Here is a 101,280-nt window from a genome sequence, read left to right as displayed (position 1 = left end):
ATTCTCAATGAACATTAGCAAACCAAATCCAGCAACATATAAAAAGAATTATACACCATGGGGGTCAGCCCGGTGGCACAGCAGTTAAGTGCAGACGTTCTGCTTCAGCGGCCTGGCGTTTGTCAGTTCAGATCCCGGGTGTGGACATGGCACCGCTTGGCAAGCCATGCTGTGGCAGGCGTCCCACGTATAAAGTGGAGGAAGATGGGCACGGATGTTAGCTCAGGGCCAGTCTTCCTCAGCAAAAAGAGGAGGATTGGCAGCAGATGTTCGCTCAGGGCTAATCTTCCTCAAAAAATAAAATAAAATAAAATAATAATTATACACCATGACCAAGTGGGATTTATCCCAGGAATGCTATGTTGGTTTAACATCAGAAAAGCAATTCGTGTGATACATCATATCAATAGAATTTTTAAGAACCCACACAAGATCATCTCAATTGATGCAGAAAAATCATTTGACAAAATCCAATACCCTTTTATGATAAAAAAAAAAAAACACAAAAGAACACTTAATGAACTAGGGATAGAAGGGAACATCCTTAATTTGATAAAGTGCATCTATGAAAACCCCACAATTCACATCATACTTAATGGTGAAAGACTGGACGCCTTCAGGAATATCTGTTTTTGCCACTTCTATCCAGCATTGTACTGGAGATTCTAGACAGGGCGATTAGGCAAGAAAGAGAAAAACACATTCAGATTGGAAAGGAAGAAGTAAAATTATTTCTATTCACAGATGACATAATCTTGTATATACAAAATTCTAGGGAACAGACTGAAAAATTATTAGAATAAATGAGCTCAGCAAGGTTGTAGGATAAAAGATCAAAATATAAAATTACACCTCTATACATTTGCAATGAACAATCTAAAAATGGAGTTAAGAAAATCCCATTTTCAATAGCATCAAAAAGAATAATAATTCCTAAGAATATACTTAGGAATAAATTCAACAAAAAAATGCAAAACTTATCCCCTGAAAGCTATAAAACATTGTTCACAGAAATTAAAGATCTGAATAACTGGAAAACAATCTTATGCTTATGATTGGAAGACCTAACATTGTTAAAATGGCAATATTCCCTAATCCACAGATTCAATGCAATCTCTATCAGAATCCTAATGGACTTCTTTGTAGAAATTGACAAGCTGATTGTAAAATTCATACGAATTGCAAGGGACCCAGAATAGCGAACACAATCTTGAAAAAGAGCAACATAAGAAGACTCACATTTCCTGGGTTCAAAACTTACTAAAAAGCAACAGTAATCAAGACAGTGTCGTACTGGCAGAAGGACAGACATAAAAACCAATGGAATAGAATTGAGGGTCCAGAAATAAACCCATACACCTATACTGATATTTGACAGGGTGCCAAGACCATCCAATGAGGAAAGAACAGTCTTTTCAACAAATGGTGCTGATAACCCGTCAACCACACGCAAAAGAAGGAAGTTAGATCCTTACTTCATGCCATATACAAAAATTAACTCAAAATGGATCAAAGACCTAAATGTAAGAGAGAAAACTATAAAACACTTAGGAGAAAATATACAGAAATCTTCATGGCCTTGGATTTGGCAAAGGATTCTTAGATGTGACACCAAAAGCACAAGCAACAAAAGAAAGAATAGATACATTAGACTTCACCAAAACTAAAATCTTTTGGGCTTTAAAAGACACCGCCAAGAAAGTGGAAGGATAACCCACATAATGGAAGAAAACATTGGCAAATCATATATCTGATCAGGATTTAATATCCAGAATGTATAAAGAACTTCTACAACTCAACTCAAAAGACAACTCAATTTAAAAATGGGGAAAGGACTTAAACAGATGTTTCCTGAAGAAGATGCATAAATGATAGCCAACAAGCACATGAGAAGATGGTCAACATCACTAGTCATCAGGGAAATACAAAGTAAAACCATGAGACTTCACACCCACTAGGTGAGCTAGAATCAAAAAGTCAGGTAATAACAGGTATTGGAGAGGATGTGGAGAAATCGGAACCCTCCTTCACTGCTGGTGGGAACGTAAAATGGTGTAGCCACTGTGGAAAACAGTCTTGCAGTCCTTAAAAGCATAGAGTGACCAGGAGCAATTCTACTCCTCTAGTGGTAAATACCCAAGAGAAATGAAAACATACATTCCCCACAAAAACTTGTACACGAATGTTTATAGCAGCATTATTCATAATAGCCAAAAGATAGAAACAACCCAAATGTCCCTCAACTGACAAATGGATAAACAAAATGAGTTCTATCCGTATAATGAAATAGTCTTCAGCCATATAAAGGAATGAAACACCGACACGTGCTACAGCGTGGATGAACCTTGAGGACATCACGCCAAGTGAACGAAGCCAGACACACACAAAAAAGCCCATATTATATGTTCCGTTTCTAGAAATGTTCAGAACACGGAAATCTATAGAGACAGAAAGTGGGTTAATGGTTGCTTAGGGAGGGGGGGTCATGAGGACATGGGATGATGGCTAAAGGACACAGAGTTTCTTTCTGAGGTGAGGAAACTGCTAACACTGACTGTGGTGATGATTCTGCATATCTGTGAATATACTTAAAAGCATTGAGCTATACACTTTAAAGGGGTGAGTTGTATGGTATGCGAGTTATCTCTCAATAAAGCTGTTTAAAAGGACAAACCAACCAAAAAATCATGACACACTCTGGGAAGCTTGAATGCTGCTGGGTGTTTGATGATTATTATTAATATTCTGTGATGACCACGGTGTGGTTATGTTTTCTAAAATAATCTTTAACAAAATACATCCTAAAATATTTGTGAAAGGAAATAATACAATGTCTGAGATTTGCTTCAGAATAATCCAGGAGAGAGGGTTGTTTGAGGTTTAGATGAAGCCAGATGGATCCTGAGTCAATGACTGCTGAAACTGCAAGGTGGGGACATGAAGGTCCTCATTCCATGTGTGTGTGTGTGTGTGTGTGAGTGTTTGGCATTTTCCATAATAAAAGTAAAAAGGAAGAAAAGCAGGCTGAGGCAGATGCAGCAGGAACCCTTCAGGAGCCAGAGCTCTGGGATGAAGGAAGCATCTTCGGGTTCCTAGGGCAGCCCCCTCCCCATTTGTGACAAAACAGGGCAACCCTAGGCAGCCATCTGTGAGCACATGGCTCCCAAGCAGCTCACTCTCAACCAAGCTTGTTGCCAGGCTGCCTGGAAGGAGCAGACGCAAACAGAGTTCTGTCTCTCTGGGCCATCAGCTGCCCTAGGCAGGGCACGGTGAGAACTGGCAGTGGGAGAGCAAACTGAGGCCCGGGCAGGTAGGAGGGAGCAGGCCCTGCACCTGGAGGGATGGGACCTCCCTGCAAAGTGGTCCAACTAGACCACGGTGGCCAAGAAGGTGGGGAATGGGTCCCCAGACGCTTTCGACAGCATTAGAAAACAGGCAAGCTTTCACCAGCAAACTGAACCGTCCCCTCTCCGAGAGGTCCGGGCGCACGGCAGCCATGCTCTGCGCTGGCATGCACTTGTGGGCCACCCTTGGGTAGCTCTTTGCGGATGCGCTGTCGAGTCAGGACACTCCACGCCACCTCTCTCTGCTCATTACATCGCCTGTGACTGCTGCCAGTCCTTCATTCTTTCACCAAACCGAGGATGTCATGTTTCCACTGATTTGCTGCTGACAACGTTATTATGCCCTGTTGTACCAAAGTTTTAAACAGTTGTGTAGTCAATCCATCATTTGTTATCTTTACACTTTTTTTTTTTTTTGCTTTTATGTGTCAAAAGATCCATCCCCACCACCACCACAGGGTTTATGCTAGGAATTCACAATTGGCTTGATGTGAGAAAATCTATTATTATAATTTACCACATTAACAGATGGAAGGGAAAAATCATGTGATCATCTCAATATATGCAGAAAAAGCATTTGGTAAAATACAACATTCATTGATGATGACACTTGGTGTTAACCAGCTGCAGAAGGGAAGCTTAGTTTCCGGAAAAGGTATTTTGAAACACCTACCGCATACATCATGCTTACGGGGAAACTTTCAAAGTATTTCCTTTAGGGCTGGATCCGTGGCCGAGTGGTTAAGTTCGTGCGCTCTGCTTCAGTGGCCCAGGGTTTTGCTGGCCCAGATCCTGGGTGCAGACATGGCACCACTCGCCAGGCCATGCGGAGGCGGTGTCCCACATGCACAACCAGAGGCACTCCAACTAGAATATACAACTATGTACTGGGGACTTTGGGGAGGAGAAGAAGAACAAGAAAAAGAAAAAGAAGACTGGCAACAGATGTTAGCTCAGGTGCCTACCTTAAAAAAAAAGTGCTTCCTTTGCCCCTTCTGGCAACTTCTATCCACACTCACACTGGAGGCTCTGGCCAGCCCAGGAAGACAAGAAAAAGAGAGAAGGGGGGTGTGCCCCTGGGTTTCCTTTTGGCTCCATTTAACAGAAAGCCCAAACAATTGCTTAAACAAGGTAAGAATGTAATTCTCTCTGCCTGAGGCCTCCCCAGCCTCCTGCAGGGTCCGGGGGCCCTGCCTCTGGGTGCAGCCTTCACCACCCCAAGGCATAAAAATGGGGATTCACTGAGGGCAGGGCTGAGTATACAGTTCCTCCTTCTACAAATTTTCAAAGTACAACCTGGAAAAAAATAACACGACTGGAACGTTTAAAGGAATAATGTAGCTATGTGGTGTGGTTTTTAAGAACACATGCTTCATACATGCTAAGGCACTTCCTTTCCACATTTACTGCTTCTGCAGTCTCTCATCTCACCATCACTGGCCAGGTCAGTGTAATTCGCTACGTGATTATCTTTCTTAATGGTCAAATGGATGGACGTACAGCATACAATGCAGAATATTAGAAATAGCAAAAACTGTGTATATTTAGGTAAACAAGACAGCAATTTTTTAAAAGTCAAAATGAAAGCACCAGAACTGCAGGCCATCTGGAGAGCATTCTGTATTATCATGCCAGGAAAGCACAGTGACCCATTTGTTCAGAGATACTCCCTGAGGGCACGCACAGACAGGGAAGGGCGCCCGTGCCCCGTGCCCGGCACCGGACTGTGTCAGTTGAAGCACGCTGCATAGCATTTCAGGCAATGCAGAATGATGTTATTCTCTACATGCTAATCGTTTTACCTTTACAGCCTCCTGGCATGAAGTCTGCCCAAAGAGTGCTTTCTTCTTATGAAATATTTCATGTGTACAAAAGCACATGTAAAATCGCATGTCCTGGTGGAGACGGCAGTGCCACAATCATACCATCTAGCTTAAGGAGCACCCAGTGCCGCACTTTTAGAAGTCCCAGAGGAGGCCTCTGCCCTCCAGACAACCGCTTCTTCATGATCCTTCAAGATCTAGGTTAGATTGCAAGAGTCCCTCTGCTAGAAATACTGAAACAGGACTGACCTGGCCCAACCCTGAGTGGTCCACGGGCACAGGACCTGTGTTTGGGGTCCATGCCTGGGCTGGGCCAATAGCAGCACCTCCAGGCACAGAATAGGCAAGGCTGTTGTGGGGGGGGGGTGCATCTGCACCTGGCGGGGGGAGCAGTGGCTCTGAGAACTGACCGTGTGCCGGAAAGGGACACCGGGGGCCAAGCCTCATCCTCGCCCAGGAACCAGAATGAATGAGCACTGACGTAGGAGCCTCAGGGTGGTCTCCCAGGGCTTGGGTGGGATTCTGGTGACCCAGACCAGCCAAGCCTATTTGTTATGTCACTCATTTAATGAGACCAACAAGACACCCAGGCCTGGTGGGTGGGTGTCTGGGGTCCTCCACAGTCACACCCTCTCCACTTTGGCCCTACCAGGAACCCAAAGTCCACGCCATTACACAACTCAGCCCACTCCTTGTCCCCAGACCAAGTGGCCTCCCCAACCCCAAAGAGGCATAGTTTGCTCTGAGCTGCTCTCCTGACTCCCTGTCCAGGGCGTCTCCCAAGGCTAGAGGTGGGGTCTCTGAATCCACCAGCAGCAGCTGGGCATGAAGCAGATGAAAGGTCATGGATGGAGTGCCAGAATTCCGGGGTCCGGGGTGTCTGTCCTAAGACAAAGGGCAGCAGAGGCCCCAGGCTTCCGTGCAGGGACAAATGCTTCCACGTTGGCTCCGGCCAGCTCTGGGCAGCCTCAGGGCCTTGGAGACCTCCCATTCAGAGACACTGGCCGAAGGAGGCGGCCTGCGGGCCATTCAGGGACCCGAGCCCTCTGTGAGAAGGCTGACAGCCAGTACCCTTCTCTCTCTTGTGCCCGAGAAGAACAGCAGAAAAGTCTTGGTCTTGACAAGTTTGCTTCAGCCTTGCCCAACAACAAGGGCACCATCTGGTGGGCTCTCACGTGCTCTCGGCCCCCACGGCGCCTTGCTTACCCTCGGTGGTCTGGAAGGCAGACCGGCTCAGTGGGGAGAGCTGGGCGGGGAGCCTCCCCAGGTCGGTGTCTTGGGTCACAAATGGTTGTGGACACATCAGGAAGTTCCTCTGCCAGCCCTGCTCTGCCCAGCACTCTAGGACTGCAGCGCAGCCAGCACCACATGGATCACAGCTGGGTGTTCGAAGTGGCAGGGCTGTGCGTGCAGACCCCTGCTCCATGGGAGGCCATTGCTGGGACGGAGACCAGCAGCCAGGGACACACTGGGCAGGTGGCACATGTTTTCATTGCCACCTCAAGCTGTTTGCAAAGTGAACACTGTTATCCTGGCTGTAACACTTGTCCTGATCTTCCTGGGTGTCTCTCAGGGACCTCAGATTTGAGAGGAGGATCAGAGTACTGACTGACCTTAAAAAGGGCAGATGAGCTCTGCAAGGTGCATGGGGTACCGGGAGCACAGGTGGTGGCCCTCAGGCCCCTCAGCCCCTCGTCGAGCCCGCTCTGTGCAGCGGCCCCCACCCGCCTTCTCTGGCATGGTCATAGACCACGGGCAGATCTGTTCCCTTGAAAATTGTGCCTGGCACTGGGTTCTGAGTCCAGCAGCCCAGTTTCAGGATGCACTGGTACACACCAGAGGAAGCGGGCACCTCGGCCTCCTTCCCCTCTCAGCAGCCTGCACTTCGAGAACTGGGTTAGTTTCCTTTAAAACCTGTCGTGAATTTTCCTTTTTTCAGGAAACATATGGGGAGTTACGGCCACTGATAGGTAAGTTAACACAATATCACTTCCGGACCTTTCGGTGGTCGTTTCCTGTGCTGTTGAGTAAACCCGGCCTCCCCTCCTGCGAGGGCAGGCAGCACCCGGGCCAGCGCCCGCTGTTCTAGGGAGAGAAAGGCTTGGTCGTGTCTGCAGCCCACTTGCAGTTCTCAGCTCCCACCCCGGGTGAGGAGCCAACACGGAAACGGGCCCTGTGGGTTTTCACGCCCTGCCCGGCGCCCTACACAGACCAGTCCCTGGAGGAGCCCAGACCATCGTCCTCTTTCCTCACTGGGTGACGGCGGCCGCAGGGCGGTTCCTAAATTAATCAGCACGTTATAAAGCAGCAGCAGCAGGACGACCAGCAGGTCCCTGGTCATCCTGGCCGAGTTAGGGCAAGGCCTGGGGGACGAACCCGGACCCCCGCGCCGCCGGTCCTGCTGCGGTCCTCCCCGGGCACCGGCGGCGGGGGCGCGGCTCCTCCGGGTTCCGCTGCCCCGGCCGACCCGCGCGTCTCCCTGCCGCTCGGTCGTCGCGGAAGCCAAGTGGGTACGCCCGCACGGCGCTGCGCAGTGCACTCTCCACGCCCGCAGGCGCCTCCGCGGACGCCCCCCACACTCACACTCGCATCACACTGGCTCTCACTCACACACGCACTCTCCCCCCCCCCCCCCCCCCGCAGAGACAGCATTTCGCCTCAGGCTCCCAGAAGCTCTCTAGGAAAAAATACGGAAAAAATTCCCTGAAATAAGCGTGAAAGTTTCCATTCGGTCTCGACGGTAACAAACCTAGTTAGTGAAAGTAATTAGTAAGTTTCCCGTCAGCAGTCCTGGCACCAAACTCTTATTTTCATTTCTTTGTTGGGGAATCCGTTTCTCGCCAGAGCTCGAGGTCCTCCAGTCCATCTCGAGTCGACGTGGTACAGGAGGAAAGGGCGTCGGAATAAACCGCAAAATACTCGTTGTTTTGTACACAACAGGAAGCTCTGGTCCATTTCGAGGACGCTGTAGGAAACTACGTTATTTCGGGAAACTTTGGTACGAACATAAGTTCTAAAAATTCGCAAAATACAAATAGGCTTGAAGGATCCATTGTAACACTGTATTAACAACAAAAAGAACAGGAACCGCTGGGAGGTCACCTGGAGCAGCAGATCCCCGCGTGGACGAGTACGCGGCCGGACCGGCGCAGCTCGCCCGCCCCGCCTCGCAGGCCCTGCGCCCTCCGTCCGCAGCCGACCCCAGCCCGGCTCGCCGCGCGCGTCCAGACCTCCCTAGGACAGGTAATACACGCCGTAGGCGGCGGGCGCGGCGAGGAGTCCTGGCACCTGCGGCAGGGCGCCTGCCGCGCCGCCGAACACGGCAGGGGAGCCGGGCAGGTGGGCGCCCAGGGGGAAAGGCAGCGCAAAGGAGGGCAGCAGCGGCTTGGCCGCCAGCTTCAGCTTCTCCAGCTCGGCCTCCTGCAGCCGCTTGGCCTTGGCCCGGCGGTTCTGAAACCAGATCTTGACCTGCGTCTCGCTGAGGCTCAGGCTGCTGGAGAACTCGGCGCGTTCCGCGATGGACAGGTACTGCTTCTGGCGGAACTTGCGCTCCAGCGCCAGCAGCTGCGCCGTAGTGAAGGGCGTCCGCGGCTTGCGGTTGTTCTTGTGTTTTCGGAGGGTGCACGGCGGAGGGCTGGGGGCGCCTGGGAGGAAAGAGAAGCACAAAGCAGGCGCTCAGACGCCGGCGGTGCGCGCCCCTTTCCGACACTCCCGGATTCCTGCTAAGGCCGGTTCCGGAGACGAGTCCCGGCTCCGTAACCTTGGCCCTCAGAGGAGACGAGACCCAAAAGCGACTGGGGTGAGAGAGGCAGAGCACCCGGAGCCTGCGCGGGGAGGGGACGCTGTGGACTCGGGCTCTGCCCCCCAAATCAGTGGCCCCGCACCCCAAGGGAGAGGAGGCTCTGCCCTCTTGGAGAAGCGAGAAGCCTGGGCGGGAGGCGGCCGCAGGAACTGCGCGGTGAGCACAGAGGCAGACTCGGCGAAGCAGAAGTTAGCCATCGCGGGGACGGACGGGGGCAGGGTATGCCTGGGCCAGAGAGGCTCGGAGGCAAGAAGACGCGGGGTCGTGGATTGGGGACTCAGCCCCGGAGCAGGCCGGAAGCCTGGTTGGCGTGGGACGCGGGAGCCGCTGTGGGGCTTGTGCGCCGGAGGGCTCGAGGGAGCTGGTTTCTCTGCACTTAGGCCGGGCGCGTCAGTGGCTACTTTCTGAAGTTATGAGGGACAGCGCCGTTCCCGCCCTGGTCCTCCGTGCCTGGGCCGGGAGGGCTCCTCTCCCGGCCCCGACCGTGCAACAGGGCACTTACGTGGGGAGGACGAGCGGGCGGCCGGCGGGAACCAGGCCCTGGGCTCCGCAGCGCCCCGCGGCCTCTCCTCCCGGGGCGTCGGGGGCTCCCGGCCCAGGCCGCGCTCTGCCTCCAGCAGCGAGTCGACACTGAAGGGCAGCGAGCCGGACCCCGCGAGGACCCTACCGCACGTCCTGAGCCCAGCGGGGTTCATGCTGAGAGACGCCGGGGCCATGCGCAGGCCGGGCGCGTGGCTACCGGGGCCCAGCAGGCGCGAAGCGGGGACAGCGCGCGGCACGACTGCCCGGGACTTGGCGGCGCCCTAGCCCGTGGTGTCCTATAAAAAGGCGGTGCTTCTTTCATGCACCGCTATCCAATCGTCGCGGCCGCGGCCACGTGGGCCTAGGCGTCCATTGGCCTCACTGCCCCGAGGGGGCGGGACGGACAGGGAGGGGCGGGATGGCCGCATGGGACCCGTGAACCCTCGGCCCCAGCTCTCCCGGTGCGCGCGAGTGGGCTCCTAGCGTACGCCGCTGGCTCCCCGAGAGCTGCAGGCCCAGCCCGTGTTCTCCTGCCCAGGAGGCGGCTGGGGCACCCGGGGAGCGCGCAGAGCTGGCCCCAGCCTCCCCAACCGGAGGAGCCGACGGCGGGCGCGGGCTGGCGGAGCCGCAGGCGGAGCAGCGGCCCTTGACCGCGCGCGGATCCTGCGACGCCCAGAGCTCAGCGCCCCCCGCAGTGTCGTCCCTCCGTCTGTTGCCGGCTGCTCTTCCCGCTGCGCCCTAGCCCGGAGCCGGAACCCTCAGCGCGGGCCTGCCTCGGCTCAGGCACTCTCTCCGAATCCTGGGGGCCACAAGTGACGCATTCTGCGTCCCGACTGACGACTCCGCTTTCGTCGCCTTGAAGTCGGCCTGTGGTGCCCTTGGCCCTGGGTGGCTTTTCAGGCACCTGAAGCGGCCGAGCGCCCTCCCGGGCAGGGGCAGCCCCTCGCACTGCCCGGGTGTCACACGGCGCGGCCCTAGGCGCAGCCGGGAGCACGTCGGAGGTCCCTGGGCGCGAGCCGGGGCCGCGGGGAAGGGAGCGGCGGCCGCCCTCTTTCCCGCCCCCGACGCGGGGCTTGGGACACAGGCGGGCGCCTTGGCCGTTCCTGGCCGGGAGCGCGGAGTCCGCCTCTGGGTGTGCGGTTCACCGAGAGCCTCTCCCGCTCCGCACTTGTTCGGCCGAATCCTCCCGGAACCTGGAACTTCCGACCTGGGACCTGGGACGAGCCCCGCTGAGAGGGGCGTTGGGCGGCGCGGGCTTTCCACCGACCCCAGCCCGGAGGGGCCGCTCCCGGTAGGCACCCGCGGACCGAGGCGGAGACAGGGCCCCACCCTGGGCTCGCAGGAGGAGGAGCCAGGCCCGACAGAGACCGTCCTTGGTTGGACCAATCTCTGGTTTAAAAACCTTCTTGCGAGCTGCAGACGAGGCGCCGCTGTGCCGGCTCTCCCTGAAGGCAAGAACCGCGCTGAGCATTAGAATGAGTCCTGAGACCGGTTTGCGGGTAACGACTCTATGTCCGATTAATATCCTAGACCACAGAAATAGCAACTTAAATCGATATATGTTTATTTTTGAAAAAACAAGTTTGCTTTAATGAAATCCAGCTTTTGGGAACAGTTTAACTGTCCAGCTCAGCCAGAGAAATTCAATTAGAAAGTTTTTTTTCTCCATGCAAATTTAGAAACATGTCTAAAAGGGGCCCTCAGGCCGCTCCAGGGCCAGGCCTGGTGTCTGCAGCAGGATCAGCTCTTTCTGTATTCCAAGATGGATTGCCCCTTTCTAATGTAATAAAGATGTTCTGAGTTGATTGCATCATTAAAGTACGCCCTTTGAAGGCCTCTCTCCCAGTAGTTTATCTTCAGCAGGTCACTCTCGGGAGTGTTTGGAGAAGAATTTTAACAAAGATGACAGCCAGCTGCCCCAGCCTGCGCCATGTCCACTCAGGACGCTCGGAAGGTGGCATCGGGGTGGATGAAGTAGAAGCCTGCACTGCGGGCTGGCTGGCCTGGGGGAAGGAGGGGGTCACAGGGTCAGGCAAGGATGCTGACCTTCAGGACAGTCTTGCCCTTCCTTGCGTGTGTCAGCAGTGGGTGTTTGTCCCTCCCAGTAGGGCAAGGCTAGGCCAGCACTGACCAGGCCCCTGCCTGGCACCAGCTCCAGCAGAGGGGCAGAGGAGGGAAGGAGGATGGGGGAGGGGCGGGGGGTGTGGAGCCCCCAGGATTGGACTTGAAAACTCAGACCCCAACGTTCAGCACAAACAGGTCTCCAGCACAGTGGTATCTCCAGCCCCGACTTGGGCCTGGCCAGCAGAGGCTCTGAAATGGGAGGTAAGGCAAGGAGTAGTGGGTGAGAAGGGACCCACTTCTGTCAACACCGTGGCTTTGGGCGCAGAAACTCACATCCCACATGTGATGGGAGCCTGGACTCTGTCTTTCACCACCAGCAGGGAGGAAGATGCCTGCGGGCACTTGGCTTCCCAGTGGCCCAGGAGCAGGCCAGCCAGGTGTGTTGTGTGGACAGGGGACCAGGCACAACCTCTGGCGACAGGCCCTTCTAGAGGCTGGTAGGTGCTGAGGCCAATGCCCCCACCCCCGTCCCAGGTGTGCCCCTGAAATGATGGCAAAACCCCAAAGACTGCTCTGCTCACCCCACACTTCGGTAGATACTGTCCCCAGCTTGAGTGGCATTGTTTCCCACAGTGACCTGCTGCTTGTTCTGAGCTGCGAGGGGCAGAAGGCCCAGCTAAGGCCAGACACTCTTCTTTCCTGTGTCTCAGGGCCTCCCTTTTGTGCTGACTTCGTAGGGAGTGAACACATTCTCAGCTTTCAGAAATGAGTGCCAGGGGCTGCCTCAGTGGAGTCAGTGTAACAGGATGAGTTTTGAGAATGGATTTTGTTTTGTAGGATTTATACAGCCAAGTCTGGAACTGGACAGGATCAAAACAGAAATATTCTCCCTCCTCTTAAAACTTAGTGGAGGGGAGCGTTTGATGCTGCAGAGCTGAGGTCATGTAAAGCCTGTGCCAGATGGTGACGTGGAATTGAAGGTGACACCACGTTACTGAAGAAAGTAATTTTCCCCTTTTGGATATTGATGACACATGTCCAGTCTTTGATGGGAAAAAACTGAGCAGACTTTCCCTGCTGCCTAGCAGCCAGTGGGGACCAGCAGTTTGCGCACAATGGCATTATTGCTGGCCTGTCTCGTGCGGGCAGCTGACTCCCAGGGTCTCACTCCAGGGCAGGACCACCAGCTCCCGGCCTCCTCCAAAGACTGCACTTCCCAGACAGTGCAATCTCCAAGGAAAAGCCGAGCTGGAAACCACCAATTTATGCCTCATCCTCTTACATCATTGCTGTCAGCTTCGGCCCCAGACAGCCTCCCATTCATCCTGAAAGGCCAGGGCTGCTCCCCTCCCCAAAGGCATTTATTCATGTTGGAGTCTTTGACATTTTCCTTCTCAACTTACTGGAAAATTGTCCAAACACAAGAGGGCACTTTACCCATAACTCTGGACAGAGAGGGACCAGTTAACAAGAGCTCCAGCAGCTGGCAGGTATGATAAAGCAGGGCAGGTGGGCCGTGGGTGGGCTCCAGGTGGGACATGAGGTCCTCCAGCTGAGACATGAGGTCCACCTGGCGATGCTTTGGCATCACTCAGGAGAGGAGCTGCTCTCATCAGACGAGGCCTGTGAGACTCGAGAGGCTCAGATGCAGGTTCATCCTGTGGCCCCCGTCCCTTCATGGCATCTCCTCCCTTCTTTCCTTCTCCTGCTCACCTTCTCATTTTTCTGCCAGTTTACTTTCATACTTACTCTTTACCAAACTTCCTGAAGGGGGTAATCAGAGGAGAAGCCCGTCTGTATTGAGCGACCCCCTATCCAGAGAGGCATGTGCATATAAGTATGTCCAGTACAGAATGAACCCCAGGACGTCCACAGCCTAATCCCCAGGCCCTGGGAAGATGTCAGGGTCTATGGCAAAGGCAGGATTAGGCCTGTTAATCAGGTGGCCTCGAGATTGGGAGGTCATCCTGGCTTTCCAGGTGGACCCAATCGAATCAGAGGGTCCTTGAAGAGGAGGGAGAGTCGGAAAGAAGAGTGAGAGAAGGACTCAGCCTCCAGTGCTGGCTTTTGTGGGCAGCCTCTGGGAGCGAGGAACTGGGTTTCCCCTGGAGCCTCCAGCAGAAACCAGCAGCTGACAACCTTGACTTTAGCCCAGGGAGGCCCCTTGGACTTCTGACCGCCAGAACTGTGTGACATAAACCTCTGCTATTTCAGTCACTCAGTCGTAGCAACTTGTTACAGCTGCAACAGGAAGCCGACCCACCCTCCGAGGCACCTGTCCTCACCCCCTCTTTGTGGGAGAGGGAATTGAGGCTCAGAGACACAGGCGACTCGGCGGGGGTCAGGCAGAATGGGCCCGCCCTGTGTGCCTCTGAAGTCAGTGCTGTTTCCTCCATACACTGCCCGATGGGGAGGTGGACCTGGCGCTGTCTCTGGAGCTCAGCTCTCCTCCCAGCTTCTCCCCTATGGCTTAGCCACAAGTCAGAGGTAGGAGGGAGCAAGGGCCTGTGGCACACTGGGACCTCTGCTCTGGCACCAGCCCTCCTGGGAGCCCAGGCCTCCGTGGCGTGTCCTGGAGGCTCCCTCCCAGCCTCCCTCACTCTGCCTGCCCAGCCCCATCTCCACAGCCCCTTAGGTGGGATGTGCTTCAGGTGCCTCCACTCTGCTAAACCAAGCCCAGGGTGCTGGCTGACCCACTCCGGTGACAGAGGGCAGGTGGCGGGTGGTCTGTGTCTTTGTGAGGGCCTGGCACATCTGCTGCTGTCCACTCCGAGACCAGCTGGGTGCCTCCTGGACTTAAATGCCCTGGGCCCAGGCCTCAGGACCCCAGGGCTGGGGCAGGGGCTTGGTCCCCTGAGGATGGATGCTGGCTGCTCAGAGGGGTGGAGTGGGACTCCCTCCTGGTTTGCCAGCCCCAGAAGCTGCTTCTGTGCACCTGTCTGTGTGTCTATCTGTCTGATAATCTCTCTCTCTGTCTCTCTCATTGCCCTGATCCATGGTGTGGCACTGGCTGAGCTGATAAACAGATGTGGTAGGATGTGCACGTGGGGCCTGGGCACAGGGTCAGGGCCTGGGGCATGCCGAGCACATGCCTTGCCCCTCTACTGCTCCCCATTTCTCTGGAGGCCTTTCTCCGGTCCCTCTCAGAACTCCAGGGTTCTGCCCCCTGCCCAAGGCTCCTTGGACAGTCACTCAGTCCTTCCAGCAGTGGGAAGCACTACCACAAATTCTCACTTGCCAGGCAGTCGTCCCCTTAAATGCAGATTCCTGGGCTGTGATGCCCAGCTGGGTCAGACGTCTGCAAGGCCAGGGGGCCATGGCTTTGGGTGGCTGGTGGGCAGCAGTCCTGCAGCCAGCTCACCACATACACGGTGGTCACTGTGGTGAGGCCAGAGAGAAGTGGGGAGTGTAACAGATCCAGGAGACGGGCAGCTCTGTGGGCCCTGGGCATCCAGGGATGTGGAACCTCATCCAGGTCTGAGGGACATTTGCCCAGTGCTCACCTCACCACCCATGCTCAAGAAGCTGCTCTGCGTGCCCCTCGCCGCACCCCTTGCTTGGCCACGAGGCCCCGGGAGCCTGGCACTGAAGGCTGTGTGCAGCCCAGCCACAGCTCAGCCCTCCCGCCTCCCTCCCTCCCTGGACAGGCCAGCAAACTGAAAAACAGCCTCACTTTCTGGAGGGGTGAGGGTCTGGGGCTTGAACCCCAATTTCTCTTCTCATGTCCTCCTACTCTTTTCTTCATATCCTGGGGGGCTTGGGCCTTCCCCAACCCTGACTGGGGCAGCTCAGTGCTGCGCCCCCAGCCACCTCTTTATCTGTGGAGTGGTGACTGGCTCTGCCCTGCTTGGGGTGCAGGTAACCTGGCCTCCTGAGCTGGCGTCTGAGGTGAGAGGTCCGTCCTGCTCCCCCTGGGCCTCCTGTCTGGCAGAGCTGAGTGTTGAGGGGTGGCCACCGGGCCGATTGCCTGTGTCCAGCAGGGGTGGGGCTCCGTCTCCTGGGGGAACTGGCTGTTGGGGGTCCGATTGCAGAGACCAGGCAGGGCTGGGGGGCCTTGAGTGGGCACAAGGAGAGTGGCAGACCAGCCAAAGCCACCCCTGTGCAGAAAGAGCATCCACCTGGCGTCCCACCCAAGGACAGGGCTCATGGCACAGTCCCAGGTGTGGGACGGAGCTCCGCAGATATTTATGGGATGTTTTTTTGCGATTACTGAGTTGTAAATATTTGTTTTATTTTCAAGATTAACAACTTTGCTTTGGAGATGCTTGAAAACAAGGGGTTGGGAGGCCAAGACCATTCAAGAAGAGACAAGAGTGAATACAGGATGGTTCGGAAACAGGCACAGCCAAGCTGCCGCTCCAGGCTCGGTGCTTTGGCTCTGAGGCCCCAGAGGGGACAGTAGTTAGACCCAGGGCTTTGGGCACATGTGCCGTGGGCCCCTGCTCTAAGGCATGCTGGACAGGCAGGACTGTGGCATGAAGGTGAACAGAGAACCCATGGAGCCCGCTGGCCCAGCTCTGTGGGCAGCCGGGGTCTTGTCAATGCTGCTGGTCCCAGTGACCAGTGCTCAGGGTCACTGACGTCATTGGTTCCTTTCCTCTGCTTAGTTTGGGTTCTGTTTGCTCTTCTTTTCCAAATTTCCAAATGAGGAAGCGCATCACTGATTTTTAAACTTTCCTTGTTTTGTAATACAGCATTCAGTGCTATGAATTTTACTGCTTTAGTGGCATCTCACAAGTTTGATATGTCTTCATTTTCACTCAGTTCAAAATACTAGTTTCCTTTTTGGTTTCTTATTTGACCCAGGGTCACACAGAAGTGCGTTATTTAGTTTCCAAGTATTGGGGGATTTTCCAGGGATTTTGATTTTATGTTGATTTTCAGTTTACTTCCATTGTGGGCAGAGAACACACTGTCTGACATGAGACCTTTTACATTGATTGAGACTCGTGTCATGGCCCAGAATACGGTCTGTCTCAGTCAGTGTTCTGTTGTCCTTGAAAAGAACATGGTTCTTCTGTTGCTGGGCAGAGTTGTCAGTAAAGGCCAGCTGGGTCGAATCGGTTGATACACACCTGTCCACTGTATCCTTGCTGATTTTCTGCCTCCTTGTTCCATCAATTATTGAGAGAGTGGTATTGAAATCTTCAGCAGTAATTGTGGATTTGCCTATTTCTCTTTGTGGTGGTACCAATTTTTACTTCAAGTATTTTAAAGCTGTCTTATTAGGTATAATAAATATTTATTTATGGGTTATTTGGATAAACGTTTAAGATTTCTATGTTCTCTTGAAAAATCGACTCCTTTATCAATACGAAATGATCTTTACATCTGTACTTTCGGCTTTCAAGTCAACTTTGTCTAAGGCTAGTAGAGAGACTCAAGCTTTATTCTGACTGGTGTTAGCATGGTCTATCTTTTCCATGCTTTCACTTTTAGCATAGTTTGTCTTTCTCTTGTTTTTTTTCCTCCCCAAAGCCCCAGTACATAGCTGTAAATTCTAGTTGTAAGTCCTTCTAATTCTTCTATGTGAGCTGCCGCCACAACATGGCTACTGACAGACGGGTGGTGTGGTTCTGCAACCAGGAACCAAACCCGGGCTGCTGGAGTGGAGCGGGCTGAACTTTAACCATTAGGCCATCAGGGCTGGGTCAAGTTTGTCTTTATCTTTAAGGAGTGCTTTGTGTCGGCCGCATGTAGTTGAGTCTGGCTCCTTTATCCATTCAGACGGCCTCTGCCTCTTAATAGGTATTTAGGGCATTTACATTTGGTGTACTTATTGATATAGTTAGGTTTAAATCTATTATATTACTAATTATTTTATAAATGCCCATCTGTTCTTTGCTCCATTTTTTCTTTCTTTTGGATCAATTAAATATTTTTAAATTATCCAACCTATCTCCTTTGTTGGCTTATTAGCTATACGTCTTTTATTATTATTTTAGTGGCTGCTTTAGGGTTGACAGTAAAGATCTTCAATTTACCACAATCTACCTGCTGGCGATATCATCCCACTTTGTGTGTAGTGTAAGAATTCACAAGAGTGTCGGGTGTCCCCATTTCTCCCTCCAGCCCCAGGTGCTGCCATCGTGATACTTTTTACTTCTATGTGTTATACACCCCACACTGCACTGAAATCATTTCTGTTTAAATGGTCAGTTATCTTTTAAAGAGATTTAAATAATAAGAAAAAATCTTTTCCATTCCTCTATGTAGTTACAATTTCTGGTGCTCTTCATTTGGTTGTACACTCATATTTCCCTCTGGTATCACTTTCCTTCTTTCTTTAATATTTTTTGCAGTGCAAGTCTGCTGATAAATTCTTTTAGGTTTTGTATGTCTGAAAAAGAGTTTATTTCTCCTTCAATTTTTAAAGATATTTCCTGGGCATAGAATTGTAAGTTGACAGGTTTTAGTATTTTGAAGATGTTGCTCTACTGTCTTCTCATTTGCACTGTTCCCAACAAGAAATCTGCTCGGTCTTTATCTTTGTTCCTGTGGCCATGAGCTGCCTTTTCCCTCTGGTTACTTTTAAAATTTTATCTTTCCTGTTGGTTATGAGCAGTTTGTTTATGACAGGTCTTGGTGTAATTTTATTCACGTTTCTCGTGCTTGCTTTTTGTGGAACTTCTTGGATCTGTGATTTAGAGTTTCCATCCAATTTGGGAAATTATCAGCCATTATTCAAACACTTTTTATGATTTCCTCCTCGTCTGGGGATGCTCTTTACATGTATCTTGAGCCTGTTAAAGTGGCTCCGCTCATGCTCTTTTCACTTTTTAAAAAACTGTCTTTTCTTTCTGTGTTTTATTTTGGGCAGCTCTTACCACTGTGTCTTCAAGTTCACTAATCTTTTCTTCTGTGAGGTCTACTCTGCTATTGATCTTACTCAGTGTGTTTCTGACCTCAGACATTGTAGTTTTCACCTCTAGAAGTTCTATTTGGGTCTTTTTTATATCTTCCTTGTCTCCACTTAACATTTTTAACAATGGAATATTGTTATAATAACTTTTTGCTAAGTCTATCATCCATTTCAGTTCTTGGTCAATTTTGACTGAATTTTTTTCTTTTCATTAAGGGTCCTATCTTCTGCTTCTTTGGTTCTTTGTAATTTTTGATTGGATGTTACACTTTATGAATTCACCTTGTTAGGTGCCCGTTTCACATTCCTATGACCGTCCTTGAGCTTTGTTTGGGGTAAGTTCCTGGGAACTTGAAGACACTCGGTCCTCCGAGTCTTTTTTATAAGAGATGGTGGGTGGGGGAGGGTCTGCAGCAGTGCTCAGCTGGGGCTAATTACTCCCCGCCTAAGGCAGGGCCTTCCATCCCCTCCCTAAGCCCACGGATCAAGGAGTTTTCCGTCTGGCTCTTGGGAACAGGCACTGTTCCCAGGCCTGACTGAGCACCAGGCTTGCCACTCTAACCCTTTTGGATGTTGTCACCCACTACCTGGCTGGTCTCCTCACACGTGTACACCGGTCAGTCCTCAGCTGAATCTCAGAGGGGCCTCGGAAGAAGCCCAGAGTCCTTGCCCTGTGCAGCTCTGCCCTCTGGTCCTCTGTCCTGCTGACCCAGGCTCCTCTGTCTCCCCAGACTCTCAGCTCCATCTCCTCACCCAGGGAGCCCATCAAACTCCACCTGGCTCCCTGCATGCACCCCAGCCGTGAGCCAGGGTGATCATAGGGCTTACCTTGTTTGTTTTCTGTTTCTGAGTAACCACGGTCTTTCATGGCCTGATGTCCAGTCTCTGTAAAACTGTAGTTGCATATATCTTGTCTGCTTCTTGGTTGTTTCAGGCAGGAGAATAAATCCTGTCTCTGTTCCTCTGTGTTGGCCAGAAGTGGAGTCACCTAGACTGTGTTCTAGGTTGGCACCCACATGGGTGAGTCCAGGGAGCAGGCAGCCAGAGCTTGTTGGGACTACACCCCAGCATGGCACAGTGACACCTGGCAGGCATCTCCCATGTGTTTTCTAAGAGATTCTAGCTTTGGGGGGTCAGATAGATGCTCTGCAAACTGGAGCGGGAGAAACTGCTTAGCAGGTGCTGACAAGTCCCTGAGGGTTGGATCTCTGCAGGTTTCCGCAGACACACCCAGTAGTGTGGGAGCCAGCCAGGGGTGCCAGCTCACGTGGTCTCGCTTCCTGCCCTGCAGTCGGGCCTGTGCATCCACCTGTCCTGGCTCCTTCCCAGCTCATCACAGGCCACCCAGGCGTCTTCAAATTATGTCACTCTTGCTGACCAGCCCCTGATACACTGGAAGTTTAAGAAAATTGTCAGTGCAATTCCTGGGTCTGTGTAGTTTAAGCTCAAAAAGTAGCCATTTTTTGAGGTGTTGCAAAGAAAACAATTATGATTGGGACTTGAAATGTGGGAGCAAGAACTGAGGCCAGGGTTGGAACAATGGTCAAGCCGTGGGTGCTTCAGCCAGTGAGGAGACAGAGGAGAAGGTCCTGGGGGCTGGGCCCCTGAAGGGTGTCCCGGGGTCCCCCATCACCAGGGATAGGGCAATGGCACAACCTCTGAGTGCTGGGGACCCTGGACAGGCAGCTGGGGGTACCCTCATGGTGGGCCCCCACCATCCTGCATGGAGCAGCCTCTACCATCCTGCATGGAGCAGCCCCCATGGGGCCCTGAGGTGCCAGCTGGTCTTAGCCCCCACCCCGCGCCCTCCTGTTTCCTGCCATCTTAGCAGAGAGCTGGCCTGAAAACTGGGTCTGCCTCCCGTTCCAGTGGGTCCCACAAGAGCAAGGACGCCCTCGTGACGGGTAGGAATGCCGCGAGCGTCACGTTTCTGGCACGGGATTTATTATAAACATCTCTGCCTCGAAGAGTCACCAGAGGTTGTGGAAAACTCCTCCCTGGGGTGAGTGTGCTGAGTTCTTGCCATGAAATCCCGTCCTGCCCTTTCACCTGCACTGCTCAGAGCAGAAACTGCAAGGAGGCCGGCACGGCGGGCGCTCACTCCCACCTGCGCCCAGGCTGAGCGGCCGTCTTGAGGGGCCAGGACGTGCAGTGCAGCCTTTGTACAGGCATTGGCTTGGGCAGAGGAGAGGGGATGCGGGAGCATAGAGAGCGTTGAAGGAAGAGGCCAGGCCACGGTGCTCAGAGAGGCGGGGCCAGAGGATCCACAGGGGAGGGGCCACGAGCTCCAGCGGGGCGGGGCCAGAGTGCTCAGAGAGGTGGGGCCACGGGATCCAGGGAGAGGGGCTACAGTGCTCAGAGGGGAAGAGCAGGTGGTAGCTCAGAAGCCTGTCGAGGCTCTCGGTCAGTGTTCTCCTGGGAGTTAAAAAGGGCTCCCAGAGTGTAGGGGACAGAAGAGCGCGCTTTGTCCTGGCCATTTCTGGACAATGCAGTCCACCACGGACAGTCTCTCTGGGGGAGAGTCCTCCCTCGAGACCCTCTGCTGAGAAGGGGCTGATGGGAGCAGCCTGGAAATGTCGGAGCAGCAGGAGGCCCTGTGGCCAGAGTGTAGGGAGTGAGGGGAAAGCGGGCGCTGGGGCAGGGCGCGTCCTGGGGCTGCCCCGGCCAGGTCAGGGCTCTGTTCTGGAAGCACGTGGAGGGACGTTGCAGGCCTGCCTCGAGGACCCTGTGAAGTCCAGGGAAATGTGCGTGGCATCTGGCAGAGGGATGGTGCTGCCCGGGGTGAGGGTAGAGGAAGTAACAGCCTGGAGTCCGAGGCAGCCCCCACCTCGGGGAAGGAGAGGGGAAGTGGTCGGAGGCTTCACTGCGTTTCTTTTCTCGGCGCTGCAGGAAGAACCGGCAGGGTCACCCCCTGCTGCCTGAACCAGAGCTCAGCACCCCTGTCCGGCCTGCCCCGGCCTGCCCCTGTGCGTGAGCGCGTGACAGGTGGTCCGGGGTCTGCGTGGGGATCGGCGGCTGCCTCTTGGGAGAGGGGAGGGGGAGCGATGTGGGCGGCAGCGTTTCGGGTGGCCCCCCAGCCATCTCACTGTGGAAGGGACGCCCATGAGCCCTTCGGACCGTGGACGGAAGCGCCCTGTACGGGGCCAGCTCCGGCGCGTGGGTGGGGAAGATAGAGACCAGGGGTCCTCCTGGGCCTGGCCCCGCTCCTGGGAAGTGAGAACATCGGTTCGTGCCCCCATCCCCCAAGCTGTCCGGAGCACGCCCCCGACCCCGGACACGGCGGCCAGGGCCCCGGCGCCCGGCACCTCTCCTAGAGAAGTTTGCCTCCGAGCTTCTGCCGAGGCGTCCAGCCCCTTAAACATGGCCGGCCGGCCGAGGCGGGACTCCCCCGGGCGCGCCCCACAATGCGGGAGGAGTGTTCAAAGGGCCGGGTAAACAGGCGGCGCGTCCCGGACAATGGGCGGCCGGGTCTCCAGGCGGGGAGGGCCCGGTGGAATCCGCGTCGGGCTGCCGACGAGGCGCCGCTCTCGGCCCGGACGCGCTTTGTGCTCCGGTTAATGAGCTGGAAACTGCCGTCGCGCTTCCCGGCTGTGAAAATCGCTTCAGGAGCAGCGGAGTCACTTAGCTGCTGCGAGGCCGCGGAACTGGTTTCCTTTGTTGTCCGAGGGCCCAGCGCTTCCCGGCGGAGGCCGTGGGCCAGGGGCTGGGCCTCCTCCCAGGAAGACCCCAAGCAGCCCGGCTTCCGAGGGACTGCGAACACAGCCAGGAGCTCCGCGAATGAGAAGGCTTTCCAAACAAAGGGAACAGCAGACGCCTTTCCCCTGCCTCCCCATTTTCCAGAGCCGCCCCTGCCCCAACTGCTGGACGGAGTAACATGTCCCTCCCTGTCTGGAGGCTTGTGTGGCCCGGTCCTGGGAGGACGGCACCTGGCCCTGGACAGACTCCCAGCACTGCGCCTGCTCTGGCCCCTGGGTCTGGACACTGCGGGAGGCCCCAGGTGGCCTGGCCCTTTCCAAGGGGATCAGTTGGGCCAGCCCCATGGAGAGGCCAGGAGAACATGGTCATGCAGCCCTGCCTCTCGCCCGGCCAAGCGCCATGTTCACTGCAACAGACTCCCCAGCCCACAGGGCGTGTTGTTCTGGATGGACCTCGGGGGAAGTTTCCTAACCACTTCCGATTCGGGGTGGTGAATGTTGAATGGGTTTCTGAGTGGTGCAGAAGGTGCCTGACACCTCTGTGATGGCCGCCTCCCATCTTTCAGGCTGACCCAGGGTTTGGCTTTAGATGTTTATGAGTTTCGAGGGCTGGCTTCTGTGGATGACTTGAAAGAACATGTTCTGGAAGAAGTCTGTCCATGTGATGTGGACAGGGCAGGGGGCTTCAGAATTCTCGGTGGGCTTGCTGGTGGTCTGTGGACCAGCCAGGCTGAGCCCTGGCGTGATGGGCTGTGCTCGGGGGATGGTCCACAGGGCCTTCACCTCTCTCTGCTGCAGAGAGGCTGGACGCCAGACCATGCCACAGAGGGGCCACCAAAAGCAGTTGACTCGGGTCTTCACGTAGAGTCCAGAGGGCCAGTTGGTCATTTTCTTCTTGAGCCTGGAATTTGGAGCTGAGACGCTGATTCCAGAGCCTCGTTCCTGTGATTTCCAGAAGCTCAGAGAAGCTAAAGGTAGTTTGAGGCCTGCAAGGGTCAGGGGAGGGAGTGGGGGGTGTTGAGGGGCCTCAGCAGGGCGGGGCGTGGAGTAGGACACATGGAGGGCGGGAGTGCAACCCCTCACAATTCCCTGACCACGGGAAGAGGGAACCCCACAGCCCTGGGGACCAGCATTCCCTTGTTGACGTTCAAAACCAGGTAGTTTCAGACAAACGCAGACATAATTTTGGCATTTTCATTTCCTTCCAAGGTTTTCCATGTCCCTCTGCCTCCCCCAGGGGAAGATCTCTTTTTCCTCAGTAATCAGCAACATGAGACTGCTGGAAAGCAGCCGGAAGCCTGAGCTGGGGGATGTGCTGGGAGGCCCTGCAGAACTGCCCTCCGCCCAGCTGCCCAGGCTCCAGGCCAGACGCCAAGCGCCTCGCAGCACCTGGGACAGGTGCAAGGTTCTAGCTGCTGAGGCCTGTGGGCATGAGTCAAATTGGACGGGGTGCCCACATCTCAGACCCCCACCCACCTATCCTGAGCCCCACTCTCCTGCATCACCCAGCACTGTGCTGCCTCTGGTCACCGTCACCTCCTGGAGCACAGAGCTGATCCAGGCAGAGGCCAGGCACTGGTTACAGATGGGACTCAGAGCGGGTAGGAAGGGGATGAGGGGAGGTGCATGTGGCCTCTGGACTGCGGTTGCATACTTGGTTCTAGTCCTGGCTCTGCTGAGGGGCTATGCCACCTGACCTGGCATCTTAACCTCTCTGGGCCTCAGTGTCCTGTTTGGTCTCCCCCACGTAAGCCGAAGCAGACTTACAAAGAATTCCATTTGGTCATGAAGGCCCCTGTCCACTTCCCTCCCTTCTGCTCAACCAGGCCCAGAGGCACTGTGGGAAGGCGGGCAGCCAGCGACAGACAGCAGCAAGTGGCCAGAGGGAGAAGACACAGGGGCTGTTCGGTCCTGCTGCTCAGAGGGAGGGAAAAGTGTGCCTATTCCTGACCTGGCCCTTGGTGCCACTGGTGCTCTCTCCGGCTGCCCGGGCCTTGAGTGAGGAATGCACCAATGGCTGGTCTCTGGGTCAGCAGGCCAATGAGTCTGCTCTGTAGACAGAGGCTCTCTGCCCACCGAGAAGTGGCGGCCCCAAAAAGGTGCCCCCTGCCCCGCTGACCCACCCTGCAGTGGGCACTGCTCCAGCCAGGATGGGTGGGCTGCTCACCTTCTGAGCTTCTGCAGGGCAAGGCTTCTGGGGCTTGTAATCCGGCCTAATCCTGTCAGGCCTCAGATCCCTGCAGGCGCGGAGGAGGGCCACACGCAGCAGCCTCAGGCTGATCCAGGCCTGGCCCTGGTGACAGGCTGGAGGAGCAGCTCCCTCCCAGCCTGAGGGTCTGGATCCAGGACCAGCGCACACAGCACTGGGCACATGCATCGGCCAGCCTGCCTCTCTGTGGTGGACCCTCAACCCTGGTGAGGTCACACTTTTGCGAAAGGCAACACCAGCTGGCCTGGCCTAGGTCCAGGGCCTAAATAAACCAGCTGGGACCTCCCCAGCCACCTTGCTTGGGTGGGTCAGCACTGGCAGGGAGGCGCTGAGGACGTTCTGGCGTGTTCCTTCACACTGAGCAATCCGCCTCAGAAAGTACGCAAAGAGGAGTGTGGACTCTGCTCCTGAAAATGGCCAAGTTGGAGGCACTGACATGGTGTGAGAGCCAAACAGCCCAGCCCAGAAAGGGCTAGCCGTCCCAGCCCACCCCACCCCACCCCAGCCCACGAGCAGTCAAGGGGAAGGAGGGCCTCGGGCTGCTTGGGCCCTGTCCACCCTCCATAGTGGCCACTGGGCAAGTGCCTCGACCTCTCCAGGGACAAAGTAAATGAGGGGCAGTGAGGGGCCAGACGGTCACACCAGCACACTCCCCAAACACGGGGAAGTGTTAGGGCGAGAACGTGGCCCCCAGCAGCCCTCCCGCCATGATGGCAGAGAAACAGAGAGGGACAGTCAGGTAGTGTGGTCAGGGAGACCCGAAGAGGGAGATCTGAGCAGACCGAATGCAGGAGTGCTGTGGGGACAGAGGCAAGGCTGACGGGGAGGGACAGGATGCAGTCATGAAAACCATGGACTTTGAGTTTGTGGCAAGTTGGGGGTGGGCAGTACAGGGCCAGGCACGAAGCTCCAGATGCTCCCTCTGGCCTCAGATCAGAGGCTCTAGCAGCCATCTAGTCCTGCCCAACAGACCCGGAACCCTCCCCGCCCCCCACCCCGCCCCCCACCCCGCCCTGCTGGTCCCCTCAGTGGGTGGGAAGCAGAGGGGGGTGCCATCAGGAGCTCCACCAAAACTAGGGGCCACTTAGGGCCTGGTGGGCCTGTGGAACTCCTCTTCTAGATCAAAGAGGGCAAGGAAGTAACTCCCGTGCATCTGTGGACAACTCAACAGCCCAAGGCTTGTTATGTTTGAAAACAATCATCTAAGATAGAGGGTAATTAACCATGGAGCATCTAATTCAATCCTGGTCTGAAAGACCACTTAGGATGACCAGCTGAGCGAACATTTCCACAGTGGGTCTGACCACCCACGTTTCTTCCCCAGTCCTGGGGGAGGGAGTCTGGGCCCTGGGCCTCAGTCAGGAGGGAGCCGAGTGGGGCACACTGTGGTGCTCCCAGACCCCAGATAGGACGAGACGACAGGCACACAGCGCCAGGAGCTCACTGCCAGGCCTGCACGGAGGGCAGCACCTGCCTGCCAGAGTTTAGTTCCCAGATGGACGGCCATCCTGAGTCCTAGACCTGGACCCACACATGTGGCCTCTGTGTCGGGCCTACCTTGGATGGTGGGGTCTTGTCTGGAACCTGGGATCTGGATTGCTCTTTACTTCCTTGGTGGCCAAGCCTGAGTGGGGATCCCATTCTGTGCGCCCTTGTTAGACTGTCACCCCTGGACCCAGCACCAAGTCACTGGACTGTCTCTGAGGCACATGTGAAACCTTGGAGGTGCTTATCCACCCAAAAGCTGGCAGCAAGGGGCCTGGGATGCTGGGGAGCCAGCAGGGTGGAGGCCGAGGGCTCCCTGTGCTCTGACGGCTGGGGAGACTTGCTGGGGGTCGCGGGCAGGTGCGGGACTCTCAGCCATGGTTCACAAAGGGGCTGAGGCAAAAGCTAAGGGATGTCCCAGGCTTGAAGGCTCTAAGAGCCTAGGCCTTGCGGCCATGTGACCCTCCGTCACCTAGGACGAGCCTGCCCTCTTCACCCAGCCAGGGCAGGACTAGGTGGTCTGCAGCCACGCATGATCCAAAGAAGGACAACGCTTCCTAGGTTCTTGCCTGCGAGGTGTGCTGAGCCCCAGGAGGCAGGCAGCCACTCCTCTGCACCCCCACGGCCTCGGGGCTGCAAAGTGCACCTCCCTGACCAGGATGGGGTGCAGACAGCCCAGCTCAGGTGGCAAGCTGAGGCTGGGTCCCAGATCCCTGGGCAGTGCAAACACACTCAGATGTCCCTCCCCAACGCCCCCAACCATGTCCTCAGCAAAAACACCTTGGTGAGGAGCATTTCTACTGTCCTGCCTCTCCCCGGAGGCCCACCCCCAGGTCAGGAGGTGCTGCCTCCACCTGGTGTGGGGTTAGGAGGCAGTGGCTGCTGAGCTTTGGGAGGACAGCGACCCCGAGCAGGTCCTGCACCTCTGGGTCTGTTAAGCTGCTGGGGAGGGCGGCTGTGAGTGATGCTTTTGCCTCCCCCAGGCTCAAACCCTGGACTTGCAGAAGAGTGTTCAGCCCTTTGGACCTCAGGGTTGGGGTGGGGAAGCGGCTGCTTGTCCGGTGCTCCCACTGGCAGTTTCAGGGAACAGTGAAGGAAAACCAGGCTCCCTGCTTCAGGGATGCTGTGGATCCCCAGCCTCAAATTCTCCTTTGTGGGTCCTGAACAGGCAGCTCTGGTTTCGGCAAACACACGGTGCTGATGGCTCTGGCCCAGATGAGGCACTCTCGGGAGAGCCGGAGCCCTCGACCCTCGACCCTCGGCTTCCCAGCAGGAGCGCCTGGGGTGCAGGACCGGGAGAAGCGCCCGGAGAGGCCCGGACTCCACCACAGGGTGGACCGGCCACAGTCGACTGCACCGGCCGCCCTGCGCACGCCCTGCCGGGACTGTTGGCCTGGCGGCCCGAGCTCGCGGCCCCTTTGTCATGCACATGAGGGCGCCGAGGCTGAGAAAGGGTCCCCTTCAAACACTGAGTCACCAATGAAGAGCACTTTTCTTTCCCTGTCTGCGGGCTTGGCACATGCCTGCTGTTTCCAAGTGGCCTCTCATTCAAAGGGCCGGGTCCCCCATTCTTCGTCCCCCTAGGTGCCCGGCCGACAGCCCCTGGCAGCTGCTGCGCTTTCAAAGGCTCTATAGAGCGTCTCTGCAGGTGAGCCCTCCTGCCAGGGAGTCCCGTCAAAGGCTCTTTGAGACGGCGCCAGGGAGCGGGCTCTGAGCGGGTCGCTGCTCACAGCGCGGGCACAATGGCCGCGCCACTCAACGGGCGACCCGCCGCGCCCCGCCCGCGCTTCCGCGGGGGCCGGTCCCGGGTGGAGCGCGCCGGCTCCCCAGCTTCCCGGGCCTCCCGCTCCTTCCTCCCCCTCCGCAGCCTCCCGCCCGCGTCCTCTCCCCTCCCCCACCCGCCCCTCCCCACCTCGCCGCGACCGCCTCTCCCCGCGCCTCTCCCGGCCTCCCGCTGCCCGCCTCGGGTAATTGCTCCTTTGAAGCCCCGGCCGGCGTCGCAGACCCTGCGCGCTCCCACCCTGCGCGCGGGGATGCCGTCCGGACGCTCCTTTCAGCTCCTTTTCATCCTTTCCTTTTTAACTTTATTAAAACCAGCACCGGGCTCCAGGCGGCCGCTGAGCGGGCAGGGAGGCCGGCTGGAGGGCCAAGCATGAGCTCCGGACAAGCCCCGCCCCCGGCCCCGCCCCACGCGCAACCAGAGCCCCCGCCCCTGGCCCCGCCCCAACCCCCCCACCTCGCCCCAGGCCATGCTACGCCTCAGGCCACGCCCCCAGACAAGGCCACGCCCTCAGCTCCAGAATGCACGGGCAGTTTTCCTGCCTTGGGGTTTTGGATTGGGGATCAGTCCTCAGGGGCTCTGGGAGGTCAGGCACCACTGTCCACGGACTGGGTTGTGTGGTGAAGACCACAGGGGGCACCTCCTGGCCCTTGAGGGGTGTGAGTGGGCACCTCAGACCGCCACGCTGCAAGCCCGGTGGCCCCTTGTCAGAAGCATGAGCACTCGGCTTCCCCATCAGACCAAACCTGGAGCGCTGGTTTGCAGGTACACAGTGAGGTTTGATGCTTATAAAAACCGTCTATTTTTATTGTTTTGAGGAAGATTAGCACTGAGCCAACGTCTGCTGCCAATCCTCCTCCTTTTTTTTTTGATGAGGAAGACTGGCCCTGAGCCAACATCCACATCCATCTTCCTCCACCTTACATGTGGGATGCCTACCACAGCATGGCCCGCCAAGCGGTGCCGTGTCCACACCCGGGATCCAAACTGGCGAGCCCGGGCCACTGAAGCGGAACATGCGAACTTAACTGCTGTGCCACCAGGCCGGCCCCCCCAAAAAACATCTATTTTTAGAGTAGTTTTAGACTACAGGAGGTTGCAAAGGTGGTACAGAGGGTTCTGTGGGTTCCCGGACACCCTGCACCTGCGAAATGTACTTTTAAAGATTATTTGTTCAAACTTGGGAGCTTGGCCCCCCTGCAGGGAGGAGGGGGCCAGGATGGAAGGTGACCTGAGGCCTCAGAGAGCAGGGTCCTGTTTGTTACAGGAGGCTGCTGGTGGCCCAAGGTGGGGAGGGGGTGGGAACCCTGCAGTGTCCAGATCCAGCAAGGCAGGCCTGGCCTGGCCATGCTCTGGAGAGGCCCAGGGGTGGCGCTGCTGTAAGAGCTGCCGGAGGATGCTAAAGAGCTGGCTACTCAGACCTGTGCCTTGTCCTAGTGAGGTCCCATCCTCGCCTGCCCCTGGGCAGGCAGCCACGGGCAGGCCCAGGGGACTCTGTCCTTGCTGGCCAGGCCCCTTGCCTGGGAGCATGTCCAGGCTGTGCAGCCTGGCGGGGGCAGCATCCAGGACCAGGTGTGCAGGCAGCACTGGCAGGGTCCAGCCCCTCGGCCTCCAGCCCACCAGGATTCCCTGGGGCCTTCCCACAGCGGCTGCCCCAGAAGCTTCTGCACAAGTGCGGTCACTCCCAGCACCTCTGCTCCCTGGCCCAGGAGACAGCTGCCTCTTGTTAGCTCAAGGAATGAGGGTTTCCCAGGCTGATCCTAGATCCCTGCCTGCCCTCTCCTCTGAGCATCACCTGCCCGACCCACTCCCCCTCACCCTGCTCTCCTCCTCGCAGCCCCTAAACCCTGGCCGCACCCCCTGCAGGCTGCCATTCCCCTTGCCCTGCATGCTGGGCTCGGGCTCCAGTGACCACCTGGGTGAGCATGAGCTCCCAGGGCTTGCTTGGGTGCCCACTCAGACCACTCAGAACAGCCCCTTATGGCCAAGTGAGTGATGGTCAGGACCCAGACACCCACCTTCCCGGTCAGAGCCAGCCCGTCTCCCTTCATGGACCCAAGATGAACACCGTCCAGACACTGAGCCCCGGGGTGGGCTTGAGTGCTGGGCTGCGTGGCCAGTGTGGGGTGAGCAGCCTGGTTATGCCCCACTTCCCCATGTCCAGGCCCTGCAAAGACTGACCCGGATGTGGCTCCTTTGTACTCTGCTGTGTGGTCATCATCCCAGACCCTGGAGCCACCAGCCTTGATAGGCAGTCTGTGTCTGTTGGACCAGTGTGGGCAGCCGACAGAGCAGAAGCCCCTTGGGCCCAGATGTGTTAGCCAGCAGCTGGCTCTCGTTTGCTGTGTCTAGCAGGCTGGCCACAGCGGGTCCTGAGGGAGGTGAGGCAGGAGCAAGGCCAGCTTGTGTGTCTCTTGGTCCTGGTGTGCCACCCATTTAGAGGCCTTGGCTGTGGGCACGGCTCCCATTTGAAGCTCTTTGGGAGGCTCGTACCAAGCCCCTTGTCTGCATCAGGGCTATTGGATGCCTCTCTCGAATTTCCTCAGCTCGCTCCTGTTTGTCATGGCCCTCAGGGTTGGGCCTGTGGGACCGATGGTGCCATTAGGCTGACAAGGCCCAGGCGACATCCACTGCTGGCAGCCCCTCAGCAGCCTGCACCTGACTAAGCTCGTGGGAACAAGGACGAGAAGCCAGCCCCCGATCACTCCTTCTCTCCCTGGCCCCTCGGGGCCTTCCAAGAGGCCCTGCAGAGAGGAGCCCCCTCCCAGGCCTGACGTCTCGGTGTTGCTCCTGCAGCAGCGTCTTGCTTCCTTTTCCCCTGGGCCTTGTTCACCCTCCAGGGGTCGGGATTCTTCTTTCTCTCCCTTTTTCCTGCAGTTGAGCATCACAGAACTTCATTTCAGGTCACTGGGAAGGCCTCTCGGACCGTGGCTTTCCCCCTCTCCACACACATCACACACCTGTGTGCATATGCAGACACACACCACACACACCCACAGCTCCTGGGAGCCTGAGGACCCAGGGCAGGGACCACCACACAGAGCTCCTAGGAGGTGGTCTTGGGAATGTGGCCCTTGGGTCTGGCACTGGCCTCCACCTTGTGATGGGACCCAGGCAGAGGACAAGGAGGGGCCACTTGGCCACAGGCATTTCTTCTAAATCTGGGACCGTGGATGCGAAGACATCATCTGACTGGGGCACGCCTCCATCGGCGAACTTCAGGCTGTCTAGATGAGGGTGCAGGGCAGATACGGGCACTGACCACCACCCTGGCCTCCCGTGGGGCCTCAGCTGGGACTGTGGCAGCACCCAGCAGGGGAGGACCACCCATGTCTCACATGCCAGAACGCATAACTGGAACCCGGGGTTCCCCTTAGTCCCCACAGCACCCACGGTCCCCTCTCAGGTCCCTTCATGTGCACAGCCCTTCCCCGCATCACCTTCCCAGCAGGGTCTCCCCTGACCACCAGTCCTGGCAGCCACACCCCCCTGACCTTCCCAGCCCTTAGGACCACTATAGGATAACCCCTCCCTTTTGTCTGTCTCCTGATTAGAATGGACACTCATGTGCTTGTTGGGTGCCCCTTGGTGGAGAGCTGGGAGGTGCTCAGCAAACATCTGTTGATGAATGCCTTTGTGTAGACAGTGGGTGCTTAGAACATGCTGGGCTTGGGCACCTGCTCCCTGTGCACACCCTTGGGAACCAGCTGGGTAGTGGGAAGCACAGCCCACTGGTGAGTTCAAAGGATGTCCAGACGCCTGTCACCGGGGCTCCTTGTCCCCAGGGACGCCCCATCCCAGCATCTGTTGGAGCTTCTCTCAGAGGCAGCCATGACTGGGAGCTGCTCCAACACTGCTGCCCCTGTGCATCTCAGCCCCATCCCGGCCCGCTGAGACAGTTACCAGGCTGGTGGCTTGCTGACCAGCTGTCCTTGTGGGTGCAGGGGTGTGGTGGGGGGCAAACCCCACCACCCCTTCTCTATTCCCTCTGGGGTCAGCTGTGCCCCCCAGGGGTGACATGGCAGCTGCCTCGCCATCCCTGGTTCCTTCTCACTATGCTCCTGACCCTGACTGCCATCTGACCCCTGTGCCATGAGGCCCTTCCTCCCACAGAGCCCCCCCCCCCCAGCCCCCAACCCTGGTCAGGGCCAGGGAGCAGCAGGGGGCTTTGTGACCAGGCCTGGCCCACTCCCACCAGGTTCAGGTGTGAGGCCTCAGTCCAGCTTCCTGAGCGCCTGGGGGACACTGGAGTGCAGCAGACCATCACCAAGGCCTCCTGACTCAAGCGGGGAGAGCTCATGGGCTCCTGGGGTCCCAGGTCAGGCCCCTCCCTTGCTGGAGGCTCTCCCAGCAATGGCTGCTGGAGGGCCAAGGGTCTTGCTCAGGCCCTGAGCCCCTCCTCGCTCAGAGGTGGAACCATTCTGTTTAAGGGGAACTTCCCAGGCTCCTGCTACCAGACCCTTGTGAAACGAGAGCGAGAAACCTCCACTCAACTGGATGGGAGGCCTGCAGGGGGAGCCGTCCCCCCATCCCATATCCTTATGGCACCAAACAGGTACAGAGAACACTGCATCTCCGCCAGGAAGTACAACTACTTTACTATGAAGGAAGATTTCTCTTCACGAGGCAACAGCCCAGCCAATGAGAAATGCTGCAGCTCAGCCAATGAGAAATGCCACAGCTCAGTCAATGAAAAAGGCTGCAGCTCAGCCAATGAGAAACGCCACAGCTCTGCCAATGAGAAATGCTGCAGCTCAGCCAATCAGAAACACCACAGCTCAGCCACTAAAAAATGCCACAGTTCAGCCAATGAAAAAGGCTGCAGCTCAGCCAATGAGAAACACTGCAGCTCACCAATCAGTAATGCCACAGCTCAGCCAATGAGAAACACTGCAGCTCAGCCAATGAGAAATGTCACAGCTCAGCCAATCAGAAACACTGCAGCTCAGCCAACAGAAGCTATTGCCACCCTAATCTGTTACTCTCTCCCAATGGACTTTCCCTAGAACAGCCCCGCCCTCTCCCCCTTTTCTCTATAAAAGCAGCTCCCTTCTTTATTTTCTAGATTTATCTATGGTTCACCATTGCATGCGCATCCTGAATTGTAATTATTTTGGCTATTCCCAAAAAACTCATTTTAAGGGTAAAATAACAGGTGAATTTGCTTTTTAAGTTGAAATCCTGTTGGGAGGTGCCAAGGCTACCAAACTTCCCTGTGGATGCAGCCTCAACTGGCCTGTGTGGACAGCCGTATAACATCCACATTTGCTCTAATGAGAGTCAATTCTATCTCACATGTATCTAGAACACATGTGGCAATAAGGATGTTACATTAAACAATAATGTTGTAAAGTCTGCCCGGCTTATGATGCAGAATGCGTGCAGCATGGCACGGCTGGACTTTCAGTGTATGGCTCATGCTCGAGGTCAGCCCCACCCATGTATAGACACGCCTTCCTGTGGGTCTTGCTCACGCCCTGGCAAAAGGCCACACTGGAGGCTGCACACCCTGCTGAAGGGGTGCTGCAGCCCTTGTGTCAGGTGTGCCCTCCAGCTCCGGGCTGCCCAGCGGCCACTACACTCTGGCCCCTTCCTCAGCAGGGCGGCGGGCACGTGACTGAGAGTCTCAGTTCCCCCTGACAATCAACTAGGATGCAGCTCAGGTGGGGTTGCCTCGGACTCCACCTGAGGCTTGGAGACACAGGCTCACATGCTGCTTCTGCATGTCTCAAGTGGAAGTAACTTAGCTGATGTTAAATAAATGATTTCCTTTGAGGTGGAGCAAGACTGGGCCACCCTGCTGTGGGTGCCAACCAGCATCAGGTCACCAGCAAGAGCAGTCGACATCCTCCGGTGGGGCGTCATGTCCTGGTCTGGGGGCCAGTCCCCTGCCTGCTGGGCAGTGACCCTGAGGCCCACCCCAGCCCTGCGTTTGCTCTGAGATCCTGAGCTGGCATGCCTGAGGGTACTTGGCCTCCACTCCTCGCCTGAGTGTCCAGCTGCAGGCCTGGCTGGGCAAGGCAAGTGAGGTATCCTGAGGGCCTTGGATCCTGGACAGACAGACAGACCCAAAGGGACACAGATGGAGCACCTGGAGCTGGCCTCAGCACCCATCTGTCCTGGGCTGGGGAACAATCCAGCAAGGGGGGCTCTGCCCCTCTACCTTGGCCTGAGTCTGGAGGCTTCCCTTGGCCACGGCATCTGCAGGCCCTACTCCCCGCCTGGCGGGGATGGCTCAAAGCTGGGCCTGTTTCCAAACCCATTTCAGGGAACAAACAGGGGAAGAATGGAACATCATGTGTCTGCAGCAAATTAGCGAATTACAGCTTGGATCACATGAGTGACTGATGCCTTCAGGAGCCCTACTGTGCAGCTGCCTGGGTCGGAGACCAATTAACATTGACACAAAGTTTCTCACAATTCCCATCAGTTCCAACCATAACTATGTGCAAAACGAGCTCCACAGCAGGGTTTCTGTTTTCTGTGTGAGCCGTTGTTCTCGGTCTGGAAAGAGGTCGGACGCAGTGTTTTGATGAGCACTGAGCAGATGTGATCTTGCCCTCTGGGTTCAGACCTGGGTGTGAGGGCCGGCTGGGCGCCCTGGGGCCAGGACCTGTGCGGCTGGAGCTGCAGCTTCAGGTCTGACTCACACATCTTCTGGCTCAGTGAAGAGACCTCAGAGCATGTTGCTTCCAGCCACAGTGAACACTGTCGGCAAGGAGGGGCCTGGCCTTGGCCACTGGGGTGAGCTGGAGACACTGCTGGCCTTTGACCTCATGAGGGCTTGGCAGAAGGAGGAGGGTGCTGGGAGCAGACAGGGTTGTTTGGGTGCCTTCGCCCCCAACTTGGGGGACAGGAGCCCCAGGAGCCCCATCTGTGCAGTGGGGTGGCCGGGGAGAGTCAGCGACAGGCCCTGGCCCAGAGTCTAAGGACATGCAGCCCTTATGGGGACACTGAGCCCAGAGAGAGCACTTGTCCAGCTCAGCCAGAATGGGGACGGGACCCAGCTTCCTCCGACTACAGAGTCGTCCCAATCTTTAGAGTGACATGCATGGTGGGGTCGGGACCAAATCTGGGCTTGGGCACAAGGCAGGTGACCTGGTGTGGTGGAGCTCCACTGGGAGGTCGGTGGAGGCTGTTGCTGGGGTGGGGGTCCCCGGCAGGGGTGTGTCGCCAGCGCTGGCCCGCCCTCACGTCCCGACTGAGCCCACATCACAGGCTCGTCGGCCCTAAGATCAGCTTCCCAGGAGGTAGACATGTTTCCCTGTCGCTACTTTGGGGAAGGGGCAGAAACACCACAGGGTGGTGGGCACTGGGCCCCCTGAGGGCACTGCCCCGCCAGGGTCTCGGGCAGGGCTGTGCTTAGTCTGTTTGCAGTGGACGCTTTCTGTGTAACTCTCCTCCCAGGAGGAGCCGTGTCGGGACCAGCCGGGATCCTGCAGCTGCAAGCTGCCTGGCACCCAGCGATGGCCTCAGCAGCTGCGCCAGGCAGGGTGTCCTCAGCCCTTTCTCTGGCTTTTCTCAAATCGCATTCAGACTTGACCTTGACCAGGGCGAGCAGCCCCCTCGTGGGTTCCTGCCCTGCCACTGGCCTAAGGTGCCAAGCAGTCTAGTCAGCACCAAACAGCCCAGGGGTGTGTCAGGATGGCACTGGGGCCACTGAAAAGGAACCCCTCACGTCCTTCCTGCTCTCTGACCTCACGGCCACCTGGGCCCGACCTCCTCCTAGTCCCACCATCACACATGGGGCCACAGAAATTCTCGTGCACCTTGGTGGGGCAGTGGACGTCCTTCAATCCCTGGAGTGAATACTTTGCAAGGATTGCCCAGGAAGGACCAGGGGCCAGTGCCTGGAGGGACACCCCAATCGCAGGCCTCCCCCTGCTCCCCAGGGCCTCAGGGCTGTGACCACATGGTGCCTCCTCTTCCCTTTTGGTTGTGACTGATGAGGACACCTGGCCCTTGAGTGACCCCAACAACCTCCGCCACACCAGCCCGGGCTGTGGGCAGCGCACTCTTGTGGAAATTAGTAAAGAGAAACCTCATTTAAAATGGAGTCAGGGGGCCAGAAGGGAGAGCTCCCAGCAGCACCACTGGAGGTCTGTTACAGGAAAGACAGTCACTCACCAACCCCAACAGAAGTCGTCAACAGGAAAGAATCATCAATTACAGGGAGAAATGTACATTGCATCCCAAACAGAAATCAATGACCCAGCAACTCAGCCAATGAGAAACCATAACTGCGAGAACTCTGACAGACTTCTGTTCAAAACAACCCCTGCGAACTGCCTCCTTTTTCTCCATAAAATAACGTTCTTCTCCCTGTTTGCTGGATTTGCCTATAGTCTGCCACAGCACGCACGTCCTGAAATGCAATTCTTTGGCTATTCCCAAATAAACTCATTTTGTTGGTAAAATAACTGGCTGCTTTATTTTTAAAGTTGACACTCACGACAGGCCACTGGAGGAGAGCCCAGTGCCTGCTCCTCCACTTGGCAGGAAGCTGAAGCCGTGCTGACTCGCCCACTGGCTGCCCGACAGGAAATGCAGGCCCCGGGGCAGCATCCTGCGGCAGCCTTGAACAGAGAGGAGGCCAGTGCCTGCTGCCCACGGTGGGAGCTCCTCAGGAGCTGAAAGTGAGGGGCAGTGCTCCATCGGGGGTGACACATGCCCCCCAAGCCTGCTGTGTGGACGTGGGGGCTTCCTTCCCTCCAGGATCTGGGAGGATCCAAGCCCCCTGTGTTCTGGGGCACAGCTCAGCATGGAGCAGGGCACCAGGCACAGCTTCTGACCATGGGCCCGCCTCTTTCCACCTGCCCTCACCTGGACTGGGCCTCCCTGGGCTGCGCAGGGCCCAGGGTCCCCTGCTGCCTCTCGGAGGGCTTGGAGGCACAGGACCGCTTCTAGGGGGTCTGGGGGTGTGGGGAGTTGTGGGGGGCTAGGCCCTGGCCCAGGGGGATGGGGCTGCAGCCCACCTAAGGCCTTCCCTGGGCCTGGAGCTACACAGGTGCGGACACAGCTGACCACTGGCCAGATCATGGCAGGGGAGCCTGTCACAGGTAGAGCTGCCCCCAACGTGGTTTTCCCTCTGTCCCCAAACACATCCCTGCTCGGCAGGCTGGGCCAGGCAGGGCTGGGGCTGGGCACACTGCAGCGGCTGTGTCCCCCTCATGGAGCCCAGCCACGCAGGACCAGTGGGCTGGGACACAGTGCCTGTGCTGGGGGCTGTTGGGGAGGGGAGAGATGTCGTGGGGGCTAACTCAGAGGCTGAACCAGGGATCTGGAAGCAAAGAGGACAAGGACGTCCGGTAGAGGGAACAGAGGCTTGGCAGAGCAGGTGGACTTGAGTGGAGTGATTGTCATGGCCAGAGCCCTGGGAGTGAGGGGCACCGAGGAGGAGGGGGCCATGGGAGCCTTGGAGGAGCCCAATCTGGGGACTCCACAGGCCAGCAGAGTCCCGATAACCCCTCAGGCAGTGCCCTTGGCATCCTGACACTGTTCAGAGGCTCAGACAGCAGCAGACTGAGGTCATCCAGTCCAGCCTTAACGGGAGGGAAGGAGAGGAGCCGCCCCGTGTCCCAGGAGCTGTGCCGGTCAGCCTCAGGAGGGGGAGAGATTCGGGGGGTTCAGGATCTGTCTGAGGGCCACGTGGAGAGTCGGGGCAGAGCTGGGTCACACCCTTAAAACTTCCGTTCTTCTTCAGCCCTGCTTGCCCTGCCTCAGACCTTGACAGCCACGGACTGAGAAACGGTGTGGCCACCAAGTGACCAGTCACCTGGTGCTGGGTGGGGCCACCCCGAGGGGACAGAACTCACCTCTTGTGTCCAGCCCTACACATCCTGATCTCGATGTTGGGAGCACAGTCTTGCTGTCCAGCCTCTGTCCTCACTAACCCGAGCCAGGGAGCCCTGGATGACCCGGCAGGCGGTCAGGCGTGGACACAGCTCCCCGCCAGGCAGGGACCAGCTGAGAGGTGGCCTCCCTGTTAGCCCCCTGGCTCCAGGGAGTCCCGCCAGGCTCCTCCCAGGGATCCGACTTCCTCCTTAACCCTGCGGCTCCTGCAGCTGCCTGTCCTCCGAATTCCAGGCCTATGGAGAGCACGTCTGCCCTGCTGGCCCCACGTGGCATCCCACAGGCACCTCACCAGCTTGCTCCAAACAGACCCAATCTTCTCCCCCGCGAAGCCCACGTGCCCCAGCTAGGCTTTCCCGACCCAGGACAGGCTCATGTGGACCTTCCAGCTGCCTGACAGCCCGTCTCCTCCTCCCACATCTGACCATGCCCAGACCCAAGACCGTCCTGTCCCTCCAGGCCCCATGTGTGACCAACTGCCCACATGCTGGCAAACCAGGCGTGTGGTCCCAGCTCCTGGCCAGCACCTGGCCCAGGTCCACCTTCTCACCTGGCCCAGCATGGCCTCCACCACGCTCCCCTCTCCTGATCCCTCCCCCACCTCATCACGCCTGTTTCCTGTTAAGGCATTTTTATTATGAAAAGTTCCAAACACACACAGAGCACAGCCTCGTGTGTGTGTGTGTGTTAGGGCCAGACGTGGCAGTGGTTGCCCCAACCCGCCAATGCGATCCACGCCGGCACACCGCAGCCAACTCCAGACCTGGCGCCCACAGCAGGTCTTTCCCTGGAGAGCCCCCAGCACCCAGACTGCTCGAGGGCACCAAAAGCCCTGGTGGGAGGGACGAGGGGACAGAGTCACATGGGACTGCATGGCCCTGGGGGCTTCTGGGTCATTTCAGGATGCAGTTGGAGACCTCTGCTGAGCCCCAGGCACAGATGGGGGACAGGTGTGGCTCAGGAGAACCAGGGACAAGTTGCTGGGTCATCACCACCCGCTGTCCTGGCTGCAGTGTTTACCCAGCGCCCTCTAGCGGCCTGGCCCCGCAGACCCCAGCCACTGGGACCACACCTCTGCACAGCGACCCAAGAAGGGGCTCCCACAACACCCCATGTGCACATCCCAGGGCCAAGGGCCCAGAGCTTCCCCTGAATCGTGTCCCTGGGACCAGATGGGTCCACACTGCTACTTTCAGGCAGATTCACAGGGGGATGGCCCAGAACGTGCCCACCTGCAGCCCTGGGCCTCACTGGGCGTCCACTGTCAGGCACAGGGCTTACCAGCTGCCTTGCTGAGAGATGCTGTGGCCCCAAAGAGATGGTCCAGGGGTCAGGGTGTGCAAGGGCCAGTGGCCCTCGGACTCTCCCAGGACTCGGGAGACCCAGAGCCAGCCTGGCTGGAAGGGCAGGTGGGGGTCAATGCTGAGCAGGAGGCATTGAGTGCGCCTGCCTGAGCCGGCCCCAACTCTGGCCAGCAGCCTGGCGATCACCAGGAGCTGTCTCAAAGCACCGGCCTGCCTTCCTGGCACTCTCCTCCCACGTGGCTTCCTTCCCCCACCATCCTCCACTCTCCTTTCCTGCCACCAGCACATTTAGGATGACCAGGGCCTGGGCCTGCCCAGCCTGTGAGAGGGATGGGCCGGCCCATGGCTGCCCTCAAGAGGCGGCTGCCCACTGCTGACTAGAACTCGCTCAGAGCCGCTCCTGAGGTTCAGCAGGGACTCACAACCCAGTGGCAAGGCCCTGTCCAGGCTGAGTTCTCCAGGAGGCCAACGAGGAGAAGACAACATATGCTAGAGTCCTGCAGCAAGAAGATCCCAGAGGCTATGTTGGGGTGGGGTGGCCGGAGAGGTGGGCAGGGAGGAGTAGAAAGTGGGTGACACCCCAAGTGCCCCCTGAGAACTCACTCTGAGTGGGAATGTGCTGACCTGGCAGGAGCACCTGTCCTAGGAGAGGAGGCAACTCAGACAGGGCTGGAGTGGGGGGGACGGCTGTCCAGGAGGGTCGAAGGAGGGGAGAGGCTGCACAGGGGGATGGGAGAGGGGCCTGGGAACCCACGTGGGAGCCTGGAGGGAGGTACCAGCCAGGTTCCATCAAGGATACGCAGATTTTTTCTTTTTTTAGTGAAGAAGATTTGCCCCGAGCTAACATCCATGCTAATCTTTCTCTATTTTCTAGTACGTGGGTCACCAACACAGCGTGGCAGCTAACAGAGCAATGTAGGTCCACACCTGGGAACCAAACCGGGGCCACCAAAGCTGAGCAGGCGGAACTTAACCAGTAGGCCACCAGGGCTGGCCCAAGGATATGCAGATTTGAACCCACCTCTGCAGGCATCTTCTTGGGGATGCTCCAGGACACACCCCACCCTGACCCCCATCCCTGTCCTGGGCCTGTGGTCATTACAGGAGGAGACAGAGGAGGACATAGAAATGAGTCACATGTCCCCTCATGCCCACTCAGCCCTCACCCAGCCCTGGGACCCTTCCCTTAATTCAAAACAGACTGGGGCACAGCAGGCGATTTCCTTTCTCTTCCTACAAAGCCCCTTCTGATCTTAGGGGCGAAGAGCCCAATGCAGCGATCCAGGCACACGTCAGATCAGCAGACAAGCTCAGTGGGCAGTTTCCAGTCCTGGAGATGTTTCTTCCTGTGCCCTTAGAGCCCTGGTGCATTCTGCCCCTCAGGCACAGGATTAATTTTGCATTGTTCCAACTCCGGGCCAGGATTCTTGTCTCCCTGGAACCTGCTGCTGCATAGGGGGCATCTTCTCACGTCACCTGCCTGGGGAGGAGTTTTGTCTCCATGGCCCCTAGCAGCTTCATGTGTCTCCAGTGGGACAAGGCCCCTGGGACTCACGTGCAATTGTTCTTGAAGAGAAAACAAAATTTTTACTTACCTCACTGAAACTATTAATAGCTAATGTTTTCACTAAACCCCGTTAAAAGGCAGAAGAGCTACTGTCGGTGTCGCAATCCAATGTACACATCAGGATAGATGTGGAGAGGGCTGATGGCCACTCTGAGTTTATTATAACCAGCGTTTCAATATATACATAGTTTACAGCTGTTAAACATACACAGGTGTTCTGGACAATGCAATTATCGAACGCCAAGAATTCTTAGTGATTTCTCAAGGAACCTTCCCTCGGCCTCTGTTTTGACATTATCATGTTATTTCTGTGCTCGTATATTTTTATCTCGGAGCATGCAAGGCCTCCTAGGCAACGGCCCCTCCTGCTCCCGATATCGTTGTCTCCATCTGTGCCCCCAGGAGACCATGCCAGGCTTAGGTTGCCCCGCCCTGGAGGTCTTACCCTTCATTGGCTAACCGGCCTTCTCACCTCTGGGTCACAGTTTGTTGGCAAGCCTTTTCCAGTGATTATTAAGCCTTCCTGCGTCAGGGGCGGCTACAGCCACGTGGGCGGCTCCTTGAGTCAGGAGAAAGCCAGGCGGGGCAAAGAGCTCTAGCACCACCCCCTGCATCATGGGGCCCAGACTCCCTCCTCAAACCAGTTGTGGGACCTGCTCTGTAGGTCATGGCCTCCCCAGGGTCCCTGAGGGAACCCACTGAAGACACTGGGGGAGCATGGAGTCCTTGCCAGAAAACTCCTGAGAACAGTGGGTGGCTCATCAACCACAGGACACTTTCTGGGCTGACTGTGGGAGGCCTGGCCACCTTCTGGGGAAACAGGAGTGGGTAGGCAAAGGGCGCTGTGGGGTCAGGAGGGTCCCTCAGCTCTTGAGTGAGCCCCCAGGAATCCAAAATCCAGAGGAGAGCTCAATGCAACCTCCCCACCATGCCCCAGGCCAGGAGGGTGAGTGCTGTTGCACCTGAGCTGGGGTCCCGGGTGGGCAATGACTGGAACAGGGGGCCTGGCCTCAGTGGCTCCCAAATTCCCCAATCCAGGGCTTGCCCCCAGTCATGACCCCCACCATCGCAGGCAATCACCGTTTTCTTGGATTTTTCTTTTCAAATTACACACAGCCCCAGAGTCTGACCTCCCCAAACACCCAAGATGACCAGATCCTGTGGGAGGAGCAGGGTCTTCTTTGGAGAAAAAGAGCAGCCAGATCCCCTTACACTGCCTGGGCAGTCAGCACAGCCCCCTCCCCACCTCTCCCCTTGCTCCCTCCTCCCTTCCCCTTCCCCCCTCCCCATCCTCCCCCCACCTCAATTCCCAAAAACTGCTTGTCCTGAGAACAGACTTTGATAATCAATAAACTGTCAAATGGTAGGGAGGCAGGAACAGGATGCAGAGACCCAAAAGGCAGGAGCCTTGTTGTCTGATCGGGTTGAGGGACACTGGACTCAGAGAAGGGGGGACAGGCCTCCAGAGCATCACAACCCACTGGGAACTGGTAACTTAAAAAGCAAATTCACCTGTTATTTTACCCTTAAAATGAGTTTTTTGGGGAATAGCCAAAATAATTACAATGCAGGATGTGCATGCAATGGTGAACCATAAACAAATCTAGAAAATAAAAGAGGGAACTGCTTTTATAGAGAAAAGAGGGGAGAGGAAGCAGCTGTTCTAAAGGAAAGTCCAGTGGGGGAGAGTAACAGTTCAGGGTGGCAACAGCTTCTCATTGGCTGGGCTGCGGCATTTCTCATTGGCTGAGCTGTGGTGTTTCTCATTGGCTGGGCTGCGGCATTTCTCATTGGCTGAGCTGTGGTGTTTCTCATTGGCTGGGCTGCGGCATTTCTCATTGGCTGAGCTGTGGTGTTTCTCATTGGCTGGGCTGCTGCCAGGTAGGAGAGAAATCTTCCTTCACAGTAAAATGATCGTGCTTCCTGTGGGAGATGCACTGTCCTCTCTTCCTGTTTGGTGTAGTTGACATGTGGGATGGGGGTGACAGCTCCCCCTGCAGGCCTCCCACCGACCTGAGGTTTAGCTGAGGTTTCTGTCATTCACTTCCTCAGAACCTTCTGGAGTGCTGTCCCAGGGGGCTGCCTGGGTGGGCGAGGGCAGGAGTTGGGGACAAGAAGGCAGTGCCTCTCAGGGCCCTGAGTTCTGGGGCCTAAGCTGAGTGGGGCACAGGTGGCAGACGTGCCCTGAGAGTGCTGACCAGGTGTGTCAGGAGCCAGGTGTGGGCTGGGTCCTGACTGGCCGGGTGCCTGGACTGCTGCCGGCCCGCCCGCCCAGCCAGCGTCCCAGTGACCTGCGCCTGGTGGGGGTGTCTTCCTGCGGCTGAGCACTCGGAGGAGGGGGAGCAGTGGGCCAAGGAGGGTTGGGGCTCCGACTCCCCCACAGGCAGGCGGGACCCTGGGGGAGTGTGGCGGGGAGGGGGCAGGAGCTGATGCCCAGGCCCCTGGCCGTGGCCCTCAGACCCGGCCAGCCCCAAACTGGAATCAGAGCATGGGCAACACCAGCGAGGAGGACTAGGGGTCGGGGTGCTTGCAGCCGGAGGGACCCTGGAGCCCCCAGGGCGCTGATCGATCAGGTGGGGAACCAGAGCGCTTTGCAAAGAGCAGAGTTATTGACCTCAGAGGGGAGTTTCTGGGGTATGTGTGGGAGGGGCATAGGGAGTCAGCATCCAGGCCTCACTCTGCCCGCTCCCCCCATTCTGCCTATGGCAAGTACCTGTCCCTAAGCTGGGCCTGAGGAGGCCGTGTGTGTGTGTGTGTGTGAGTATATGAGTGTGTGGGTGTCTTGTGAAGTCCTCTGCGGTGCCCCTGAGTCTCCCAGTGGCTCCTGCAGGGAGATGAGGTCTGGGGTCACACCTGCAGAATTGGGTGAGTGTGACCCCCGGGCAAAGGGGCAAGTGGTGTGTATTGGGGAGGGATCCAGGGTGGTGTGCAGAGGAAAATCGGGGTCCCCAGGTGCTGCACCCTGAGCCAGGAGTGGGGTTGTGCAGCCAGGAAGGGCTGTGATTGGCAGACTGACCTGCCCAGCCCCTGGGGTTGGGCTCCCCAGGCTGTGGGTGTTAGGACTGCCCTCCAATGTTGCCCCTGCCCGTGGGGCACCCTGGAGTTTTATGTCCTGGCGCAGGTACCAGGAGCAAAGAGCAGTGGAGCTGGAGTGTGGCTGTTTGAGGAGGGTCTCGCAGCAGCTGGGGTCTTCCCTTGGAGGGTGCTGCCAGCCCCGCGGATGTTGAGAGTGCACTCCTACCCCTGACCCCAGCTAGGCCTGCCCTGCTAAACCCAACCAGGAGCTGTGCCAGCCACCTCCGGCCCCTCCTGTCACTTCTTACAGCTGGAGGGCCTGGCCCAGTGTCCAGCAAGCTGCAGGGCTCCAGCCAAGGCGCTCTGTGAGGGCCCAGCATCACCATCAGACGGATTTCGAGAGCTTCCCAGCCATCTTGCTTCCAGTTTCTAGACCTGCTGGGTCAGTCGGCGTCTTTCCCACCAGGGGCATCAATTGCCACTTGTTCCACTCAAACACATCCCCATCTGGTGCTCGGTGACTTCCTCAATCTGGTTCCTTCTTTTATTTTCCCACTTAGCAGAGATCCTTCTAGAAAGTGTTGGCCACAAACTTCCTTCTGTCTGGGGACAGCTCTGGGCTCCCTGGCTGCGCCCTGGGCCTCCTCTGAGGACTGGAGTGAGGAGCAGGCAGTGTGGGTGGCCAGTACTGGCCACCGACAGCCTGTGATATTCAGGCCCTTGGTGCCCAGAACAGGGCCTGAGTCACCGTGCATAAGGACCCAGTGAACAAGCTCCACACGCCTTGTCAGCGGGAGATTCGGTGGAGAAGGAGCAGGCAGCTGCCTCGAGTAGGCCAGGACACAGCAGAAGGAGCGCACTCCCGTACCCGTTTGGAGCGTGCCGGTGAGAGATGTGGGGGCCCCGAAAGACCAGGCTTTCCAACTGTGTCCCCCACAGCCTCACCCATCTGACTCTTAGCTGCCACCTCCTGGAAGGGACGGGGTGGGGGGCTTGGGATGGCGTCCAGGGCACGTGGTCTTCCTGGGCAGGACGGGCAGGCAACGTAGCTTCTTCCAAAGGCTCCAGCTGGGCTCTTCTGGGCTGGCTACGGGGCAAGCACCCTCTCTGTCACCACTGGTGCTGGAGCCTTCCTTGCGGCTGCCGGGCAGAGGAGGTGGGGCCCCAGAGTCCTTGTGGAAGTGGCAGTGGGCATTCAGGCTTCCTCCTCTGACATTTCCCAGAGGTGCTGCTAGAGGGCATGGGGGCCTTGCAGGGCTGGCCTGGCCCCCATGACCCCGTCCCTGCTCACCCAAGTGGGGAAGGTTCTCAGCCGGGGGCCACGGGGTAGAGTGACAGCACAGCCTGCTTTCTGCCTGCGGAGCCAGCTGCATGGGGTTTGCAGGGCTCCAGCAGGCAGGGCCGCTTGCTGGGGCCACTACAGCTGGTTGTGGGCACACAAGGAAGCCCCCAGCAATGAGTCCTGGGGAGCTGGTGCTCACAAGCTTTCCTAGAAACAAGCAGACAGACCCCACATGGCAGCAGTTCAAGCTCAGCCCTCAATCCACAGAGTATGAGCAGCTGGATCTTGATGTGAGGGTCTTGAGAAAGTTCTAGTGCTTTCTGGAAAGTGTGACTGCCCTTCCTGGAGCAAGCGTTTCGGAGGAAGACCCCTCTTAGTTTGCTCAGGCCCCATAACAACAGCACAGGCTGGGGCTGAAACAGCAGTCACACGTTTCTCACAGTTGTCGTGTTGGGGGTCCGAGCTCAGGTGTCCTGTGTCGGGTTCTGGTGAGGGCTCTCTTCCTGCCTTGCGGACTGCCTCCTTCTCACTGTCTCTCACAGTGTGCAGAGGGTGGGGGAGCTCTCTAGGGTTTCTTGTATGAGGACACTAATACTGTCATGAGGACTCCACCCTCTCGATGTAATCATGCCCCAAGGGCCCACCTCAAACTCTATGACCTTGGGGGTTAGGGCTTCAGCATACATATTTTAGGGGGACACGGTCATTCAGTCTATAACAATCCCTCATGAGTGACCACATGAACCACATCTGATGAGAGAGAAAGGAGTGGAAGGTGTGGCCACCGTGTGCCCCCACCCTTTCAAAGCCAGATGTCTTGTGGACATCACCGAAGTCCCCCAGATGAGAACAGTGGAGGCCGAATCCTCAAGTGCACTGGAGCAGGGGGTCCCTGTCATTTGGGTTTGGTAGAGACCCAAAGGCGGGCAGAGGAGTGAAGATTCATAGAGGAAAGTGGGGCTCAGGGCTGCCCTGATGGGGGCTGGGGGCCCAGGAGGCTGGGGCGGGATCTAGAAGCGCGGTGTCCTATGATGGGTTCAGGGAACATTTTGACTTTCTCGGGTGGGTCCTGAGTTGGAAGGGGAAGCTGTAACCAGGGGAAGCTGGCGGTCACTGATGGTGTCCTGGGGGGTTCGGCTGGTTGCTGCAGGGGTCCTTTGCAGCTTCCTGGACTGGTTGCTGCAGGTTGTGGACCTGCTTCCATCTTTATTGGTGGTCTGTCCTTGTCCGTCTGTCCAGTCTGTCTGTCTGTCCTGATCTCTTGCAGCCTGAGGGCAGTTTTCTCTGAGACCAGAGGCAGATGCCGGGGGCAGCGCCCATGGATTCCTGTCCCGGGGAGGAGGGTGAGGCTCTGACCATCCCTCCACTGAGGCTGAGCGAGAAGTTCCACCTGTTTGTGAGTTATAGCAGCGTGGACGCCACGTGGACCCACGGGCTCATCAGCCGCCTGGAAGCAGACCACGTGGGGCTGAGGGTCTGCCTGCACGAGCGGGACTTCACCCCGGGCAGGAACGTCCTGGAGAACATGGCGGAGTGCATCCACCAGAGCCAGAAGGTGCTGCTGGTGCTGAGCCAGGATTTCGTGCAGAGCCGGTGGTGCCTCCTAGAGGCCGACCTGTCACTCTTTGGTTCCTGCCTTGAGAGGAAGCCGGTCGTCCCGATCCTGCTGAGGCCCTGCCGGGTCCCGCTGCACCTCAGCCACCTCACCTACCTGGAGGCCACAGACAGCCGCTTCTACAACAAGCTGGTGCAGCTCCTGTGCACGCCCAACCACCAGGTGGCAAGCTCCCCGCGGGCCCTGCGCCCTACCTCCCCCCTCTACAGCGGCAAGCCCCTGTTGACCCTCAACTGCATCAACAGGGACAGCCTGCCCTCCTGGAGGGTGGGCACCTTCAGCACCCTGGTCGTCCCGGACCCCTTGAAGGAGGTGTTGGAGGACCCTGAGGTGTACAGGCGTGCCGTGGGCATCCTGAATGGGGTGCAGTCCCCCAGGTCCTGCCTCCGGTATGTGGGCTGCAGAGTCACGCTCGGCATTCTCCTCATCTTTCTCTCCATGGGATCGATTATTCCCCCCCTGATTTTGGGGCTCAGTCCAAACCCTCCAGCTCAGCACTTCCTCTTAATCGCCGCCAATATATTTTTCTGTCCCCTCCTCCTGGTCCTAGCAGTCAGCACGCTGTGCTGGTTCAGAAGGTTTTCTAAGAGGAAGATGCGGGAGGTGGTCCTCAGAGTCGGGGAAGCCAACCTCCTGCTGGCGGGCCACTCGGTGCTGATGGGCTGTGAGACCCTCAACAAGCTGCACTTTGTGTACGTGCTGCTGGGGGACTGCAGGCGGGTCTTCCTGCAGGCCTCCGATGGCGAGGCCCTGTTCCGGGAGGCCCTCTTGCAGTTCTCCTGCAGCTATGCCTGCTGCCTTGCCCACGCACACTTCCCCCTGTGCAAGGACGTCGCGGGAGCACGGGGCCACCAGGAACTGGGCCTGTGCTTCTGCCAGTTCGTCTCTCTGCAGTTGAAGAGACGTGGGGGGCTCGGGGTCAACCCTGTCTGATGGCGGGAGGGGCCCCAGGGCGGCACCTTCTGTTGGATGTCCAGCTGCCCCTCGGCTGGCCCTGCGGACATGGCTGCCATGAGGCCTGGATGATGGGCCTCTCGCCTCTGTTGACTGTGACAAGCAGGCGGCCTCAGCCCCCGACCACCCAGAGGACCCCACAGCCTGCTCTGAGGGCAGAGGTGACCGCCCACAGCCCACCAGGCCTGTGTCCTGCTCCGGCCTGACAGCTTGGGGAGGGGCTTTGGTCAAACCACCTGAGCATGGGCTGGGGAAGCAGCAGGCTCAACTCGGGACCCTTCAGGTCCCCTTAGAAACTGGCCCACTCCTTGGCAGAGGACAGTCACTGCCCCTCTCTGGATGGCCGGTTAGCAACCAGGGGGCCGGGGCGGAACGCCCTCTCTGGGCAGCTCCTCCAGGCTCCTGCCCCTCATGCTGGAACACGGGGACAGGGAGAACAGGCCAACTCCGAGGGACTGGGCCGCTCACCCTCAGCCTTCTGGGCGCCGACACTCACACACCCGCCGTGTGCCCCCGCCGTCCACGCTGAGCCCTCAAGGTGCCGGCCACAGCTGGCCTTGGCTGGAAATGGGGAAGCTTGCATTTGCCTCAGCATGGACACCCCTTCAGACCTCGGTCTGCATGTGGCCGCTGACTGCTCGCCACTCCTGCTCCTGCCCTGCTCCCTGCGGCCTGGCTCCACCCTGCCCCGGAGGGAGGAGGTGTGCCTGGGGCTGGAGGCTGGCGGGGTGTCCTCTGTCCTCCTTTCTGAGCTCAGGTCTCAGCATTTCTGCTGACGCTGCTCAGAACAGAGGGGCGTCTGTGGGATGTGGACGTGGATGGGTCCTGGATGCTGGAGACACAGCAGCGAGCAGCACGAGGCTGAGCTGTGTGGCCCCGCAGGGCTCTGTCCCACAGGGGCGGGGGGAGTGAGGCCCCCACACCTCATACCTGTGCCCAGTGGGCTCCACTCGGGATCCCCAGAGACCCCCTCAGCTCCAGCCCCGAGCATCAGGGCAGGACCTTGGAGGTGAGGGGTGGCCCTGGGGCTCTGCCTTGGGCCTCAGTTTACCTGTCTGTGAACAAGCAGTGGCAGACTTGAGGTCTATGCTACCGATGCTCCCTGCACCCTCAGGGAGTCCTCGGGCCCTGGCCTGGTGCTGCGTTGGCGAGAGTTTAGCTCAGCTTCTGTGGTTTTGCTGCCCTGCATCCATTTTGTGTGGCCAAGTGGCCTGCAGGCGCCTTAAACCAACCAACCCCCTCCACAACCACCCGCCTGCAAGTGCAGGCCCAGAGGGGAGCCACATGGTCACAGCGGGTCCGCTTCCTGATGTGACTTCCCCAAGAGCCCTCATGAGCAAATTTCCCCCTCCCACGACCTTGCCCTTGTGCGCCCCTTAGATGAGACCCCGTGGGGCTCGCCAGACCTACTCTTTTGGTTTGAATTGATGGATCCAGCCCTGGCCCGGGAACCCCAAAGCACTCCACCCCCAGACCTACTATAGGCATGTGCTCTGTCTGCCCGCTCTGTCTGCACCCTGCCATGGCCCCCCCACCAGTGGCCTTCTGAGGCACAGCATGTTCCTCTGTAGGACTCGTGAGCAACAGACTTCTCTACTTCCATTCCTCTTGTGGTCTGTTGTTGAACCGCGGCTCACATCTGGCACCCTGCACCCTACTTAGCAAGAGTTCATTGAGCAAAGCCTCATGCCGGCATCCTGCTGGAAGCTGGCACAGAGGCTGGACCTTGTCCCCGGGCCAGGGCTGCAGGGGGAGGGTCTCCCTTGGAGGAGACTGACCAGCAGGCAGGAGTGTGAGAGGCAGATAAGGGGGACTCTGGGCAGGGGACAGTGTGAGCACTGGTGTCAGGGAGGAGCCCAGACCCTCAAGGACCCCCAAGGATGGGTCCTGACATGGCGCTCTCCTGTAGCCGATAGGGCCCACCTCCCCTGCACACTTAAGTGTTGGAAGCTGACTGGGAGCCAGCATGGCCAGGAGGTGGACACTGCCAAGTGGGCAGAACATCCTGTGAGCCCTGGGGCTTGCTGGGCAGCTTCGGGTGCTGGAACTTTCTTGGGGGCAGTGCTCGGCACCAGGGCCCACCCCAAGGGGTCCTATATCTGGTCTGTGAGATATAAGGGGCACGATCTGGGCCCCACACGGAGAGGGAGCGTCACGGGAGCAGTGGGGGCTCCTGCTGCCTTCCAGGGCCCGCTTGGACTCCACTGGGTCCTCCATCCCCAGGAAAAGTCATGGCGCAGGGCGAGGACCCCAACAGGCCCACCCACACTCACTCTGGGCCGGGGCCAAGCTCGGAGACAACACAGTGGTGTCCATAGACACAGAGAGGCTGGCGTGGCCTAGAGTCCTTGAGAGTCCACTCGGTGCCCAGAATGTGGCTGTGCCAGAGAGCGCCAGAGCGCCAGGCACAGAGCTGGGCAACTGGCCAGGCCTTTTGGGTCCTGGGGTCCTGGCTGCAGCCCTGGGAGGCCTGGGGGACAGTACCCAGGGGTCTGGGGGCCGAGGCCTAGCTGTGTGCACACACTCACACACACGGCCCCACGGCCCCTTGGGCAAGGCGCATGGTGACAGTGGCATTCCTGCCCCGTAGCGCAGCCGAGAGATGGTAGGATAGACAAAAAGGAGGCCACAGTCTGTTACTTCAAAGGGCTGAGCTTTTTAAGTCATGAAATAACACATTTGTGCACACAATAAAGGGAAAACATCTAAATGAGCCACTTCATGGGATGGTTGGTCTTCCGTGCAGCTGTGGGGAACCCAAGTCCCTTTCATCTTGTTCCCGGGACATGACACCAAGGAGGCTGTGTCTGCAGGACCCTCGTCCGTCCCTCGGCCTGAAGCCCTGCCTCAGCCAGCCCCTTCTCCAGCTCCCCATGTGGCGTCTGGTTGCCCCCGATTCCTGCGCAGATTCCCCTCCTGGGGCTGGGCAGTGTCGGGCTGTGGGGGATGCTGGACCTCAAGGGGTGGTCTCCTCAGAGCGCAAGGTCTGGAGTGAGGGTCTCTGGGGCCCCCAAGCACCCTCCCAAGGGCTGTGTGACCCAGGCCTTTGGCTCCAGAATGCCGGGACCCCAGCCCAGCTCCCAGCAGCATGGACACAGGGCTGCCCGAAGTCACACCACCTGCCCTGACCCCTCAGCCTCACAACCCGCACTAGCAGTCAGCATTTGGGGGTCTGGAGGGTCCCTGTCCTCAGGCTGCTGGAGTCCCTGCCCCCAGGAACACCTGCTACATCCAGGAGCAGCAGCCTGCAGAGGGGAGTGGGGAACAGAGGCCACTGCGTGCCCAACCTCAGCTGTCAGCCCCAGGCCAGCCCCCTATCCCTGACCCAGGAGAGCCCCCAAATGCACTGCCCTGGGCAGGTGAGGAAGGAAGGACCTTGGGAGCTCCACCTCCCTCCGACGTCCTGGGAAGCACCTCTGGTCCTGGGCTGGGTCTCAGCAGGCTGGGGCCTGTGGGCCCCAGGGAGGGGCTGAGGTTCTGACCAGCCCTGGGAGCCCCTCATGAGTCTAGGGGTCACAGATGCCACCAGGGCTCCCTAGGCCCCTCCACTGACCCCCCTGGCTGGCCTCTGCCCTGTGGGTCAGGTGAGCCTCACCATGGACAGTGGGATGGGCCAGAGCTGCCCTCACTGCAGTCCCCCCAGGGGGTCAGAAGAAGGCTGTCCTGGACCTGCCCTGGATGGCCTGGGCGTGGGGTCTGAGGCCACGTGCAGAGTCGTCTCCTTATAGGTCCACCCTGCAGACCTGGGCGGGACTGTGGAGAGGCCGGCAGTTGAGCACCAGGCCCAGCCGGGAACAGAGCGTGAAGGTGGCCCCAGCTGCCTCGCTGAGAAGCCAGGGGCTCTCCAGATGCAGAAGTAGCTGAGGGCCATGTTGGCCAAGGAGACAGCTGGAGCCGCCTGTTGCTGCGAGAGGACCGGCACAGGGGACAGGGCGGTGAGCACCCTCATCAGGGTGCCCTCAGCAGACGACACTGAGGAGCTGGTGGGCGTTGGCACTTCTGGCCGAGCCTTGCTGGCCTCAGGGGCCTTGGAAACCCTGCTGCTGGGTGAGCGGCAGGAACCCTTCACTGACCGAGGCGGAGGGTCCACCTGGGGACGCAGCCCAGCGGGTGCTAGAGGCTGGCTCTGCCGGGAGTCCATTCAAAACACACAGGTCAGACTCTGCAGCTCAACAAGCCCCCATTCAACCTCTAGGACAGCTGCCACCGCCTGCTGGCCCACCTACCACCCCTCCTGGGGAGGGTCTCCACCCCAGGAGAACATGAATCTGGATGCATGTGTGGAGGGACATCTGGGGAGGAGGGAGAGTGAGAGCTCGTGTGCATGTGTGTGTGTGCGCACAAGAGTGCAGAGGGGATCCTGGGAGGGTCACCACATCCTCGGACGCCTGGGTGAAGAGTGTGTGTGTCCTGGCTCCTGCATCCCACTGTCTTCCTCAAGCTGCAGCTCCTCGGAGTCACACCTTGGGCTCATGCCAAGGGTCATAGTGCGGGTCACCTTGGGAGGCGACACTGCCAGGTCACACAGGAACCTGAATTTCTAAGAGGCCCAAGGGCGCCATGGCCCAGATGCAACGGGGAGCCGACCCTGGAGCTGAGTCCCCTCTCGCCGCCCCGCACAGCCCCGTGTCTGGTGTTAGAACCCCAGGCTCAGCTTTCTTCCCTGGGGCTCCTGATGGGTGCCTGGCAGGGAGAAGGTGCTCTGTGCTCCCGGAACCGATGTGGCTCAATTTCTGGGACGGTCCCATTGGCGAGGGGCTGTGATGACCAACTTGAGTAGGGGTCTTCCACCTGCTGAATGTGTCCCTGTGTCCCCAGGCCTGGTCCTTAGTCAGGGAGTGTTTACCTGACGGGGGAGGGCACTTAACTTTGAAACACTGTGAGGACCTGGGCTCCTGGGGTTACTTGTGAGTTACTGTGAAGAGGGGGGAGGAGGTGGGGGAAGTCATGGCTGGAGGTGGTCCTGTGTGGCCACTGACAGGGTGTCTGTGGGCATGTGCATGTGTGTGCGTGTGAGTGTATGGCATGCACGTGTTTGCATGCGTGTACCCCTAGCCTAGTGCCCTGCTCTGTGTTAGCCTAGCATTTCTCACCATGGAAACCACACCTAACCAAGCAAAATTCATGTTCTGCTCAAATTGCTCCGAATACCTCAGTCACATGGAAACGCATTTTCAGAGAACACGTGTTGCAGCCAAGCTGGCTGTGCAGCTGACCGTAGGACCGATCAAGGCCCGGAATGAGGGAACTCATCAAGGATGGAGACGTTGCTGTCTGCCCAGTGAAAGCACTGCCCCAAAGGCCGCCGTTCCCCTTGTGTGATGCAGGCTGGTAGCTGAGGGTCCAGGGTCTGTTTTCCCGCTGAGACTGACATGGTGTTAGCGTCGCCCCCCATGAGGGCAGAGCCTGAGATGGGACTGCCAGCGGGCCGAGTCGGGGGGCTGGCCTGGTGCTGGGTTCAGGGTGGCGCCCACCCTTGCAGACCATGCTGCACTCTTCCTACAATGGCCCACCTCAAGGAACCCAGCGAGGGTTCCACCCCAGGGCATCCGCATTGTGAAATTTTTTGCAAGAGGCTTCTGTAAAATTTGGGTGGGAACAAAATTTAAAGGACGCCTGGAGGATGCGTGGGACCCTGGGTTACAAACCAGAGCCCAACTCTGACAAAGGGGCCAGGCCGACTGCAGGGTCCTGGCAGGGACCCCCAGAGCCGGAGGCTCACCCCACACCCTGACCCAGCTAGAACCCACAATCCCCCCCCCCCCCCCCCCCCCCCCCCCCCGCTGTGAGTCAGTCCCAGAGGCGGTCACAGCACCGGCCAGCGCCTCTGCCCTCCTGAGGGCACAGGCAGGTGAGGGAGGGCAGGGAGCCCTGCTCTTGCTGCCTCAGGGTAGGTTCAACCAGAAGCCACAGGAGCCCCCACACGAGCCCCGTAAACCCCTGCTGCTCACTGCTGGAAGCGTGTGAAGCTCTTATGAGGGTGTAGCGCACGTGACTTGTTTTAATTTGAAACGGCTTGAGTTTCATCTCGATGACCGTGGGTTTTAGTGTTAGAATGTGAGAGGGTCTCAGTTTACGACGTTCCGGTGGTGTTGGATGTGAGTCATGCACAAACGCTCGTGGAGGTTTTGTCAGAGGGTCTGTGGGTCTGCGCCGTCCAAGGTTCCAGAGCTCAGGAGGGTCAGCTGTGTCAACGCGTGAATATAGCTTGAAATGCCAGGGAATCGAATTCATCAAGCTTGTCACATTTGTGAAATGTCTTAAAAAGTTTAGAGAGACTGAATATGTCAAATGTATAAGTTAGCAGAATGTTAAAGAATAAGTGAAGACATACACTAACACGGAAGTTACTAGATTTATTAGTAAGCTTTTAATTGAGCTTAAAGCTTGAGAAAAGCTGGTTTTAAATTTATAATGATAAATTATAAAACTGCATAATTTTATAAATTAAAAAATTTTAACACAGCAATTCCAGTTCTAGGAATTTGCCCTGAAGGTAAATCTCTAACAATGAAAAATACATATGCATAAATTATTCATTACAGCATTGTCTTTATTGCAAAAATATTGTGAACAGTTTAAACACCCATATGTGGGAGAGGGTTGAGTAAACAGGGTCCATCTGCCGAGGACTGCTACGCAGCTGTGACGAGGAGTGAGGAAAATCCCTGTGCACCAATGTGCGTATGTTGTGTACGGATGTGGAATGGCCTCCAGCGAATGCTGTGAAGTGAATGTAGTGAAATTAAAAAGATATTGGGCCTTTGTCCCGGGTTCCTGTGCAGAGCTCCTAAAACCCTTGGGATTTCTTGAGGGACAGGTGTATTTTGTTTCTCATAACCACATCTGAGTTCATGCTAATAAGATGACTCAGGTGGAGCCCCTGGGTAGCTCCAGGGTGGGGGGCTGGTCTCCAGAAAGACCAGAGCATAGTCTGACCTCTGGGCGGGGAGGGGCTGCACACTGGGTTACAGAAACTCCTGAGGGAGGCGGTCTGGCGAACCAGCTCGTAGGTTGGTGAACACATCAGGAGCTGGGAGGATGGGGCCAGGAGAGGCCGTGGAGGCCCCCAGCCCCCACCCCCATACCTTGCCCTGCGGGTGGCCTGGGGCCTGGATCCTTGTGAGGGTGTCTGAGGTGGGGGCAGTCTCGTGGGACTGAGCCCTTAACCTGTGGGGTCTGCGCCAACTCTGGGCAGTGGGTGTCAGATAGGACTGAATTGTAGGACACCCAGCTGGTGTTGGAGAATTGGTTGTCGTTGGTGTGAAAAAACTCCCTTCGGGTGGAAAATGTAAAGCAGAAGAAATAAGAAAATGCACATACATCTGCTTATCTTTGCAAAAAGATACCCTGGAAGGCTGGCCTGGAAACCAATAAGATTGATTTCCTTCAGGGGTTGGGGGGGGAGGGGAACTGACCTCCCGGACACACCTGTATGATTTGCCTTTTGGCACAATGTGTCAATGTTTTTACATACTAAAAAATGATAGACTAGAATCAACAGAAGTTGGGGGAGGACCCTAAGATGGAGTGCAAGCAATAATAAGCGACTCCATATATTTCAAAGGAATGAAGCAACCACGCTGACGTGAAGAGAGAGCCCACACCACTTGTGCACGTAGCATTTTGACTCTGTCTCCTCAGATCAAAGACAAGAACTCCACACAAACACCGAACTCCAGCGTGTAGGCTGGTTCTCGTGGTGCGGGTCCCCAGTTCCGGGACGAATTTCAGAGTCTTCTAAGACTCAGCAAATAAATATGTCGAGGATAATAGGAACCAGGTTCCTCCCTGTTGGAGAAGGGAGGTATCCATATGGGAAGGGGGAAGACGAGAAGAAACCCTGCAGTTTGGGGTTGAAACTGGAAGCATCGCTGTGAACTCACGGCGGTTCATGTGCACTGTATGTGCATACTCGGCGTGCACACGGCCTGTGGATCTAGTGTACACATTTATGTGGGTTGTGTCTACGTGTGTATTTACTCATGCACACGCATACACACTCACAGAGAGGAGGTGGACCTGTATATATATCCCACCCCCAACCCCAATCCACTGGGAGGGCCTAGCCAGCAGCAGATCCCAGCAGGGCAAGATGAGCCTTGGAGCATCTTTGTGCTCAGAGAATGAGGCGGACATGTCAAAAGGACGACTCCCACCAGCCAAATATGGAACAACGTGAACATAAAAATAAATAATGACAGTAACAGATTGTAACCCACTGAATAAAACAGGAATCCATGGGTCACACTGATAGAAATAAATGACAATAAATAAAGAGTGAGAAGGGAAAGCTTTTGTTACAATCTACTAATACAACATCGACTAGTAAGTGTAGGAGAAATGATGAATTTAGAAAATCACCACTTGGAAAAGACAGTATTATTGATTCGGACAAGAACCGCCAATGGACGCTGCAACTGGGTGGGGGCGTTTGGTGAGGAATGAGATAGTCAGATAATCTCAAAGTATCTTCCCACAAAAAGGGAAGCATGGTAACTTTACAGGAAAAAAACCCTGTCAGAAGCCACCTTAGCCAAGCCATCCAAGTTAATGTCACCAGGAATGCACAAGCAGACCTCATGGGCCCCTCCTGTGACACTGAGGAGGACACAGCATCACTTCTGGGGACGTGGATCCTGACGCATCTCTCCAGCTGATTACGAAAACACATCGCGGGGGTCCAAGATGAGGCCAGGCTACACAAATCCTGGCCTGTGTGCTTCAAAACCGTCTTGGTCGTGACAAACAGACTGAGCTGCCCCAGGCAGAAGGAGGGTCAAGAGAGAAGGCGACATGGGGCCCTGGGCCAGAGTTTTCACTTTGCTCAAAAGGACGTTAGTGAGACATCTAGCCAAATATTAATAAGGTCTGAAGATTACAAAATAGTATTGTCTCAAAGTTAAATTCCTGATTTTGACCCCTGCATGGAAGTGATGTAAGAAAACACCCTTGATCTTGGGAATCCACGCTGAGGTATCTAAGGGGGACGAGGCACCTTCCTCTCAAGGGCTCAGAAAACACTTTATACCGATGATGGCTGGAGACATGATGTGCTCTGTAGACAGACAGATGGACAGATAATGATAGATAAGTAAACAGAGAAATAGATGATAGATATTGAGTGGTAAGTTGAGGGAGGGATGGATGGGATGGACAGACAGGAGCCAAGTGATGAAGGGCAGTGTGCACAGCCAAGCCTTCCCTGACCCCTCCCCCACCCTCCCCCTCGACCCCCACCTTTGCTCCCACCCCCTTGTCCACCTCACCTCCAGTGTGCTCACAGCTTCCCTCGCACACCCATCTCACTCACTTCCTGGGCAAGACCGGCTATTCCAAAACTGTCCAGACCCCCTACCTTGCCACCCAGGCCTGGAGGCTGGATGGTGTGGGTCCTGCCCTGGGTCTGAGTACCAGCCGCATGTCCCCCAGCAGGTCCCTGGGAACCACTGGGCCCCACCACCCTCTGCAGGTCGTAGTGGCTGACGCTGGCCCTGGAGGGGGCCCTGATATCATGGAGACGCTTTGGGCTCTCGTCCAAGTCAGGGGGTTCTGCACTGGGGCCAGGGGGCCTCCCCAGGGACTCTGACCCATGTGTGGCAGGCACCTGCACTGTCGGGCACGGTCACCCTCCATGGAGCAGCACAGGAAACAGAGGCCTGTCCTGCCTGAAGCTGTGTTCCCTGGCCTCATGAGTTCTGTAGGCTCTGTCACCACCACCCTCAAAGCCAGCCCTTAGTGCCAAGGCCTGAGCTCCCCTCCCACTAGGCAGGGTGTCTGACTGGGATCAAAGCCATCGGAGGAGCACAGGTGCCGGGGTGGGGGTAGGCAGGTGAGGGCAGGGATGGCTCACCAGGTGGGAGCAGACATGGGGCCCACCCAAATCGGAAGGAGAGGGGGAGAGGAAGGGGGAGGGGAGAGGGAAGGGGAGGTGGGGTGGGGTGGCCTGCGTTGCCTGAGGTGAGCCACCATGTGGGAGCTGCCCCAGGGGATGAGGAGACTCTGGTCAGCTCCGGGTGTCCATGGGCCCCCAGACCTGGGGAAACAGGAGGCAGGGTGCTCCTGGAGCATGGGGCCTACACTCCCTCCCCAGAGGCCCCAAGTGTCCCTCGGATCAACGCGTTCGCTCCTTTCTTCACTCAATCACTCATGTCCGTGGGCACCGCTGCTGGGGGCAGGAGCCGTATGGGGTACCGCCTGGAGCCAGGACGGTCAGATACTCCAGTTGGACCCAGGAGGCAGGCCCAGCCTGGGAGACGGGGTGGACACGCTGGGGTGGGGCTGGGCAGAGATCAGGGATGGACCCCAAGACCCGGGGGCCCCCTTGGGTGGGGATGAACGTATTCCAGCCAAGCAATGGACCAGACAAGACCCTGTGCGCGCGGGGCTCTGGCCCTCAGGCTGCCCTACACGGTGGCTCCGGACTCCCAGGGCCCACCCACTGTCCCTCTGCGGCCGCTGCTGCCTCCCCGGCTCCTTCATGGGTCCCTCTGGGCGGGGCGCCATGCGGGCGCTCACCCACGTGGGGGGCGGTGCAGGAAAAAGGCCGGCGGGACCAAGGATGCTCAGGACACTGGATACCCGTGGATGTGAATCTTTACTTAGAGAAAAGCGACAGAGCGAGGCTCACGAGGGGGACGTCAGCAGGGAGCCGAGAGCAGGGGCGCGGCCACAGCGGGGGCGGCGAGGCGGTATCGGGGGCCGGCGGGGCGCTGCGGAGACAGAGGCCGGGGTGAAAGCGGGCCAACACGCGACACCCACCGCCCACCCGCGCGGGAAGACAGGGAGGCTGAGCCCGCCCTCCTCCCCTGCCCGTCACACGCCCCGTCCCCGTCCCCAGGCCCCGCCCCTTGTCCCCGCCCAAGCCCCTCAAGCGCTCAGACGCTGTCCGGGGGCGGCGCGGAGGGACCCCGCCCCCGAGTAAGGCTCTGGCCTGCAGGGCCGGCGCCCCCAGGACCGAGCAGGGAGAAGGGACCCCGGTTCGGAGGCATCGGCAGGGGCTGGGCCCGGGGACGCACCTACCCGGGCTTCGGGCGCGGAGCCCGTCACTGGGGTGCCGGGGGCGGCGTGCTGCCCGCCGCCTTCTGCGCCGCCTCCTCTCCCGGCGCCGAGGGCTTCCCGGGGGGCTGAGTGGCTGCCGCCGCGCCCGCCTGGGTGGGCGCCTTGGGCGCCTCCTTGCCGGCGCGGTAGCTCCCCGCCCAGGCCGAAGGCGGCTCGGTGCCGTGCTTGCGGCTCAGTGGGTAGGCCCCGATGGCCGCCAGGATGCTGCGGTGGCGCTCGGGGTCCATCTCGGTGTAGTACATCTCCAGGGTCAGCGGGGTGCAGATCTTGTGCTGCTGGAGGGGGGCGGGTCAGGGCCGGGGCGGGGACGCGAGGAGGTGGGAGGGGCGCAGAGGTTGGGACGGGAAGGGGGCGCGCGGCGGGTGAAGGGGCCGGAGGAGCTCGGGCCGGGAGAGGCTGGGGCTGCCTCTGCGCTCAGATGTGCGAAAGGCGTGAGTTCTGAATGGCATCGGCCACGACGCGGGAGCCACGTTCGTGTGCCACACGCGGGGAGGGCGGTCACTTCTGGGGCTTCCTGTCCTTTCTGCTTTTGAACAGTTCAATAGTATTGTAGACAATGTCCCTAAATACGTTTATTCTCCAGAGATTTCAAGTCACCACAGGAGCGGGAAACATCCTGGTGGCCTCTGGAGGTGCCGCTGGATAGGGAAAGGAGGCGCGGCGCCCCCATTCTTCCACAGGGAGACCCCGCGGGACCCTCCCTGGCGCTCTGGCCGGAGGCCTTCCCCACCCGGTGCCCAGGCCTGTGCAGCCTTACCCGAAGCAGGAAGCCGTCGGGGCAGGTGAACTGGTCGTACCAGATGGCCTTGTACATGATCAGGACGCAGCCCAGGAGCGCCATGGCAAAGGCTATCATCCGCGCCGTGGGCAGCTGCGGGCCGAGGAAGGGAGAGGAGCACAGGGCGCAGTGAGGGGAGGCTGCTGCAGGGGCTGGGCGCCGAGCTGGGCCAAGGGGGAAGCTGGGGGCGGACGCTGGGCAGGCTTCTGTCGGGGGCGCCCTTCCATCTCAGAAACCACGGGCAAAGGGACAGATTTTATGCTGAAAAATGAAAGGCTTCAGACATAGTACACTAAAAATGATAAAAGCCATCATTAGTGAAGTTAAGAGCTAAAAAAAAGATGGGAGCAAACATTTGCCAGATACACTGCAGGAAAAGTACCTTTCCACAGTACCTAGAAAGCCCACGCATCACAAGACTGTGACCATGGGGAAGACTGCACACAGCGTGAGGTCCTGCCCGGCCAGAGCAGCCATGGCTGGAGCCCTCTGCACACTTCCCGCTCTCGCCCCACATCACAGGGGAGGAAGGCGGGGGGGCACGGCCGTCGCTGAAGGCTGGCACCTGGCCTAGGGCTGGCCGGCCCCAAGTCCCTGGAGCCACCCAGACCCCTCCCTGGACCTCTGGATGGGTGACTCCCTGTCCAGGTCTCCTGGGAGCAGGAGCCTGAGCCAGGGTCCCGCCCGTGGCCCTGAGCCTGGGTGCCCACGGCCTGTGCCACCTGTCCCCCTACTCTGCCCTGACTCCCCGAGGGGCGGATGGAGGTGGCCCGGGACCGGGAGAGTCTGTTACCCTGCGCCCCTCCTCCGGGTGGCTGCAGGTCAGCTTCTGGGCCTCCAGGTCGGGGAACTTCTTCGGCTGGTCCGGGGAGGACAGCTGGTATTCGGTCTGCGTCTTGATGACCACCTGAGGAAAGAGATGAGCCGGGAGGACCTTGGGCTGGGAGGGCTGGGAGGGGAGGGGCCAGGGGTCAGCTGCCCTGCAGTGGTGTGGGTGCTGACCATGTGCCAGGACTGTCTAGTGGCCGGGCTCCAACTGCTACAAGCTGAGGGTGAGGGAAGGTGGACGCTGAGATTCTGCTGAGCCCATGGCAGCCCTGGGGCCTGGCCAGGCAATGGATGGAGTCCCTCAGTCTCATGGCTGACTTTAACTCTTGAGGGTGCCAGCTCTCCCTGCCAGGAGCTTACCCTTCAGTGGCTCCATAGCTGCCCTGACTTCTCCTCTGATCCCAGAGTCTTGAGGCCCTACCACAGGGGGCATAGGCAGGTGCAGTCCTGTGCTCTGTGCTCCTGATGGGCAAGGGCTGAGCCTTCCCAAAAATGGAATCAATTCTTCCCCTGAGAATCGGGTCCAGAACTGTAGTACATGCAGCGAAGCCTACCCAGATCCTCTGCCAACAGGAGCGGCACAACTGGCAGTACCTGGGAGGCACCCTGGCCCCACAGTTGGTCCCCAGTGAGTGGCTGACTCACGTGGGACAGGTGGCCACCCCTCCCCTCCACGGGGACAATGCTTGGTGCTCTTCACACTCCAGAGCTCCCGGGGGGGTCAGCAGGGCTGGAGCTGAGCTCTGCTCTCACAGGCTCCTGCTGAAAGCTCCCTGTCCATCGATCACCTGCCCCAGGGCCCCTCAGGCCCTGACCCAAGACGGCGACCCTGCTGGGAGGGTGGGCAGTTTTGCTTGCTGGGTCTCTGCTGGGCAGCTCCATGGGCTGGGTGCTGTCTGCAAGACAGCATGTGAATTGTCAAGGTTGCCAGTTCACCCTGGTTTACAGATGAGGAGGGAGCTGCCCAGGGCACGGGGATTGCTTGTGGCTGACTGGGCCTCCGGCTGGCCCAGTCCTTCCTCCACCTGCCCTCCTGCACCTTGGAGGAGGCCACGTCCGAGTAACCCTCCCCCACACCCCTCTGTTCCCAGGGCAGGCAGAGAAGGGCCCCTCATGCTGGCCCAGGCTCCTCACCTGGTCAGGGAATGGTGGCTGGAGCTGGCTGACGTCCAGGGGGCTGATCAGGGGGACGCTGTCCGTGGTAGCCCCATCCTGGTCCCCGGGGTCTTTGCCCGGCTTCCCGGAGAAGCTGCAGCCCAGCTTCACCATGGTGGATGCGGGTCCTCGTCCTGTCCAGAGGCAGACACAGGGTCACTGCCCACTGGCCACCCAGCAGACGTCCATGCCGGCTGGCTCTGGAGTGAGAGGGTCCTGGGGTGGACCCGATGCTCATCACCCAGAGCCAGGATAGGCCATGGGTGACCAGGCCAACCTTCCCAGGGCAGACTAGGTGAGTCCAGTCACAGGTTTCTAGTCCCTTCCTGCTCCTGGGCTCCCTCTTGGCCCCACAGCCACACAGGGGATGGCGCCTCTGACCAGTGACGACCCAGACACACAACTCTGGCAGAATCTTCCACCGGTTGACCTGCTCTAGACGATGTTACAAGGGCAACTGGTCCAGTCAACAGGAAATGATCCCAGATAGAGGGCTGGAGAGTAGGGTGGCCAGATTTAGCAGATGGAAATAGAGGACACTCAGTGAACTCTGAATCAGAGAAGCAACGAATACTTTTTCTTTTAGTATAAGTACGTACCATGTAATATGCAGTATAGGACATACTTAAACTAAAAATTCATTCATTGTCCATCTGAAATTCATCTGGGTTTTACATGGAAACCCCAGTGGAGACGCAGGACATCACAGAGCTACAGAAAGAGGCTGTCGGTGAATGGATCCAAACAGGACAGCAGGAATGGTGTACACGGGGCTAGACCATCCGGAGAGCTGGATGCCCGACCAGAGCCAGAGCTGGGAGGACATGGAGGGGGAGGACACGGAGGATGCGGAGGGGCCCCAAGGCCTGGAGGAGGACGAGGTTTCCCCCAACACCTGGAAGGTGAAGGCGATTTCACCTCTAGCCTGACTGCTAAGGGAAAAGGAATGCAGCAAATGACTTCCAAACGCAAGAAGGAGGAAACCAAACATCCTCACTTGAGCCAAAGAAGAAAGAAAAGTCCTGTGTCAGGAGCACAACGACTCTTCCGGCAAAGGGCTCCAGGCCCAGGTGCCATCACCACAGAATTCCACTGATGATCGCCAAGGAGGAAATAATGCAAATTCCACACAAAACTCTTCTGACAAAAGAATAAGGGAGCATGCCCTGGCTCATGAGGCCAACACAACCTTGATCTCAAACCTGGCATGGACACTGTGAGAGGGGACGGTGCAGGCCACCCCACCCTCAAGCATCCAGGCAAAGGCCCCAAATGCAGCACAAGCAGGTGGAATCCAGCAAGACACAAAGAAGTTACATGGTACGACGGGCAGGTTGGGTGTATTCTGGAAATGAAGCTTAGTTTACCATCTGAAAAACAATCAGTATTTTCACCATGTGAACAGAATAAAGGAGAAAAAGCACCGATCAATTTCAACAGCAGCTCAAAAGGTACTTAATAAGATTCAACATTTGTTTACTATTCAAAAAAATCTATTAGCATGCTAAGGGCAGAAAGAAATTCTGTAATCTGATAAAAGGTATCCACAAAAATCCCTACAGCAAAACTTACTGAGCGTGAACAGTGAAAGTAAGATCAGGAAGAGGACAAAGAGGCCCTTTACAGTCAGGTCCATAAGTCACGGTGCGAGAGGTCCCAGCCACGCTGCAGGGCAGGAAAAAGAAATGAGAGCCACAGGGCCTGGAGAGGGAGGGTAATATTCTCCTTACTCACAGAGAAAACATCTTTTGTGTATGGAAAATCCAAAAGAACCTACAGATGAGTTCTGCAACTTGAAAAGTGAGTTCAGCAAGGTTGATGGGTTTATGGTATCAGAAATCAATTATATTTCTATTAGTGACAAAAAATTAGAAAATAATTTTTTGAAAGATTCCATTTAAACAGTATCAAATGCTCAAGAATAGTTCCAACGAGAGGAGAAGGACCTCCACGTGAAAAACCTCAGGTAAAACCTTACTGCCCGAGACCAAAGACCTAAACTCCTTAATGGGGACCTAAACTTCCCCTAGATGGGGAAGGATACAGCCATGGATTTTGGAAGGTTCCATGTTTAAAATAGCACTTCCTCCTAAAATATATCTGTAGAATCAAGAAATCCCAATCAAAATTCTAACAGGATTTTTTCGTGTGAACTTGACCAGCACTGTAAGTTATACGGAAGGTGGGGAGGCACGAACACACGTGACATCTTGAGAAAGAACAAAGCTGTCCAGGTTGTTACACAGCAGCAGAAACTAAGTCACGTGGCATTGATGTGTGGTAGACAAAGACCCACGTGAAATACCCTACACACATGGACCACGGGTTTATGACAGAGATGATGCTGCAAAGTTGGGGATGGCCAGCTTTCAATAAACAGATGTCCACATGGGATCCCTGCCTTACACCACACGGAGAAACTCCTCCAGGCAGACAATCCTAAATTAGAAAAGCATCTTGAAGATAATATGGGGGAGTATTTTCCTGGTGTCAGGGAGGGAAAGAGCTCCTCAATATAACAAATAAATACTAACCATAAAAGGAAATATTGATAAAAGGACTACATTAAAATTAAGAAATTCTACTCATCAAAACACAGCCTTCAAAGAATGGAAACAGAAACCCAGACACGGAGAAGACATTTGCAACCCATAAATGACAGGGGGCTTGTTGCGAGTCCGACAAGAAGACATGCCCAAGTCCTAACCCCCAGGAGCTGTGAACGAGACCTGATTTGGAAACAGGGGCTTTGCAGCTGGCATCAGGTTAAGACGGGGTTGTACTGGATTAGGGTGGGCACTAATCCAAAGACTGGTGTGCTTATAAGAAGGGGGAAATTTGGGCACAGACACACACAGGAAGGAGGCCGTGTGAAGATGGAAGAAGAGACTGGAGTGAGGTAGCCACAAGCCAAGGGACACCTGGAGCCACCAGAAGCTGGAAGAAGCAGGCAGAGCCTCCCCCCAGAGCCTCGAAGGGAGCGTGGTCCTTCCGACATCCTGATTTGTGACTTCAGGACTCCAGAGCTGTGAGAGAAGACATGCCTGTGGTTTAAGCCCCCAGTCGTGGTGATTTGGTACAGCAGCCCAAGGAAGCCAGCATACGACAGATATCTAAAACGCACAAAGAACATCTCAAGTTGGTAAAGAAAAAGACAGATAACCCAAAAGAAGAATGGACAGACAGGATTTCAGATGGCCACGGATACTGACAAGGTGCTCACCCTCATTAGGAACCTTCCTCCTTGAGGAAGACAAATTAGAACCAGCATGAGGACACTCTCTGAAGCCCACCAGAACCAGGACAGCACAGGGAGCAAAGACGCCACGTGGGAGGGCGACTTGCTCTGTCTACTGACAGCAAGCCTGGGACCAGCCCCGCTCCTGTGGACACCCAGTGGAAAGGTGGGCGTGCACGAGCGTGTGCAGCAGCACTGCTCCCGCAGAAGTGCACACCACCACGTCATCCAGCATCGAACAAGTAAACGGCATTCCTACACCTGAGTCCGCTGGAGCGACGGAGGTGAGCCGACTCCAGCTATAAACAGGAACATCCCTGAATCTCACAAAAACAGCATTGGTGGAAAGAAGCAAGGCATGAAGGAAGGTTCCAGAACAGGCAAACACCAGCCCCGGCGTTTAGGAACCAGTCACCCTGTTAGGGGCGTGCGCTCCGTGGGTCCAGGCCAAGGGGAGACTGGGTGGCCCTGCCCTGGGAGGAGGGGAACAGCTTCAGGGCGGGGATGGGGTTTTAGTCTTCACCGGGATGGCCGATGTCTGGAAATCCTTATGACAAATCATTAGGCTGTATGTTTGTTTTATGTTCTCTTCTGAATATTCATTATATTTCACAACAAAAATAGATTAAAAACAAAACCAACACCCAAAGGACAGCAGGCTGGCAGCAGAGGCACAGCCGCCCCACGCCCTCCCCCAGGACGACCTGATGTTCTGCTGAGCACAGCGGGGTTGCGGCTGGGCAGTGGGGCTGTCTCCCACCGCTTCCTTGTGAGGACCACCCCTTCCTTGTGGGGTGAAGAGTAAAGCCCCAGGTCTTGTGCTTCTGCCCTGGCCTCTGAATGTGGCCGCTCCGCACCACTGCCTGCAACCTGCCCCCCTCGGCAAAGACTGCTGTGCTCCTGAACCCCCAAACTCCTCTCCTAGAGTGACCTCACCATGCCCAAGCACCTCCCACTGTAAGGGCCCGCTGGCAGGGACCACTCTCACCCGGCGGCCAGGCCCGCTTCCGGCTCCAGGTGAGGGTGGGCCGGTGGGGATGCAGAGCGGGAGCCCTGCCCAGCGGCCAAGGGATGCACAGGAGAGAGAGTGGAAGGCGCTGGGCAGGCAAGCCAGGGCTGTGTAGGGCGCGTGGGATGGGGTGGAGCTGGCCACTGTGCGGCAGGCAGCAAGCAGCCACCCGCTGCTCCCTGGAGGAGGGTCCTCTTGGGGCCTGAGCTGAGCCCTTCCTTGGATGTGCGCACCTGACCCGGGCCCTTACAGACCAGCAAAGCACCCCCCACTCCCACCCCTCAGGCTGAGGCTCTTCCTGAGGTGGGCCAGGCCCGGCTCTGCCTGGGCTCAGCCTGGAGAAGATGCGCGGGCATCTCGGCGCCTGCCCCAGACGGGCGGGCAATCGGGCAGTCATTCTTCACGCCACCTTGCAGACGAAGCCCGCGCTCGGTGAGGCGGAGACAGACGGGCAGCCATCAGAATATCAATGTAAAAAGGTCGGGGGTCCAGTGCGGGAAGACAGGAGAGCTCGACAGCGCAGGTGAGGGGCGGGGGGGGGGGGGGGGGGGGGGGGGGGGCGCGGCAAGTACCCCGGCTTGAGGGGAGCTTGGCGGGGGTGGGAGGGGTGTGCCATCCGGGGGGAGGGGGCTGGAGCGGACCCGCACCACTCACAAACCCAGCCTGTGGCTTACAGACGAGAGCGCGGAGGGGCGGGGGTGGGTGCAGAGCCGTCAGTCTCAGGCTGGTGGTCTCGCCCGCTGGAGGGCCAAGAGCCGGGGTCTCCCCCCACCCTTCCGCAGGAGGCCCCTCCCGATAAGTAGCTCCACCTCTGGGGTCCCCTTTGAGCCAAACGTAAGCTCCAAGTCCTCTGACACGACGTGACGTCCGTGTGACATCATCGCGGGTTTCCATGGCAACGGAGATGGGCCGGAGATGACACGTTTCCACGAAGAAAAGGAGCCTTTTGGGGCCCTCTGGATCCTCTGCGTCTGGCTCCAGGCAGAATGCTGGGGGAGGTGCTGGACAGCATGTGGGACCCCTCCCCCAGAACATTCCTGTCCCTCGCTGAGTCATGCGGGCCCCCTGGGGAGGCTGGCTAGGCTCGTTCACTCAACAGAAACAGAGCTCGTGGAATGGGGGGAGGAGGCGGGGGTCGTTCCCACTCCTCCCACTGGTCCCCCTTCCTCCACCCTGCGCTGTAATTGTGTCCTCTCCAGCGGGTCACCCACTCCCCAGGACCCGTTCAACTGCTGGGGTCGGGAGGCGGTGCAAGTCTCCTCTCCGAGGCTTGGGGAGGGGACACAGGATGAGCAGCGAGGCTGTGCGGATGGATGGATTGGGGGGAGGGGACGCAGGATGAGCGGCGACACTGTGCAGATGGCTGGATGGATGGACGGATGGCTGGATGGATTGCGGATGGGGGGCTGGACCCTTAGCTGAAAGCCCACGGAAGCTCGGCTGCAGGTCACATCACAGACTCGCTTTCACAAACACCCCCAACCTGGGATGCTGCGTCACGCGGAGAGGTGCGGGCACAAGCGTCCTGCGCGCGTCTGGCGTGCGTGTGACTGTGGAGCCCAGGGGCCCGCGCACTTTGCAGAAACCCAGCATAGCCCCCGCCCCACACCCCCCGCCGCAGCCCCCACCCAGGTGCGCTCCCGCCCTCGCCCTGCAGGCTAGTCTTGGGTTTGGCTACTGCTTGAAAGGCAGGTAGACTGCGGGCGTCACCAGCCCAGCCCGGAGAGGCCCAGGGATGGGGCCCAGTGGGGGCAGGTGCAGAGCTGCACCCCGCTTCGGCGTCCCGCGTACCAGCCACCTGTGGCCCCGCGTCTACACCCTGCAGCAGGTGGTTCTAGAGAAATGCCCTCTCCTAGCCTCCCGGCCACCTCTCGCCTGCCACGCAACCGCCCCCACCAGGGCCACCACGCGCTCCCGGTGCCGGCAGCGCGTCCCGGTGCTCTGGTCCGTCCGACGCCCCTTCTGCCTCCCCTTTTCTTCCCTCACCCCCCCTGCACCCCCTCTCCACCTCGGGACTCAAGGCTCCCACTGGCTCTCTTGGATCTGCAGGGGTGGAGCCGGTTCACGGGGAGGGGGCTGCAGTCAGAGAGGGGGGTGATGTCCAGCAGTCCCACCCCCACCCGACCTGCCGCGCTCTGCCGAGGACCCAGGATCCGGGCAGCACGTCGGGTCTCTGCAGGGCTGGGCACCCACTGCCCTTCTGGAACGTCCAGGCGGCGACTGGCCCCATGGAAGCCCCCGATCGTCCCGGAGGCCTGGGGACAGTAAGCCCTCTCCGCTTAGCAGAGACCCCAAGGGAGGACCCCGGCTCGGTCTGGCCGCCATCGGGTCAGCCACAGTGCCCCCCTACATTCCCCTACCCCTGCACACGCACCTGCACACGCACCGGCACACTCTCCTGCGCACCCGCGCACACGCACCGGCACACTCTGCGGCACACCCGCGCACACACTCGGCCCCCTCGCCCCCGCTCCACAAGCAGAAATGTGGAAATGGCTCACAGGCGGCTCCGGCAGCTGCAGCAGGACGCGGTGGCAGGGCGAGGATGCGGAGGAAGGATGCGGTTCCAGACGCTTCGCAGTCGCGGGGGCGGGGCGGGGGAGGGGCCGGCCGAGACCGAGGCTGCTGTTGCCAGGAGACGCGGGCCGGGGGAGGGGAGCGCTGCGGCTGCCGCCGCCCCCACTGCGCCCCTCCAGCAGTGCCCTGGGCGCCGCGGCCTCCTGCGCACCTCACACGCGCACCGCACACACACCACACATACGCATACAGCTCACACACTTCACACGCACACCTCACACACACACCTCACACACACCTCACACACACCACACATACGCATACAGCTCACTCACTTCACACACACCTCACACGCACACCGCACACACACCTCACACACACATACAGCTCACTCACTTCACACACACCTCACACACACCACACATACGCACCTCCTACATACACACCGCACATACTCATACACCTCACACGCACACTGCACATACGCATACACCTCACACACAACCACACATACGCATACAGCTCACACACACACCTCACACACATGCCTCACATACACACGGCACATACATGTACACCTCACACAATCTCACACACACCTCACATATGCATACACCTCACACACACACACCTCACAACACACTGCACATACGCATACACCTCACACAAACACCTCACACACATACCTCATATATGCGTACACCTTACACACACACCTCACATACACACACTGCACATATGCATACACCTGACAGCTCCACCTGACACACCTCACGTATGCACGCACCTCACACACACACTTCGCACACACACCTCACACATACACACTTCACATATGCATACACCTCACACACACCCTACATATGCACACACAGCACACACATACCTCACACAGACACACCCTTGTCACACACATACACCTCACACACACACCCCCCTCACCTATACCTTGTCACACACACCTCTCACATATGCATACATCTCATACACATACCTCTCACACACACCTCATATACACATACCCCTCACACACACACCCCTCACATACACACACACACTTCACACACACACCTCGCACACACACACACCTCGTATATGCATACACTTCGCATATACACATATGCTTCTCACAGGCACACCTCACACACCTCACAGACACACCCCTCACACATTGTGCACACCTCACACACACTCACCACCTCATTGTGGGGATGGTGGGGGCAGACAGCCTGGCCAGCTGAGCGCTGGCTGCTCTTTGGCCTGGGGATGTCCAGGCTCTGGGACACGACCTTGGTCGCCTGCTCGGACTTTCCATCTCGCCGCGTTTGGGCAGCTGGGTTCATGCACAGCTCGTTTGGCCCCCTCCCACCCAGGGGAGGGCCTCCTCCAGGCTCAGTGTCTAATGCTCCTGGGGCAAGCCTGTCATTCTTGGTCCTGTGCACAGTGCCTGCACAGTGCCCAGCACAGAGAAGGTGCTCAGCAGGAATTTGCTGAGTGAGTGAGTGCCGTGGTGGACGTGACCTTCCAGGCTCAGCCTGGCTGGGGTCAGGGTTCCATATCTTGGTCTCTCAGCTGGTGGAGAACAGCAATGACAGCAGCATGTGTCAGGGGTTCATCCCTTTTTGCTGTTGAATAGTGTCCCACAGCGTGCGTATGCCCTGTTTTATCCATTCACCCACTGACGGGCATCTGGACTGTTTCCAGTTTTGTGTGTTGTTGACAAGGTTGCTACAAACACTCTTGTACAGGTCTTTGTGTGGACACAGCTTGCATTTCTCTTGGGTAGGTACCTAGGAGTGGAATTGCTAGGTTGGATGGTAGATTACATTTAACTTTTTAAGAAAATGCTAAACTTTTTCCCAAAGTGGCTGCATCATTTTACCTTCCCAGCAGCAATGTGTGTGAGCGCTCAGTTTCTTGACATCCTCATCAACACTTGTTGTTGTCTCTCTTTTTTATCGTGGCCGTCTGTGCTAGTCTGCTAGGGCCGCCATGACAGACCACCACAGGCTTAAACAACAGGGATGTGTCTCTTCACAGTTCTGAAGCCTAGAAGCCTGACGTCAGGCGTCAGCAGCGTTGGTCTCCTCTGAGGCCTCTCTCCTTGGCATGTGGACGGCCGTCTTCTCCCTGTGTCTTCACATGGTCGTGCCTCTGTGTGTGTCTGTGTCCTAATCTCCTATTCTTATAAAGACACTAGTCAGAATTGATTAGGGCGCACCCATGTGACCTCATTTTAACTTATTTATCTCTTTAAAGATCTTATCTCCAAATGCAGTCACATTCTGAGGTACGGGGGTTAGGACACCAACATAGGAGTTCTGGGGGGAACAGTTCTGCCCACCATCTGGCCTGGTGGATGTGTAGTGATATCTCACTGTGGTTTGACTCTGCATCCCTAATAGCTAATGATGCTAACTAAGCATCTCTTGGTGGGTTTATTAGCCACTTGTATATCTTTGGTGAAATGTCTGTTCAAAGGTTCTGAACATTTTTCAGTTGAGTTCTTGTCTTATTATTGAGTTGTAAGAACTCTTTGTATGTTCTGGACACAAGTCCTTTATAAGATATGTGATTTGCAAAAGTCTCTTCCAGTCTGTGACTTATCCTTTCACTCTCTTGATGGTGTGTTTTGAAGTGCAAAAGTTTGTAATTTTGATGAAGTCCAATGTATCCAAAAATTTTTTTTATCTATCATGCTTTTTTTTCCCTTCCTGCCCTCCCCCGACAAGTACATGGTTGTATATAGTTGCATGTTCTTCTGGTTCTTCTGTGTAAGCCACCGCCACAGCATGGCTACTGACAGATGAGTGGTGTGGATCTGTGCTCGGTAACCAAACCTGGGCTGCTGAAGAGGAGCTTGCCGAACTTAACCGCTGGGCCATCAGGGCTGGTTCTTATGTATCATGCTTTTGGTGTTGTATTTAAGAACTCTTTGCCTAACCCAGGGCTGTGAAAATTTTCTCATTTTTTTCTTCCAGAGGTTTTATAATTTTAACTTTTATGTTTAAGTCTATGATGCATTTTTTTTTTAAGATTGGCACCTGAGCTAACAACTGTTGCCAGTCTTCCTTTTTTTTTCTTTCTGCTTTTTCTCCCCAAATCCCCCCAGTGCATAGTTGTATATTTTAGTTGTGAGTCCTTCTAGTTGTGGCATGTGGGATGCCACCTCAGCGTGGCCTGGCAAGTGCCATGTCCGTGCCCAGGATCCAAACCAGTGAAACCCTGGGCCGCCACAGCAGAGTAGGCAAACTTAACCACTCTGCCACGGGGCTGGCCCCCTATGATGCATTTTGAGTTAACTTTCATGTACCATATAAGTTATAGGTCTAAGTCCTTTTTTTTACATATGGTATCCAACTGTTTCAGCACCTTTTGTTGAAAACACTAACGTTTCCATATTGAATTGTCTTGACATCTTTGCCAAAAATCAGTTACCCGTATATGTGTGGGTTTATTTCTGGCTCTTAATTCCATTTCACTGATCTATGTCTCAATCATTGTGCCTACGGCATATCCTTTTTCACTGTGGCTTTATAGCAAGTTTCGAAATGGGGTAGTGTATGTCTTCCAATTTTGCTCTTCTTTTAGAAAATTGTTTTGGCTTTTCTGAGTTCTTTTCATTTCTTATAAATTTTAGGATCAGCTTCTCGAGTTCCACAAAGAATCCTGATAAGAATTTGGTAGGAATTGCATTGAATCTACAAGTCAATTTTGGGAGAATTACTATCTTAACAAAATTGAGTCTTACAATCCATGAACGTGGAATAGTTCTCCATTTATTTAGGTCTTCTGTAATTTTTCTCAGCATGTCTTGTGCTTCTTTTGTTAAATTTGTCCCTAGGTATTTTATTATTTTCAATGCTATTATGTATGAAATTTTTTTCTGAGTTTCATTTCAAATTGTTCATTGTTAGTATATAGAAACAACTGATTTTTGTATGTTGATCTTATATCCTGAGATCTTGTTCAACTCCTTTATTATCTCTGGTAATTTCTTTTTGGTTCCTTAGAACTTTCCAAGAACGGGATCATGTCACCTGCAAATAAAGACAGCTTTACTTTTCCATTCCAACTCAAGCATCGTTTTCTTTATTTCTTGCCTTGTTGCCCTGGCTGGACTCTCCAGTATGATGTTGAATAGCAGTGGTGAGAGGAGATGCCCCTTTCAGCCCCAGCCTCAAGGAGAGAACGCTCAGTCTTTCAACATCAGGTACGATGTTTGCTGCAGGTTTTGGTTCATGCCTTTTCACCAAGTTTATGAAGTTCCCTTCCATTCCTAGTTTGTTGAACGTTTTTATCATAAATATTGACTTTCGTCAGATTCTTTTTCCATGTCAATTAAAATGGTTGTCCATACAATAATCAATAATCATTCTATAATAAAGAGAAGAAGAGAGTTCTATTTGAGCCAAACTGAGGACTGTAGCCCAGAAGTGGCAGACTTCCAAGGGAAAAGTGTGCTCCTTAAAATTTTTAGCACAGTTATATACCATTTCAAAACAAAGATACATACATCAAGGATGACAGGGGTCCATTCCTTCAAGGGTTCAAGGAGCTGTTTGTTACGGATTAACATGTGCACAGCGGGTCAACATGCCCCTGGCATTGTGGGAAGGGAGACGTTTTCAGAGAGCACTGGCACTGTGAGAAGGGAGGCGTCGATTCTCCTCTTCGAGGAGCACATTCTTTCCTTTAGGGCAACGGCTGAAGCAGATGTACCATGTATGTCTGTATGTCTGACAGGCTGTAAGTCAGGCATCTTAGTTTCAAATAAAATTCAGGTCAAATCAAGTGCAAACCAGGATGGCTTCCCCATACACCTCAATATGTAAGAATTTCCTAATATCGTGGTCGTGTGTCTTTGTCCTTCTTTCCATCAGTATAGCATAGTATATTAATTCATTTTTTGAATATTAAACCAACTCTGCATTCCTGGGATAAATTCCTCCTTATGTGTTGCTGGATTTAGGTACTATTTTGTTGAGGATTTTCGTGTCAGTGCTCGTGAGGAATACTAGTCTGTGGTTTTCTCTTCATCTCAATGGCTTTGTCTGCCTCTGGAATCAGGGTGACACTGGCCTCGTGGCAGGAGTGTTCTCGCCCCCCCTCGCTCTTGTTGTGAAGACTGATGTCACTGCTCACACATTTCCTGCCGGCCTCCGGCGCTCCCCAGAAGAAGTCAGCTGTTGACCGCGTTGCTGGTGCTCTGCGCAGCAGACTAGATTTTCTCTTGTTACTTTCAGGATTTTCTCTTTATTGTTGGGTTTCAACAGTTTAACTATGATATGTCTTTGTTTTATCCTACTTGGGGCTCACTGAGCTTATTGGATCTGGAAACAAATGCTACAGATTTGGAATGGTTTTAGCCATTATTTATGGGAATATTTTTTTCTGTCCCTTTCTTTCGTCTCCTTCTAGGATTGTGCATGTGTGTGTGGTGGGTGTATGTGTGTGTTTGTGGTTTGCGTGTGTGCGGTGTGTGTATTTGAATGTATGAGGCTTGTGTGTATAGAGTGTGTGGTGTGTGTACGTGGTGTGGACACGTGTGTGTATCTAGTTTGTGTGAGGGGTGTGTGTATGTGTCTGTATGTGGCTTGTGTGTGTGGTGTGTGTGGTGCGTCTATGTGTGTGTGTGCTTGACACGTGTTATCTCACAGGTCTCAGAGATGCTATTCAATTTTGTTCTCTTTTTTCTCTTTTCTTCAGATTGGACAATTTCCATTGATCTTCCTTTGAGTGCTGATCTAATGTAAAGATAGTACACACTTAAACACGTCTTCTAGTAAGCCCGCTAGTGAATTTTTAAATTTTAGTTACTGTTTTTTTCAGTTCCTGAATTTCCATGTGATTCTTTTAAAAATTCTGTTTATTAAGATTACTTATTTAAGTCATTTCCTCACACTTACCTTTAATTCTTTACACATGGTTTCCATTAATTTTTGTCTACTAAGTCCAACACTTGGGTCCACTCAGAGAGAGTTTCTATTACCTGCTTCTCTCTGAATGTTGATCACACTTTTCCTGTTTCTTTGCCTGTCTTATAATTTGGGGTTGAAAACACTTTTTAATTGGCCGTCAATTATGACAGATGTGCCACCTAACGCAAGCTGTTAATCGCAGGGGAGCAGGCTCGGGGTGAGGGTATGTGGGAACTCTGTACTTTCTGCTTAGTTTCTCTCTAAACCTAAAATTGCTCAAAAAATAAAGACTGTCAATTAAAAAAACAAAGCTAGATGTCTTAGACTGTATATGGTACGGTCTGATTCTGACATTTTTCCCCTGAGAGTGGTGGTGGTTTGTTTGTTCAGCAATTTCCCTGGACTGACTCTGTGGACCCTTGTGGTGTGGGGACCTGATCTCTGCCCAGTCTTCCTTCTCCTGCTCCTTGCTGTCAGCCTGGCTTCCCAGGGGTCACCAGCGTCTGCACAGGTCAAGGCTGTGCTCGCCTCAGGCAGCTTGGGGATCCCACCCTCTGCCAGCTCTGTGCGGCTGGGGAGCCCACTCTCCGCAGTTGGGGACCCTGTCGATGTCAGGGCAGTTTCTGAGGCCGCCCAGGCTTTCACTTCCGTGGGGCCCTCTCCCATCTCTTCTGCAGGTGTGCCCAGGCTTGTGGTGACCCAGGTGTGGAGCTGGCCCGTGCCCCCTCTTGCAGTCAGCCAAGGGCACCAAGGAAGCCAAAGCCCCGCCCCCTGCCCCCTCACCCCGACTGACCCATTCCCAGTCAGGGCTGGGGCCACCAGGGCTCCAAACCCTCCTTCCGGAGCCACTGGTCTTCCTGCTGCCTGCCCTGTGGAGCTACTGTGCCCACTGACCTAGGGTTGGGGTGGGAGCAGCCCCCCAAAAGAAAGCCACTCGTGTCCTCTGTTGTCCCCCAAGGCTCCGGAGCTCATCTGAGCACTCTGTTCTCAATTGCTCCTGCGCTGTGGGTCACCTTCTGGAGCTCTGCAATGGTTGCGGGGTGCCTGGAGTGGGCGCAGGCGTGTGTGGGGTGATGGGGGAGGTAGAGCTGAGTCAGCTCTGTGCTGAAGTGGGTGGTAGACGGGTCAAGGGGCAGGTTGTGGGTGTGACAGACAGGTAGGGTGGGGCCCGCTGGGTGGACTCAGTCACCTGGCCCCTGACCTCTGTCCGGACACGCCCACATGGGGGCCATAAAACCCAGAGAGGCCTGGGCAGGGCAGTGCAGGCCAGGCGTTTAGATTCCTGGGCGCCAGCTGCCTGGACCTGGAACTACGGCCCCCCAAGCACCCTCTGCACTGAGAAGCGCTTCCAACATGAGCAGGTAACGCTGTGCTCCCGAGGCCAGACTCCCCACCCAAACCCGCCTGCTGTGTGGGCATGTGTCTCAGAGAGCAGCCCCGGGGCTGCTGTGTCCCCAGCCCTGGCTGCTCCAGGGGAGAGAGAGTGGGGGAGGGAGAAGGGGGCTCTGTCCACAGACCCGTGTTTGGCTGGGGTCCCCACGAGTGCTCCGGCTCCCCTGGGGGTGCACAGGGCTCTCCCTCCCGAGTCGCCATGTGGTGTCTGTGTCTGGGCTCCAGCTCTGAGGCCCACCCGTGTGGCTCCCATGAGAGAGTAAGAATGTGTACCTGTCGTTGGGGTCCCCTGACCTGGCGGGGAATCACCCAGGAGCCCCCGCAAGCAGGAGGTGGGAGGCTCAAAGGAGGCAGGTCTGTGACTGCCCAAAGGAAAGGGGGTCAAGAAGATGAGATGAGCCTGGGGCTGGCAACAGGGGCAGGTGCTGCCCTGAGGGGACGTCACACTGGAAGCTGGGGTATGAGGCTCAGGAAGCACTGGGGCTCCTGTTGGACCCTGGGAGGCTGTCCTCCTCCTGTGAGGGCCCCCTCTTTCTGTGGGAGTCCCTCCTCCTCCAAGCCAGAGCTCACTGCTGGCCTTCCTGTCCTTGGGACCCCCCAGCTTGGACCAGAGGTCATGCCTCCCTGCAGAGAGGTGGGCCACTGGTGGCTTGGGGGCCTTGGGGACCCCTTGGTTTCCAGAACTTTCTGCCTGCAGAGGGGCCTACAGGGGGGCCCACAGCCAGGCTGCCCTATGCTCCCCACTGCTGTCCCGCTCCCCGTGCCCAGCAGCACCCCGTCCTGTGAAGTCTTTTCCCAGGCATAGCTGGGCAGTGTGGCGGTGGGTGTGGTATCCAGACACATGTGCACAGGTTCCCAGTTCAGCCTCTGCCCTTTGGCTCTTGTGGTGTGCATGGAACCCCCACTCCAAAGTACTGAGTCACCAGAGAAGGAGTGAAGGTCTCTGTGTGGCTGGAATCCAGGGCCGCGGGCCAGCGTGTAGGAAGCCTTGATCCGAGGCCCCTGTGGACCCCTGCGCTCCCCTGCCTCCCCCAGCCTGGGGCCAGCCTGGACCTACCCCGCCGGCTGCAGAGACAGACACCTTCTCTCCAGGACCTGAGGAACCGTGTGTGCACATGGACTGTTACAAGATAAACTGAAGTGCACGAAACATTTTGAGTTTACTTGAGCAAAAATCAGTTCAAATCGGGCAGCATCTGATCTGGCAGATAGAAAGGAGCTCTGAGGAGCTGTACAAAATGAGAGACTTTCGTAGGCAGAAAGTGGCGGAACAAGGAAGTTACACTGGCAAAAGCAGGTGGTCATTCAAGGTGACTTCCTGGAGGGGCTGGCGGGTTGGGTCAGGCGGGTGACCTCACTGGTGCTGGGCCTGGGCTTCCAGACCAGCTGGTTTCCAGTTCCATTTCTGGGACAGTGGAGCTGTGACCAACTCGTCTCCGTCTCCCGATGTGGGGCTTGGTATAGCGACCCATTCTGGGCCTGTTGTCTGTTTTTTTAATAATGCAAACACACACAGGTGCACACACACTCAGATACAGGCGCACCAGTCAGCCTCCTGTCCTCTGCCCTCCTGACACTGTCTTAGACGAGGCCTCCAGGGCCTTTTGCTGCCGAGCCCATCAGTCACCTTCCATCCTGTGTGTCTCTTTGTGTCTCCTGCCTTGGGCCATGGCTCCTCAGGCCCCCTGTGGGGGCTTGGTCCTGGACCTCCTCCCCCTGCGGGCCGCGGCCTCCCCAGAGGTCAGGCTGGCTGTGAGCAGGCACCATCCTTCCCGCCTCCTCCTGGGCTTCTAGCCCAGGTGATGGTACCACCATCCACCACAGCTCTGGGACAGAGAGACGTGCGGCCTGGCCCTGAGGGAGCCACGTGCACAGCTGCTCTGCCCCCCTGAGAGGTGCATGTGTGTCCCTGTGCAGCAGCCAGGACAGACGCCAGAAGCTGGAAGATCCACGTGGGCGGCTGGTGCCTGCAGCGTGGGATCTGACCAGAACGTGGGGTGCAGCGGCTGAGGGTGGGGAGCAGCCCCTGGTCTGAGGGCCCGGGAGCAGGTGTGGGCCTGTGGCAGTCCCACCTCTCTGTGGCTGTGTGTCCTGGTCTGTGAGATGAGGAGAAGATAAAATGACCTGCGGACCCGGTCCCAGGCCTCCCTGCTGGGACCCAGGTCTCTGGCTGCACCAGGCTGCACATCCGGCGTCCTGTCTGGAGGTACCTGCCTCTCACTCTCCTCTCGCTCCCCCCCCCCGCCCCCCCAGGCTCCTCCTGGTCACCATCCTGGTGGCTGTGCTGCTGCAGGAGGCAGGCACGGCCTCAGTATCCCAGGTATGTATGGGCTACTCCACCCGGGCCCCACCATGGCTCTCCCTGTTGACCCAGCCAGCAGGCGGGGGGGTGGCGGGGGGGGGGGCTGGGGGGGTGGTGGAGCAAGCTGGAATAGGACAGAGAAGACGGGGCACCAACGTGACTGCAGGTCCCTGTGCACCAGGGGATGCTGTGGGCGTGGGGGGAACCCTCAGGATGGGAGGAGCGGGCCCCTCTGTGCAGCCTGGTGGGCCAGCCTCGATGACACCAGGTGGCTGCAGATGGAGGGGCCTTGATGGCGCTCACTTGTGCCGTGAAGCCTGGGCACCTCCTCGTGCAGGCCCCTCAGCTGCTCTTCTTGCAGATTACTGGTGTCCGGGGCCAGGACTGTGCGTGGAGCTGTGTCCTCCCCCAACCCTGGGACAAGGCCACTCAGCCCTGCACACCTGGGAGTGACCAGGGGAACAGGGAGGCCCACCCTTTCCTGGCCAGAGGCACAGGAGGACAGGCACAGCTGCCCCACAGCTGCCAGGCGCTGATGCTCCACTGCGGTCACTGGTTTCATTTGCACCCCTGTCCCCAACTGCCCCACAAGGAGGGCTGGGCTCGGAGGAAGCAGCTCCCCTTCCTCAGGCCACCAGCCAGGGTGGGGGGTGCAGGTGTAGCCCCAACCATCTTCCCTGGTGTCCCCAGAAATCACGAGGCCTCCAGCCAGAACCCAGAGGGCCCGGGAAGGGTGGGCGGGGGTGGGCTGGAGTTGGCAGAGGGTCTCCCTGGGTGTCCTTGACCCTGGACCCCGGTGGAGCGTGTTGAGCCCATACCTGTGACCTCACTCTCCAGGTCCTCTTCAAGACCAAAGGCAGAGGCAGGGCCCTGGAGCAGCACACAGAGGTGTGAGTGTCCCGGCAGCTCCGCCCAAGCCCCCTGCTATCCTCCCTCCCGGGCCCTCCCTGAGCTGGGGCATCAAGGGTGGAGGGGAAACACTGCCCAGCAGCCTTGAGGAGGGGGCAACACTCCAGCCAGCACGGGAGCCCACAGGATCCGTCAGCAATGAGCAGGGAATGGGGCCTGGGCATTCCAGGCTGACCCCTGAGCGGCCCCGCTCTGCTGGCAGCCTCCAGGTGGCTCCTGCCCATGTCCCTGGGTCATGGACAGAGCCGCCTCTGAACTATGGCCCCTTCCCTGCACCCACAAGGCATCCTGGCTGATTTTACCTGGCTGATTTTAGCTGCCAGGACAGAGGATGCAGCGCCAGTCCCAGCCTGTGTGGCCTGGGCTCCCAATGACACTGGAATTGGAGGGAGTCCTCCCCAAGCTCACGGGGTCCCCGTGGCCCAGTGCCGGTACCATATCCGTCACTGGGGAGCACCCTGGGCTGCAGCCAGGGCAACCTCAGTCTTGGCCTGGAGGATTTTTCCTCACATCCTTCACCCTCAGGGTTACCCCCCAAGGGAGGCTCCGAACTTCCTAGCGCCCCTCGACTCCTGCAGCTCAGGGACGTGGTAGGGACACCTGGCCCGTGGGTCTGGGTTCCATGGAGGCTGCTTGGCTGTAGTTCTTGAGGGAGAGGCAGCTGTTGGGTGATGGACTGGAGCCTCTGAGGACTCTGGCGGGGAGCCGCCTCCCGCTGTGCATGTGGACCTGACCCGGCTGCGCTCGCAGGGTCTGGGGTGCCCGAGCCGTGGAGCCTCCGGAGGAAGATGACCAGCTCATGCGACTGCTCCTCTCACTGACACTGGCCCCCATCCAGGAAAAGCAGCAAGGTGAGGGCAAGCGCCCCCTCACCCCCCGAGGGGAAAGAGGCCACAGCAGGGGAGCCCCTTGGAGTTGACTTGGATGGATGAGGCCTTGGGAGGGAAACTGAGGCTGCACCTCCATCTATCTGTCCCTAGGCACCAAGGGCCGGGCAGGAACGAAGGATATCCTGGGTGGCCTCCGGAGCCCCAGGAGGGGCCCTGAGCCCGACTATGACAGCTTGTACCATCCCCCACCTGAGGAGGCCCAGGAGGAGGCAGGGCCCCGGTCTCAGGTGCTGCTGTCGCGCCAGGTGCTTCGGGGGCCAGAGGAGGATCGAGACCACATCTACCACACTAGCGGGGACTCCTGAGGGTGCTGACTCCTCCCCAATGGGAAAAATAAACTGCAAAGAGGCCAACTGTTTCTTATGAACAGTGAGCATGGCCCTGGCCTGCTTTGTCTAGGAGACGGGGGTCGTGTCCTACACATCCAGAGCCCCCGGGGCAGCACACGGCTGACTCTTGGCTCCCCATACCCAAGTCCATGTTCCCAGAACTATCTACTCCCCCTAGGCCTTCTCCTGGCATGCTGGGATGGGGCCAGGGGTGTGGCAGAGGTCAGTGGTTGGGACCAGAGAAATGGAGCCGTGGTGGGCTCCCCACAGATGGGACCTGAGAACAGAAAGGACTTAAGAGGGGGAAGCAGAGACAATGGGTGCTCAGCTGGACAGGTGAACAATGGACAGGTGCCTAAGTGAACTAGTGGACAGGTGCACAATGAACGGGTGCTCAAGTGAACTAGTGGACAGGTGCACAGGTGAACGAGTGAACAGGCGCTTAAGTGAACTAGTGGACAGGTGCTCAGATGCACAGATGAACAAATGGACAAGTGCTTAGGTGCACAGGTGAACCCAGGTTTGTCCAGGTGACCTCTGGTGTCCTAGAGCTTCCTGAGTCCCCCAGCAGGTCCCAAACTCCCTGGAGGAGTAGAGCGGCAGAACTCATCCTGAGATGCGCTGCTGGACAGGTTACATGGTCATGGCCTCAGAGCACCCCACAAGGCAGGAGCTTTGTCACCCCCACGTTACCTATGCGGAGACTGAGGTCTGGACAGTGACCTGCTCGGGGTCCTGCCCCCATAGGGGCAGAGTGGGTCCCAGCCTCATCAGTGTGCACCCCACCTGCCATCCTGCTAAGAACAGGGTGGGCATGCTGAACACGCATGGCCCTGCTCCTGCCCTGGATCCAAGGAGCAGCATCTATGCAGAGGCCCCAGAATCGTGTCCGGGTCTCAGGCTGCCCGAGTCCTGCATGGCACATGCAGGGCTCACAGCCCCACCAAGTCATTCCTCTGCCAGGTCAGGGATGGCCACCCCTGAGCAATTCAGGTCCAGGTGGTTGGGGACCAGGGAGCCCTGAGGAGCTCAGACCCAGGGTGGTGTTTGTGGCCAAGTCTCTCTCTGGCCTTGGAGGAGCCAGGATCCCCCGTCGGCATTTCCTCAGACCTGAGGGCACAGCTGTGTGGCAGAGTGCACAAGGAGAGGCAGAATGAGCTGGGGGTACACTCTGTGCCTTGTGAGGAGGAGGCACAGCAGAGGCCACAACCAGCTCAGCTGCCTGCGACCCGAGACCCCGGGGCACAGCCCGAAGGGGCCGGGGAGGTCTGTCACCAACATTGGGTGTGGCTCCTTTGGGCCCTTTAGGGAAGTCTGGAGTTGGAGAGGCAAGGCTGAGGCCCACGAGGCTGGTGCCCGCCCCTGCAAAGCCCCTCCCCTAAGCTCTCCCCCCTGACTCTCCCTGTCTCTAGAAGGAAACACACCCTTTGGACAGCCCTGAGCTTGGGTTACCCTCTCTGCTCCCCGTGTCACTAGGCAACACTGCTTATGCAGAGTGACCGCTGGTGGGCGGGTGATGTTGACTAGGAGGGCAGAATTGCTTGGTGTGGGCACCCGCCCCCCAGCCCAACACATTGAATTGGTGACCAGAATCACTAAAGGCCCTGGTGCCAAGAGAAAATGGGCAAGAGATTGAGCATTCGTGTCACCAGAGAGAACAGACGGAAGGCAAATAAGCCCAGGAGAAGATGCTCAGCATCATTAATCATCAGGGGACACAAACTAAAACCAGAGGGACACCGCGACAGGCCCGCCCGTTAGAGCAGCCGACAGGAAAGACCAGCACGGCGGGACTCTGGTTCCCTGCGGGCAGGGACGTAAACTAGGACAGCTACTTGGAAAACTGTTTCGCAGTTTCTTAGAAAATTATGGGTACACTTAACGTATGGCCCAGCCGTTCCACTCCTATGTGTTCATCCAAGAAATGAAGGTTCGCGTCCACACAGGCTTGTGTGTGCTCATCTGTGACAGCCCAAACCCGAAACAGCCCAGCGCCCGCCCACAGGTGAACGCATAGAACATTGTGGCATGTCTGCATGATGGAATACCGCTGGGCAACAATGGGAAGTTATCGATACGGGCAACAGACACAAGTCCCAGATGGTCACGCTGAGGGAAAGGAGCCAGAGAGGAGCACGCCCGGTACTCCATTCATGCAAAATTCTACCCTTAGTGACAGAAAGCAGACTACAGGGTGGGGGTGCTGCCTGCCTGGTTGGGGAGTGTAGACAATACCTAAATGTATTTCGCTGGGCATTGTAAGCGTACTGTTTATTAAGCATCAATTAGACCTCAACAAAGCTGTTTAAAGAAAGGCCTTCGGGTGGCTAGAAATGGCCACGGGGTCAGGGTCTGAGGTAAGACCCTGGCAGTGACAGGCCCAGAATAGGGTTGCTTCCCCAGGCTGAGCCCCAGATGTCCACGTGGTGGGCTTGTCTGCCCCGCAGGATCCTTGATGTCAGGGACGCCTCCCCCAGGCCCTGAGGGATCTAGAGGCTGGGAGCCCCGGTCACCCCAGCTCCTGCACCCATGTGTCCGTAGGAAGGTCTGGAGGGGCGGGGGGGAGGCCCTCAGAGAGACTTTGGGGTCAGAGACACTGGCGGGTGGAAATCCCTCCCCAGTCAGAGCAGTCCAAGCCTCATGCCGGGAAGCTGTCGCAGCCTTGCAGGCACCCCTCCTGGCTGGCCCTCCACCTGGGCACTGGGTGTTCTCCTGTCCTTGATCCCTGTTTCCCAGGACAGTTCAGGCTCTTGGGCATTCGGGAGGAACTCAGCCACCAGGCAGCTCAAGCCCTACACCCCGCCCTTGCTAGCACCCCGACACACGGTCACCTCCCAGAGCATCCAGACCAGCAGTCACCACCTGCCCTCCTGCCTCTGGGGCTGAAGAACAGCCTAGGGCCCTCTTCAAGGACCATCTGAGTGTCTGCAGCCCAGGGGACTGATGCAGAAGCCCCACCCCACTCAGAGCTGCCTGGGCAACCACTGTACCCACTCCTGGCCTCCTGCAGTACCCTGTGTGGCCACACCCCCGCCCAGGCCCTCAGGTCACAGCCCAGGCCCCCAGGTCACTGCCCAGGCCCCTAGGTCACAGCCCAGGTCCCCAGGTCACAGCCCAGGCCCCTAGGTCACAGCCCAGGTCCCCAGGTCACAGCCCAGGCCCCCAGGTCACAGCCCAGGTCTTTGGGTCACAGCCCAGGTCCTCAGCTCACTGCCCAGGCCCCCAGGTCACAGCCCAGGCCCTCAGGTCACAGCCCAGGCCCCCAGGTCACTGCCCAGGTCTTCGGGTCACAGCCCAGGTCCCCAGCTCACTGCCCAGGCCCCCAGGTCACAGCCCAGGCCCTCAGGTCACAGCTCAAGCCCCCAGGTCACAGCCCAGGTCTTCAGGTCACAGCCCAGGTCCTCAGCTCACTGCCCAGGCCCCCAGGTCACAGCCCAGGCCCTCAGGTCACAGCCCATGCCCCCAGGTCACTGCCCAGGTCCTCTGCAGATTTCCTCAGGTGAGGGTCTCTACCTGTGAGGGTCTCATCCCAAGCCCAGGGACTCGCTGGCTCAGGGAGCCCAAACCTACTGGGAAGAGGGACGCCTGACTTCCCACCTGAGGTTCAGGGCTCACGGGGGCTGCTCTCTGGGGAGCCCACAGCCTCCCTGTGCTCAGCACCAAACAAGCCTTTGTGAGTGAGAAGAAGCTGTTGTTTAAACCTTTGGACGGAAGGATGACAATCACTACCCTTTGCCATTGTTATCATAAATTGGGAGGATCTCAGCCTGGTCAGCAGGGCTCCCCAGGACCCGCCACCCCCGCAGCCCCCGCTGGGTGAGGTCTTTGTGCTGCGGGCAGGCCTGCTGGTGGCATTGTTGGGCTCAGGGGTCCAGATCCCTCTCTAGGCCTGGGGCGGTCTTCGCCAGGCCTAGAGCAGCGCATCAGGGGCCAGCACCCCCTTCTTGAGGATGAGGTTTCCGTAGAGGGCTGTCTCCCTGCGTAAGGAGCTGAGCTGAGCACCGAGGTGGGTGGGAAGGCCAGGGCGCCCAGGCTCCTGCTCTGCCACCCGCTGGACAGGCCCAGGGACAGCCCTCAGGCAACCCCCGTGTCCCCTCCTCTGTGGGACATCTAGTCTCAGCCAGGGCAGAGGCTGAGTGGGAGTGGGGCGGGGACGGGCCCCACAATCGGCCCAGACCAACCCGACCTACCCACCCAGGTGGATCCAGGCAGACCCTGTGGACCCGGCGGACCCAGTTGTCCCAGCCAGAACTCACCCAGTTGCTACAACAGCAAAAGCCTTTTTGGCCCGCTCATAAAACTCAAACCTCTCTATCTTTGCCAGGGTGCTCTGTAAGGCAAAATGGCACGGTGCAAGACCCTCGCGGCCCCGCAGGGCAGGGGCACCAGCAGGCGCGGCCTCTTTCAGTTCCATTTCTCTGGTTCTCCTGGTCGGGGGGCTGAGGACACCCGGCCTCTGACCTTCGAGGACCAGATGAGCAGGGACAAGGGGAGCTGTGGTGGGTGAGGCGCCTGCTGGGGGCCCTTGCGTCCTCTGAGCTGCCCTGGAGGAGTGGGGGCCGCTGTGCAGGACGGGAGCCCAAGGTGTTCTCTCCTCAGGTGGGTCCTGCCCAAGACCTCCAGTGGGTGGGCCCAGGAGGGCAGGCCCGTCCCCTCGAAGGGTGGAGGGTCACACGTAGCCTCGGACCAGGCTTCTGACCACAAGACAGGGGCCGGGGGTACCCTGCTTCCCCTGGCTCCACTCGGACAGGCTGGGCGGGTGAGGGCCCCCGAGGCAAACAGGGCAGGATCCTGGGAGGGAGGCTGGGGCAGGGCCCAGGCAGGGCCAGCCACACCCCCAGGGTCACTCTTCCGTGGCAGGTGAGCAGGCACCTGCATAACTGTGGGGCGGAGTTTGGGGCCCTTGCTGGGCCCTCCTGGGCCTCCAAGGAGATGCAGAAAATCCCCAGCTCCCTTCCAGTCGGGGCCATGGGCTCACCGTGCAGCCGGCCATGAAGAGGATGGACTCATAGCTTCTCCATACGGGGGTCTGGAGGCCTCTCTCCCAGTCACTGGGCTCCAGCTCCATGACAGCAGCCTGGGGACAGACAGGATCACCCCTGCGGCCTATCCATCTAGCTGCCCTGGGGGCCTCAGGCCCCCTTGTTGGGGGACGTCTCAGGGCTCATCTGATCAGGGTCAGGGCCCTTTGGGGACATATTCCCCCCCAAGGCAAGTGGCCCTCTGAGGTCTGGCAAGGGGAAAACTGAGGCCCAAGCAGTGAGGGGGCAGCACAGTGATGAGGGTCCTCACCGGGCTCTCCACGTAGGTGTCCAGTGGCAGCAGCTTCAGCACGGCCTCTAGGAGCTGTGGGATGCCCAAGCCTGAGGGCAGAGTGCCAGCTTCAGACCCCTGCCCTCTTCCACCCGGCCGCGGACAGAGCCCTCTGCCTGCTGGCCTGTCCACACCTTTCACATTGGGCCTCGCGAAACCGGCCAGCAAGGACAGACTGGGGCCCAGGACAGATGGGGAGCTGCAGGCACCTGCTTGACTGCCTGGTGACACTTATCGAGGTCACACTGGCGCCTCCTTGCCCTGGCCACAGCACCTGTCACTGTCCCAGCACTTGCCATCCCATTCACTCTGCACCACGTATATTGCTGGTGGTGACCCGTCCACCAGGAGGGGCCACCTCCTTGACCCAAGAAGGTCCCTGAGATGACCCTGGGGTTACCACCTTTATCCTGTGATGAGGTCATTCGGGGCTGGGAAGAGGCCTCTCTTGCCCAAGGCTGCTCCCAAAGGCTCCACTGGGCTCCGAGGCCCCCCAAACACCCCACTGGGCTCTGAGGCCCCCCAAACACTTCACTGGGCTCCAAGGACCCCCCAAATGCCCCACTGGGCTCCGAGGCCCCCCAAATGTCCCACTGGGCTCTGAGGCCCCCCAAATGCCTCACTGGGCTCCAAGGCCCCCCAAATGCCCCACTGGGCTCCGAGGCCCCCCAAACACCCCACTGGGCTCCGAGGTCCCCCAAACGCTCCACTGGGCTCTGAGGGCCCCCAAATGCCCCACTTGGCTCCGAGGCCCCCCAAACACCCCACTGGGCTCTGAGGCCCCCCCAAACACCCCACTGGGCTCCGAGGTTCATGCTCTCCTGGAAAGCTGGTTTCTGAGTGTTGAAGTGGCGCACACTCGCTGTACAAGATCGGGAAACACAGACCCGACGAAGATGAACACCTGGCTGTGGTCTCAGGGCGTGAAGCAAGCCCTGCCACCGTCCGCGTGCAGTTCATTCTGCCTTTGCCTCTGCATTTCTGCATGGTTAAGCCTTTCTGCATACATACAGTTGGCCCTCTGTGTCCGGGTATGAAACCCTCGGAAACTAATGGATGACTGAGGGACATGAGCATCTGTGGATTTTGGCATTTGCAGGGGTCCTGCACCCAATCCCCTGCGGATACCTAGGGATGACTGTATTGACTCTGAACCCTAACAGCTTGTTTTCCACTGATGAGCAGGGTGTGTGCATCACTTTTGGTGGCTGTGGTGTGATTTATTTAAACACTCCTTATCATCCTTTCCCACGGCCCACCTTGTCCCACCTCCTGGGGGAGGAGAGCACCTGGGGTTACCTAGCTCAAGGTGTAAACTGAGGCATGGCTGGCTCAGCTCCCTGAGCAGGGGGTGGAAGCCCAGGCCACTGGGTGGGAGGGAGCAGCCCACTGTTCAGGCCTGGGACCACTGGCTGGCTCTGTCCAGAGGAGGTGGGTTTACCCCACATCTCACATCTCTGTGCCTTGGTGGCCTCAACTTTGCAGGGAGAGTCCTGTTCCTGCTTCACAGCATCACTGGGGTGGGGTGGGGTGGGGCAGCCAGGCACAGCTGGAGTCCAGCGCCCATCCAGGTAGGATGTGACTAGGTAGGGTGCCTGTGCCCTCACCCCACACTCCCCGTTACCCTCGGTACTGCTAACTCTGCTCCTACTATCCCCTCAGTCTCACCTCCCATCCATCCCCAAGGGTCAGAGTATCTCAGAAACCAAGTGTGTGGACATCGGGAGCCTGTGAGGCCAGGTCACCAGTGCTGGGATTTCTATAGCACTGTAAGGGCTGAACACTTGATGGGGGTGAGCGGGGGCCCCACTGCTCAGCCAGCTGACAAGGTACCAGGCCTGTTTCTCCACTTGCAAGAAGTCACCAAGTGGAGTCTGAGATGGAGCAGGAGGCCCAGGCTCACCTCTGGGGCTGGGGGCTGCAGGGAGAGTCTCCAGGGTCGGGCACTGGGTTTTCCTGGGTCACTGGTGGGTGCTTGGGGAATGGATGGGGAGCTCGGAGCCAGGACCACTGCCCACCCTCCCCAACCCCACCGGGCAGGAGGTGGCAGCTCACCGTCGGCGCGGATCTCCTCGGGGCCACACCTGCAGATGGAGGAGGTGGGGAAGTTCACGTCTGCAAGAACTGAACAGCCGCCCGGGTTAGGCACTCTCCCCACTGCTGGTGGGTCCGCGCAGCCTAACTTCCCACCGCGCCGGTAGGGGCCGCCCGTGGGTCACTGGACAACGCGACAGACCACACCCACTGCCCTCCCCCGACACGCCGGTCAGAGAGAGGGGAAGAGGAGGAGCCGCTAGGTGCAGGAGAGTCTGCAGGTGTTGCCGGGACCGGGGCGGAGCTCGAACCGCGGCCTCCACCCCAGGTCGGCCCCGCAGTCCCCGCCCCAGGCCCATGGCCCCCGGGAAAGAAATCGCTGCAAACGTTGCGGGGCAGCCCCGGGCATCAGCGCGGGTGGCCCTCGGGGCCGTCTTGGGGAGGGGTCTGCAGTCCGGGCCGCACGCAGGGCCGGGAGCTGTACCTGCCTGGACGCAGCCCCGCCCAGACCAAGGGCCTCCGCCTTGGTGACCACCTGGGGCCGACTGAGGCCCGGGAGGGCTTGGCCCCCGGCCCGGGCCTCGGTGTCCTAAGGAATGCGGACGGGGCGGCCGGAGCGATGCCGCCACCCCAGGACCCGGTTCTTCCCGGGACCCGGCGAGGAGACAGCCTGGGCCAGGCCCCGCGCGCCCGCCCGACTTCTGCCCCGAGGTGGGCGTCCCCGAGGCCCCGCGGCCTCGCCCCCCCGCCCCCGCCGCGCTCACCGATCTCGTCTCCATGCCCCATCCGCGCCAGGGCGAAGAGCAGCTCAGGGGAAAGTAGCGCGGGGACGCCCTTCAGCACCACCATGCTCGCGGGCCTGGGGGGGCGGGGCCTTGGAGAGGGAGCGGGGCCTAGGGGAGGGCGGGGCCTGGAGGAGGCAAACCCGCGGGAGGAGCCGGGCGGGGACGCGCGCGGGTCCCTTCGCGGTGCGCGAGGACATCGCGTCGCGCAGGCTAAACCGCGGCTGGGGCGACTCCTGGCCCAGCCCCGCAGGCACCTTTCGGGTCTCCCGCCCCTCGCCGGGTGCGAGCCGCCTGTGCTTGTGGTTTGGGCTTCCCAGCGCCCCTCCCTGCGCCGACCCGCGCCCCGCCGGGTCCCCGCTGTCACAGGGTGGCTGTGTGGGGCGGGGGCCGGGACAGCGCGGACTTACTCCTTCAGTTAGCATTCTGGACCCGGCCGGAGAAAGCAGCACACCTCCTGGAGGGCCCCGGCAGGCAGGCAGGCAGTCAGGCGCGGCCTCTGGGCTCAGCTGGTGTGCTGGGGACACCCGGCAGGCCTCCCCTCCCTGTCCCCTAGGCGCCACGTCCCTCATGTACCTGGCCAGGTAGCAGCGCCCTGACCTCTGACCCAGGGGCCCCGGCTGCCTGCCCTCCTCAGGGCCGACCCCCTGCCCCACGGGTGTCCAGATGGCCTCCGAAGTTCCTTCCCCTGAAGAGGGAGCAGCTCGAGGTCAGCTGCCCAGTCTCCTCCCCCTCTGATCTGGCCCCTAGAGGCCTGGAATCTGGGATGCTCCGCTTCCGGTTAACCCCTTCAGAGCCCAGACCACCAACCACACTGTGCTTCCGGTTCAGGGCGCGGCCCCATCCCACGCACTCCCAGCCAGGAGAACATGCCCACCACTCAAAAGGGGCAGCCACAGTCTCTCCATGTCCAGGACTGTGTCAGGATGGTGGTTCTCTGGCCTCATCCTGGTTGGAGTATTTAGAAGATTGTGTTTTCCAAAAATGGCAGCAGCACTATATCTGCCATCCCACAGTGACCTGGACACACCTCCACTGAGAGGTGGGGTCTGTCCCCTTCCCTTGAACCAGGTGGACTCTTATAACTGCCTCCACCAACAGAATATGCTGGAAATGGTGTGGCCTGGCTTCTGAGGTTAGGTCACAAAAGGCAGTATGGCTTCTTCCTGATTCTCTCTTCAGGACACTCATCCTGGGAACCGGGAGAAGGTATGGGCAGGGAACTCAGGGCACAGAGAGAGCCCTCCTGGGGGCATTTCAGCTCATGGCCCCAGCTGGTGCAGCATCAACCACCACCAGTGAGTGATCAGTCAGGGGGTCTTGGAGACTCAGCCAGCGTGCAGCGAGGAGAACTGAAGAGGCTGTGCCCACCTACTGCTGATGGGACAGGGCGGGCAGTCCCCACAGCCCGTGCTCCCACACATGCGGCCCTGTGGCTCACTTCTTCAAATTTAACCGACATGGTCGCACTGAAGTGCGAGGATTCACACACAGAATATTCACCACAGTGCTGTTCACAACAGCTGTGATAACAAGGAACTGGCCGCAGTCTAAATATCCAATATCATGGGAATCAGTAAATTACGATACACTCATATCATAAAATACTTCAGGGCCATTGAAAAGACTGCTGGTAGGAAGGTTATTCAGCAATGAAAAGAAATGAAAGTCTACTGCATGCTACAACCTGGGTGAACCTTGATTTACTAAATTCACAGAGACAGGAAGAAATTAGAACAGAGGGTTTCAGGGGCCTGGAGAGGGAGGACCAGGGACTTAGTGTTGAATGGGGACAGACTTTCTGTTTGGGAAGATGACACGGCTTGGAGATGGATGGTGGGGATGGTTGCAAGACAATGTGAATACACTTACTGCCACTGACCTATACATTTAAAATGGATTAAAATGGGCAATTTTGTGTTACATATATTTTACCACAATAAAAAAGAATGCTAGACAACAGGGTGCAGTTATACACACCTGTAAGTAGAAAGACAACCAGCACACTTCGCAGAAGCGTGTACTTGGGATACCATTTTTGTAAAAAGAAAACTGAACTACATACCTGTGCATGTGTGCACATGGGCACAGAAAAATCTCTAGACGCTACATAACCTGTTAATGGTGGGTGCCCTGGGAGTGTGACAGAGTGGCCTACTTTAAGGACTTCTGTCTGTTTGAATGTTGTCATTTATAATGACAAAACAAAAGTTTTAAAAAAGTGATAGAACATTCAACTCTAGAGATGATTAAGGATGATGTGATCTCACATTGTCACTCAGGCAGCAGCGCATCCCTTTAAGGTGCCTCAGCGAAGCCTTCCCCAAAGGTCACATTCCCAGGCTGCGACCCACATGCCAGCCGACCACATGTGTTCTGTCTGAACACCACGTGCTGTACCGAGTGCTGTGTTTGGCATCGAAACTTCCCTCTGTTCCTGAAATGAAGTAAAAACTCAAACACACTGAAGGCTCATGAGCAGTTTCTGATTAGGAAGAATATGCCCAGGTCAAAATGAGAATGTGCTTGATAGCGCTTCTCACAACTGCTGGGTGAGGACCGCCTGCTATGCACAGCCCCGCGTAGGCCGAGGAAAACTGTGTGTCACTTTACTGCCCTTTAAAAGAGAAAGATTTATTTGCCTCTAAAGTTGACAGATTACATTTTCCTCTTCAGAGAGAGGCTTCGAGGCACAGGCAGCCAGTGCTCACTGGTCTCTGAAGGTGGCCTTCCGCTTCTCCACGAACGCCGCCATCCCTTCCTTCCGGTCCTCCTGTGGGAAAGGGACAGAGCAGAGGCAGACACTCACACTTCGCTACTGAGCCGGGGTGTGGGGCTGCCTGTGTCCAGGGTGTGCTGTTGCTGGCCTCCCCCTGCTCTTGGCCCTCACGCTCAAAGGGTGGTCGGGGGGATGGGTGGGAGCTGCAGCAGGATCACCTGGAAAGCTGGGAATGATCCGGATTCCCTGACCAGTTAGGGCCAGCCTGGGAATTGGTATCCTAATGGACGCCCTGCCGGGTGATGGTCACTCAGGAACCACTAACATCCTTTCCTGTGCGCACACACCCAGACGCACACACACACGCATCTTCACTTCCTCAAGAGCCAAAGCTATTTGTAATCTTCCTTTTATAAAACATCTAGATAGGACTTTCTAATAAAAGACATGAATTTTAATGACTACTAGAAGAATTATTTCCTTTAAGTTACCGGCAGAAATCCTAGAAAATAATGCTTTAAAGCTTCAGATTATAGTAGTATAATACACTTGAACCCCATTCCAAGTAATTGGAATGATCCAGGAACATTATGGGGGAATGGATCACATGTAAATACAGGAGCTTGCTGATTAAGGGCCCGATCCATGAGACCTTTTCTAAGTTTATGCACTTTTGAACTTTATTTGCAGAAGTCCAGGCTTGCTGATAGAACACAGGTGACCCAGCTACAGGGAAAGCTACCCTTCTGACCAAAAGGAAATGTACTTAACCATGAAACCTACAAGGAAATTCCCAGCAAGTTCTAGGGCTGGAACCTAACTGATTCTCCATCTGGATGTTGTTTACTCACAGTAGCAAAAGTGGAATAGAAGAGTTTCTTCTCCAGCTTATTTCCCTCTGTTAATGTCATCTCGAAAGCTGAGAAAGAAAACCCTGAGTCATGAACTGAGATGCTTGAATGTGGGAAGGCAGAACGCCTTCCTATGGTGAAAGGAACAGTCCCCAACTCGCACAAAGTTTAATTTCACCCTGATTTAACACACAGCCTGGGAAGCGCCATCCCTGCGCATGGCTTCTGGGCGTGCTCCTTTGCCTCCCTTTTCTCACGCACCACCCCACAGAGAGACCAGTGAAGCAAACGGCTCAGAGGGCCTCCCACTCCCGGGTCCCCCAAGTGTCACGAAATGGTGGCCTTGAGATGGGAGAGACATGAGGAATTGGATGAGAAGGTGGAACAGCAAACTCTGTCCAACCACAAAAGGATTTGAGATGGCTCGCAAAATTGTATGAAAAAAGTATAAACAATAATAATTGAGGAAGAAAGCCAGAACAGGGAACAACGTGCCAGGACAAAGGTCGGGGCAGTAAGAAAGGCCACTGCTGTGGGCCTGTCCTTCTGCGAAGCAGCAGCAGTGTGCTGCTCTTAGGAAGCAGTGCCCGTGGTCCGAGCCCCTGCAGTGGGGAGTCCTCTGGGTGATGGGTGGAGCAAGAGCAGGGGCCTTCGATTCGACTGTGGGTCAGCAACCCCTTAGTCACAGCAGCGTCCACCTCTCCAATGTGTGCTTGGCCCGTGTAGATGCTTCACAAACATTAGCTCACTCAAGTAAGGCTGGCAGCAACCCAGGGGGCATGACTGTGCTTTCCTGCAGATAACCACAGACTCGAAGAGGCAAAGTGGCTGCCTGAGGACATGTCTGTCCCAGGACAATCCTACTCCAATGCTGAGAATAAACTGCTATGTTAAACTCAAGCCAACTGTGAGGAGGGGGAGGTCAGAGCCGCAGTGCTGGCAGAGAGAGGACGCAGAGGCCAGAGCAACAGTGAGCAGCGTGAACTCTGCCCCGGCTCCACGGGTGTTTAGTGAGCCTGCACCATCCCTCAGGGGCAGGCTGCTGACCACTTGCACAGCTCCCTGCCCAGTACGGGCCGAGCTGCCGCTGACGAGATGAGTGTCTTCACCTAGGCTCTGGGAGGTGAGCCAAGTTTCTCAGGGCCAGACTTCCTTCAGGGACTGTCCTGCCCTTCTCGGCTCTTGCCCTGCATGCCAGCGCTTCCACCGTCTGTCCCCAGCGCTGGCCCTGTTCTCGGGTTCTGGCAACAAGGGGAGCTTGGAACATTTCAACAGAATTTGTGAGCGAGCAACTAGAAACTAGAACTCCACAAAGAGCCAAAATCGAAATAGTGAGAATCCTAATTTTTGTCCAGGATGAGGTTAGGATGCGTAATTCAGAGCCCAAAACTTGAAGCCTCACAGCTACCCCTCTGCAGTCCTGGGGGCCCTCTGCACTGTCTCCTGGCGGGATCCCTACCGGCATTCACTGACTCTTTGGCCATCGCTGCGACAATTTTAGAATTGCTGGCAATTTTTTCTGCGCACTGGATGGCTTCTTCGACCAGTGTCTCAACAGGGAAAATTTTGCTGACAAGACCTAAAAAACAGACAGGTGAACACTGTGTGAAAACAGCACTGGCACATTTCTCTTTGAGTCACAAGGACGTTCTGAGAGCGGAGGTCTCTCGGGTGCTAAGGGGGCTGCAGTGACACAGGGAAGGCTCCACACAGTCCCCGAGGCAGCCGATGCCCTTGGCTACCACGGCCACTGGGCTCTTACAGATGCACGAACGGGAAGAAGGGCAGTCACGGGGGTGGTGGTGCAGGTGTGCCTGCAGAGGGCCCTGGGGACCCCTCAAGGCTTACGCTGGGCTTTGGGGAAACGTTGTTTTATTATTACTCTTTAACCCACACGTACGTTTTAGTTACCCTTTAGTACATGTGGCATTTCAAATAAGAAAACAAAGGCAGTCAGTCCCCTGGGTCCTCCGGACACCTGACAGTGCTGTGCTGATCTCCCTGGAAGTACCTAGATGCAGCCCTTGCCCCCACTCGGCCCCCTGCGAGGTGGCTCCAGGGGCGCCCTGGCCCTACCTGCTTGCTTGGCATCCTGGGCTGAGATCCGGTCGCCAGTGAGAATCATCTCCATGGCCAAGGACTTTCCGACGGCGCGGGTCAGTCTCTGGGTACCCCCTGCACCTGAGGGCAGAGGGCTGCTGGGCACAGCTGGCTCTGTGGCCAGTGCCAGCCAACATGCCACAGACACACTACTGGCAAGTTCTAGGGGCTGAAGATGGTCCCTCTGGGGGTGTGTGTGGGTAAAACTGAGGCAGCCAGCAGGTGGGGAAGTAGGAGGAGACCCGAGAAACCCCGGGGCTATCAGAGCGAGCCAAGGGGACCACCTGGGGGAGACGCCCACAATCCAGCAGACTCAGGAGTTGCCTCAATGATGCGGAGACCTTGAGCATTGGTACGGGAAGAGCCCGCAGTCCGGGAAAGTCATATAGGGCTTCCCTTGTTCTCGGCTGACCCAGACATCCTCTTCTGACCCCACAGCTGCTCCCTGCCCACCCTGACTGGCTCAGGTGATGCTCTGGGCTCTGGGTGCCACAGACCCCATAGGGACATAAGCCCAGAGCGCTCATCAGGTGGACCCCAGGGGGCAGAGGTGTCACTACCCCTGCTCTTGGTGCCCTCCCTGTGGGGGCTCTGAGTTCCTGCTCTGCTAAACTTGGGTGAGGCCATGGGACTTGCTCTGGCCTTGCAAGACATGTGGCCAGACATCTCATGTCTGGGCACAAGCTCTCAGCACTGGCCCATGGTCACCATGTTCTCTTTCCTGAGCTTCTGACCTACAAGGACCACCACAGATGCAGCTCCTGAGCAAAAATCACTGCGGTTATAAGCTACCACATTGCCAGCCTTTCGAAATGGTGTCTGACATGGGATATGGCTGTCATCAAGGAACTGGCACTGCTCCAAGGCCCCCAGGGCCACTCTGAGCCCGGTGTCCCTTGGGCTTAGTGAGCTGTCGGCAGCCGGAGTGATGTGCGCAGACAGGCAGCCCTGAGCTCCTCCTCAGATGCAGGTCACACGCCTTCGTCTTCTACTGGAGGCCTGAGAGCACCTAAGATGTGGGCAGATCGTGGGAACTACCTGAGGAGTTTCTGCTAGAGACGTCATCACCCTTACCTGGGATGGTTCCTATCAGGATTTCTGGCTGCCCAAACTGGGCTTTCTCTCCTGCATAAATGATGTCACACATCATGGCAAGTTCACAGCCACCACCAAGCTGAAAAACAACAGGAGACATCACCAGTGGAATGTCAGAAAATCACTCTATTTGTTTATCTAAATTTTATATTAAAATGAAACACACTCCAGGGTAGAGCAGACATTAACGCAGAAGCACAAAATTAGTCGTATTCCCATAAATCACCTACAGATGGGTGATGCTAGCAAACTTTTTCTGTAAAGGGCCAGACGGGAAACACTTCTGGCTCTGGGGGTCGTACAGTCTCTGCTTTGGGGGCCCAAAGGCAGCCACAGGGACTGTAAGAACCAATGGCGTGGCTGTGCTCCAGTAAACATCACTGGCTGACCCTGGCTACTGCAGGGAGCTTTATTACACAATCGCAAGCTGAAACACTGTCACCACTTCTTACAGGCCATGACCAGCACCTGCATCTGTGAGCAGCCCACATGCCTGCATGTGCCCTGATGCACAGAGGACACGGACCTTTCCACGGTGGCAGAAGAGGCTGGTTTACAGGTGCAGCACAGGCTGGAAAATCATTAAACTGCACAAAAACACCAACACCTGCACCTTAACTAGTAGTGGGGAGAATGTACCCAGGGTCCACGGGGTCACGGTGAGGACTGGGGTGGGGGCTTCACTAACAAAAGGATCTGAAAGCCAAGAGCAGAGCACCTGCCGACAAAAGCAGATGCTGAAGTGCCTTCTCTCTGCCGGTCCTTGCTTCTTCAACCCCATTCGGTAGGAAAGGCCTGCTGGCCTGGGAGCCAGACTGAGGCCTTTTCAAGGTTACAATTGCACAAGTGCGGCTCCTTCTAGCATCCAGAGTGAGAGGAGACCGGCCGACACTCACAGCATAACCATTGACAGCAGCTATGACTGGCTTCTTGACCCGGGTGAGTTGGTCCCAGTGGCTCAAGAACTTGCTGGAGTAACAGTCCTGGAACGTGTGGTTCTGCATTTCCTTGATATCAGCTCCAGCTAGCGGGGGAAAAGAGGTCCCGGTTACCAAAGAGCAGGGACTGCACTACTGTCATATCCCCCAAACCAAACAGTGTGCAGGCACTGGGGGCTGCTGGGATTGGGTGAGGCAGGGCCCCCTCTCAAGGGGCCTGTGAGGGGATGGCCACGTGGACACGTAGCTGGGCAGCGGGCACAGTGGCAATATGCTGTGATGCGTGTGGATAAAGGTGACACAGAGGTACCACAGGACAGACTTGAGGTGGACTCAGAGAAGGCTGGGCTCTCAGGGGTCACCTAAGTCCCCAGCACACACAACACCTGGCCACGGAGGATGGAATCACTCCTCTTTTGCTGGTGGAGCACACACGGATGTCAGATATGCAGAGAGCCTCATCCCAGCAGTTCCCCTGCCCCCTTTACATGTGACCAAACCACAACACCACACGCCCCGCGGGCCAGTACAGACTGCCCCCTGCACACCTGGGCCACCTGCCACCACGTGCCCCCCACACCTGCAAATGCCTTCTCCCCGCCTGTGAGGACAATGGCCCCCACAGCCGGGTCCTTCTCGAAGGCCTCCAGCGCCTGGTTGAGCTCGACTATGAGGCCATTGCAGAGTGCATTGAGCGCCTTGGGGCGGTTCAGTCGGATCAGCCCCACAGTGCTGTTCTTCCCCTTCTTCTCTGCGATGATGTACTCAAAGTTAGTGCCTAGGGAGAAGGAAAAAGGAATTCCATTTATGTAGGCATCTAACTGGGGGGACGTACCCCTCTGAGGGGACAGTGACTCCTGCTCAGTTCTTGGTGGCTGCGGCATGCAGCTTTCAGCCACACGGGTGGCCTTTGTACGACTCTCTGCTTTCATGGGTGTTTAAACAGTTCCTTCAGTTAAACACTCCAGCAGTGAACAGCAGCCTTCCTTCTCCTGAATGCCTCGGTCAGCACTTCCCAGAAGGTGCCCTAGAGGCGGCCTGTGATCCTGCAGAAAGAGGGACTGGGAAATTCTTTCTTTGAATAAGTGCCAACTAGGTGAGGAGAATAGAGCCGGAGCAGAACAGAATCCCGCCATGCTGGGCAGCCAGCTCAGACTGTGGGGGTCAGTAAGAGCTGGAGAGGAAAAAGGCGAAGCTGAGGAGACAAAGGCGCGGGTCTGCGCGTTGGGGTGATTGCTTTCTCCAACGATACAAGGACCACAGTACCTGCCCCGCGGGCTTGCTGGGGAGGCACAAAAATGACACGAGTGAAGTGTTCAGCAGCAGACACCTGTCACATACGACGAGGACGCGACTGCTGAGTGCAGGCCCGGACGCAGGGAGAGGGTCAGAGAACTCGGAACGGCGGCGCCTCTTGGCGGCGGAGTAGTTAAGTGGACACACGAGCGACGCAGAGGACGCAGGGATTCTCCCCAGCTCAGGGACCGGGCTGGACGCTGCAGGCGCGTGGAGGGGGCGCCGCTGGCGGGGAGGCAGGGAGCCCAGGGCGGACAGGGGGGAAGCAGTGGACACGGGCAGGCCTGTGCAGGAGGCCCCTCCGGAGAAGACGCGCCACCCTCTGCAATTCCAGGGCCCCAACTGTGCGTCCCCTTAAAGTCGTGTCAGCCCGGCGCAATCCCCCGACCGGCCCCCACCGCGGGGCCGGCCGGAGAGCAGAGGCGAGAACAGCGACCCAGGGATCGGCCAGCCCCGGCAGCGGCGCCGGGAGCGGGTCAGGGAGCCCCGCACAGGAGTCCGGGGTCAGGCCCGGGGGTCCCGCGGCGGCCGCAGTGCCAGACCCCCACCCCCCAGCCCCGCAGTCACCCGAGGCGAAGCGGCGCGGCGCGGGCCAGCCGGGCCGGAGGAGCAGCGGCGCACGGACCCAGGGCAGCAGCGCGCGTAGGGTGGCCATGGCTTCTGCGGACTCGCCCCGCCCGCCCGCGGAGCCGCCCCCGGCCGCGCCAGTCAGCGCCCGCCCCGCCCCGGCCGGCCGCGTCGCGAGACCGCGCAGGCATCGCGAGAGCAGCCTGGTGGCGGAAGGGGCCGTGCCTCCCGGGGTCGGAGCGGGGACGGCGCCGCGCGCTCCCACGTGCAAGGTGTGGCGGCCCCAGTCAGGCCCTCGCCGCGGGCACGCCCGTCAGCGGCCAGAGCCCAGCGGCTGTCTTCGGGGTTCGGGGCCCAGAGCGTCTTTACCTGCCAGCTGGCGCCCCAGTGGTGGACCAGACGTCTGGGACCTTCTCAGCGGCCAAGGGGGCTTCAGCTTCACCGACCCTGGGGAAGCGGCCCAGGCACGCGGGGACCTCCGAGCGGGAGCCCCGAGGCCGGCAGCTCCGCCTCAGGCGGCAGAGGGGGAGAGTTTCCCGAAGGGAGAGCTGCCCCTCTGCAGACACGTGACCCCGGTGCACCCCAAACATGCTGTCCCAGTGGACTTGCCAGGGCGGTTGGCCCTTTCCTCGGTAGTCGAGGGATGAGGGCTGCGCGACAAGCCAGGGGTCGGGCAGATAGCTATCTGGAGAGCCGCCCTGGGCCCCGCGCTCGAGCTGGAAGTGGCGCTGCTGCCTCCGGGTCCCCGCGGCCCCCGCCACTGGCGCGACCCTCCGGTTTCTTCCCGGGGCTGCGTGCTGCCCCCGCTCCGCCCAGGGACGTGCAGCGCTCTGGCGGGAGCCTCGGGCCTCGGAGAGCCTCAAGGCACCAGCCCGCAGCACGCCCGGAGGCCCCTGCCCATTCTCGAGCCGCGCGCTTTCCATGCGGGACTGCGACGCCGTGGACGCGGCCCCCTGTGGAGATTAGAGGGCAGGGGGTGAGGAAGGGGGCGCCGCATCGGGGAGTGCGCAGCCCAGGGCCTTGGGCCCAGCAGGCTTAACGCTGTGGCAGGCAGTACACGCGCCGCCGTCCGCCCCGCCGTCCTGGCAGCGGGCGCCCAGACCGGCTTGGTTGCCTGTAGGACCAGCTTGAGACTGCTCAGGGTCCAGGAGAGGGGCGGCCTGCAGCCCGAGCTCTGCAGGGATTTTTCAAAGACTGCTTCGGGCCCACGGCAACACCTGTCCCAACATCATCCTTTTAAAGTGCGCGCATCCCTCCCACGCACGTTTCACTGGAGAAAACCTACATATATTTGTGTCTCCTTTCTGCCTCCCCCCGCGGAACTCCATGGGTGCTGGGGTTTTGCCCGTTACTCAGGGATGAGTCCTCAGCACCTTGAATTATCTGAATGAATAGGTACTGTATTCTCAGGCCTAGGAGACGGTTAGATTCCTGACCCCCTTCTCACATTCCAGGGAGTGGCACTGGTGACTGTCCGGTCCTCCTGCAGCAGCCTGGAAGTCTATTCTCTGCAGAGGGGTTCCAGGAGGGGCACAGCAGTTGAGGGCGAGTCTCCCTCTCCACTGCACCCACTCTTTGGACATACTGGGAGCCGGGTCTCTGTGCTCCAGGAAGGAGACTGAAAGACTCTGACTAGCCCGAGGAAGGACCTAAGATAACCTAAGATACCCACGGAGGGTCCCTAACCAACAGCTCCTCTGGAGTCAAGCTCACGTTTGATGGGCCCCACTCACAGACCTGATGTTTCCAGACAGCCCCTATCATTCCTCCTCATGAGCAGACAGAGAAACATTACCTGACATCTTGGAAAGCTGCTTCCTAGAAGACAGAGCCAAAAGAAACAGGAAAGAGATAATTTGGAGCAATGCTAAGCAGGAGAATAGCTTCAGTGTCTCTCATCCTATTCTCAGAGAAGTGAGGACATTGCTTCTGTGAAATGAGAGAGAGAAACCTCAAGTAACCGGGTGGGAGGTCTGCAGGGGGAGCCGTCATCCCCATCCTACATCATCAGCTACACCAAACAGGTACAGAGGACACTGCATCTCCGCCAGGAAGTACAACTACTTTACTAGGAAGGAAGATTTCTCTCCCGCGGGCAATAGCCCAACCAATCAGGAACACCACAGCTCAGCCAATGAGAAACGCTGCAGCTCAGCCAATGAGAAACGCTGCAGCTCAGCCAATGAGAAACACTGCAGCCCAGCCAATGAGGAGCGTAGTGCCCTGACCTGTTACTCTCCCCCAATGGACTTTCCTTTAGAACAGGCCCTGGCGCTTTATCTCTTCTTCTATAAAGCAGCTCCCTCGTTTGTTCTCTGGATTTGGTTGTGTTATTCTATAGCAGGCATATCCTGAACTGCAATTCTTTTGGCTATTTCTGAATAAGCTTGTTTTGAGGGTAAAATTACAGGAAAATTTGCTTTTTAAGTTGACACTTCCATGAAGTGTCTCTTCTCTAAAAATAAACATTTGTAGAAGAAAGAGCTCTTGGAAATTAAACACTATGACAGCAGAAACGAAAGCCTTGATGGAAGGAATTCCTCCGAAAGCAGAGCAAAAAGATAAAGATGAAAAATGGGAGAGAATACATTTTTATATTTAAGCGCCAATTTCAAAGGTCTGACATCCTAAAATAGGAATTCTGGAAAGAGGTAATAGCAAACTGGGGAGGTGCCATTGGTAGAAACAACTGATTACTGAAATTATCAATGAAATCACTGTCCAGGGCTGAAGGACAGGAGTTTCCAGATTGAGGACCCTCTGAGTGCCCAACACAGTGAATGAAAATCAAGGCACATGGAGTCACCGCATGGTGAAATTTCAAGAGAAGATCCTGAAAACTTCCAGGGAGGAAAAAGCCTCCACTATGTGTAAAGGCTTAGAAATTAGAACGGCTGTGAATTTCTTAACAGCACTAAAAGGGAGGAGACAAGGAAGCAAGGCCTTCCTAGTCTGAAGGAGGAGGTTTCTCACCTAGAGCCCCATGCCCAGGCGAACTACAAATCAAGTGTGAGCACAAAATGAAGACATTTTCAGGTTTGTACTATCTTTAAAAGAACCATCTCCCAGACACCTCGGCTTCACCAAAAACAGGAGAGTGAATCAAAGAAAAAGAATAAATGGCTGAGGAGTACCAACACAAGGAGAGAGAAGGGGTCCTCTGGGAGGTGGAGAGGGAGCTAACGCAAGAGTGTGTGGCTGTGGTCTGCAGGGCCCCCATGCCTGGCCACCCTCACCCCAGAGGGAAGAGGTGGCCCCAGAGAGTCCACAGAGGCATCGCCAGGTGGGTCAGAGCAGCAGAGCCCAGTGTGTGGCTGAGAAGTATGATGCGCCCTAACAGGGTTTACAGGGAAACCTGATGATCCTTTTAGTATAAGGCAGGACCTTTCCAATCCCTGAAAAGCACTAGAGCACAGACCCGCCTGAATCAGGGGAAGTCCATAAACGTCTGCATTGCTGGGCGGGAGGAGGGGTATGAGGGACGTTTCTCCTTCACGTCTTGTTTATCCTGAACTTTGTTTTGTGAAAATTAACACAGGGAAACCTCATTTAAAATGGAGTTGGGCAGGGTTGGGTGGGGGCGGCAGTCGCCCTGTGGCTAAGTGGTTAAGCTCACACGCTCCACGTCAGTGGCACCTGGTCGGGTCCTGGGCTTGGACTTACACACGGCAGCTCATCAAGACATGCTGTGGCGCCGTCCCACATGGAAGAACTAGAATGGCTTACAAGTATGATATACAACTATGTGCTGGGACTTTGGGGTGAAAAAAACAAGAGGAGAATTGGGAGCAGATGTTAGCTCAGGGCCAATCTTCCCAAAAAAGCAGGAAAAAAAAATGGACTTAGGGGGCCAGAAGCGAGAGTTCCCAGCAGCACCACTTGAGGTCAATTACAGGAAAGACAGTTACTTACAGATCCCAGGAGAAGTCGTCAACAGGAAAGAATCATCAATTACAGGGAGAAATGTCCATTGCATCCCAAACAGAAATCAATGACCCAGCAACTCAGCCAATGAGAAACCATCACTGCGGGAACTCTGACGGACTTCTGTTCAAAATAACCCCTCCCAAGTTTCTCCTTT

The 101,280-nt window shown here is 57.4% G+C and overlaps 6 protein-coding genes and 1 long non-coding RNA gene across 25 annotated transcripts; 3 read left to right on the top strand and 4 right to left on the bottom strand.

The window, feature by feature from the left end:
* Positions 1 to 8,263: 8,263 nt before the first annotated feature.
* On the bottom strand, positions 8,264 to 9,821 carry LOC106841080 (homeobox protein MSX-3-like). The gene is made up of 2 exons (XM_014856871.3): positions 9,472 to 9,821; positions 8,264 to 8,811 (listed from the first exon to the last, which is right to left on the bottom strand). Exons 1-2 carry the CDS (start codon positions 9,683 to 9,685, stop codon positions 8,402 to 8,404), a joined length of 624 nt encoding a protein of 207 aa, XP_014712357.1. The 5' UTR covers positions 9,686 to 9,821; the 3' UTR covers positions 8,264 to 8,401.
* A 34,086-nt stretch (positions 9,822 to 43,907) lies between these two features.
* LOC106841081 (uncharacterized) lies at positions 43,908 to 49,403 on the top strand. 2 transcript variants are annotated; one of them, XM_014856873.3, is made up of 2 exons: positions 43,908 to 44,209; positions 45,846 to 49,403. In XM_014856873.3, the coding sequence occupies exon 2, from the start codon at positions 45,907 to 45,909 to the stop codon at positions 47,152 to 47,154; it is 1,248 nt and encodes a 415-aa protein (XP_014712359.3). In that variant the 5' UTR covers positions 43,908 to 44,209; positions 45,846 to 45,906; the 3' UTR covers positions 47,155 to 49,403. The 2 variants fall into 2 exon arrangements, with proteins under 2 accessions (XP_014712359.3, XP_070376358.1); XM_070520257.1 differs by having other exon boundaries at positions 43,926 to 44,209; positions 45,874 to 49,403.
* An 8,345-nt stretch (positions 49,404 to 57,748) lies between these two features.
* Positions 57,749 to 68,059, bottom strand: CALY (calcyon neuron specific vesicular protein). Of its 10 annotated transcripts, none has more exons than XM_014856878.3 (6): positions 67,746 to 68,059; positions 60,977 to 61,131; positions 59,808 to 59,921; positions 58,994 to 59,107; positions 58,198 to 58,508; positions 57,749 to 57,887 (listed from the first exon to the last, which is right to left on the bottom strand). In XM_014856878.3, exons 2-5 carry the CDS (start codon positions 61,109 to 61,111, stop codon positions 58,221 to 58,223), a joined length of 651 nt encoding a protein of 216 aa, XP_014712364.1. In that variant the 5' UTR covers positions 61,112 to 61,131; positions 67,746 to 68,059; the 3' UTR covers positions 57,749 to 57,887; positions 58,198 to 58,220. The 10 variants fall into 10 exon arrangements, with proteins under 10 accessions (XP_014712364.1, XP_014712360.1, XP_014712362.1 ...); XM_014856874.3 differs by having other exon boundaries at positions 58,198 to 58,511; positions 67,746 to 67,884; XM_014856876.3 differs by having other exon boundaries at positions 58,198 to 58,511; positions 67,619 to 67,773.
* LOC123277200 (uncharacterized) lies at positions 65,372 to 73,981 on the top strand. 2 transcript variants are annotated; one of them, XR_006513984.2, is made up of 3 exons: positions 65,372 to 65,767; positions 71,891 to 71,974; positions 73,471 to 73,981. It is a non-coding gene; the product is annotated as an uncharacterized lncRNA (long non-coding RNA). The 2 variants fall into 2 exon arrangements; XR_011506853.1 differs by having other exon boundaries at positions 65,485 to 65,767; positions 72,832 to 73,981.
* A 919-nt stretch (positions 73,982 to 74,900) lies between these two features.
* PRAP1 (proline rich acidic protein 1) lies at positions 74,901 to 79,548 on the top strand. Of its 2 annotated transcripts, XM_070520455.1 has the most exons (6): positions 74,901 to 75,043; positions 77,328 to 77,394; positions 77,738 to 77,931; positions 78,214 to 78,266; positions 79,036 to 79,136; positions 79,266 to 79,548. In XM_070520455.1, the coding sequence occupies exons 1-5, from the start codon at positions 75,036 to 75,038 to the stop codon at positions 79,104 to 79,106; spliced, it is 393 nt and encodes a 130-aa protein (XP_070376556.1). In that variant the 5' UTR covers positions 74,901 to 75,035; the 3' UTR covers positions 79,107 to 79,136; positions 79,266 to 79,548. The 2 variants fall into 2 exon arrangements, with proteins under 2 accessions (XP_070376556.1, XP_014712370.1); XM_014856884.3 differs by lacking the exon at positions 77,738 to 77,931.
* Positions 76,210 to 88,366, bottom strand: FUOM (fucose mutarotase). 7 transcript variants are annotated; one of them, XM_070520389.1, is made up of 8 exons: positions 88,210 to 88,340; positions 88,044 to 88,090; positions 87,616 to 87,725; positions 86,873 to 86,941; positions 84,797 to 84,867; positions 84,483 to 84,581; positions 83,761 to 83,834; positions 83,175 to 83,481 (listed from the first exon to the last, which is right to left on the bottom strand). In XM_070520389.1, exons 3-8 carry the CDS (start codon positions 87,698 to 87,700, stop codon positions 83,415 to 83,417), a joined length of 465 nt encoding a protein of 154 aa, XP_070376490.1. In that variant the 5' UTR covers positions 87,701 to 87,725; positions 88,044 to 88,090; positions 88,210 to 88,340; the 3' UTR covers positions 83,175 to 83,414. The 7 variants fall into 7 exon arrangements, with proteins under 7 accessions (XP_070376474.1, XP_070376480.1, XP_070376467.1 ...); XM_044748265.2 differs by lacking the exon at positions 83,175 to 83,481 and adding an exon at positions 81,677 to 82,229 and having other exon boundaries at positions 88,044 to 88,332; XM_014856883.3 differs by having other exon boundaries at positions 88,044 to 88,366.
* A 1,875-nt stretch (positions 88,367 to 90,241) lies between these two features.
* On the bottom strand, positions 90,242 to 97,362 carry ECHS1 (enoyl-CoA hydratase, short chain 1). The gene is made up of 8 exons (XM_014856880.3): positions 97,200 to 97,362; positions 95,917 to 96,114; positions 95,295 to 95,422; positions 94,378 to 94,477; positions 93,280 to 93,384; positions 92,663 to 92,782; positions 91,204 to 91,271; positions 90,242 to 90,406 (listed from the first exon to the last, which is right to left on the bottom strand). Exons 1-8 carry the CDS (start codon positions 97,285 to 97,287, stop codon positions 90,341 to 90,343), a joined length of 873 nt encoding a protein of 290 aa, XP_014712366.1. The 5' UTR covers positions 97,288 to 97,362; the 3' UTR covers positions 90,242 to 90,340.
* Between the last annotated feature and the right edge of the window lie 3,918 nt (positions 97,363 to 101,280).

This window comes from Equus asinus, chromosome 2 (assembly GCF_041296235.1).
Source record: "Equus asinus isolate D_3611 breed Donkey chromosome 2, EquAss-T2T_v2, whole genome shotgun sequence".
Taxonomy (NCBI): domain Eukaryota; kingdom Metazoa; phylum Chordata; class Mammalia; order Perissodactyla; family Equidae; genus Equus; species Equus asinus.
The sequence above is the reverse complement of the archived record's forward strand: the minus strand, read 5'-3'. Positions and strand labels throughout refer to the sequence as shown.

Bases quoted from the DNA above. Each gene is read 5' to 3' on its own strand.
- PRAP1 (XM_014856884.3), top strand. The intron at 77,395-78,213 runs GTATGTATGGGC...CTCACTCTCCAG, and splicing joins GCACGGCCTCAGTATCCCAG to GTCCTCTTCAAGACCAAAGG. The intron at 78,267-79,035 runs GTGAGTGTCCCG...CTGCGCTCGCAG, and splicing joins CTGGAGCAGCACACAGAGGT to GGTCTGGGGTGCCCGAGCCG.
- LOC106841081 (XM_014856873.3), top strand. From the start codon at position 45,907: ATGCCGGGGGCAGCGCCCATGGATTCCTGTCCCGGGGAGGAGGGTGAG.
- CALY (XM_014856874.3), bottom strand. From the start codon at position 61,111: ATGGTGAAGCTGGGCTGCAGCTTCTCCGGGAAGCCGGGCAAAGACCCC. The intron at 59,108-59,807 runs GTAACAGACTCT...CTCGGCCCGCAG, and splicing joins ACCCGGAGGAGGGGCGCAGG to CTGCCCACGGCGCGGATGAT. The intron at 58,512-58,993 runs GTAAGGCTGCAC...GCCCCCCTCCAG, and splicing joins CCGACGGCTTCCTGCTTCGG to CAGCACAAGATCTGCACCCC.
- FUOM (XM_044748265.2), bottom strand. From the start codon at position 87,700: ATGGTGGTGCTGAAGGGCGTCCCCGCGCTACTTTCCCCTGAGCTGCTC. The intron at 84,582-84,796 runs GTGAGGACCCTC...GTCTGTCCCCAG, and splicing joins ACACCTACGTGGAGAGCCCG to GCTGCTGTCATGGAGCTGGA. The intron at 83,835-84,482 runs GTGAGCCCATGG...TTTGCCTTACAG, and splicing joins TCTTCATGGCCGGCTGCACG to AGCACCCTGGCAAAGATAGA.
- LOC106841080 (XM_014856871.3), bottom strand. From the start codon at position 9,685: ATGGCCCCGGCGTCTCTCAGCATGAACCCCGCTGGGCTCAGGACGTGC. The intron at 8,812-9,471 runs GTAAGTGCCCTG...CTTTCCTCCCAG, and splicing joins CGCCCGCTCGTCCTCCCCAC to GCGCCCCCAGCCCTCCGCCG.
- ECHS1 (XM_014856880.3), bottom strand. From the start codon at position 97,287: ATGGCCACCCTACGCGCGCTGCTGCCCTGGGTCCGTGCGCCGCTGCTC. The intron at 91,272-92,662 runs GTAGGGATCCCG...TTTCTTTCTCAG, and splicing joins CAAAGAGTCAGTGAATGCCG to CTTTCGAGATGACATTAACA. The intron at 90,407-91,203 runs GTGAGTAAACAA...CCTTTCCCACAG, and splicing joins TCTATTCCACTTTTGCTACT to GAGGACCGGAAGGAAGGGAT.